Source organism: Mytilus trossulus, chromosome 7 (assembly GCF_036588685.1).
Source record: "Mytilus trossulus isolate FHL-02 chromosome 7, PNRI_Mtr1.1.1.hap1, whole genome shotgun sequence".
In the NCBI taxonomy this organism is placed as follows: Eukaryota; Metazoa; Mollusca; class Bivalvia; order Mytilida; family Mytilidae; genus Mytilus; species Mytilus trossulus.
The window spans coordinates 66,081,195-66,199,810 of NC_086379.1; the positions used below are offsets into that span (position 1 = coordinate 66,081,195).

At 32.3% G+C, this 118,616-nt stretch overlaps 4 protein-coding genes across 7 annotated transcripts; 2 read left to right on the plus strand and 2 right to left on the minus strand.

The window, feature by feature from the left end:
- Positions 1 to 7,322: 7,322 nt before the first annotated feature.
- Positions 7,323 to 66,155, minus strand: LOC134725610 (p53 and DNA damage-regulated protein 1-like). 4 transcript variants are annotated; one of them, XM_063589559.1, is made up of 4 exons: positions 66,065 to 66,155; positions 62,509 to 62,650; positions 59,451 to 59,551; positions 7,323 to 7,932 (listed from the first exon to the last, which is right to left on the minus strand). In XM_063589559.1, exons 2-4 carry the CDS (start codon positions 62,637 to 62,639, stop codon positions 7,775 to 7,777), a joined length of 390 nt encoding a protein of 129 aa, XP_063445629.1. In that variant the 5' UTR covers positions 62,640 to 62,650; positions 66,065 to 66,155; the 3' UTR covers positions 7,323 to 7,774. The 4 variants fall into 4 exon arrangements, with proteins under 4 accessions (XP_063445629.1, XP_063445631.1, XP_063445630.1 ...); XM_063589561.1 differs by having other exon boundaries at positions 66,086 to 66,150; XM_063589560.1 differs by having other exon boundaries at positions 66,023 to 66,150.
- Positions 22,366 to 25,549, plus strand: LOC134725609 (bombesin receptor subtype-3-like). Its single transcript, XM_063589558.1, has one exon. It carries the CDS (start codon positions 23,259 to 23,261, stop codon positions 24,303 to 24,305), a length of 1,047 nt encoding a protein of 348 aa, XP_063445628.1. The 5' UTR covers positions 22,366 to 23,258; the 3' UTR covers positions 24,306 to 25,549.
- A 3,099-nt stretch (positions 66,156 to 69,254) lies between the features above and the next one.
- LOC134725613 (85/88 kDa calcium-independent phospholipase A2-like) lies at positions 69,255 to 101,522 on the minus strand. The gene is made up of 17 exons (XM_063589565.1): positions 101,387 to 101,522; positions 98,273 to 98,433; positions 97,456 to 97,557; positions 96,679 to 96,894; positions 94,658 to 94,835; positions 93,665 to 93,855; positions 93,093 to 93,189; positions 92,524 to 92,706; positions 91,283 to 91,398; positions 87,639 to 87,787; positions 87,256 to 87,335; positions 86,063 to 86,216; positions 85,481 to 85,631; positions 84,932 to 85,065; positions 78,657 to 78,811; positions 74,398 to 74,565; positions 69,255 to 72,446 (listed from the first exon to the last, which is right to left on the minus strand). The coding sequence occupies exons 2-17, from the start codon at positions 98,374 to 98,376 to the stop codon at positions 72,201 to 72,203; spliced, it is 2,424 nt and encodes an 807-aa protein (XP_063445635.1). The 5' UTR covers positions 98,377 to 98,433; positions 101,387 to 101,522; the 3' UTR covers positions 69,255 to 72,200.
- A 152-nt stretch (positions 101,523 to 101,674) lies between these two features.
- Positions 101,675 to 110,943, plus strand: LOC134725612 (IQ domain-containing protein K-like). The gene is made up of 7 exons (XM_063589563.1): positions 101,675 to 101,869; positions 105,095 to 105,349; positions 105,942 to 106,039; positions 106,725 to 106,777; positions 107,577 to 107,654; positions 109,358 to 109,442; positions 110,671 to 110,943. The coding sequence occupies exons 1-7, from the start codon at positions 101,815 to 101,817 to the stop codon at positions 110,878 to 110,880; spliced, it is 834 nt and encodes a 277-aa protein (XP_063445633.1). The 5' UTR covers positions 101,675 to 101,814; the 3' UTR covers positions 110,881 to 110,943.
- Positions 110,944 to 118,616: the final 7,673 nt, after the last annotated feature.

Consider the following 118,616-nt stretch of genomic DNA (forward strand, 5'->3'; position numbering starts at 1 on the left):
TGTTATATTTCACATGGCCATAAAAGTGCGAGGTTTGCCATGCCACAAAACCAGGTTCAACCCACCAGTTTTTCCTTCAAAAATGCCCTGTACCAAGTCAGGAATATGGCCATTGTTATATATAGTTCGTTTCTGTGTGTGTTACATTTTAACGTTGTGTCGTTTGTTTTCTCTTATTTTTGAGTGTAAATTCACATTGCGATAAGATCTGTCACGGTACATGTCTATCCCAAATTCATGTATTTGGTTTTCATGTTATATTTGTTATTCTCGTGGGATTTTGTCTGATGCTCTGTCCGTTTCTATGTGTGTTACATTTCAGTGTTATGTCGTTGTTCTCCTCTTATATTTAATGCATTTCTCTCGGTTTTAGTTTGTTACCCGGATTTAGTTTTTTGTCCATGGATTTATGAGTTTTGAACAGTGGTATACTACTGTTGCCTTTATTTAAAATATAAACGAACATTAAATTAAGCAGACAAGACATTGTAACATTTTCTTCTCTGCAATATTCTTAGTGTTATAGTATACAGAATTAGATAAGTCTTAGAACACAATTCGTTCGGTTTATGTCAACGTGTTTGTGTTAATATTTTTTGATTGAGTTTATTAATTTGATTGATATTATAAATCCACTACCTATCCTTAGGAAACCTAATGTTCAGTAGTTGTCGTTTGTTGATGTAGATCAAAAATGTTTCTCTTTTTGTGTGTGTATATATTAGACCGTTGTTTGCCATTTTCTGTTTGAAATGTTTTACACTAGTCGTTTTTGGTGCCCTTTGATGTTCGGTGTGAGCCAATTTCTGTGTAACTTTGGTCTATTGTGGAAAGTTGTCTCATTGGCAATCATACCACATCCCCTTTTTTATATCAATGTTGAAGACCGTACGTTGGTTTACTTATTATCTGTGAGTTTGAATTTCCCTCTGGTAACTTTTGCTCCTCTTTCATTACAAAATGTGACTTGGAAGGAGAGTAGTCGTATTGGTACTCATACCACATCCTCTAGTATCTATATACCTACACCAATAGGGTTACAAACTGAATAATGATTACATATGCGCCAGTTTTTGGTGGTTTTCTCCTTGGAGTTCGGTATTTTTGTTATACAATTTATACAGATAACAGCAAACAAAAAAGGAACAACTGAGTTGTGTTGGTTTAGTAATATCCATGGATCATTCTTATTTATAGTAAGGTTCCTAAAGTTAGTGAGCTGATCGAGATTAAAAAGGGAAGGGTTTAAATCTTAAAATACAACAGTTTTATCCCTTTCGCAATGAATGTGTGTTTACCAAGGCGGGGATCTCGTCAGTTGTTAACCTATGTCATATCTGAATGTTTTTGTAATCTGAAGAATTAATGAGATGACATATCTTTAATGATTTTTATTTCATTTATTCGAAACTTGTTTATGATTTGGGGCGACTAAGAGCTTGACATATTACATAACTGTATAAATCCCTCAAGGTATTTTCCTTATCCGTGTCTTCGAGGGTTGTATCCTCGGCACTATTCTTTCGATCAGTCAATTATCCAAAATATCAGTGCCTAACAGCGTACATACAGTGTGCGATAAATGGTCAGTAGAAATAATAGTTTGTTGAAATTGGCGTTAGTATTAGTCATATATTGACTCTGCATACTATTCGAATTAAATGCGAGAGTTTGTTCTATTGACATGTATACTGTATTTGACTGATTACTAGATATAGGAAGATGTGGTGTGAGTGCCAATGAGACAACTCTCCATCCAAACAACAATTCAAAAATTAAACCATTATAGGTTAAAGTACGGCCTTCAACATGGAGCCTTGGCTCACACCGAACAACAAGCTATAAAGGGCCCCAAAATAACTAGTGTAAAACCATTCAAACGGGAAAACCAAGTCGATCTAAATATGTGTAATTTTAAAAAATGAACTTAATCATCATATAATCTTAATCATCACAATCTTAAATTGTAACAATCACCAAAAAAAGTCCTTTAATTTTGTGATTACTAATATAAATGACTTTTTCACGCGACCAATTTCCCTTCCTTCTTAATCGTTTGCTGAGATAAAACATTTTCAACTGTTAGTTCGGTTAAATATTCAGAGATTTGATCAGTAGATTTGAAAACAAATACTAGTTATATGATATGACGATATCAAAAATATGCCATACAATTTTACATGCTAGAGGTGGTTTAAGTGCTCCAAAACAAGATCATAGCACAAATTAGGATAAGGTAACCCATTTTATAAGATTTTTACAAAATTATTCCAGGGAAGTTCGATGAAAACTTTATAAGCTTTTAAAATTTCTCGTCAACAAACATCACTTTTATTTGATAAATATGTCCGAAAGATTGCTGTGCTCAAGTTATCAATATGGTATTGTTCACTAGAAGTATGACTATTTTTTACGAACTGGTGATAAATTTGAAATAAAACTTGCGTTGTCAAAATCCACGAGAGTTCAATATTCGGTGAAGATCAATTTCCCCACTTCGGTACTGACATGACTTATATCAAACCTTTCTAAAATTATCCGTTCATAAATTTTGATGTCATAAAAAAACTAAGGTTACAAATCTCTCAGACAAAATTGACCTTACACGGATTTGTCTATTTAAAGGCCCTTTTTGATAACGAAGCTCTTTGCCTGTTTCGATTATTTTACCTCCTTGACTTTCAAATATTTTAGCTTCCCATTATTGCTCGGTATTTTTGTCATACAATCTTTACAGATAACAGCAACCAAAAAAGGGACAATGCAGTTGTTGTCTTTTGGTAATATCCTAGATTCTCATATTTTGTTGTGTAACTTGTTACTAGTATTAGAGTTGAGATCTTAAAATACAACTATTTTAACACTGTCGCAATGCATGTACAACTTTAAGGCGGGGGTCTCATCAGTTGTTAACCTATGTCATATCTTATTGTTTTTGTTTTGTAAAGAATTAATAAGATGACATATCTTTAAAGATTTTTTTCATTTATTCGAAACTTGTTTACGACTTGAGGCGATTTAAAAGCACATACAGCAACCCAATAATGGTGCCTATAATTGCTTACATCCTCTTCATTTGAACTATGGTGGATAGTTGTCTCCTTGACAATCATATCACGTTTCCGTATTTTTATACTATCAAGGTACGCATAAACTTTACGCCCTCTTTGGGAATTCTCGTATTTGCAGCTCTCCCTTTTGTCATAAAATTAAGCAACAAATCCATGAAAACTTTTTCACACTTTCACATCCTCAACCTTCATTAACATGGTACTATATTGCCGGTAATTTGCAGCACAGAATTTTTTAAAAACGGAAGCGTTGTGTGGTTTGCAGTTTGTCACAGAGCTGACTTTTTTGTACAAACTATAGTAAGATTTAAGGTAAAATTTGCATTGTCAAACTGGTCTAGATTCTAAATTTATTTAAGAAAAAGTTCAGCTGAATTGATGTAACCGTTACAAACTGGACGTAGAACATTTTATGTGAGTGACAAATGAAATATTCTTCGATGTCGTATCCATTGTTAAGTAGATGGCCAGTCTGCTAAAAAAAAGTCACATGAAATACTAACAATGTAAGTTTTTATCTTTTTGGATTTGTTTTGTATTTTGATATATACGTTTTAGTATGTTATATATCAAATATTAGAATTTAAGTCAATTTGGTGATCATGAATTTGACAGCTGATGTCCTTGTAAATACTCGGAGCAAATGTCATTTCTGATTTTAACTACGCAGATGAGATGCATAAATCATAAGTGTAGGTGGTAAATTCTCTAGAAGCATTTAACTACTTAGTACTCATTAATTTCGGATTTGTTGATTCATCAGCGACATTACAAGTCTCTGTAGTAAATGTTCTGATAGCTAACAAATAAGATGTGGGCATGGTTTACGAGGTCCCTGAACCTTAATTATTGCATGCTCCCTCAACGCAGATGTTCGTCGTTGAAACAGCATTCTAATTATGATTAGGAGCATAAACTATGGCTATTGTTTCTTTGTTTTTGTAAAAAAAATAATACTATTGAACCAATTTTATTTGATTAAGCAGGTAATTATTGATAATGCAGATTTGTTTTGTTTCAATTAAGACTTTAGGCAAGTTCTCTCAATCCATTCAATAGAGACCAAATGGCATTTACAAACAACACACCTGGCACCAGACTTAGTGTACATTCTAAATTGTAGCTTACTTCATGGGTGTTTTCATAATGGCTCTGTTATATGTCAAAGGTCTGCTATGATTGTTTAGAATGCTTGTGGCAATGCTGATGGGCATTATAGCTTCCGAGTAAATATAACGATTCCAAATGCAATATATAAGAAAAGAAACTTTTAAAGTGATGTGATGGACAAACATGTAAATGTAAATATTGTTAACTTACTTAAAGCAATTTTTTGGCATATATGGCATAAAAAATACACGATTTCATTCTGGATTTTTAAATTCAAAATTAGATAAATTGATACACATCGTATGTATTATGACAACAGACGCCCCCAAGTGGGATTACAAGTCGCAATCGTGGTGGGACAGACATCATCAAGGCTATGGCAAAAAAAAAGAAACACAATAATCTGCAAAATATTATAAAACCTTGGACAGAAACTTTCATGTGAGAAAGTTTCATGACATAATTCAAGTTAGGATAATGAAAATCTAGAATATATTATTAAATAGGAAATATTTAATTTACAAGTTCTACATTTGGAGCATGTATTGACTATATTCGACAATTACATTACCATAACTTGATACCGTGCTTTACTAATCATGTCATTCTGTCCTTGTAAATGGCCGAATACCAAACCAGATTTTTACTTTTCATGACCATCGCCACCGTTGATATTAATGGAGAAAGAATATCTTTCAATTCAAGAACAATCTACGTTTAACATTTTATAGTGCTTTGCACTTTGTGCTATATTTTGTATTGCTTTGTACTTTGTGCTTCAATTTTTATTGCTTTGCACTGTGTACTACATTTTGTCTATCTATGCACTTTGTACTACATTTTGTATTGCTTTGCACTTAGTGCTACATTTCGTATTGTTTCGCACTTTGTGCTATAGTTCGTATTGCTTTGGACTTTGTGCTACGTTTGGTATTGCTTAACATATTGTATAACATCTTGTTTTGCTTTGCACTTTGTGCTACATTTTGTATTGCTTTGCACTTTGTCCTTCATCTTGTATTGCTTTGCACTTTGTGCTACATTTTGTATTGCTTTGCATTTTGTGCTTCATTTTGTTTTGCTTTGCATTTTGTGCTACATTTTGTATTGCTTTGCATTTTGTGCTTCATTTTGTATTGCTTTGCACTTTGTGCTACATTTTGTATTGCTTTGCATTTTGTGCTTCATTTTGTATTGTTTTGCACTTTGTGCTACATTTTGTATTGCTTTGCATTTTGTGCTTCATTTTTTATTATTTTGCACTTTATGCTACATTTTGTATTGCTTTGCACTTTGTGCTACATTTTGTATTGCTTTGCATTTTGTGCTTCATTTTGTATTGCTTTGCACTTTGTGCTACATTTTGTATTGCTTTGCATTTTGTGCTTCATTTTGTATTGTTTTGAACTTTATGCTACATTTTGTATTGCTTTGCACTTTGTGCTACATTTTGTATTGCTTTCAATTTGTGCTACATTTTGTATTGCTTTCAATTTGTGCTTCATTTTTTCTATCTATGCACTTTGTGCAACATTTTGTATTGCTTTGCACTTTGTGCTACATTTTGTATTGCTTTAAACTTAGTGCTACATTTTAAATTGCTTTGCACTTTGTGCTACATTTTGTATTGCTTAACACGTTGTACTACATCTTGTTTTGCTTTGCACTTTGTGCTACATATTGTATTACTTGGCACTTTGTGCTTCATTTTGTATTGCTTTGAACTTTGTGCTACATTTTTTTATTGCTAAACACGTTGAACCACATCTTGGTTTGCTTTGCAATTTGTGCTAAATTTTGTATTGCTTAACACGTTGTACTACATCTTGTTTTGCTTTGCACTTTGTGCTACATATTGTATTACTTGGCACTTTGTTCTTCATTTTGTATTGCTTTGAACTTTGTGCTACATTTTTTATTGCTAAACACGTTGAACCACATCTTGGTTTGCTTTGCAATTTGTGCTACATATTGTATTACTTGGCACTTTGTGCTTCATTTTGTATTGCTTTGAACTTTGTGCTACATTTTTTATTGCTTAACACGTTGTACTACATCTTGTTTTGCTTTGCACTTTGTTCTACATATTGTATTACTTGGCACTTTGTGGTACATTTTGTATTGCTTTGCATTGTGTACTACATTTTGTATTGCTTTGCACGTTGTGCTAAATTTCGTATTGTTTTGCACTTTGTACTACATTTTGTCTAGCTTTGCACTGAGTGCTACATTTTGAATTGCTTTGCACTTTGTAAAACATCTTGTTTTGCTGAGCACATTGTGCTACTATTTGTTTTGCTTTGCACTTTGTGCTACAATTTGTTTTGCTTTGCACTTTGTGCTACAGTTTGTTTGCTTTACACTTTGCACTACATTTAGTATGTTTTGCACTTTGAGCTACATTTTGTATTGCTTTGCACTTTGTACTTCATTTTGTCTAGCTATGCACTTTGTAATACATTTCGTATTGTTTTGCAGTTTGTGCTAAATTTCCTATTGCTTTGCACTTTGTGCATCATTTGGTATTGCTTAACATGTTGTACTACATCTTGTTTTGCTTTGCACTTTTTGCTTCATTTTGTATTGCTTTGTAATTTGTGCTACATTTTGTACATTATTTTGTTTTGCTTTGCACTTTGTGTTACATTTTGAATTGCTTTGCATTTTGTGCTTCATTTTGTATTGCTTGGCACTTTGTGCTACAGTTTGTTTTGTCTTGCACTATGTTCTTGGTTATGTTTTTTTTATAAACTTATCAATAGCTAGTGATTTCTTGTTTCTAGACTGTTCATTTTTTTGTGGTCATATAAGATGTTGCTTTATGAAATTGTATAGTCCTCATAATTCAAATTTCAGATCATGTCAATTCAGACAAATTGTTTACTGGTTAGAATGTATCCTTTCTTTCAAATTTACAAAAAGGTATCTGTATTTCACTGTTACTTCGACCTGTGTAAGTGATTTGTTTTATATTTGACTCTTGTCCAGAATTTTATTTTTTTGATTTGGTTTCTGTTATGTTATAGGGTTTATAAAGTTTTGTTCTCTATTGACCTTTGATTGATAAAATGTTGACTTACCAATAGAAAGTCACTTTTTGTTTGCTTTTCATTAACACTAAGCAGAACATTAACACATAAAATAGCTTTTCATTATCTTTATTTTCCTAACAAACCAATAAATAATGAAATAAAATAACAAACATTCATCAATTTTTGTCACAGTTCAATGGGCTACCATTATCAATTAATTACCGGTAATCCCATATCACAATGAAGATGGCCTAGTCAGTTCAGTAGTTTAATCAATTTCAATGAATGTTGGAATTCTATCAGATAAATGTTATATATGGAATTGTATTTAGCAAAACAAGTCTCATTATAACCCATCAATTGACAGTAAAAAATTGGGAAAAAAATATATAACTGTAAGACAGACAGATTTGTTTCCAAGTGAGTAATTATGATTTGATGGAGCACCAATCATTGAACCATACATGTTTTTGTTCACTCTGTCCACCTCTTTCTGATATTTCCATTAACTTGTAACTTCAAATTTCCTAAGAATTAGTACACATGCTCTATTCTAATTCATCAAATAAGTTCTTCTACTGCCTTCATTTCCTCCTTTGACAATGGATTGAGGTTAAATCCTTTTATATCCTCCTTTTTCTCCATATCACGTAATTTACTGACTTTAGGCTTCAATTCCCGTCTTAAATCATTTATTTGATTGTCAAGTTCTTCAAAATCTGAAAAGAGAAATAAAGATTTTATATATATTTGTTTGGTAGCTTTTAGTTTGAAATATTAGATGTCTGAATGAACAGCTGAAACAGAAATGTTACATAATTTGATGTCAATATTCCTTATAGAATAGAATTAGGTAAATGGCCAGCTTTTATCTTTTGTAAAAGTGGACTGATTCTTCCACTGAAATTTTGTGTTACAGTTTGTTAAACATAGCTCTTGGCCACAATAATTGGAAATTCGTGATGGGAATTGACTGCCATCATGTGATGGAAATACAAGATATTTTGCATAAATTTACTCCTATACATTTATAACCATCAATCTTGCATCAAATTTAGGATAAATATGTGCATCATCTCACTGATAACTACCATATTAAATCAAGTTATAGAACATACTAAAGAAAGTATGAGACTAATATATTATATATAGTTTCAGCTGTGTTTAAGTTTTTTGTTTGTTTTCCAACTCTCTGGATTGTTTTTTAAATATTCAATGTCTATGATAATGAACAGAATATGGTGATTACTGTTTTCTGCTTTTGACATTGAATTATGACAGTTCTATAGTCTAGAAAATAACTATAAAATAACTATGACAGCTTTTTTCATGGGATGAATACTCAGGTCTATATTCCCTCATTTAATAAACACAACAATTAAAAACAATCACAACAGCTGACATGAAAGCATTTCATATAATTGTTGAGGAAAACTGGTAACATAGGTCAATTATAAGGCTTCAAATACATTGAAGGAACCTTAATTCTTGCAAATTGTTCCCAAACAAGAGTTCTTATATGTTCAAGTTCATAGGAAGTGCTCATTATCTTTTACTTTTTCAAGCGGAATTTCTGCTGCTGATAAATCTTAAGATTGATGATTGTTGGTTGTTTAAGTCCAGTGGCATATATGGCAAGCCAAAAGTCAATAATGGGTCTTTAAGATATTTCACCAAAGATTGGTAAAGATCTCGTTTAATATCTCATGAAAAAATGTTCCTACTAGTGGAAACAAAATCTAAATTTAAGTCTATTAATGTACACTGACCCCAAATTCAATAGGGGAAAGTTTTTTCTAAAGGAAATTCTCAAGCTAAGTTTTGTGAATGTTTGACAAATGATTAAAATTAATCTGGAAACCAAAATATTGCCTCAATATCAGTCAGCCAAATGCATATCATAATAAGACAGCATAGTTTCACCTTAAAATTTAGTACTGTATCTTAAGACACCCATCAAAGGTTCTGTCAGCTATCTTCAGGTGTTGAGACTTTTAATAATGAAATCATTTGCTGCTCTATTTCACTATTCTATCCTATTACATGATATAACTGAATGAAAGTTATTCTTATAAAACTTCACAATCTAAAAACCGAATATCATACGGAACTAATCCTGATGATAAAAAATAGCAATACTTCATGGAACTAAATTCAATATAAAACTACTTAAAACAAAAGGTATTACTCCTAGTACTGTTGATTAATGACATACATGCTATAACTTCCCTGTTTCTGAGCAGCGATCATGACATTTAACAACGAGAGATTTCCCTTTTGGTCATAATAGCATTAGATTTCCATTATGTGTGAGAAGTTTACTCAGGAGTGATCCTAACAACCAGAAAGGATTTTCAATGACTATAAATTTTGTGCATGCTGTTTATAGATAGAACCAAATGGGTTTTACGAATTATTCTCAACTTTCTAATCATGAATTAATTAAACATCGTATAATTCTGGGTAGTTAATTACTTAAAACCAAATATGCTGAAAATTAATCAAGTTCATTAAAACAACATGCAGCTCTGCATCATCAATATTTTAAACATTGTTTTTACAGTAAACAACTAAAAGAGGGAAGGAAAATTCTTTTTAATACATTAACTAGCTGTATGTATGAAAGAGAGACCAATTGATTGATTGTTTAATGCTCTGTTGACAGTATTTTTTAAATTGTTTCTTTTTTTATTTTGATTTCGATTTTTAAACAACAGGCACAAATACAGGATGTGAGGGGTATGTTTGTATGAGCTTAAGATTTTGATTTCAATTTTGGTGTTTAACCCCACTTTTAAGCACAGCATTTAGACTATTTCGTGGCGACTAGTTTTAATTGGTGGAGGAAGCAGAGTACCGACCTTTGAAAGGAAAACTGACAATCCCAGTCAATGAAGATTGGAGTGCACTTGAACAAGCAATATTCAAAATAACAACGTCAGTGTTGACTGGCTAGTGATTACAATAGTACCTACTGAGACCACTCTGCCACCAAGGCCCCTATATGAGCTTTAGAGTTGTAGGAATAAGAGGACCCTATTTTGACACAAAACTGGCTGAAATTTTACATTTTCTACCCTTTTTATTCTTTTTTAAGGGAGCAGGTACCCCTGTAAGAAATGGTGTATAAAGAACAAGAATATATGGACATAAAGGACACCACTATCCCACAGGGTCATAAACTTAGTTTGGCATATATATTTTAGATAGGGTACATAATACTAAGCATATGAACTATGTTTCAAATTGATATGACCAATACCTTAGGGTAAGCTCACTTGAACCAAAACTTTTACCTGAAAATGTATACTGATTTCACAGTATTAAAAAACATGTTTTATAAGTGAACCCAAAAATATGGCCCAATTCCTAATTTGGCATACATCAAAAAAAGTTTGCATCATCATTAAGAACATGTGACCACAACTTCTTGGTAAATCACAGGTACCCTTTAAGCCTTAAATTTAACCTGATACTGAACTGAGGGGCAGGGAACAGACAGATAGACATACAGGCCTGAAACAATATGCCCCTAACTATCATCATTTTGGGCATAAAAAATCAAAGTCTGCGTTTTTGTCAGAAACTGCTATATCCCAAATTCCTGAAACTATTCATTTAGACTATAGTAGATGTTGTTAATGCTCTCTGACATAATTTCTTATATACAGTCATGAGAGTGCAACAAACTGAATCTACACCTTGACTGCACTTCAACACCTTATGGTCTGAGAACACAATTAATTCGTAGTGCATTTCTTTTAGAACATAAATGAAAATAAAAAAAATCCCACCTGCGCTTTCTCAAAGAAACTTTTACAGTGTGTTGTACTACTTTTGGGACAAATTATATCAAATTTATAGAAAACTTCATCGCCTCTAACTCAAAATATGGACAATTTTATGTTTAGGGCGTCTTGAAATCTTTTGACAGCTTCCGAAGTGCTCATTTTCAACCTTTTTCAGCTGGACCAAATCACTACTTTCCTTTAAAATTCTGGACCCAATTTTTTTTACAGTGTAATTTCATCCCCCTACTTGCAATTTGAGGCATTGAACATGGAGAAATAAATTTGGAAGGGGTATTAAAATTAATGGCAAGTAACCCACTGTCAACACTAGGGACTATATTTGTGAACAACGAAAATCAAGGGATGACAATGGTGGTCTCGGACCTAATAGGGTAGAAAGAGTTGACAAATCTTAAAAAAACTTGGTATGAACAAAGCTTAATGTATTATAACACTGCCTACAAAGTTTCATGACAATAGGATGTATATTATAGACATTAAATTAAGTTCTATACTCATCTTTGCGTGTAAAATTTTGACGTTAAAATTGAAAAATTTCAACTATCAACATTTGGGGCTTTAAAAATTAAAATATTGCAAAAAAATACTTTTTAAATGCCTTAATATATAACTTATCATGTACTTAAAGCAATAGAGTACTCATTTGATTTATCAGACTTGGCATAATTATTCAAAAGTCAAATTTATATGAGCCTGCGCCTAAAAATGTAGGTTTTTCATTGAAGGGGGGCCTTACATGAAGATGTAATATTTTCCATCAATTTTAAATTTGTGAAGCTTTTTGGTTATAAATAATCCTTACATATGTATTTTAAGTACTTTAAATGGAAAGAAAAGTTACAAATAACATATCATATTAGTTTAAAAGGGTTTTAGGCTAAGTAAGACTGGAAAAAAATTAGGGTCAATTTAGGCGGTGCCACATATTTACATTAAAACATGCATATTGAGGCTATAAGAAATAAAAATGTGTGTCTTTTTTAACATTTCTATGCTCATGTGACATGATACAACAAATCTGAGCACAAAAAGACTCTTGCAATTAACTTTTCTTACAAGCAGTATGGGCTGAAACAAAGATTTTTGCCTTTTTAGTGAAAAACTTGCATGCAATTTATTCTCAACAGGCTTATATTTAAACCACTTGCTATCCTACAGAAGAAAAGAAATATATTATGTGAAATGGAACAGGCACAATAGACATTGTAAAGTGCATTTGATACAAATTTAGTCAGGTCTCTAATATGGACATCAAATTTTATATACCAAGCTCCCCACTATTGACTTCATCCAAACAAGGCATTAGACAAGGGTCATTTATACAACACATTTTGCACATTTTATCTGAGATAAACTTCTTTTCTGTAGATTCAGAGTTCATAAATAAGTAAAAGAAGCAGATAAAGGCATAGAAACACAAATATTGACACATAAAAACCTGTCAGATAGAAAGTCAGGATGCCATTTATGCATCAATATTAAAAAAGTTATAAAATGCCTATTTGACCATAAAATGCCAAAATTGGTTGTTTTTGCAGAAATTCTATAAAATAAAAGTTTAAATCCTTTAGTTTCATGCCATTTGACAAGTTGACACCATCAAATCATTTAGGGAAGTTGCCAGAGTACAAATTCTATATTTACAGATTTCACCTCTTAGGTCCGAGAACACAATTAATTCGTAGTGCATTTCTTTTAGAACATAAATGAAAATAAAAAAAATCCCACCTGCGCTTTCTCAAAGAAACTTTTACAGTGTGTTGTACTACTTTTGGGACAAATTATATCAAATTTATAGAAAACTTCATCGCCTCTAACTCAAAATATGGACAATTTTATGTTTAGGGCGTCTTGAAATCTTTTGACAGCTTCCGAAGTGCTCATTTTCAACCTTTTTCAGCTGGACCAAATCACTACTTTCCTTTAAAATTCTGGACCCAAATTTTTTTACAGTGTAATTTCATCCCCCTACTTGCAATTTGAGGCATTGAACATGGAGAAATAAATTTGGAAGGGGTATTAAAATTAATGGCAAGTAACCCACTGTCAACACTAGGGACTATATTTGTGAACAACGAAAATCAAGGGATGACAATGGTGGTCTCGGACCTAATAGGGTAGAAAGAGTTGACAAATCTTAAAAAAACTTGGTATGAACAAAGCTTAATGTATTATAACACTGCTTACAAAGTTTCATGACAATAGGATGTATATTATAGACATTAAATTAAGTTCTATACTCATCTTTGCGTGTAAAATTTTGACGTTAAAATTGAAAAATTTCAACTATCAACATTTGGGGCTTTAAAAATTAAAATATTGCAAAAAAATACTTTTTAAATGCCTTAATATATAACTTATCATGTACTTAAAGCAATAGAGTACTCATTTGATTTATCAGACTTGGCACAATTATTCAAAAGTCAAATTTATATGAGCCTGCGCCTAAAAATGTAGGTTTTTCATTGAAGGGGGGCCTTACATGAAGATGTAATATTTTCCATCAATTTTAAATTTGTGAAGCTTTTTGGTTATAAATAATCCTTACATATGTATTTAAAGTACTTTAAATGGAAAGAAAAGTTACAAATAACATATCATATTAGTTTAAAAGGGTCTTAGGCCAAGTAAGACTGGAAAAAAATTAGGGTCAATTTAGGCCGTGCCACATATTTACATTAAAACATGCATATTGAGGCTATAAGAAATAAAAATGTGTGTCTTTTTTAACATTTCTATGCTCATGTGACATGATACAACAAATCTGAGCACAAAAAGACTCTTGCAATTAACTTTTCTTACAAGCAGTATGGGCTGAAACAAAGATTTTTGCCTTTTTAGTGAAAAACTTGCATGCAATTTATTCATAACAGGCTTATATTTAAACCACTTGCTATCCTACAGAAGAAAAGAAATATATTATGTGAAATGGAACAGGCACAATAGACATTGTAAAGTGCATTTGATACAAATTTAGTCAGGTCTCTAATATGGACATCAAATTTTATATACCAAGCTCCCCACTATTGACTTCATCCAAACAAGGCATTAGACAAGGGTCATTTATACAACACATTTTGCACATTTTATCTGAGATAAACTTCTTTTCTGTAGATTCAGAGTTCATAAATAAGTAAAAGAAGCAGATAAAGGCATAGAAACACAAATATTGACACATAAAAACCTGTCAGATAGAAAGTCAGGATGCCATTTATGCATCAATATTAAAAAAGTTATAAAATGCCTATTTGACCATAAAATGCCAAAATTGGTTGTTTTTGCAGAAATTCTATAAAATAAAAGTTTAAATCCTTTAGTTTCATGCTATTTGACAAGTTGACACCATCAAATCATTTAGGGAAGTTGCCAGAGTACAAATTCTATATTTACAGATTTCACCTAATAGGGTAGAAAGAGTTGACAAATCTTAAAAAAACTTGGTATGAACAAAGCTTAATGTATTATAACACTGCTTACAAAGTTTCATGACAATAGGATGTATATTATAGACATTAAATTAAGTTCTATACTCATCTTTGCGTGTAAAATTTTGACGTTAAAATTGAAAAATTTCAACTATCAACATTTGGGGCTTTAAAAATTAAAATATTGCAAAAAAATACTTTTTAAATGCCTTAATATATAACTTATCATGTACTTAAAGCAATAGAGTACTCATTTGATTTATCAGACTTGGCATAATTATTCAAAAGTCAAATTTATATGAGCCTGCGCCTAAAAATGTAGGTTTTTCATTGAAGGGGGCCTTACATGAAGATGTAATATTTTCCATCAATTTTAAATTTGTGAAGCTTTTTGGTTATAAATAATCCTTACATATGTATTTAAAGTACTTTAAATGGAAAGAAAAGTTACAAATAACATATCATATTAGTTTAAAAGGGTCTTAGGCCAAGTAAGACTGGAAAAAAATTAGGGTCAATTTAGGCCGTGCCACATATTTACATTAAAACATGCATATTGAGGCTATAAGAAATAAAAATGTGTGTCTTTTTTAACATTTCTATGCTCATGTGACATGATACAACAAATCTGAGCACAAAAAGACTCTTGCAATTAACTTTTCTTACAAGCAGTATGGGCTGAAACAAAGATTTTTGCCTTTTTAGTGAAAAACTTGCATGCAATTTATTCTCAACAGGCTTATATTTAAACCACTTGCTATCCTACAGAAGAAAAGAAATATATTATGTGAAATGGAACAGGCACAATAGATATTGTAAAGTGCATTTGATACAAATTTAGTCAGGTCTCTAATATGGACATCAAATTTTATATACCAAGCTCCCCACTATTGACTTCATCCAAACAAGGCATTAGACAAGGGTCAATTATACAACACATTTTGCACATTTTATCTGAGATAAATTCTTTTCTGTAGATTCAGAGTTCATAAATAAGTAAAAGAAGCAGATAAAGGCATAGAAACACAAATATTGACACATAAAAACCTGTCAGATAGAAAGTCAGGATGCCATTTATGCATCAATATTAAAAAAGTTATAAAATGCCTATTTTGACCATAAAATGCCAAAATTGGTTGTTTTTGCAGAAATTCTATAAAATAAAAGTTTAAATCCTTTGGTTTCATGCTATTTGACAAGTTGACACCATCAAATCATTTAGGGAAGTTGCCAGAGTACAAATTCTATATTTACAGATTTCACCTCTTAGGTCCGAGAACACAATTAATTCGTAGTGCATTTCTTTTAGAACATAAATGAAAATAAAAAAAATCCCAACTGCGCTTTCTCAAAGAAACTTTTACAGTGTGTTGTACTACTTTTGGGACAAATTATATTAAATTTATAGAAAACTTCATCGCCTCTAACTCAAAATATGGACAATTTTATGTTTAGGGCGTCTTGAAATCTTTTGACAGCTTCCGAAGTGCTCATTTTCAACCTTTTTCAGCTGGACCAAATCACTACTTTCCTTTAAAATTCTGGACCCAAATTTTTTTACAGTGTAATTTCATCCCCCTACTTGCAATTTGAGGCATTGAACATGGAGAAATAAATTTGGAAGGGGTATAAAAATTAATGGCAAGTAACCCACTGTCAACACTAGGGACTATATTTGTGAACAACGAAAATCAAGGGACGACAATGGTGGTCTTGGACCTTATGAAAATTCTTAGAAATCTTGAAATTATTTTTTTGTCATTAACCTTTTGTGGAAGGTACTGAATATGAGCCAATGAACAGATAATGATATTTATCAACATGATAAAGGATATAACACCTCTAATTACAAAACAGATTATATCAGGGACACCCACAATTCCACTTCACAATCAAGTTTTGTTATTTTCTATATAACCCCATTCCACGTACAATCTAATTAAAAGTACAATTCAATCAATCTTAATTAATATGTCCATTATTGGTAAATCTATTAAAATCCAATCAAGAACATGGTCAACTTACGACTCTGTTACTTTCAGCATTTTCATTTCCTTTTCTATAACGGATTTTGTGGATAAAATAAATTACTGAAAACTAATGTCTCAAAGACATGGGATTTGATTATTCAATGTTCTTTTAACCTTTATCAGGCTCTTCAGGTAGTTCTATGCTTTTAAGTAATTCTACACTTATGGTAAAATTCTCCTAGCTTGAAAGTTGCTCATCTAAATAGTTGAAAATGTTTCCAATCAATTATTCCAGCAGGCAGGTTTAGAAAATATATCAATGATAAACAATAGGTGCTGTATGAAAGCTATGTTCTTTAAAAACACATTAAGGGGTAATACATCTTCCAAAACTGATGCATTAAAATGTTGCATTATTGCAGAAGAAATAATTACCAGTTAATTGAACTCTAACTGTTATTCCTACTTAAAGTGACAGTGATTAATCAAGCTGATTACTTGCATCACTAACAGAATAGTTTAAAACTAAACATTTGATAGCATGTCATAGAAAATTTCTAAATTTTGAAGTTACAAATTCCAAATTTTGCACAAAAGGTATTTTGACACAGAATTATTAAAGTGATGAATTGACATCAGATACCAACTAAATTATAGGTTTACAGTGAAAAACTTTCCTTTAATGGATAATTCTGTGAAAAAAATATTCCATAAAAAATTACATATATATTTCTTTTTTCTTTTAATCATAAGTTTCACTGCTAGGGATAAACTGTATTCTACCTAGGAGTTATTTCCCTTAGCAAAAGAATCTATAATCTGAAATTATCCTATTCAGGTGTTTGTTTTCCTGACAGACAATTTAAAAATGGTTATGGACATGCCTTAAATAAAGGCAACAGTAGTATACCGATGTTCAAAACTCATAAATCGATAGAAAAAACAAATCCGGGTAACAAACCAAAACCTATAAAATAGATAGAACCTATCTTAATATTTGACAAATAAGCACTCTTTATGCATTGACAATCAAATGATAAACTGAACACAAACTACTTATTAAGTAATTATTTATGTCTCAGTTGATCTTGAACATCAGTAAAGATAAAAAGTACAATTACAGTAAAAAACTGAATTTATCATGTGTTTCTAAAAAAATTATATGGGAATTTTTTTAATGATCTTATTTTTTCACAACCGATTTCCAACAAGATATCTTAGTTACTGCAATTACAAAACATTCTATATTTTCTATTTTAGACATTTTAATTTCTTATTTTTTAATTTATATTTCATGATAAAGATTTTATGATTAATATTTTTTAGCACTATCATCACAATAAAATTGATAAAAACAAGAGCATCAATCACCATAAGCTAATTTATTTTCTAAAAATTATGAAATGATTTTCTAATATAAAGATTTACATTATTAAATCAATGCAGTGCCTGGTAAAACAATAATAAAATAGTATATCATAAAACGATACATCTGCCTACCAAAATTATTTTATATTGTCTATGACATATTGCAATAAATTTGAACATAACTGAAGACCTGTTCGAAGGACTTCAATTGAAAAATTTCTCGTCAAATTGACATTTATCATGATCATATTTCAATCACAATTCCCACAGAAATTCAAATATACATCCACAATGACTGGTAAAAAAAAATCAATTTTCACAATGAAATCAGTCAAAAAAAAGTCAAATGTTAGTTGATATAAAAGTACAAAAATATTAGAGATTATATAACTCATGGCAGTTTTCATAATATTGTTGTCAACAGACCTCAGGTACCAATTTTAACCTTATTTGATCACATAAGATGATAGGTAAATAATATCTAAAAGCCCATTGATTCATAATAACATCTGTTACTATTTGATATGTTGTTTTTTTATGTCATAATAACATAATAAAATTAACATGATTTTATATATGTTCATTATAGTCAAATTCGCTACAAAAATAAAAATAAAGATCCAATATATATCTTATCATTTTGCTTATGTACCAATACTGTCAATAAAGCAATGTTACATAAAGGTGAGTATGTCAAAAAATGTTCAGTGATATTTGTTACGAGTTTGATAATCTGTCTTGTATTATAGGGTTTCTAGCCTTACCTATGTGTTTATGCACAATAAGTATACATGAAAGAATATGTGAGGGCAATGACAATCAGAATTTAAAATAAAATCTGATTTCCCTTGAGGGTCTTATTTTTTAACCAAGACTCAAGAGTGGAAACTTGTAGATGCTCTAAAGTTTTAATAACAGGGAAAATGGTATAAAATAATTACTTGAGGGAAAATTACTATTAACAGTCAACTATAATTATGGCAACATGACTTATTTGAAGATCTTTCCTATTTGATCCTTTTTTTTTCGTTTTTCAAAGTTTTTGCTTGCAGCTTATCTCCTTTTGTTTCTGGAGAAAAAATGTGTAAAAAAAGTGTTAACTTCAGGGAACATGTTTAACCCCGCCACATTATTTATGTATGTGCCTGTCCCAAGTCAGGAGCCTGTAATTCAGTGGTTGTCATTTGTTTATTGTGTTACATATTTGTTTTTCGTTCAATTTTTTACATAAATAAGGCCGTTAGTTTTCTTGTTTCAATTGTTTTACATTGTCTTATCGGGGCCTTTTATAGCTGACTATGCGGTATGGGCTTTGCTCATTGTTAAAGGCCATACAGTGACCTATATTTGTTAATGTTTGTGTAATTTTGGTCTTTTGTGGATAGTTGTCTCATTGGCAATCATACCACATCTTCTTTTTTATAATTCCTAAAAGGTGTTATTAACTGGCAATTTCTTCAACCACTTGACTTCTTTGTAGATTTTTATGTAGATAATGTGGTTATTTACCATTTATAGTACTATCAAGCTTCTTACCGTTCTTAAAAAAACTAAACTCAAACATTGATAAAATTACGATTCAAGGGAAATAACTTCTATACTGAGTCACCTGACAATTCCAACCATATTAACTTATTTATAGACCTTGTCCTGAAGATCATTGCTACTAGCACTATTTCTGTAATAACGTTCTGCAACAGTAAAATCAAAAAAAGGGTAAAAAAAATATGTTTCTAGTAGGGCAATAACTAATACAAGGCTCCTGCCTATTTCTGTCAACTTGACTCATTATTATCAAATCTTGTCCTGCTAATCATTTTGCTGTATATATTTGATACATTTATAATTTTAAATCATGCGAAATCACGATTAGTCCTCTTAGCAACATTTGGTACATCACATCCTTCTCAAAATGTTTTGCCTTTGTCAGAATTATTTTATATAAAAGTTTTAAAGGTTGTTCAATAATTTAAAAAAACCTTGATACTTAAAACTTGATCAAGTTACCATTTAAAAATCGAAAAATGTACTGAGCTATTGTAGACTTTTGTTCTTTTTAAATCAAAGATATCATTTTACCTTAGCTTTTTAGTTGTAGATAATAATATAATTGATACTTAGAAATGAATTTTTCATGAACTGATTGACGCGAGCACGATTGTCATTTGCATTAAAACTTAGATACATACAGTATCAATTACCTAGGTTGCTATCTGCAGAAATTTAAATTGTTTCACACTAAATAATTTCTGTGCAATTTTTATGAGGCTTTACCGCTCTGAATGAAGCACCTTTGTCTGACCTGTAATATAATGTACCAGTCTCTACATGTTAAGACATTGAGAATCATTGCCAGCGCATAAACACTTAAACAGTTCTTTATTGAAGCCAGACAATGGGGATTCAGGGGTTGAAAAAAATTCTATTATAAGTCTAAAACTTTGACTGTTGTATTCAAGTCAGATCGTCCTGACCAACCAATAACTCCCTATGACACATCATGGCTATTGGCCTGGTCTTAAGACATTGAATTGGTGTCACTAAAGGACCTTATTGTGTATTTTTAAGATATCTAAAAAATACAGTCTAAGGCACTTATTTTTAATACATCTTAAAAATTGGTGATTCTCTAAAAGAGGGACGAAAGATACCAAAGGGACAGTCAAACTCATAAATCTAAAACAAAATTGACAACGCCATGGCTAAAAATGAAAAAGACAAACAGACAAACAATAGTACACATGACACAACATAGAAAACCAAAGAATAAACAAAAACTAGGGGTGATCTCAGGTGGACTAGAAGGGTAAGCAGATCCTGCTCCACATGTGGCAAAAGCACTTCTCAAAAGCTTAAGATATTGATATCAATTCAACCTCAATCTCTGTAGCAGTAAAAAACTATTAACTAATTATATATGCATAATTATTTTTCCAGTCTGAAATCTAATATATGAATCAGACCAACCTCAGTTTTTTTTTCATATCTAGAATATTTTATTAATATTTTGTAACTTTCTACTTGTCTCTTTGGATATTTTCGTGCAATGTCAACAAAATTGAATTCAAAAGTCCAGCAAAATGATGAGGATTTTCAAACCAAAGTAAAATTGTCAGAGATGTGTTAATCTGGTTTCAATTCTATATAATATCTTATATAATGCAGCATGCTTCTAAAAAACAGTTTACTATTATTTTCCCAACAATCCTTTAGGTTTAGAATTTCAACAAAATGCATAAAACATGTGTTTTATGTGACGACAAATCCTTCAGACAAATGAATCAATCTAGACATTACTTGCAGCTTTTATATTATTTGTAAACAAAGTCAGGTGCAAAGGTTATCTTGAAATTCTTTATGCTGCCTTCAAGAAAATATTTAACAAACCAAATATCCTGGTCCAGTATGAACTAAAATATAAAAAAAAAAATTGCACAAGTAACCCAAAACAGGAAACAATAAATGATTGTGTAAAAAGTGAGAGAAAAAATACTTTGATTGCAACAAATAAATTCCACAAGGCAACAGGTTAATAAATTATATATAGAAAATATCCTCCTGTATCCACCCATTATTCTAATATTCTAACATGACGTCCTTCAAACACTTTACCCGTGGTAAAATATGAATATATTTCATGGGCTGTTCCCATTGTACCCCCACGTCATATGTTTTTTAATGAATGAGCGACTCGACGTCATAGAACAATGACGTCAGAATATAAGCAATTTACGGGGAAATACACGCTTGTGAAACGGAAAATCATCACAAGGAAACGTTAACAAATGATGCTAAAATGAGTTATATTAGCTGTTTTTGTATACATATGAGACATATAAGTACAATAATAATTAGATTAATCTAAAATTATCTAAATATGTTATTATAAATAGTTTAAGCATCATCATTTATTCAGTTTGCTCCGTTATTTTACGTCAATTTAATAGTGCGTTTATATATTGGAACGGCAAATAATGCCATCACCTAGAGCGCTTCGATCCAAAATAATTGCCGTATTTGTCCTATTAGAATCGAAATAATTCATGGGGGCTTGAATATATCTAGATTTTACCACGGGTTGTCCCTTTATGCCGATATTTTACCCCTCGCTATCGCTCAGGGTAAAATATTTGTCATAAAGGGCCAACCCGTGGTAAAATCCCGATATATTCAAGCCCCCATGAATTATTTCTTAACTATAATTCATTTTTATAAAATGCTCTTCTATTCACTTTAAACCTTGTACTTTGTCTATGATTTTGTTTTGGATACTAACAATACTGCATTGGTCTCTAATACATGTAATTGTGTAATCATAAAATATTTATAATTGTAATCAAATGCTAATTTCTCTAAAAATATTCAAAAAATAATCAAATAGCATCTGGGAATACTTAAGCTACTAGTATTTCCATAGTCATTAAATTATGAGGTCTGCATGAAAATAATCAGCCTTAAAATCATATTTGCAGACTGATGTTTTTAGTTTAAATAAAGGTTGATACTTCACAACAAAAGATTCTCTATTTTTTAAACTTGTTAACAAACATTCTGCCCACCTTGTTATGACAGAGTGATCCTGTGTACCTATTATAAGAGTCCTGTTTACCGTTAGGATAGCCGTGTAGGAGATAATTTATCATACCACTAGGTATTATTGATAAAAATACTATACATCTGATACTACGATCAGTGAATCTATATACTCCTAATGCTATAAAAGTGGAATAAGTTATTTGTAATATTATGGTTGGATCTATATAGTCCTAATACTATAAAAGTGGAGTTATATGTAATTAGATACTGTGACTATTACCTGCGACATTACGATCAGCAGATCTATATACATGTAGTACTAACACTATAAGAGTGGAATAAGTTATATGTAATTAGATACTGTGACCAAGAAAATGTAATATTCAATTCCTTGCTGTGACGACTACCTGCAAATTATATGTTCTAAAATGTTTCATTCATTCATTATATAATAGTGAAGAACAATTATACCACATAGAACTTATTGAAGTATGAAGTGTTTAACTAAAATAAGACAAGAGAGTGTTAAAGGTTATATCGTTATTTGACTTATATGGATAAATAACTCGTAAATACTATTCAATCGTAAATACTATTCAATCGGAATAATAATTAACTTATTATAAATTTTACCATAAAAGTGGAATCACATAGTGTATCATAAAGTGATAGAAAATATAATTGTGAAATTGAGAATTGTGTTTTCTTTACAGTAGATTAACCATGTGTTATCTGATAAAAGAGTCAACCTAAAAGTACTTTATCTCACCAGAGTGATTTTATCCTGATAACCTGGCGCACCAAAATGTACAAGGTCAGGTTCACTTACATGTAAATACTGAACAAGAGGGAATCGTTTTTTACAGACTTAACTTACGTCAGGAATAATAACAAGGACATCCATGTTGTGTTTATAGGTGCAGTACAATTCATTATGATGCAAGTTAACAATTCAAATGAGACTCTTTTAAGAACTTTACAAGAACTGAATGATGCCGAAGCTAAACAAAGATTACCGACAGTGATATACCTATCTATACTGGTAACCGTTGGTATACTGGGTAACAGTATCATTTTATTAGTTTATGGATGCAGATACAAACCTACAAACTTTCGATGTTATATATTGTGTTTAGCTGTATTAGATTTAACAGCATGTTGTATTTCTATCCCGTCTGAAATAGTCGACAATGCTTTCCCATACATGTACTATAGTGAAGGATTTTGTAAATTTTCTCGTTTTACTGGAGATGTTGCTAAGTTAGGATCTGCGTTTGTTCTGACAGTGATGGCCGCTGGACGATATAGGAGAATTTGTTTTCCGTTCAGTGAAGAAATGTCTCTTAAAATGGCAAAAATGTGTTGTTTCTTTGCAATCTCATTCTCAATACTGCTATCATGGCCTACTGCTATTATCCAAGGACAAAAGGTTAAACGTTTTCCAGGAAATATAACAGGTTATGACTGTTCTACAGATGATGATGTTAGAAACACCAAATACCCATTCATTCAAGCTACATTATTATTTTTCATTTTTGTGCTGATTTTTGGAATTCTAATATACCTGTATGCTAAAATAATTTGGGAATTACGGGACCATTTTAGAATGAATCGGCTTCTCAAAATTGAGAATGGTAATAACGGTAAGAAAAGAACTAAACATACAGTGACAAAGATTTTCTTATCGATAACTGTTGCATACGTTATAAGTTACATTCCTCATTTAACGTTAAATGCTATTACTACATTTATCCGTGGAGACATTTTCCCACCTAGTCCAATCGTACTTGGAACATTACCACTTCTGTTCAGATCTTATTTTGTTAATAATGTTGTTAACATATTTGTATATTATGTAGGAGATGCTAGATTTAGAAGACATTGTAAAAAGTTACTGCAAATTGTAATAAGTATAATTTGTCGTAAGAAACTGCATAAGGAATTGAACATTGATTCAACAGAAATCATGTCACTCGGATAATCAGTTTTTAATGTCATTATTTATATATTAAACTTTTAATTCTATCAAAGCTTGTCAACAGTGTAAATATTCAAGCCATGGGCTGAAAATACCAGGTGCTAAAGGACTTATAAGACTGTGATTTAGAAAAGTGCATTCTGAAGGATTGACAACTTTGTTTTTTTATAAGTTTTTATCATAGTTTATGCAAGTAATATTTTACCTGGATGACAGCTGTATAAATGTGGTACAACTCTTTTCTTATCTCTAAAAACCACTACATCTATTTAACTTTACACATTCTTGTCACTGACGATCCTTAGTTTCATAAAACTTAAAAGTTTTCTTATGCTTAGGAATATAATTATTCTTTAAAATTAAACACCGATAAATGATTACAGAATATAGTAAGTGTTCACAGAGCACTCTTTAAGGTTTACATAACAAAATCAACATTTCTGCTCCATTTTTTTCATAATATTCAGATTCTCTTTTAAACTTTTTATCAAATAGAAATGTATTCCAAAATGGTTTATGAAAGTTTTTTAAGATTGAGTGGTTTTCAAAGAGATAAATCATTTTGTATGCTTAATCAGAAGAATGATAAAGTGACAATTACAATTGACTCTGACTCTTACATTTCAAATACAGCAACGTGGCAATTAATACCTTTAATATACATGTATTACAAAATAGTTAAAAAAAATCACTCATTTAAAATTTCATACAAATTAACTTCTGTGGAATAATTGTTTTTCTGTGAAATTAATTTCTGTGGAATTCATGGGTCAGGGCTACGAATTTAAATTTTCAAAAATTACAAATTTTCTAAAGGCTTGTAACCTTTCTTGATAAAACCATTTTAAATCAAATTTCCAAGAAAACACTGCTTTACCTCAAATTGGTAACCCTGAACAAAAATTGAATCCATAGTAGTTAATCTGTTCAAAACTCCTCCTCATTTGCTAATAGATTAATCAAACACTACATGGCTATTGTGGTCAGTTTTCAATTTGAATGACCATACAGCTGCCTTATATATTTCAAAGGAGACAAGAAATTCTGTTTTTACAACATTGAATATTCTTAGAAAGAAAGTAGTCATAAGTAATGACCACCTGCTTATTTTTATGAATCTAAGTATTTTTTATATTTTCTGTGAGTTAAGTAATGGATTTTGTTGATATTATTCTGTAATGAATATTTGTGATATTTTTGTTTGATCTCATTTTTGTTGTTTTTGACCAATAAATGTTTTGTATTGCTGTTGAGTTGTCCATGTATTCACTAGTACTAGCACCCTAAAACAGATTATATTACATGGAAATGAACTCAGGATGTTGATACATGTTATTCTTCAAAGATAATACTACAATTTCATTATTGAGTTTCCTCTTTAATTAGTATAGATAAAAGAAACAATGAAACTAACACTTGAATTTGCAGTTGAAAATACCCAATAAAAAAGGTGTATACTTTATTTGTAATTTCCAGCTTCAAAGAGATAAAGTACAATGCACTATTTCCTCTGTTAATGAATTACAAATATTATATCATGCAGTTTAACTATTCTTTACTGTAATCATTTAGTCATTTTTCATAATAACTTAGCAGTCATTGTCTGTCATCAAAAGATGGAACTTTATTTAACAAACTGCTAATGTAAATGAGATTTGGCAAACATATTCCTAAGGATGCACATGTAAGGATGGTTAAACCAAAAATCATTACTCTAGTCCTGATCTAAAAGCAATCATGAGTCTACTTTCATTTTTTTCGAGAACAGCTTAATTCATTTCAAATACTCAACTGAAATCAAAGAAATATTATTTTGAATGTTATTTGATGGTGCACAAAAAAATCAAATCATTGACTCACCATGTCAGTCATGTGATCTGGTCTTGCCTATTGATTGTTTTAATGAGCTGAGATTCTACTTTTAACAGTTTCAAATTAATTTGCAAAAGTGAAGAAAAAAATCATCACATTTATTCTTTTTAAGGGCAATAACTCCTATATAAAAGTCATCACATAGTTTTGATATAAATGGACGGTTTGTAGATCTCAAAATTTGAATAATTTGGCCTTGTCAAGTTCTGTGTTCTGGTATTTAAAAGGTTTTCAAAATAATCTCTGAAAACTTGCTTTTTACCACTATGTCATATTTTAGCCATTTTGACCTTGTGTGTTGATTGTCAGGGTCATTGAACACATTTTTATGAATCAGATACTGCAGAGATGATTGCAGCCAAGTTTTGTTTAATTTGATACTTCAGATACAACAACGAATCCCAAGAGATGAGGAAAGCTCACTTGGCCTTATGGTAAGCAGATCTTGCTCCACATGTGGCACATATAATATGATAAAACCAGTACTATATGAAAAGACTTTTTCTGTAGTTTATTTAAAAGTAAGGATATTCCTTAACTGAAATAGAACTTGCTGCAGGATGATAATTACTAGCTTAGCCTCAGTCGGCCTCTACTACACATATTTGAAAACATAATTTACAATATATATATAAGGTACAACTATCTTTTTAACATAACAAAAATCAGTACTAAATAAGTATCTATACTGTTCGAAAGTATGCTCTACGTAAGCCAAAAGAAAGCTCTGACATAATCATATTAACAAATATTGACTATTGCATCTAAATGCAGGTCTACATCTAGTAACACATGGACTAGGTTGCTATTTATATGGATAAACTGCACAAATTGTTTTTCTCAATATTTGTATAAGAAGACAAATTGGCTATTGATTTGGAGTATAAATACCAAATTATTTAAAATCTTTACCACAATCAATCACTCATCTCTTTATTAGGTCATAACACATAAAGTGTCGTGCATTATTTAGTCATTTTACAAGCAAAACAAGGTTTTAATTAAACAATGTTAATAAAGGAAATCTAGTTCAAGTTTACACCAAAAGGACAATTTTCCTAAACGTAAACAAAAGTTCAAATTATATAATAATAAAATTTTCAGAACTCAAATACTGCATGATTGATTGATTGTTGATTGCTTAATGTCGAAATACTGCTTTAATATAAAATGAAAAATCTGTTATAGATGAGAATAAAAGTGAATATTTCAACGAGACAGCAACCAAACAAAACAAATGGAAACATGTAGAGGTCACCATATACTATATGAAACACACTATTGTGCATATTGAAATGTCTCGCCTGTCTTCATTTTTGGATTTATGTTGAAAGTTGTCTCTAACATGAAGGTTTTACTACAAGTAGAACATACAATTAACATTATCATTGTTTTATGCCAATAATGCGGTCATGGTCAGATGTACCATGCCAGACAGACATGTTCCCCTAAAAATCATTCCATACACCAAATATAGTTGACCTGTTGCTTAAAGTATCTGATTATCTGACAAAATAACGAAAATATATCATTGAACAATAAACCATGAAAATGAGGTCAAGGTCAGATACTACATGCTAGACAGACATGTATACCCTACAGTTGTCCCAAACAATAAATACAATGTACAGTTCATCTATTGCTTACAGTACTTGAAAAACTAAAGGACCAAAACTTAACATTGACCTATGAACCATAAAAATGAGGTCAATTACTGGTCAGATACTACATGTTAGACAGACATGTATACCCTACAATTGTCCCAAACAATAAGTACAGTTAACCTATTGCTTACAGTACTTGAAAACAGACTAAAGCACCAAAACTTAACATTCAGCAGTGAACCATAAAAATTAGGTCAACGTCATATGACACCTGCCAGACGGACTTTTACCCCTTACAATCATTCCAAACACCATCATATAGTTGACCAACTGCTAATAGTATCTGTGAAACAGACCTAATCATGAAGCTTTAACCTTGATCAATAAAAAAAGCTTCTTGACCAACACTTTTTACTACATGTATAATTTTCAAAGTACATTTTAGCAAAGTTACAAACAATTCTATTGTTTTCCAGTTTAGCCCTAATCTACTTTTTACTTTCAGTGCCCTTGGTTTTATCATACCAGCCAGTTTTCATTGTAAGAGGAAGCCAAAATACCTACAGGGAATCTCAAGCATCAACTGGCAAACTGGCATTCCTTCACAATCAAGATATGAATCAAATATTGACACATCAGACAGGGGTGGATCCAGCCATGTTTAAAAAGGGGGACAAAGAGGGGGGTTCCAACTATATGTCCCCATTCAAATGCATTGATCGTCCAAAAAGAATTTAGATCCGTCAATGTCAGAGATTAAGCACACAATGATAGATTTGATCATGTTGATAGGCAGTGATAATTATATATCAACAAGTTAGAGCACTTGGGTAATGAGGCCTCTATGTAATGCTAAAGAAAACCACCTACAAGTGCTAAAAGATACCAACAGAAGTTCAAGTAAAACCCTGGGGAATATTCATCAAAACTATCAAGTTTTAACTGAAAACTGGATTCCCAGCTGAAACTAAATAAATTATTAATAAAATTTCATAATGTTTGATTTCTTTATGGCTTTGAATTAGCTTTCAGTAACTGAGAGTTCTAATATTTCATTGTTTCTATTGTTTATATCTTGTCCCACATGTTTTTATAGTGTATTTATCCAGTTACCAGGGATGCACATAAAGAGATATGTATCTAAACTGTAGTGAATGACAAAAAATGTATTGTTTCAATTATCTAGAATTTCAATACACCTTTCATCTCAAACAAACATAATTAATATTTTACAATAATCATTGAACACCCAGTGGCAAATATTTCATGCATGGTCAGGACAAGAACAAATAAATAAATTTGACCTTAAAAATGAAGGTATATTGAACGAGAATAGAAATATTGCCTTACAAAAAGCCACATACAGACCTCTCAACAAGTTGTTATACAGGTTCTGTCTATAAATTATTTATTGAACTCGCAGATCTAGGGTTTCAATTGTATATTGAAAATGGAAAAACAAAAATTATGAACAATCCCAAGTGATAAAATAAAATAAAACAGTGATGCATTAAAAGGTATAGACAAATGGTAGCTGTGTACACTTTTCTATTTTCAAACTAAAATCCAACGAATGGTTAATTTTGATTGACATTTGCAGGACTCTACACACAACTTATAAATTACATATTTTCAATTGAGGTGTTTCTACATCATTATTAACTTATTCACTGTCAATTATATCAAATCAAGAGCATACAAAAATCAACAAAACCAGTCAGTGGTCTTGGGTTCACATATTGTTTTTCTTTTTTGAGAGAATCTTAGCTACTTGTTTTATTAATATACCATTTGTGAACTGATGTTCTAGAAAATCCATAAGATAAATAAAGATGAATATATAATAATGAAATGAGAGAAAATTAAAGATTAAGTTAATTTTTAGTGAAGCAGATGTTAGTTCAATCATATGTCATTACACAGGAGACAAGATACTAACCCATCATCCATTATAAATAACATTAGTTACATAATGTCTCATAGTTTTTACATCTTCAGGGAAATCAGAAAATTGTATGTGAGGACTGAATTGGTTAATTATGTAATTCAATATGTGTATGGATTCCAGAATCTTAATAATTACATCATACTTTCAAAAAAAAATATACAAATACACAATTTGATGACTATATTAAATAGTATGAATAGAAAATGTTTATGGTAGTAAGATCTGTCACTTTATTTGAATAAGTAATTATGTTCCCTTCTCATGGTACTGGGCAAAGATAAAACAATTTTGTCTTAAATTTCATAAAAACGTATCACATCAAAGTTCTGTTCCAACCTGAATGTAACAAAATGTTTGGTAGTTTGACAGTCATTTTTTCTAAAGAAAATGATAAAATCAACTACTGGAAACTTGCAAAACTAAAGGCTCTAAAGAGCCTTGTCGCTCACCTTGGTCTATGTGAATATTAAACGAAGGACACAGATGGATTCATGACGAAAATGGGTTTTGGTGATGGTGATGTGTTTGCAGTTCTCACTTTACTGAACATTCTTGCTGCTTACAATTATCTCTATCTATAATAAACTCAGCCCAGTATTAACAGTGTCAGTGGAAAAAGTAAAAAAATTACAAATTTTTAAGAAAATAGTTAAAGATTTACTATAAAGAGCAATAACTCCTTAGGGGGTCAATTGACCATTTTGGTCATGTTTGACTTATTTTTAGGTCTTACTTTGCTCTATATTATTGCTGTTTACAGTTTATCTCTATCTATAATAATATTCAAGAAAATAACCAAAAAGAGCAAAATTTCCTTAAAACTTTTCAGGGGCAGCAACCTAATAACAGGTTGTTCGAATCATCTGAAAATTTAAGGGCAGATAGATCTTGACCTGATAAACAATTTAAACACATCAGATTTGCTCTAAATGCTTTGGTGTTTGAGATATAACCCAAACACTGCATTTTAACCCATGTCAGATTTGCTCTAAATGCTTTGAGTTTTGAGATATAAGCTAAGAACTGCATTTTACCCCTATGTTCTATTTTTAGCCATGGCCGCCATCTTGGTTGTTTGGTCAGGTCTGGGAACACATTTTTTTAACTAGATCTGATCCCTGAATGAGGATTGTTGTCAATTTTGGTTTAATTGGTACAGTAGTTTATGAGGAGAAGATTTTTGTTAAAAATTACTAATATTTACGAAAAATGGTTACAAATTGAATATAAAGGACAATAACTCCTTCAGAGGTCAACTGACCAATTTGGTCATGATGACTTATTTGAAAATCTTACTTTGCTGAACATTATTGCTGTCTACAGTTTATCTCTATCTATAATAATATTCAAGATAATAACCCAAAACAGCAAAATTTCCTTAAAATTACTAATTCAGGGGCAGCAACCTAACAACGGATTGTTCAATTCATCTGGAAATTTTTTAAGTAGATCTTTTTATATTGAATGTTACACTATTGTTTCAGATAAGGGTGAGGGTTTGGTACCATTAAAATGTTAAAACCTTAAGACAGGAATCTGATGTTCAGTAGTTGTCGTTTGTTGATGTTGTTTATAACTGTGTCTTGTTTCTTGTTTTTTATATAGATTAGTCATTTGTTTTTCCGTTTGAATGGTTCTACACTAATAAATTTTTGGGGCCCGTTATGGCTTGCTGTTCGATGTGAGCCAATGCTCCATGTTGAAGACCATACATTGACCTATAAAGGTTAACCTTTATAAAATGTGACTTGGATGGAGAGTTGTCTCATTGGCACTCATAATACATCTTCTTATATCTATTTATGGAGACAATTATCTCTTCTCCAATATGAAAATTAACTCATATCTACCCTCATTCATACTTATGTAACAATTTAAAAAAGGAATTCATATTTTGGCATTGGAGGCAGCTATTAGTGTTACAATCAAATGATTATTTTCTGTAATAGTAGAGGCCATGTTTGATATATGAGCTGTGGTTTATAAGTATATTTGACAAACAGGGGAGAGGAAATATTTGTTTGCAATTTATTTATATCATGTGAGTGTTTGAGGTTATTTTTTGTAACAGTGATAGACATTTTGAGATGGCAGTATATTACCTTCCAACTGTCACTATTTGCGTGAGATTTCCTCCATGAAAGCTCCCAAATTTAAATTTGAAATAGCAATTTTGTCCACAATTTTAAACAAAACAGTGAATTTAACAAGGGCTATAGGCTTTAAAAAGTATGAAATACTGAGTATCATCTAATTATTCACGCAAGTTTTCCACCATTAATAACAACCATGTTGGAAGAGGCTGGAGTAATCAACCACCATAACTATTAAATAGGATTACATAATGCATTATTCAACTTTCAACTAAAGTTTGGTGAACAATTTTGTCCATTCATGATTTTATAGGAAATAATATTGATTTCAGTAGGGGATCCAGCCATTTCAAAAGGGGGGGGGGGGTCCCAACCCAGAGTAAAAGGGGAGTATATGCTCCCATTCAAATGCATTGATTGTCCCATAAAAAGGGGGGTTCCAACCCCCAGAACACCCCCCTCTGGATCTGCCAATGGATTTGTTTGAACATTTCTATTTAAAGTCACAAAAGCAGTCTCTTTTATATACAGTCATTTTGTGTCATTTTGGTCTTTTGTGGATAGTTGTCTCATTGGCAATCATACCACATCTTCTTTTTTATATGATTCTTAATAAAGGAGGATTACAAAAACAATATATTTCATACAGATAATGAGCTATGAATAACACCATCAAATTATTTGACAGTCGCTTGCGTAACTCTTAGACAAATTAACCCCATATAAAGTATCAAAACTTGTTGAAACCAAAACAAAACTCTACCATGGAATCAATATTTATTTTAAAATTGGTTCCATATAATTATGTTTTATTGGAACACATGCTTATGATTGAGTCTGATACCATAATGACTTCTTGATAAAGTGATAAACTAGCTTACACGGTTCTTTGGGGCTGACACTATATCACAGAACACAACAATTAAACAAACAGAAACTAAAGCCATTTCCAGTATACAAATCATTAGTTTCTAATTTCACCACCAGATCACTGTTTACCATATCCTTTATAGATGTAACTTTAGCAATGCTAAATACAATCATTTTCACATTTACGTACCACAAATCAAGCAATTCCAGAATCTATTAATGCAAATGTTATATTAATAGGTTCGTTCCCAGTTGTTATCTTTTGTCAATGTCTTTGGTTTCAGACAATATTATATTACATCATTTACATGAGTTTGTTTGGCATTAAATCTATGTTTGAATGTTGAGGGAAGCAAAGAATATCTAAATTAGGATTATTTCTATATCACAGCTTAGATAAATCTGAGACAAATATATGTAATAAGTTTCAGTCACTATGCTTGTATAGTGTTCATTTGTATACAGAGGGATGCTTCAATGTCAAGAACTTACAATGACCTTGGCAGTCCTATATTATAATAGTTACTATAATCTCAGATTCAAGAATGTCAAGAACTTACAATGACCTTGGCAGTCCTATATTATAATAGTTAGTATAATCTCAGATTCAAGGATGCAGGGATCCTCAGTTTGCCCATAAAACATTTAAATAAAGTCAGAAATCAGCATATAGTAATAGATTTATTTCTGTTAATCAAATTGATATGAATCAAACATATTGTAGAAAAAGGGTTTTGTGTTTGTTCAAAAGCTCTTATTTTGTTTACTTTAAACATATTTTATTTTAAAAAATCATGTACATGACATACACATATAAATACAGTGATAAAATATTACAACGGGATTCAGAAACAAGGTTTCCCTTATATTAATCCGTCTCCCTGTAGAAAAAAGATAAAGGGAAATAACTGCAAATAAAAAAGTTGTTTTTTGCGTCAGATCTTTCCTATATATATATGTACCAGCAGCGGAGTGTGTTTTCAGGATTTTGTCCAGACTGTCTCACCCAATTACGATCCTAATCATGCACGTAGGATACTATAAGCCAAAACACTTTGAATCTACCAAAAATTGTTTCACTTGTTTAAACACGAGTAGATTTTCCTCTTGATTGAGGTTATTGATTATTTTGTTTATCTTATTACTTTATTATTTTAATTTAAATAAGGATAGAATATAAAAGTTTTTTGTTAATATAAAAAAGAAGATGTGGTATGATTGCCAATGAGACAACTATCCACAAAAGCATTTTTTTGGCTTTTCTTTAAGCATGTTATAGTTGCAATTAATGTTAAACAATATTAGAGTAATGTCTGGAAATATCAACTTTTAGTGATGTGTACTTCTGTTCACAGGCCCATTAAATTTTGTGAATCAGTAGTTTTTAAACCTAAATTACATGTACAATACATAAAAAGATGACATATTTCTGACATTGATCAAATATTGTATATTTTTAAAAGTGATTGCTTTGTCTGATCATTTTGAAAGACATTATTAATTTTGTTTCATCCAAATGAACTAGATTGCAATTCAAAAACATGAAAGTAATTTCTATCTTGATAAAGGTTTCAATTAAAAATATATGCAAAATGAAATAAAAATTTTGCTGACTCCTAGTATTACATTTATATAATAATGGATCAAAGACCTAATATTTGATATGCTTTACAGATTATTCTGTTTTAAAGCTTAGTACCAAAAGGTGATATTTGCTATTGTACAAATAAGGAAAACTATAGTCGTCAAGATCTAGATGATTCCACCTAAATTATAATGGCACATCCTCAAATTGTATACAAACACTTTAATTATTCCCAAACCTGTCCTATAATGATCTTAAGTGGCTAGCTGTATCAATGAAAATCATGTCACATCTCCTTATTTTTGTGTTATCGAAAGTTTAAGGACAAGAGTACCCAGAATGCTACTGATAGCTTGCTAAGAGAGAGAATCATCGACATTTCTCCAAAACAGCCCTCTCCACAACTTTAATTATAAAAAAAAGTAAATCTAAATAAGGTAAACCTACACAATACTTATAGATTATCGTTGATCATCTCAACGACATTGGTTTTCTCACTTTAGTTCGTAGGGCGAAAGTGAGAAAAGCAGTTGAGTAGTGATGACCAATGTTTATCACTATTTTACTTATGAGGTTGTTATCAATTTAATGTGAATTTCATTATCGATGCCCTCTTAGTTTCTAGTGATCATTTTTCATATCACTGGACTCTGCTGAGAAAGGAAATTATCTGTCCACAAGATCAAAGGAAAATTTTGTAAAAGTCATTAAAAGAAGCTCTTAAAAATCCATTTAATGTGTGCCACAAAACATTAATATAATCATTAACCTTTTTAGGCATCTTGATATATTGTTAGCATAAACAAAATGATTTTACACAAAAAAAAAATAGAGGCTGTGTTGTTCACCTTGGTCTATGTGCATATTCAACTAAGGACTCTCCAACATTGAAGATGAGAATAGAATTCATCACTAAAATCACTGTGTTGTTGTGAGATTGTCTCTATTTGAGACAGTTTACAAAATAACAGACAAAACTTGCATTTTACCCCTATGAACTATTTTTAACCATATTGGCCATCTTGTTGGCAGGCAGAGTCACTGGACACATTTTTTAAACTAAATACACCAATGACGATGTGGCTAAGTTTGGTTAAATATCTGCCAGTAGCTTCAGAGAAGACTTTTGAGGACGATGATGGACAATGACGACAGAAAACAGACTATGAACGCCAAGTTATGAGAAAAGCTCACTTGGCGTTTAAGGCCAGGAAAGCTAATAAACACCTAGTGTATTACAATGTGTATAAGGAATTCTGTTTTAAAAAAAGTTTAGTGTTACAATTATTATTACATTGTATAACTATAATATAAACATGGATTAGTTTTCTAAAAGTGGGACAAAAGAAACCAAAGGGACAGTCAAACTCATAAATCTGAGACAAACTGAAAACGCCATGGCTAAAAATGAAAAAGACAAACAGACAAACAATAGTACACATGACACAACATAGAAAACTTAAGAATAAACAATACAAACCCCACCAAAAACAAGGGGTGATCTCAGGTGCTAAGGAAGGGTAAGCAGATCCTGCTCCACATGTGGCACCAGTGTTGCTTATGTGATAAAAGAGGGACGAAAGATACCAAAGGGACAGTGAAACTCGTAATCTAAAACAAACTGAAAACGCCATGGCTAAAAATGAAAAAGACAAACAAAAAACAATAGTACACATGACACAACATAGAAAACTAAAGAATAAACAACACGAACCCCACCAAAAACAAGTGTGATCTCAAGTGCTCCAGAAGGGTAAGCAGATCCTGCTCCACATGCAGCACCCGTCGTGTTGCTTATGTGATTACAAATCCGGTAAATAGTCTAATTCGGTAGGTCAAATTCATGAAAGGGAAGGGGATTGTAGTTACGACGAAAAGAACATTTCCGATATCATTTGTGAAACTGTTATTCCATAACGGTCAACCAACCAACTCGTGATGGCGTCCGTAAAATTTACGAAGGGATGATTTTAACTTCAACAAATCCAGAAAATAGTCTAATTCAGTAGGTCAAATTCATGAAAGGGAAGGGGAATGTAGTTACGACGTAAGGAACATATCTGATATCATTTGTGAAACGGTTATTCCATAACGGTCAACCAACTTGTGATGGTGTCCGTAAAATTTATGAAGGGATGATTTCAACTTCACCATTTGAACTCTTGATTTAATAGAATCCTAACAGTTTTTGTGAGCAGCAACCCTCTATCAAGAAAATCATGATAGGAAGTGCAAGCACGGGAATATTGTATCGATTGGGAGACATATACCCCATATGCAGATGCTGCTGGAATGTTGCTACTTAGAAATGGAAAGTTCACAATTGGAAAGCTGAAATCATCTCTTTTGTTGTAAAGTTTTGTTTTCAACCAACCCCCATTGTCAATTTCTAGATGTAAGTCAAGATATGAAGCCGAATTAACTGTATTTGTAGTATTCTTTATTTCTAGTTCAATGGGATAGATGTGTTCCACATAGTCACCAAATTTTGAATTATTTAGTGAAAGAACATCATCTTTATAGCGGAAAGTAGAGTTAAAGGATATTGCTAACTTCTTATCTTTCTTCCTAAGAAGTTCCTGCATGAAGTCAGCCTCATAATAAAAAGTTTGCAAGTCGAGGTGCACAGTTTGTTCCCATTGGAATGCCGACAGTCTGTTGAAAAACATGTCCTACGAACGTAACAAATATGTTGTCAATCAAGAAATCAAGCATCTTGATAAGATCAAATTCAGAGAATTTTTTGTTTGAAACAGAGTGATCCTTTACAAAGTAGGATTTATTCCTCCATAAGACAAGATACTTGTATCTACGTTGGCCATTCTTTTTTTATGAAGCAAAGCAATACCAACTCTTTCAATTTGTCTTTTAGTTTGGAATGTGGAATACTTGTGTAAAGAGTAGAAAAGTAAATGTTTTAATACTGCTACAAGATGAAAGAGAGTTAGATTTTATGTACTCTAAAAGATCTTTGGAATTTTTAAGTATCCACATCTGATTTACGCCAACTCTAGAATAGGTAGTTTCACAATAAGTTTGAAGCTCGTCTTTGATAGCTGATAAAATAGATGTTAATAATTTAGAAAGAGGTTTCGTGGAGTACTTGGAAGACCCAGCAATATACCGTTGTTTGTAAGGACACTTATGTAGTTTAGGTATCCAATACAGTGATGGAAGATCCAGTTGTTCATCTTTGGTTGAAATTCCAAAGGAACAAAGAACAGACCTATGATTATCCAGGATTTCCTCTTTGGTAAGTGTCGTGAGGGTATATGTTGAGTTTCCAAGTGAATTGTCAATACTTATTCGTTTATCAAGCAGTTAATGTAATGACTTTTACACACAAAATAATGACATTTGGGGCTTTGTCTGCGGGGACAACAACATATTTGTCATGGAGATCAGATAGGTGTTTTAAAACATTTGGATCCATAAAGATTGACGTAGCATGGGCATTGATGGACCCATTCAGTTTCTTAATTCTGATTTGTATCAACGATCTCACTGCCTTAATCCATCCAGAAAGAGTGTCTACGTCTTCCTTCTCGCGCTTAGCCCATTGCCTGGCATAATCCTCGACTGAATCCATCAAAATTTTAAAGTTGTATTTTCAATTGATGGATTTAGGATCACGACATTTTGGACCTTTCGACATGACCTTATTATGTAATTTTAATTTGGATTATTTTTCTACAGCAATTACTGATGTCAGCTGGCATTAAAGTGAACTAATTTACATTCAGTCAATTCATTTTATGTTCAGATGAATCTTTATGACTTATACAAATCTAATTATGTCCTTTTAATATCAATGTTTGCTTCAGTTCTTCCAAAATTTCTCTCATCTAACAAAGAAATTTTAGTGTTCTATAATAGTTAAATAATCAGAGAACATTAGAACAAATTATTTATAAAATGACAATATGAAGGAAATTGATAGAACTACAGAACATAAAGATTTTGCTGATTATAACTACGTAAATTATGTAACTTAAATATAACCAGATCAATAACTTTTATATAATATATGGCTATTATTTGAACTTGGAATTATTTTTAATTATGGAATTTGCTTGATTTCTTGTTATTGAATTTTTTAATAAATTCCATGTTTATTCTGTACTGAAATATTCTGTGCTGCGCACAACACTTGCTATTAAAAAGGAAATAGTATATTTCCATTTGAATGTACTGAGCTGAGCACAACACTATCTAACCAAAATACATTGTATGGAAAGTGTTATTAACCACTCAAAAGATTATAATACCAATTAAACATGGAATTTATCAAAAAAATTTAAACACAAGAAATTATGCAAATTCCATAATTAAAAATAATTCCAAGTTCAAATAATAGCCTGCATATATGTTTTATATAAAATATCCAAATTAAAATAACACAATAACCTCCTATTACAAAATAAAGCAAAAATGTTTTGACTATAGACCTACTAACTTCAAAATTTTCTATAGGATAGAAGTTTCTATATCAAAGTCAAACCTTTTCAAAACAGCAATCCTTATGTTATAGTAGGTGTTTTTGTTTTAACATCATTTCTATATCAATATCACATAATAAATTTACTGAATTTAAGTGGTATGCATTGTTTTAGTTTCACTGCACACCAATAACCTTTTACTGTACTGGAGCAATGAGTTTGAAATGGCTTTACAAGTTGATCATTCTGTACAAATTTTTCAAACTAAAATTGGGTTAAATGTTTTTAGCAATTGGTATAAATTTAAAAGGACTAAGCCTTCTTATTAAACACCCTAGGTTTCTGAATTTATCTTTGATTCATGATTTTCAATTATGAGTAAAAATTGTATAAAGTTCAGTAACATATGACTCTAATCAGATAGTGTATTAACTCTGATGATAATTTGCGTTACATTTAAGACTCATAAACAGAAATAGACATGGTGATTCCCAAATTCCTTATTTGCTGAAACTGTATAATTGAATCCCAAAATAGAAAATGAAAGACACTTTGGCTCCACTTGATCTGACTATTTCATTATTAATAATATTATTGACATCAAACAATCAGCACACATTACTATAGTATCATCACACCAATATCTATATAGTGTTTTCATCAGTTTATCATTTAATTTGTTTGTTAATATTTTATCCTTCTAAAAATGACGGCAATCTACTGATGAAAACAACACCTAATCTGCCTCGGGACAATGATTATAGCGAGGAAACAAACAATACAGCATTAATGAACACAATCGACACTCTCTTGATATTTATAAAACACAATCTCATATCTGAACTTTATTAGTATTGTTTTGATATCAATATGATTTCATTGAGAGATGTAGTTTTCTTCATGGATTTTCAGATGAAAGATGGTTCATTTCAAATTGCATTAATTGTATTTGTTTACTAAAAAAATCAGTAAGCCTAATCTTTATTATAGACCGTATATATCTAATTGAATCATAAATCTTGTGAATAGAAATAAGAAGATATGTGGTATGAGTACCAATGAGACAACTCTCCATACAAGTCACAAAGTGTAAAAAGTAAACCATAAGAAGACAATATGAGGATTAAAATTACTACCCCCAATTAAAAAGCTAAAAATGCAGAAGTCAAGGTTATATGTGCCTGTTTAGAGAACATGTACACCCTACAATATTTCTATAGACCAAATAAAGTAATTACTCATAGATCATGTAATTATGACAGAGTGCACATGATGCTCACCGACTTTATATTGATTATTAATTAATAACATATTGACAATGACAAACCTGGCTTACAATGCTTCCAAAAACCTAATATAGTTGACCTTTTACTCATAGGGACTGTGGAACTTTAATTATAATTATTATAAAACAAGGAGTTGTGGAATGTTTGCCAATGAGATAACTCAGCAAGCAGATTCCAAGTGATGTGCATGTAAGGTAACTATACAGCTTGGAACAATGAGAAAAACCAATACCTTATAGTAAGTCATAAAAGGCCCATAAAAGAACAGAGTTCTAATGTCCCCAGTGTTGCACATATTTATCTGTGCAAGGGCAAGAACTAAAAAAAACAGATGTTCTGCAGGGCGCAGCTTTATACAACCACAGAGGTTGAACCCTGAACAGTTGGGGCAAGTATGGACACAACATTCAAGCTGGATTCAGCTCTAAATTTGCATTGTGATTAAATAGTTGACACAGCATAGGTTTCTGACACAGAATGACTGTGGTCTAATGAACTTAATTTTTTTGTTTTGCCTTTGAGCAATTCACTATGCTGTTGAATATTAATCCTCTTAAAAAAATGTTTGAAGAAATTTTCTTTTTATTAATGAAATTTCAAATGAGAAAAATTGACCCCCCCCTCCCTCTATTTTTTTTTTTCACAGCCCCCTATCCTTTATTCCAAAACTGATCTCAATTCAAATTTCAAATGGAGTTTGCAACAATAATTAAACATTTAAATACATCATAAAATATTAAAATGTAAAAAAGTGCTTGTTATCTCTGAATGGTAAAGATTTTTTTAAATTATCAGTTGGTAGTAAAAGTGAATATACATTGTATATTGTATAAAACAATGATTTAAGTTGATTCAACTACCTATTCTGGACAAAGAAAGATAACTCCAATTGAAATTCTTGCTATTGCACTATATTGTGCAATTAGATATTTCTTGCTATTGTGCAATACTGTGCAATTGAAAATACTTGCTATTGCACAATACTGTGCAATTGAAGATTTCTTGCTATTGTGCAATACTGTGCAATTGAAGATTTCTTGCTATTGCACAATACTGTACAATTGAAAATTTCTTGTTATTGCTGAGTACTGTGCAATTGAAAATGTCTTGCTATTGCACAATACTTAATATAATAATTTTAGATCCTAATTTGGACCAACTTGAAAACTGGGCCCATAATCAAAAATCTAAGTACATGTTTGGATTCAGCATATCAAAGAACCCCAAGAATTCAATTTTTGTTAAAATCAAACTAAGTTTAATTTTGGACCCTTTGGACTTTAATGTAGACCAATTTGAAAACTGTGAGGACCAAAAATTAAGAATCTACATACACAGTTAGATTGGGCATATCAAAGAACCCCATTTATTCAAATTTTGATGAAATCAAACAAAGTTTGATTTTGGACCCCAATTTGGACCAACTTGAAAACTGGGCCAATAATCAAAAATCTAAGTACATTTTTAGATTCAGCATATCAAAGTACCCCAAGGATTCAATTTTTGTCAAAATCAAACTAAGTTTAATTTTGGACCCTTTGGACCTTAATGTAGACCAATTTGAAAACGGGACCAAAATTTAAAAATCTACATAGATATAGGAAGATGTGGTGTGAGTGCCAATGAGACAACTCTCCATCCAAGTAACAATTTAAAAAGTAAACCATTATAGGTTAAAGTACGGCCTTCAACACGGAGCCTTGGCTCACACAGAACAACAAGCTATAAAGGGCCCCAAAATTACTAGTGTAAAACCATTCAAACAGGAAAACCAACGTAATCTATATAAACAAAACGGGAAACACGTATATATTACATAAACAAACGACAGTTAGATTCAGCATATCAAAGAACCCCAAAACTCCCAAAATCAATCCAAACCTTCCTTTTGTGGTCATAAACCTTGTGTTAAAATTTCATAGATTTCTATTCACTTTTACTAAAGTTAGAGTGCGAAAACTAAAAGTATTTTTGGATGACGACGACGACGCAGAGGACGACACCAAAGTGATGGCAATATATGACAAAAATTTTTTCAAATTTTGCAGTCGTATAATTTGTGGTCGTATAAAAATGACCATAATATTTTGAATAATTTAATTATCTTGAAGAAATGAACCATTGAGAGCAAATGCAATGCAATTTCCAATACATAGATATAGGAAGATGTGGTATGAGTGCCAATTAGACAACTCTCCATCCAAGTTACAATTTATAAAAAGTAAACCATTATAGGTCAAGGTACGGCCTTCAACATTGAGCCTTGGCTCACACCAAACAGCATACTATAAAGGGCCTGAAAAAAATCTAGTGTAAAACCATTCAAACGGAGAAAACCAACGGTCTAATCTATATAGAAAAAAATTATATTTGTAAGGGGCATAGCTGTTTAAAGATATTCAAAGGCAATACTTTTTAAATTGGCCTAGATAGTGCACATATTAACTTTTCATATAAATTTTACAAAAATCTGGCAAAAATTGTATGTTTGAGAGATGCAATTTTCCACATACATCATATTTCCAAGTGACATAACTCTTTAAAAAGTGTTTATCCGCATTGATTTTCAAACTTGGGTAAGATTATTCTGATATTCACCTATGACCTTAGTTTTATGAAAATTTACCAAGAATTGTACACCTAAGTGCACTAACCAAGACCTGACAAACATATGCACACATGGACAGAAGGTCAAAAATGGTGTCCGTACAAAAGCACTGACTACAATACCTAATACAACTGGAAATCTCAGGCGGTAAAAAAGCCAGACAAGTTCATTAAGATGGAGACAGATTGCATTTTTGTAAATTAAATTATTGTAACCCATAAGGGTATATTGATAGCTATGGAAATATCCCTGTGTGATCTGATATCAACTTTAATGCTGATTACAATATAACTACGATATACAATGACCACATATTTATGGAAACTGCGTAATTCTAATTCCTTTTTTGGTAGTTATTGTGTTAACATACAATTCCTAGTAGATTTTGTCTAATTTCCCAAAATAAACATCACTAGACAATTTTAAGTTAATCATGATATTTATATCATGTCTGTTGATGTGTTAGATTTAGAGCACCTGCTAAAGTAATAAAAGATATATTCTTATTTCAATACATGTGTAAGTGTCATAATATCAATTGTTTAAAAATCAGAGGAGAAAAAAATACAATCTGCAAACGTAGTGGAAGTTGAAACATAGTTAATATTAGAAATCAGGCTGTTAGCTTTTTTGTTTGAATAGTGTTACTTTTGTCATTTTGGGGCTTTTATAGCTGACTATGCGGTATAGCTTTTGCTCATTGTTTAAGGCCTTATGGTGACCTTCAGTTGCTTACTTTTGTGTCATTTGGTCTCTGGTGGACAGTTGTCTCCTTGGCAATCATACCACATCTTTCCATTTTTTATGCCCCACCTACGATAGTAGAGGGGCATTATGTTTTCTGGTCTGTGCCTCCGTTTGTTCGTCCGTCTGTGTGTCTGTCTTTGCGTCCGTCTGTGCGTCCGTTCGCTTCAGGTTAAAGTTTTTGGTCAAGGTAGTTTTTGAAGAAGTTGAAGTCTAATCAACTTGAAACTTAGTACACATGTTTCAAATGATATGATCTTTCTAATTTTAATGCCAAATTATAGTTTTGACCCCAATTTCATGGTCCACTGAACATAGAAAATGATAGTGCGAAGTTCAGGTTAAAGTTTTTGGTCAAGGTAGTTTTTGATGAAGTTAAAGTTACATCAACTTGAAACTTAGTACACATGTTTCCTATGATATGATCTTTCTAAATATAATTCCAAATTAAAGTTCTGACCCCAATTTCACGGTCCAATGAACATAGAAAATGATAGTGTGAGTGGGGCATCTGTGTACTATATGGACACATTCTTGTTATATTTAATGTTGATATACTGTATCATAAGATGTTTCTGCCATAGCAGTCCTACCACACAATAAGAAGATAAGTAGAAGACAATGTTTGTTCTTTAGAAATATGATATCTATACCATGCCAGTCAGACAAATAATTGTTGCAGTGAATCTATATAATGGAAGAGAAAAGATATTGTGTATCAATTTATGACACACTTCATGGACACATCCAATACAAACAGTGCTTTTAGTGATGAATGATACAAATTGTTAACCTGTTAAACATATAGCTATTGAGAAAAAGACTTTGATCTGAAACACCTGACCATTTGATCATCAAAATGAGGTCAAGGGCATATAAAACATTTCAAGCAGATATATGAACTCCTTACATTGACCCCTATAGAATAATGCCATTTATTGGTCATGATTATACAGACCTAATCCTCCAACAGAAAAGTCATGAAGGCTAAGTTTTACTTTGAATGAACTTTTAATGACCTTGAAGTATCATTATAGTCCAAGATTTGAGATAATCCTAAAGTTGAACTAATTATTTAGAGTATCTGAGAAACAGACCTAACCAGAAAAAAGCAGATTGACCAATGAACCATGAAATTTGACCAAAACAAGAGGACCAGGAACATCTTACAATCATTCCATTCCCCCAATATTGTTGATCTCCTAATAATAGTATTAGAAAAAGCCCTTGCCACAATATCTTGCATTCTGTGAAATTTGTCACAATTAATATTGTTGATTCTTCCGATCACAAATATTATTCTCAAAACACCTTTCAATCTATTTTCCCAGACAAATATATGAAAAGTAAATTTTGAATAGTCAAAAAATTGCGTTACAGTCTATACAATGAAAATCAATCATTTTTTTGACAGATAGTATAATTATGAACAAAGATTTGAGGGCTGGGGATACCCTGAAGACTTTGTCAATACTGAAATCAATTATATTACATCTGCAAAAACATAAAAACAATTAAACCTACCAAATATAGAAGCTCGTTAAAGCAATTCAATACATATATGTCACTATTCTCAAATCAATCAAATTGATGCATAAATTCACACAAAATTTAAAAAGGTCTTTTGATTGAAGTATTTAACTATTTATGATAACTTGAAGCCTTTCAGACAGATATTGCATAAAAATCAAATGAACATATCTGAAACTTGTCAAACTGTCAAAAATTAAAAAGGATGAAGAATTTGTAATATCTCATCAGTAAAATATTGTGACAAGTAAATTTTAAAAAAAACATCATCTTAAAACATATTCCCATAGATTTCCACAAAGCAATGTTTTCTAGTGGCTGACTAAAATTGGAGTGATTCTATGCAATGCTCTTGTATTTATTGCTGTGTGGTTGATTATTCTACAAACTATGTCCACGAACTGATAAAACAAGCAAATCAGATAACCTGTTATACATCTAAAATTAAATTATTAGTCAAAGAAACAACAATCTAACAACACTAAAAATAACACAAAAATATCAAGAGGATCACATATACTCAGAACTCTTTAATAACATGCATTGTTTAAAACAAATGTTAAAATCAAAGCATTGTCAATGCTGTGAGGCAGCCATTATCTGAGGGGAAAAAATTGTTTTTATGGTTTCTCTATCTTCCTTATTTTACTAATCCCAAAGACTTCAGAACAAAAAAACAAACTACTAAAAACTACTAAAAATATGTGACCTATAGTATGAAAACATAACTGAGATTTAAAACATAGTTGTATTCTGATGAGCTATTAATACCTTAATTATCTAATACTTTATAATTTTAAGTATTTTAACGGTTTTTAGCACTATAAACTTCTTTTAACTGATTTTAAACTGTAAAACAGACCTATCAACTCTGATAGTGTCCTCAGGTATTTTTTACGGTAAAATGTTGGTTGTATGTTAAAAAGATGTCTTTTCAACCAAATAAGGTAATTTAGGTATCTATGTAAAAAGTCTGTATCAGATCTGAACTGAGTCACTTTATGACCAGAAAGTGTGCCTGTATAAGTAACTAACTCAGTCAAAATCCCAAACTTTAAAAATCGGACTTGATTTGAAATTTGGAGTTATCACACAAAACAAAAGATTCATGACCTTAATCAGGCCCATTAACATACGGTACAGTTCATCTACTAACTAATATTGAACACTTAACACCCCCCCTCCTTTCAACATGCTCAGCGGAATAACATATTAACAAGGTATGTAGTACTAGGATGTATAAATACGTTAATGGAAAACACATAACGCAATAATATAAATAGGAAGACATGATATGATATGTAGGTTTTATGTTTGTACTTGCATTGTTTAGGTGTAATACCACCAAATCATGGTATGTCACATCCGGTTGTATATGAAAGTAGGTCGAAAAAAATATTCCCTTGAATTTGACCGTTGTAGGTAATTAATCCTACATTTTATTGCAGTAAAACTATTTCTGTGTCATAAACATATGTCCTGGGTATTTCAAAACACCATTTTTTTTTTATTTGTGATTTCTATAGAAAAATGGACAGGATTAAACTTTACTCATGCCAAGTATTTCTTTATTTGAAACAAAGATAAATTCTGCAAAATTTTTTGAAAAGTGCAAATTTAACAAAGACTAATAGGGGAAAATCAATGGTGGTATTACACCTTTATACCAACTCTAAATAAAGCTTTATGGCTTATGTCTTTATGTCAGACAACTATCCACCATTCAACTTTTAGCCTCAGAAGATACGTTATTTAGCATCAGCAGCCTACTAATTTGGCATTAAAGTTCTGATTAAGCAACATCATTACTCCATATCTGAAGCAGAATATTGGAAAGAATCGACAATATTTTTTATTATAACCTAGTTTTCCGCTACATTTAATTGTTTTGCTTTTAATGAGAAATTTAATCTCTTCAAACTGTTTGAACAGAGCAATAAATTATAGTCTAGAAATAACTAGAACTAAAGTAAAAAGTTTAATCTGTTTTCACCAAACGATTCAATCAACACCTGAATGGTATTAAACTATACAAACAAAATAATTCAATATTCTATTAATTGTCAAATTTGTAATTTTCACTTCACATAACCTCTGTTTGCTTTTTCATTCTGCTTCACATGAATGTCAAAAAAATTGTTAACGAGTTTGTTAGAAATGAAGAGTATGTGCAGATAAGGTTAAATCTTACAAAAGCAAAATTCATAGGAATCCAATGAAAAACAAAGTTTTCAAAAATTTCACAATAAATAATAAACTGATTCTCTCAATTTTAGCAAACAGTAGATAAGCCGAAGATATATTGTCATCATACATTTCAAAGGTCAAAAGAACCCCATTATTATCCCCAATAACTAATTATTTGTCAGAGAGTTTACTTATGCATGTTAGTCAGACCCTGGATAGCAGATTGTACTGAGTATGTCTCCCTTTGTGGCACTACTGATTGTGATAATAAATAACACGTAAATGTGTACACAATATAAAACTGAAATTGATATCTAATTCATTATTGACACTTTTCATAATAGCTCAGTTTTGTTTAATGTTGGCAAACAAAATTACATCAAATTGAATCAAAGTACATAGAATCGCTTTCTATACATACTGCCTTCAGATGACAAATGTGAATAAAGCCAGCAGAAAAAGTACATGGGACACAGATGTCCTTCAAATATTTATTATAAAACTCAACTGTATATTTCATATGAAACCAGTAATTTTCAAATAATTTTCCTATGGTGTTTGTTTTTTTATATGAAAAAGTTAATTGACTAAGCCCATGTTGTCCCAATGCTATTTTTCTTCTTTTCTAACACATATGTATATGCATCAGTAACAAAGATCAACTTAGCAAGATGTTTTGTAAACCTTAATGGGACAGCAAATCAATGACAATAAATTGCTTCACAGAAGGAGCTGGATACGACTGCAGAGGGACAACCCTGAACAGTTGGGGCAAAAATGGACACAATATTCACACTTGATACAGGTCTGAATTTGGATTGTAATTAAATATTTGACACATGATAGGTTTCTGACACAGAATAGCTGTAGTCAAAGAATTTGAATTGGTTATGTGATTTGAATTTATTTTCATTTTTTTGCTTTTGTGCAATACACTAAAATGCAAGTGCTAATAGACCACTTTCGAGTTCATCCGTCACCGGCAAAAACTCGTCAATTATACACGCATTTATGACGTCATTTACCAGATAGAGGGGCTCGCCTGTATCCCTGCACTATTTACGTTCATCAAGCGTCTTAGTGATCGTCTTTGTGCAGGATAAACTAGAAATAATGGTTGCTCTGTAGGTACTTACTGACATTTCCCTAATGACAGCAGTGTTGATTGTCAATTTTGAGAATTCAATTTGCCGAATAATTCGTACAATATAGAATAATAGTTTTCCAACCACTCGCTCAACATTGGAAGGAAGTGACGACGCCCCTAAACTCACAAATGACGATGATAATGGCGCGTATAATTGACGAGTTTTTTCCGGTGACGGATGAACTCGAAAGTGGTCTATTGACACCCCTCCGCCCTTTTTTTTTTGGAAAACAAAAAAATATTTGAAGAAATTTTCTTTTTGATTTCTGAAATCTTGAGAACAAATTGTCCCCACTCCATCCCCATTTTTTTTAACCTCCCACCCCAATCCAAAATATTTTACCGTCAAGATATGGTCATAATCTTAATTCAAATTAATTTTAAACAAGAATGTGTCCACAGTACACGGATGCCCCACTCGCACTATCATTTTCTATGTTTAGTGGACGGTAAAATTGGAATAAATTCTCTGATTTGGCATTAAAATTAGAATGATCTTATCAAAGGGAACATGTATACTAAGTTTCTAGTTGATTGAACTTCAACTTCATCAAAAACTACCTTGACCAAAAACTTTAACCTGAAGCGGGACAGACGGATGAATGAACTGACAGAGGGACGGACGGACAGATGGACAAACAAACAGACGGATGAACGGACGCACTGACCAGAAAACATAATGCCCCTCTACTATCGTAGGTGGGGCATAAAAATCAATCACACCCTTCCTTTTTGGTCATAAACCTTAGATTTCTTTTCACTTATACTTGAGTTATTGTCCTGAAACCAAATGTCTTCAGACGACGACAATGACAAAGTGATACTAATATACAATCACAAAATTGGTTGCGTACAGTCCAACATTTAGTTCTCTAAAAGAAGGTATTTGTATGTATTGTCCATAGGTTCCTATATTAAAGAAGTCCCACGCTGGTGGCCATCTTGGATGATGGATCACCTATACAAAATAACAACACTTGGTTAGCACCTCATAAGGAACATTCATGACATGTTTGGATTAATTCCATTCAATGGTTCTCTAGAAGGAAGTTCAAAATGTAACAAGATAACGACAAACATGGAAGATGACCTACGACAACAGCAATGGTTGACAGACAGCACAAATATGGGAATTCCTAATGTGTTACATTGAATTATGAAATAGAAAATGAAGTCACCAACTTATTTTGTGCACACTCTTTTTGCACTCAATATTGTTTTGCTTTGTTTTTTTATAAAGAAATACAGTCTAATTAATAAATGCCATGTCTGTGTGCATATATTGATTACCATAAGTATCTGCCTCGGACCAAACAATGACAGATCAAATATGGATGTCAAATTACATGTTTTCAATGCATACCAATACCATGGGAAATAATCCCAGAAACGCATTTGAGATAAAACTCATTTTTGTTGTATCAATACCATTAAAGTATACTAGTTAAACAAATATGTCTGATATAGTTCAACAATTGAATAATAAAATAAATCAATGTCATTAATATGAACATCTCTATTAAATTCAAGTATTGTCAAAATGATTTATCAGACAACAGGGAATAATTTACTAACTGGAAAACAAAAGTTTGATGCATGATATCAAGTTTTAATTGTGCTGATGTCACATTTTCTGCAAATTCAACAATAATATATCAATTTTGTTTTCACAAGGGCAATATCTGATGACATAAAACAATTTGATTAAACTAACTTAAAAAAATCAAGCTCAATTTATATAAAACACGAATTTGTTCATAGTACACTGATGCCACACTCGCACCATAATTTTCGATGATCAGTGGACTGTGAAATTGGGGTCAAAAATCTAATTTGGCATTACAAATTAAGATCATATAATAGAGAACATGTGTACTAAGTTGATAAGACTCAAACTTCTTCATAAACCACCTTGACCAAAAACATTAACCTGAAGTGGGACAGACGTATGAACAGACAAACAGACTAACAGACAAACAGACTATCATAGGTGGGGCATAAAACACCACACACAATAAAACATTCTACTATGAGACTAATTTGATTTTCAACTGAATGACAATTTTACTGACATTGCTGATAACAACTATTAACATGCCTTAGGACAGCTTATACTGACATCTCTCCTGAAAACTAATAACATCCCTAAGAACAACTTTTACTTACATGTCTAAGGACATTTCCAATTGACATGATTAAGGACAACTTCTACTGACATACCTAAGGACAACTTTTACTGAAATGCTTTATAAAAACTTTTACTGACATATCTTAGAACAAACTCTACTGACATGCATTAGAACAACCTCTACTAACATGTCTTATTACAACATCAACTGACATGTCTTAGGACAACTTTTACTGACATGCCTAAGGACAACTTCTACTCGAATGCATGAGGGCAACTACTTAGCTGACATGCCTATGACAACTTCTACTGACATGCATTATGCCAACTTCTACTGACATGCCTTAGGAAAACTTCAATTGACATGCATAAGGTCAACTACTACTGACATACCTTAGGACAATTCTACTGACATACCTTAGGACAACTTCTAATGACATGCCTTAGGACAACTTCTACTGACATGCCTTATGACAACTTCTACTGACATGCCTTAGGAAAACTTCTACTGACATGCCTTAGAACAACTTCTACTGACATGCCTTAGGAAAACTTCAATTGACATGCATTAGGTCAACTACTACTGACATACCTTGGGACAACTTCTAATGACATGCCTTAGGACAACTTCTAATGACATGCATTAGAACAACTTCTACTTACATGCCTAAAACAACTTCTACTGACATTATTAAGTGCAACTTCAACTGACATGCCTTATGACAACTTCTACTGACATGTCTTATGACAACTTCTATTGACATATATTAGGACATCTTATACTGACATGCTTTAGGACAACTTCTACTGACATGTCTTGTGACAACTTCTATTGACATATATTAGGACAACTTCTACTGACATGTTTAAGGGCAACTTCTACTGACAAACATTAGGACAACTTCTACTGACATATATTAGAACAACTTCTACTTACAAGCCTTATGACAACTTCAACTAACATGCCTAGGACAACTTCAACTGACATGTCTTATGACAACTACAACTGACAAACCTTAGGACATTTTCTACTGACATGCCTTATGACAACTTCTACTGACATACCTTAGGACATTTTCTACTGACATACCTAAGGACAACTTCAACTGACATGCCTTATGACAACTTCAACTGACATGCTGTAGGACAACTTCAACTGACATATCTAAGAACAACTTCTACTGACATGCATTAGAACAACTTCTACTTACATGCTTAGAACAACTTCAATTAACATGCCTTATGACAACTTCAACTGACATGCCTTATGACAACTTCTACTGACATACCTTAGGACAACTTCAACTGACATACCTTATGATATTTTCTACTGACATTCATTAGAACAACTTCTACTTACATGCCTTAGGAAAACTTCAACTGACAAGCCTTATGACAACTTCTTCTGACTTGCCTTATGACAACTTCTACTGACATACCTTAGGACATTTTCTTCTGACATACATTAGAACAACCTCTACTTACATGCTTAGGACAACTTCAACTAACATGCCTTATGACAACTTCAACTGACAAACCTTATGACAACTTCAACTGACAAGCCTTATGACAACTTCAACTGACATGCCTTAGGACAACTTCAACTGACATGCCTTATGGCAAATTCTACTGACATACCTTAGAACAACTTCTACTGACATGCATTAGAACAACTTTCTGTCACATGTCTTAAGACAACCTCTACTAACATGCATTACATCAATCTATACTAATATGTCTATGGAGAACTTCTTCTGGCACAGAGTAGGGGGTTCTGACATAATTAAGATAAGGACTTAATAATTTTCTTTCTCCTAATATGGACTTGGACAATTTTCTTCTGACATAGCTATGACATCTTTTTTTCTTTTACTATTAACAATGACAACTTCTAACATGGCTTAGGGAAACTTTCTCCTGACAGAGAAAAAAAAACAAGTTAAACTGCGAGCTACTGCTCACTGATGATACCCCCGCCGCAAGTGGATAATATAAAAAGTGTAAAAATATGCAAGTGTTCGGTAAACAGGAAGTTGTCAAGTGATCAATCTGAAAACGCATCACACGGTATAGCTGACTTATATAAATCCTGAAACCAAATTTCAGAAATCCTTGTATTGTAGTTCCTGAGAAAAATGTGACGAAAATCAACTTTGCTATCATGTTTAAAATCATACAAGTGTTCGGTAAACAGGAAGTTGTCAAGTGATCAATCTGAAAACGCATCACACGGTATAGTTGACTTATATAAATCCTTAAACAAAATTTCAGAAATCCTTGTATTGTAGTTCCTGAGAAAAATGTGACGAAAATTTTCAACTTGGCTATCATGTGTAAAATCATACAAGTGTTTAGTAAACAGCAAGTTGTCGAGTGATCAATCTGAAAACGCATCACACTGTATAGTTGACTTATATCAATCCTGAAACCAAATTTCAGAAATCCTTGTATTGTAGTTCCTGAGAATGTGATGAAAATTTTCAACTTGGCTATCATGTGTAAAATCATACAAGTGTTCGGTAAACAGGAAGTTGTCAAGTGATCAATCTGAAAACGCATCAAACGGTATAGCTGACTTATAAAAATCCTGAAACCAAATTTCAGAAATCCTTGTATTGTAGTTCCTGAGAAAAATGTGATGAAAATTTTCAACTTGGCTATCATGTGTAAAATCATACAAGTGTTCGGTAAACAGGAAGTTGTCAAGTGATCAATCTGAAAACGCATCACAGGGTATGGCTGACATATATAAATGTTGATACCAAATTACAGAAAGGGTGGATGTGTAGTTCCTGAGAAAAATGTGTCGAAAGTTTCATGGGACGGACTGACTGACGCATGGACGGACAGACTGACTGACGGATGGACTGACTGACGGATGGACTGACGGACGGACAGACAGAGGTAAAACAGTATACCCCCCTTTTTTTAAAGCGGGGGTATAACAAAGGCCAACTTTCTTTTAACATTATAACTCAATATATATTTTTTTTTTTTCTGAAGTGGACTAGAACATAAAACATAACAAACATGGATTAGGATAACTGTCTTAACTGACATGGACTAGGACAACTTCCTACTGAGAAAGTAATTATAAGGCTTCAAAAAGAATAAATCATTCTTAAATATTGACTTGCAGAAACCTCTACTGAAATTCCACAAGAAAATTATTTTCTAACTTTTTCCTTTCATGGGTTTGGATGAACCTTCAACAGAAATGATTCATGATGAACTAGAATGCACTTTCTAATATCAACTTGGGAGCATATTTAACTGATTTAGACTAAGTGGATATTTTACTTACATTATGTACATTAAATAATTATAATTAGTCTCATCCCACTATGTCAAGTTAAAAGTGGAAATGGAAGGTTTGTCTTTGTCTGAAAATGTATCTTTGGATTCACTATTTTACTCAATTTGGATTCACTATTTTACTCAAAATGCATCTTTGGATTCACTTTTTTACTGAAAATGTATTTTTGGACTCACTATTTTACTCAAAATGTATCTTTGGATTCACTATTTTACTCAAAATGTATCTTTGGATTCACTATTTTACTCAATATGTATCTTTGGATTAACTATTTAACTCAATATGTATCTTTGGATTCACTATTTTACTGAAAATGTATCTTTGGATTCACTATTTTACTGAAAATGTATCTTTGGATTCAATATTTTACTGAAAATGTATCTTTGGATTCACTATTTTACTAAATTTGTATCTTTGGATTCACTATTTTACTGAAAATGTATTTTTGGATTCACTATTTTACTGAAAATGTATCTTTGGATTCACTATTTTACTGAAAATGTATCTTTGGATTCACTATTTTACTGAAAATGTATCTTTGGATTCACTATTTTACTGAAAATGTATCTTTGGATTCACTATTTTACTGAAAATGTATCTTTGGATTCACTATTTTACTCAATATGTATCTTTGGATTCACTATTTTACTCAAAATGTTTCTTTAAAATACTATTCACTATTTTACTGAAAATGTACCTTTGGATTCACTATTTTACTCAAAATGTACTTTTGCGAATCCATTATTTTACTTTTTATTTATAGAAAACATGCATATTGCTCTAATAATTCTAATTTGAAATTAATGTGATGTGAAAAGTTAACATTCTATTCTTTAAAAGTTTATGAAAAAGAAATAACATGTAACGTCTTCAGTGTGAATACCACCCTTGACGTTGTTGTTAATTACATCACCAGAGAATTCCATAAATAGTATGGTGGTTATGAAATTAAAATCTCCATCAATACATCTACATTAAAGTATTTGTACAAATCTAATGAGCTTAAACATGTTGGAGTTTAATAACTTATTATTTCATTTGACACAGGAGACCACAAGGTAGCAATCTCTATGGTTTGGAAATAACATTTAAATTGACTTGTGTAATATTTTACTTCACACTATTCCTGGTTTTCTATTTAAGCTCAAATAATTTTTGTGTTGTACATATGGACATGTGAGTAACCAATTTATTCCTATGAAATTATTTTCAATATTGTTTCTTTTTCTTTTTTGTGTATACACTAAGCAACCTTCAGCATTTAGTTGCAATAAGATATAGAAGAAGGGATCATGACAATATATCATTTGTCATCCAATTAAGATCTAGAACTAGAATTTCATCCCCCTTTGAAACCTTTACTGAAAGCATTGACATTCATCTAGAAAAAGATCAAATAAAAAAATGTCCAGAAGAACTGCATGAATACAAAAACAAACATAACTTAATTAGGCAAATGAAAATCAGTAAAACTGACCAAGACATGCCCTTTATCCGATGAATTTTAAAAAGATTAAAAATAAAATAACCCTCCAATCATTTTTTAATTAAACACTTATGTATTAATCAGATTTTACAACCTTAAATTTGAGTTTGGAGAAATAACTAGGGATGAAATCTATATCACTGGTGTATGGAAAGAACTTTGGAGTTTGTATTTTTTTTTTTTTTTTTCATTTCTTTAATAAAATTGCAAATAAGATTAGCATCTTTGAAATATTAGTGTCAAGCTTCTACAGCAATTATGAAAGTAATAAAATGCATTTGCCAAATGTATAACTAAACAAAATAGTTTTAAAAAGAATAAAAACAAGAAGTTGGAAGATGATTTTCCAAAAAGGTACAATAATTTTTGTGGTTTTGTAAAGAAATTTAAACAAGCAATTTTATTTAAATATCAGCATAAATACTTTGCTTTATTATTCTTTGTTCACCAATTTTAAAGATATTCATAGATTTAGCAAAAGGAAAAGACTGAACACCATTCAGTATCATTTTATTTTTTAGAGACACTCCATTTTTTTATTACCAAGTTTAAGAAAATGTCATTAACTTCATTGAGACTTATTGAACATACAATATTCATTATTGCATTAGAATTTCAGTGCTACATATTAATTACAACTTGGTACAGTGAACTTTTAACATACAAGCTTTTAAGAAATTCATTTAGAAATGTGCTATCATTTTCCCAATGAGTTTCTTTATAATTCTTTATTTTAATTTACTTTTCATTATTGTCAGTACATGTTTTGACTTCTGACATTATACTACAGTAATATCATGACTCCCGTGTTCAGAATTAGTCTTGTTAGAACTATAAAGTTAACACATAAGCTATCATGTAACATGTCCCAATTGTATTTACCGTCTGCTTAAAGACATCAAGAAAATTATATCTCTATGGTTTATTATTTTCAGCAAACATTATCAATATTTAAAACTATATGCTTAATGAGATTATTGGGAGAACCAATAATATGTTTTATTCACAAGTACTTTAGAATATGATGTATAACTTTCTTGGTTAATGGGACACCAGATAGGCTTTACATGAGGAGATGAGTTTCAAACATGGAAGAATAGTTTTTTTACAGAAATACAGTAATATTTTATCTTATTTATTTTCTCTGCTGCCAAGTTAAACAATGGAAAAATTGACTTTGAATTTCATTCGATGCTTTCTTTAATCAGTTTTTAGCTGTGTCAATTAACTACTTTTAAACATATTCAATAAGACCAACCTTCTTTAAATAAAACCTTTCTAATACAGTTATTAGTTTTATTAAAATCCATCAAAGCTAAGTGAGTTAGTAAGTTAGTTTCTGGAATGCTCACGGAAAGAATTTCAGTATTCATATATACTTTTGCTTTTGTATTTGCAAAACAGTCTAATCATACGTTTTTTGATTGAGTTAAGTCTGCCAATTGATATTTTATTGTATGTTTTTCTATGTTATGATGTTATGCTATTGTTTCAGAAAAAGGGAGAAGGTTTGGGCCCATTAAAACGTTTAATCCCGCTGCAAATGTATGCACCTGTCCTAAGTCAGGAATCTGATGTACAGTACTTGTCGTTTGTTTATGTAATATATACGTGTTTCTCGTTTCTCGTTTTGTTTATATAGATTAGACCGTTGGTTTTCCCGTTTGAATGGTTTTACACTAGTAATTTTGGGGCCCTTTGTAGCTTGTTGTTCGGTGTGAGCCAAGGCTCCGTGTTGAAGGCCGTACTTTAACCTATAATGGTTTAATTTTTAAATAGTTATTTGGATGGAGAGTTGTCTCATTGTCACTCACACCACATCTTCCTATACCTATAAACCACAAAAACTTATCACGGACCAATGAAGTCAAATGAGATTTGATTTTATGTTTTGGTGTTTTAAAGCCACTCGTGGCAGCCAGTTTTTATTGGTGGAGGAAGCTGGAGTGCCTTGAGAAAACCACGACCTTAGATAGGAAAACTGACAAACCTAGTCAGTTAAGATTGGAGTCGAGTGCACCTGCATGAGCGGCATTCAACCTCACAACCTCATTATTGACCTGCTAGTGATTACAGTAGTACAACTACTTAGACGACTCAGGCATCAAGGCCCCCACGTTAAATGAGATTAAACCCTACCAAACAGACAGGTACACTTTACAATCATTACATACACACCAAATATATTTGACCGTATGCCAATAGGTACAGACTAGACCAAAAAACTTATCATTGATCACTCATCGATGAAACGCAGTCAAGTTTAGGTTCACCCAACTGTATGATGGACATGTTGAACTTGCAAGGATATCATATACTTAATATAGAAATTTTATCATTCATTAAAAGTGAGAAATTTGTCAAACTAAAGCAGACCATGAGGCATTTGTACAAGGTATAAAGCATCCAGGTATTCTACCTTCTAAATTACATTTTTATAAAAAAAAAAAATACTCAGCAGGGCAACCAAGGACACATTAACATCCAAAAATCTTATATCCTGCAATTTGTCATAGGCTAGATAAAAAATTATCTTTAAGGCATACATTATTATAAAGACAGTAATTCCATGGTGAACTAATGGTTTGATTTATCTATTGATAAAGACATCAATTTGATCAAAACTGGACACCATACCATTTATAAAGTGTGACACTTCTTTTTCCTCCTAATTGTAAATTGGTAGACTCTCACTTTTGCACTATATAAATATCCCTATAAAAGATATGTATGCTTCAAGGGAGGTTGAATTTTCTAAACTTATTGACATATCTAAGTTCATTATCAAATGACATGGCATGTTGTTTAAACTCATTTGTCTTTTAACTATCTATACTTCTTATTAATTATATTACAAAGTGGTAAAATTGAAAATGGAAATGGGGAATATGTCAAAGAGACAACACCCCATCCATAGAAAAGACAACAGCAGAAGGTCGCCAACAGGTCTTCAATGTAGCACCAGGAGGCGTCCTTCAGCTGGCCCCTAAACAAATATATACTAGTTCAGTGATGATGAACGCCATACTAAACTCCAAATTGAATACAAGAAACTAAAATTCAAAATAATACAAGACTAACAAAGGCCAGAGGCTCCTGACTTGGGACAGGCGCAACAATGTGGCGAGGTTAAACATGTTGATGAGTACCCCATTATAATCAATATGAAAATAGTAATAGTAAATAACTTCTGTCATCTTGTAATACTCCTGTAAATAGATTTTAATTCTCTGAGTTACCAAAGATGGATTTCTTCCTCCTCTACCGACCCCCCCCAAAAAAAGTTTAAGATGTTAACAGATATTGTATTGACACAAATACAACAGTCCACCTTAACAGAGTTCAATCTAAGATGTCAATGATATGAGTTTTATGCCCATTGCAGTATAAAAACATCCTGACACCATGTCATGTTTAAACTGGGTGTATCAACCAAGCTAAATTATCATGATTGCATATGAAGCAAAATTATTTGCTTTGTAAAGACAACCAAACAATACTAATGTAATTCAATGTAATTCTTTTTTCATTGTAGGTTTTACTAACTTCAATTCTAACAAGGATAGATCTGTCCTGTTGTGAATTAATGTACAAAAAAATCCCTGAAGCCTGTTTGGTTTAGGAATTTACATTGCTTCAATTTTTTTATTTTTCAGCATGATTTCAGTGAAATTCTTGACGATTAAATCATGAAATCAATACACATCACTTGCTTTGTAATAATTGAGTAAAATGTATTTACCATTTTAAACCTAATATCAGTCATATGTGAATGAAAAAAATGTATTGAACTTTTAAAAAACTTCTGAATACTAATTAATTATGAATGATAAAAATATTTTTATAAAAATAATATCAATAAATTCACTGAGTATAATAAAGTATTAAAAATACTTCAAAATTTTTTTGCAAATAAAAGAGATCTAAAAGATTAACAAAACATTTTAAATAATATAATGACTGTTCGATTCAACTCATATTGTGATTTAAAAATTTGAAATATGGTTATTTCTGTCTCAAAGACAGTACATAGTGACCTCGCCTTGCGGTCATAAAACTTTCGAGCACAATTTTTGTACTCAGACTCAAGAATCAACCAATCAAAATACTGGATTTTGTGTTACGAGCACTCATTTTGTACTCAGAGTACTGAGTAAAGTTTTATGAATGAGAGCCCTTTTATTCTGACCTATAAATACTAAATTATATTCAATGTTTTAAGTGTATTTTTTTCAAAAACACCAAAATCTGAGAAAACGATGGAACTGCACATGCACATCAAGGAAGCAAACTAATTTTACAAACCGTGATCTAAAAGCTTTTTTGTATCTTTCTTTGGCAGCTTTATAAACTGGTTCCCAAAACAAACCCAATTCTTTTCTGTGGTTTTATCTTTCTGTAGAACCCTGCAAAAAATACAAATATAATGTATTCTCTGTGTAATGTAATATACAAATGTAAAAACAAGGATATGTGTAAAAAACATAAATGGAACAGCAAACCATAACTAGAGGCTCGCAAGAGCCTGTATCGCTCACCTGATTCTACTTGGGTTATTGAAATCGTATAAAAAAATATAAATTTTGGCTAAAAGTAACAACACAACCTCATAAGGAAAAGAACATTCTGGCTATGTTTGATTTCATTCGATTCAGTGGTTCTGTAGAAGAAGACTTTTGTATGCATTTCCCATAGTTAAACTAAGTCCCCCCACTGGCAGCCATTTTGGATGATGTATCCGCTACAAAGTAACAACACTTGGTCAGTACCTCATAAGGAACATTCTTGCCATGTTTGGTTTCATTCCTTTCAGTGGTTCACTAGAAGAAGACATTTGTATGTATTTCCCATAGGGTCCTATGTTAAATAAAGTCCCCCGCTGGCAGCCATCTTGGATGATGGATCGGCTACAAAGTAACAACACTTGGTCAGTACCTCATAAGGAACATTCATGCCATGTTTGGTTTCATTCCATTCAGTGGTTCACTAAAAGAAGACATTTGTATATATTTCCCATAGGGTCCTATGTTAAACAAAGTCCACTGCTGGCATCCATCTTGTATGATGGATAGGCTACAAAGTAACAGTACTTGGTCAGCACCTCATAAGGAACATTCATGCTATGTTTTATTTTATTCAATTCAGTGGTTCTCTTAAAGAAGTCATTTGTATGCATTTCCCGTAGGGTCCTATGTTAAACTAAGTCCCCCTGCATGCGGCCATCTTGGATGTTGGATCAGCTACAAAGTAACAACACTTGGTCAGCACCTCATAAGGAACATTCATGCCATGTTTGGTTTCATTCCATTCAGTGGTTCTCTAAGAGAAGTCATTTGTATGCATTTCCCATAGGGTCCTATGTTAAACTAAGTCCCCCTGCATGCAGCCATCTTGGATAATGGATCAGCTACAAAGTAACAACACTTGGTCAGCACCTCATAAAAAACATTCATGCCATGTTTGGTTTCATTCCATTCAGTGGTTCTCTAAAAGAAGTCATTTGTATGCATTTCCCGTAGGGTCCTATGTTAAACTAAGTCCCCCGCTAGCGATCATCTTGGATAATTGATCCGCTACAAAGTACTAACACTTGGTCAGTACCTCATTAGGAACATTCATGCTATGTTTTGTTTTATTCCATTCAGTGGTTCTCTAAAACAAGTCATTTGTATGCATTTCCCATAGGGTCCTATGTTAAACTAAGACCCCTGCTGGCAGCCATCTTGGATGATGGATCCGCTACAAAGTAACAACACTTGGTCAGCATCTCATAAGGAAAATTCATGCTATGTTTTGTTTTATTCCATTCAGTGGTTCTCTAAAAGAAGTCATTTGTATGCATTTCCCTTAGGGTCCTATGTTAAACTAAGTCCCCCGCTGGCGGCCATCTTGGATAATGGATCAGCTACAAAGTAACAACACTTGTTCAGTACCTCATAAGGAACATTCGTGCCATGTTTGGTTTCATGTCATTCAGTGGTTCTCTAAAAGAAGTCATTTGTATGCATTGCCCATAGGGTCCTATGTTAAACTTAGTCCCCCGCTGGCGGCCATCTTGGATAATGGATCGGCTACAAAGTAACAACACTTGGTCAGCACCTCTTAAGGAACATTCATGCCATGTTTGGTTTCATTCCATTCAGTGGTTTTCTAGAAGAAGTTCAAAATGTAAAAAGTTAACGACGACGATGATGACAACGGACGATGGATGACGGACGCCAAGTGGTGAGAAAAGCTCACTTGGCCCTTTGGGCCAGGTGAGCTTAAAACTTATACTAGTCAAAAGCTATCCAGATGGGTCAATATCCCTAATGGACCATGAGATGAGGACTCTCATTAAAAAAATACTTCGGCATACCATTGTAGAAGCTGTGATTTTAAAAATTAACAGAAATGAACTAGGGCTTGTGTTTTATAGAGCTGATGTCATGCAAAAAAAGTATACAAAAATAAACCTGAACAAATAATTACAAAGGATATATTTTTAAATTATTTTAATGGTCAGAATTTTGGGATTATTTCCTGAGGAGAGTGACATTTTCACTGTCTTTTTGGATTGGCCACCACACATGTTCAGGTGTCGCAGCTTCAAAATGAGCCATCATACATATCCACGTTTATGATACGGCCTAAGCAACAGAAGAAAACGTTAACGTTATTGCCTATGGAGATTATATTGCTCCAGATACAGGCCTTATGGTCATAAATGTTTTTAACACTATTAGGTTGACATAACAGTCTGCAACAATAGACATCTTGTGCCTATAAAGTATATGTCAGCTTGGAAGCAAAAACTAACAAAATCTGTTTATATTAACATCACATTCTCAAAATAACATGAAATTACATTTGTAGTCTAAAACAGCAAGAAATAGTATGAGTGCAAATGAGACAACTATCCATCAGAGACCAAATGACCTAGATATAATTAATTATTAGACTTATCAGTATATGAATCATGATTTAAATCTCAAAATAACTTTTCCTTAAAAAAAAATTCTCCAAATTTAGTTGGTGTAAATTGATACATCAAAGCAATCATCAAAGGTATTTATAATTGTAACCTTTATACAAAAAAATTCAAATTCAGTCAATTTTTACTCAAATTGTCAACAACCAAATTCATGGTATACTACCTTTACAAAACTTGAACCTGATACAGGATGGACCAGCAGATGGACGAACAGACAGATGGGTGCCCAGACCAGAAAGCTTATTTCCTCATACTATTTTAGGTTTGATATCAAAACTAAACAATGTATCCGTGTGTCAAAAATGTTGAAAAAAGTTAAAAAGCAAATTTTCATAACATGACACTAGTTATAATTCCTGAAAATGTCATAAAAGTTTTTGTATAAAATACCTAATAGCCTCCCTTGTTTTTTGTCGTCTCCTATCCAAATCAACCATTTGATGTTTGTCAGCTATAATTTCTTCTGCAACCTGTTCTACTTGTGTTAAATATGGCAAAACTTTGTCTGAGGCAATATCCATTGTAACTTAATCTGAAAGAATAAATCATATACATTGTATATGTAGGAATCAGTGGTGCAATGGGGACACAGAAGTGTTTCTCTTTTCTCGTTTTTTAGCATCATCAGTTCAAGTTCACCCCTCAGACAAAGATTGAATTGGGTTTTTCACACCAATATTCCTGAATGTATTGGGTTTCTCACTCCAATATTCCTGAATGTATTGGTTTTTTTTTCATCATGGTTTTAAAATTGAGACATTTATACTCTGGGTAAAATTGATTTATTGTTATGAGTACGATGCATCAATATTCTAGTTCTGTGAATGTGTTAAATTCGTGGTCAATTTAGTGATATAAACCAAAATGTTGTCCACGTAAGCAGCATTACAGTCACTATAAATATATGATCATGATGATGGACATGATTGAAGATTACTTAATGTACAGTGTAATTGCACACAGCTTTCTTTACACTGAATTAATAATATTTTTCTATTCCTCAGAATATGTGTCAGTTTTCAGTTAATTTAATGCACTATGTCTTTGGCAAAATAGGTGCTTGTTTTACCTCTTCTATTCTGTGTTGTAAACAGAAAAGTTTATGAACCTGTTGGGGTGGGGGGTGGGGGGTTAACTTCGATATTTTTTTGGTAGGGGTGTGCCATTTTTGCCTCAAAAAACATACCCATTTTAATATAACATTCACTGAAATTCAGTACCTATAGTTATTTTAATATTTGAGAAAGAATAACCTATACTTATATACAATATTTAAAATATGACCCATACTTATATAAGCACAAACTGAAGATCAAACCACATGGGAGATAAATTTTTCGGGGTTCATTTGGGAACTTACATGTATTTGAAAAGTGAACTTTCAAATGATTTGATTTAATCTAATATAATAATTGACCATAAATAAGGTAAAATTCTCAATAGCATATGTATATATGATATATAGATCATACCCTTAATCAATATACAGTTATCAAACGTAAATGCATTTTAATATATGATGTCATTAAAAAGGAGGGACATTTTTATATAAAATCTCGCAAAATTATGACCCATATTTTTGGCAAATCCCCGTATACCCAATAATATGTAGTTACCTTCCAACCATGCATTCAAGGGGAAACAAAAACACATGAAAAAAGTAAAATCACAAAAATACTGAACTCAGAGGAAAATCAATACGGAAAGTCCATAATCACATGGCAAAATCAAATAACAAAACGCATCAAAAACGAATGGACAAGAACTGTCATATTCCTGACTTGGTACAGGCATTTTCAAATGTAGAAAATGGTGGATTAAACCTGGTTCTATAGTGCTAACCCTCTCTCTTTAATAACAGTCTCATCAAATTCCATTATATTTACATGATGCGTTAAATAAACAGTCACAATTAATAAAATAGTCAAAATATGGGTACATCAGTCATCATCGCATAACAATTTTAAAAGGGACAATTTAACAGAACACAAAAACATCTATCTACGAAACACATGGATTGACTTGAGTGTCTGACGTCATAAAATTTGTATATGTCACATTAATTTGTTGTTCAATGTGCATACAAACAGTTTTAAAATATACATAGGCAATGTAAGCATACAGAGTTAAAAAATCAAAAGTATGTAAGAACAAATGACAGAAATAGGCCGAGATTTAAACTAGTCCAAAAGTTATAGGTAGAATTTATGAGAATCCAAAAATAGTTAATTCCACTACGCGATTGAATGATTTTGACGTTTGTGGTTCAACGTATATAGTAATTCATAATAGAAATATATCATAATGACATATATATAATAGACCAAAATAATACTGACGGGATCTTTCAAAGTACAGAGTCACGTAATAAGAACAAAAGAAATACAAAGAGTCGCATATACAAAACAAACCACCAAAAAATGAAAGCCAATACACACACATTGACGAGATGTATAAGTACCAAGCCACGTCAAACGGATATCACATAAAACCATTCAACAGTAAAAGTAATATTAATAATAGAACAAAGACAAATGAAAGAACAGTAAAACATATTGTTAAGATGATAAACAACATCAGTACGCAGAATCTATACATCAAGACCATCGTGTATTATTTGAGAAGTTGATACGGAATATTTATCAACAAGGTCTTGGTACCTTCCGATGAACTTTTTTAGAAATAGGACGAGACGTTCTTTGACATACCCCTGGTTCATCAACTTTCTACTCAGACACTGATGATGTTTTACAAAGTCTGAGTAGGAGCTGCAAGCTCTTGAATATCGAATAAGTTGGGAAATATATATCCCATATGCAGGTGAAGTTGGTATGTTGCTACTAAGGTGGGGGAAATTTATAATTTCAAAATTAAAATCGTCTCGTTTGTCATAGATTCTGGTACTGAGATGACGGTGTAAGTCAATTTCGAGATATAAGTCTAAAAATGAGGCGGAGGAAGGGCTTTTGAATGATATATATCTTGTTTTTGTAGAATAAAATTTAGCATATTCCAATATTGAAACTGTCGTTTCTATCCCCATTATTAACAATCCCGTAAATGAATGACTAGGCGAAACACATAACTTGGGTGTATTATGTCAATGCGTAAGTTTAATTACAGATTAAGAACAGTTATTTAACAGTTTTGTGTACAGAACAATGAATATGAACTGATAATTACGTTTGTTTTATATATGAACATGATTCGAAGATGTTATTTATATGTTACAATGATCAACGTTTGGGAAAAACTATGGAATGTGTGAATAACATTTACATATCAATAAAGAGATCAACGTGTGGGAAAAACTATGGAACGCTTGAATAACATTGACATATAAATACAAAGGACAATCGGAATCAATGATTTAGTTGAAAGTGAATTTACGGAACATTTATGGGGTTAATTTAATTTGAATTATTGTGTTTATTATGTGACTGAATATTTGTTTTTTGTTTGTTTGTAGGTTGAAACGATAGGAATAAATAGTTACAACCTGACAATTGATTTCATGCCCAAGTTATACAATGAAGACAAAACTATTACCAAATAAACAAAATGCTTTAGACAATTTTACACTTTAACCTTGTTGATAAGAATCCAACCATAAATGCCCTAAAAATATTTTTTGAAAAAATGTGTTTTTATATGAAATATATATAGCAAAAAAATGCAGGTGATGAATACTTTTGGCCAGGTACTGTAGATTGGTCAAATATTGAAACCATTATAGGTGTCAGTAAAGCATGTTCTTTTCATATGCAAGGTTCAAATAGAGACATGTAGTACAAGAACAAATGTATAACTAAAACTAGTAAAAGTAAAAAGAAGACCGAAAAACGTCAATTTACACTAATTCTACACATTGTCATTAGATAGTAATATGAACAATTCAAATTACAGCAAAACATTCGTCGTTTCCTCAAATTTAAGTGTGTATTACTTATGAAAAACGTCTACAAACTGCTTAGAATCATATTTTTACTCTGAACAAATTCTGTTGATGGAGGCTGCCATTTTCTATGGGAGATAACTCTATTATAAATTGTTAGAGTTATTCCCTCTTGATGTGACAATCACTATAGATTGAAATAAACAATTAATTTCCCCATAGGCGACAATGGTAGCCTTTTTCGAGATACAGACTTTAGAAAGTTGATTTTCTTAATGAAACCTTGCTAGAATCAAAGAAAAGTTATTAGGACAGTATTTTTTGGTCCAAAAAATATAGGTTCGCGTTGCTTTTCTTAGCGTATTTTGTATTTATCTCACATGCCTATCAATTATATATATGTGTCTTGTCCTAGCGTTGAAAAGTCATCTCAGTGCCTTTAGGGCTACGGAATAATTTTTATTTTGCCTTTTGTATAAAGCAGAGTGCACTAAGTCTCTAATAAAAAAAATAACGGGCGCACATATCGGCCAATCAGGATTCACCATACTCTTAATTCTGAATACCATGTTATGCTCATAAAATGGCTGCCTCCATAAAATCTAATGGTGTATTGTAACCAAAAATTTGTAAGGGTTCCGCGGAACCCAGTGTCTCGCCTATTTTTGCTGTAAATCTCAGGCTCAACAACAATGAGGAAAAAAATCAATAAAAATATTCCTCTTGTTACTATTTTATGATTGTAAGAAAATCTAAGTCCATTTAAAACTAAATTCAAAAAAAACGGAGTAATCTTTTTACAAACTTTACTTCTCGATACAATCTTATGATCATAAATAAGCTTCTGTCCAAGTTTGATACAAACCCAGGATAGTTTAATGAAAGTTATTAAAATTTTAAAAACTTAAACCACAGAGTGAATGTAATGGTTCCCTGCAGAAAAATCTAAGTCCATTTATAAGTAAAATATGGAAAAAATGGAATTTTATTTTTACAAAATTTACTTCTGGATATTATCTTATGATCATAAACAAGCTTCTGTCCAAGTTTGGTACAAAACAAGGATATTGGGAGAAAGTTATTAAAATTTTAAAAACTTTAACCACAGAGTGAATGTTTTGTTTCCCCGCAGAAAAAACTAAGTCCATTTATAGTAAAATACGGAAAAAATGGAATTTTATTTTTACAAAATTTACTTCTGGATACTATCTTATGATCATAAACAAGCTTCTGTCAAAGTTTGGTAGAAATCCAGTATAGTTCAAGAAAGTTATTAAAATTTCAAAAACTTTAACCACAGAGTGAATATTTGTTGACGCCGCCGACGACGCCGACGCCGACAGAAAGTAGGATCGCTTAGTCTCACTTTTTCGACTAAAGTCGAAAACTCGACAAAAATCATAAAGTGCAGTTGATTTTTTTTATGTGATTTTGCACAAATAAGACATGTTAAATGAAATTTTTAATGTATACCAGTTAACAGTTCTTTGAATATTCATGCAGTTCAACTGTTGATTTAAATAAACCTTCAATGTTTCCAAGTCAAGTGTTGTATATTTGTGAAGGCATTGGCAGATCCAGGGGGAGGGGTTCCGGGGTGTGGATCCCCCTTTTTTGGGGCCGATCAAGGCATTTGAATGGGGACATCTGTAGGAACCCCCACACCCCCCCCCCCCCCACCCCCCTTTGTCCTGGATTGGGACCCCCTCCCCCCACTTTTTTTTGATTGGCAAGATCCACCAGCCCCTGGAAGGTATAAATAGAGCCTAACTTTGTTGAATTATAAGTAGGATCTTCTTTTACATATGATAAGTTAGATTTGGAAAGATCTTCTTTAACTTGGTCAGTTACAGTTGCTCTTTGCTGGCTAACAAGTCTGTAATGATGATAATGGCAAATTAAATGCATAATCAGGACATAAACATATTAATGTAATATGAATTTTAATCCTGTTTTGTATTAGGTCAATACATTGGTTCACAAGCTAAGTCTGTATAAAGACATGACACCCTACTTGGCACATTATTGACTCCATGAGGACCAGTCTTTGCTCTTTAATTTAAAAAGCTATTTGCCTAGCAGACAAGCAGCAAATACCCCTTTTGAAGTCTATATTTTGATCTGTCATAGATTCCAACCAACAACTTCCACATTCCAGTACACACTACTATGAGACCACTGAGGGGTATAATAACAGTCTTTGATACCCCTTTTTCTGCTCAAGTGAAGTCCGAAAATGATTTGTGAAGGTATTTGCTCCTGATGGCTTTAGAATTTTACAGTGAAAGACTGATATATGGACCAATGTTCTTTTCTTGTAATAAGATTTCTGTTCAGTGGTGGTTGTTGGTTCATAAAATTAAGGGTGGAATTAGGGAATGTGTCAAAGAGACAACAACTTGACCATAGAGCAAACAACAGCTGAAGGCCACCAATGGGTCTTCAATGTAGCAAGAAACTCCCACACCCGGAGGTGTCCTTCAGCTGGTCCATAAACAAAAATGTATAATAGTTCAGTGATAATGGACGTCATACTAAACTCCAAATTAAACATAAGAAACTAAAATTTTAAATCAAACAAGACTAACAAAGGCCTGAGGCTCCTAACTTGGGACAAACACAAAATTGCGCCAGGGTTAAACATGTTTTTTGAGATCTCGACCCTCCCCCTATACTTATAGCCAATGTAGAAAAAACAAATGCACAACAATACGCACAGTAAAACTCAGTTTAAGAGAAGTCTGAGTCTGATGTAAGAATATAAAACATTTCTGTTATATTTTCTTGTTTTTGTTATAAATTAGGACGTTTTATTTTCTAAATTGAAAGGTTTCATTTTTTTTTAAGACAGGGCATTTTAAAGCTGACTATACAGTTGTAATGACTTTAACCGCGCGTAACGTAACGCTATACTTTGGTGTTCCGTATGTAACGTCACATCCTTAGTAACTTTGTTATGTGTTCTTGTATAGATTTTAATACACGTTCCACATGTTATATTTGTTGTCTTGTAAATGCCTAAGTTATTTCAACAGTATAGGTTTTCTAATTATTAAAGTTCATAGAGATGCCAATAAATGCTATCATTAGTTGTCTTATTGGCAATCATACTAAATCTCCTTACATTTATATAGAAATTAACTCATTGAATCTGTTTAGAATATTGTGAGTCTAAAGGACTCAAAGAATCAACTGAATGAGAACCATGATTTAGGATAGGCAAGATAAAATTAACTTCTGTAAAAAACTAATTTTATTCACTATTCAACAATTTAAATACATGTAACAAGTCATTAGAAACAAAAATAATACATAAGTAGTGTTGATTTATTTTGGCAAATACATGATAAATAAAGAAGCAAGTATACAAAATATGTTTGATTATAGTGTTAAAACTATATGCAACATTGGTATTTTTAATATGAAGTAAATTTTAATGGTAGAATATATTGCAAAAGTTTTTATAATAGCCTATTGAATGATTGCAACCATTTAATGACTTTTCATAAAACAAAATTTCATCTCTATGTCTGTTTGTCTTGGGTGATCTAACATTTAAATAACCAAAAACTTGGTAACTTTGCTATCTGGAAATCATAATTTAGTTATTTTAAGTCATAAAAATTGCCAAATTATGAATTGTAAGGATAAAATCAAGGATCAGACCAATCCACTGTGTCAGACTCATAAGTATATAAGTAAGACTTATACAAGCATAAATACAGTATTTGAACAAATGCATTCCCTTGCCAATATTTCCTTTCATCTTTCTAATTTGTAAATTTTCTAAAAATAAATATTTTCAACTCTTCTCTCAACAAAATTTAAACTTGTGAATGTCCATAGTTTTGTTTTCATTTTCCATAATTCATAAGTTCGACAAGAACTCTTTTTTTGGACAATATTGTGACATCAAAACAATAGTTTTCAATTTAATAGGAAATCTTGAGAATAAAAATTGAAAAAAATATTTGACAGTAGCCATACAAAAGTGCAAAATGTTTTGAGAATTATTGGTTAAAATTTTCCTTTAAATCAGAGAGGATTGAATCTCAAAATATGTTTTGAAAATTTATTGATTTATATCAAATACTTAAGAGAAAATCAAAGATGATTTAGTTTATATCTTTAGTTAATGGATGCATCAATCAATATCCATATAATAGGCATATTTCTTAATATTGCAAGTCAATCTTATAATTGTGCAAGAACAACCTATCCCAAAAAACTACAAATATATGGCACTGTATTAGAGGATTAATATTATGCATGTAAATAAGAATATGTTTCAATTTCTAGAATCTATGATTCTATTCTATGTATGTTTGTCCAACAGAATATCATTGTGAAGTGCATAATAGAAAACAACTGTTACTAATCTAACTACAAAATAAAACAATTCAGCATGGAATAAAAATATGCAAAAAATGCAAATAATAAGAGTGAAATAAACCACTTAAACTATTATTTAAATTAAAAAAATATAAATATTGTGTTGTCTGTTTTTAGTTTTTTTTCCTCAATTCTTTAGTGTGTATATTTTTTACCCTGTATTTGAATATCTGGTATCAAAAATTTAATACATTGTTTTGCCGTAAAAAGATTTGGTTTTTAGGCAAAACTGAGAAATTCAATACATTTTTTTACGCTTATTAGTTAGGGGGTCTCATTGGGGTGTTCTGATCCCGGATACCTCTAACTGTTTTGTCAGATTCCTGTATCCTGCTAACCCTATGTAGGTAAACAAATCTTATTTTTTGTAATTTCCGGTGTCCTGCTAGACTTCATTTCCTGTTTTCACGGTACAATAATCTGACTTTAATGTGTCACGCTTACAAAATTCAACAATCCCACCTCATGCTTAGACCCAAATGAGACCCACTAATTAGTCAACCAGTGTAAAAATATCAGTCAACAGATGTAAAAATTCAAACATACAAATGCCCATAAAATTTCAACAAAACAAAACAAAGCGCAAACTAATCTGTAAATAATTATTAAACTATAACATACCTAAAACCTGGAAATATTACAATAAAGTGAAGCACTAACAATGCTAATGAAACGTTCTATGTTTAATTGTTCAATGGCAATAATGTCCCCTAGAACAAAACATCAACTTGATCTGTAACTCATAAGGACGGAACGATCAATTAAAGCTATTGGTATAATAAGCATCAAATCACAAAACAGTTTACCACATTTGCTTGCAATTTATCTTAATGATAATAATCTTTGATAAAATCTATGTTTTAACTGAAGCTATTAATCCTTTTTGTAACTCATTCTTTTCTGCAGCAGTAACCTTACTTTACAGCAGCTACTTAATATTGGTTGTAAAGAATACAGTAATAATTATACAAATCTTTTAGTAGATTTCTAGATTTTTATATAGTGTTCTACTTCTTAACAACAACTTCAATGAGAACTATGAATGCTGTTAAACAAAAAAGTTTCTAAAAAAGTTTCTGTGAATGGCATCCTTCAGTTCCTCTGTTTTCTATATTGACTACATGGATGCCAGTGGCATCTGAACATCCTAAAACAGTTTTCATACAACATAAAATTTAAATTCCAGTAACTGAAATGATCCCTATGCTGTTTTCGAATCTTAAAAACAATAATTTTTTTCTAACTATAACTGTGAAAAATATCGCATTTGATTTTCTTTGCGCTTTATTAGTTTTTAACATTTATCCACATGGAATTTTGATTATTAAACTGTTCTTTGATTACAAATGTGGTAGATAAGAAATAAGAATACAATCATTGATTCCCATTACAGTGAAAAACTTTTAGGGCTTGCAAATTTAGTAAAGCATGATCAGCTAAATTTGATACACCTGATTGAGTTTGGCCACTGTGAGACCAGAAGTTGTCATGATCAAAATATATAAAGTGGAATAGAAAAGTTTACTTCCTTTTGAAAGCTTTGTTTATAAAGTTGGTATTATGAAGGTTTTCTTTTATAGGAGATGAATGCTATCATCTGTAGAAATCTGTTACTACTGACATTTTTTTCACAGTTTGATATATCTACAAACTTCAGGTATTGCAAAAGAAAGAACAGTATTAACTTCCTATATGTGGTACATTAGGTTGTTGTATATATAGGGGTTAATGAAAAAGAGGTAGAAACGGACAACAAGTTATATTTGTTTGTTTACTACTGTGCAAACATTACAAATTACTTTCCAGTTGTTTTTTTGGCATCATGAATGTTTTTTAATAATATTCCCAACTTTCGAATCTTTTCCCTGTTTGCTACAATATAACATTGTGTCTCCCACATCATAGTTATAATAGACTTGTTGTCATGGCAGTCTAAAGGAAAGTCTTCACTTATTCTGGGACTAAATCTGTAAAATGGAATGTTTAACGTACTACACCAGGCTCTAGATCTATTGACAGGTGGTCCCTCTGATAATGTTGCCTGAAATATAAGTTTTCAACAAATGAAGAAACTAGGAAAGGTTAGCATATATTAACATACTGTTACATTATAATTGACGCTCAGAAAATTAAGATTTTTTAAATAATATTCCCAGAAGACTTTTTCCCCTGCGTTTTGTAGAGGAAAGAAACAATGAAACATACCAACATTAATAGATGACATCACCATCAACAGCAGACATGATGTCATGGTGCATTAGATTTCTAATCAGGTTCAGTGGAAATACTTGTTCTGTAAATTGCAGATTTCTATCTTAAATTAAGAAATAATTGATGCCAGCTATACTTTATTGTAGTTTTAACATGGGTAGGCATTATATTGGTGATTATTTTTGCCAGAGCGATAGCGAGGGCTAAAATAACACGAATATAATGCCTACCCATGTTAAAACTACAATAAAGTATAGCTGGCATCAATTATTTCGATTCTGATTAGGACAATTACGGTAATATCTATGTTCGCTGTGTATAAAGTGTACGGTATTTGTGTAGGCTCTTTCATCAACCTTTCTGTCGATTTTTATCCAACTAGTTCATACCAGTTTAATTTGGCAAAGTTGTATAAATTTCTAAAATTCAAAATTGAAACAGATATTAATAAATTAATTTATTAACTAAAACAATATTTGTGTCACAATATAACAAAAAAGTTATATTTCAACAGTCTTTTCCTTTGAGGTCAATTTCTGACACGAACATTTTCAAGTCAGTCGTCAATGGCGGTGGACGCACAAGGAGAATCGGGTAGGTCTTTATTTACTAAATTAATCGTAAATATTCCGCCGGTTAATATTGTAGCATTGGTAAATATGTTCATATCTGATAGAGGATTTCTTGATAAAGTTGTGCTGACATTCGAGACTTGGCAGGAGGGGCCCTTTGACAGAAATCCATTTATACTTGAGGTGGCTACACCTTTTAAAGTTGATCAAAGGGCACGCCTTTGTGCATCTGACGATTTCAAATGCTGTATTTATACATGAGATTAAAATTAATACTGGGTGACAATCTTGTTGCATTTGTAAAATGGATTGGAAACCTTGGTGGTATATTGGTAATTACGCCTATTTGTTTTTATAGGAGAATGGGGTTCGATTCCCTGCTAGCGTCAATCCATTTTATCAGAAATATGAAACAATTTTGTCATTTCAGTACAACAGTTATAGTAACCTATTCTTTATTTTATATTTTATCGTCAGAACATATGTTTCAATGAAATTAATATACAATGACATGCCTTTTTAACAGGAGAGATGAAACGTGTTTTTAGGGGGAGGGGTTTTGAAGTTAGAACAGCCAACATGGACGTTACTGTATCTAGGTCAACTATTTTCAATTACGAATTGTAACACATTGTTGTCATTGTTAAAGTATTAGTAACAAAATGTGTATCATTTTAGTGTTTGAAAGTGTATTAATTTAAGGAAATACATTAAATGCATACCATTTTGACGAAATTCATTTTTCTGACGTAGTCAATATACGCATGTGCAAACTAATTTTATTGGATAATAAAGTATGGTTTTTTTACAAAGCTAAAGAAGCACGTCATATTAGAATGTTGCTTTCAATATTTTTGTGGTCATTTTTCATATCCCGCTACTCTTGTGATAAGTGTTTTTTTTGTAGAAAGAGAATGTATGACATCATGACTATCTAACATTGACATTTCCTAGGTACATAGCAAAGTAGAGAATTGTTTCTCTGCTTTATCTAATTTCAGGGTTGTTGCCCTTCAATTAGACTGTAGCTGAGAAATACCCTCTCGTTGAAAAAAACATTGATAATCTATTTTCTAATTACAATCAGCTGTTTACACAAAACACAATCACAACTATAAAGCTTTCATAGAATTATAGCAGAAACAGAATAAATCTTTCAAATAAAAACTTAACAATTTTTTTAAATCAACTATAAGTTTTTGACTATACCTGATCAATCATCATATTCACTAGACCAGTGAATCCAGTTACAACTCTTTTTACGTCAAAAATCCCTTCAGGTCTAAAGACATCTACACTTTCTACTGGTATTACTGGTATCCTGCCTGTACCTAAGGATACAACACAGCCTATTGGTTTAATCAGATGGCCTTCATTCTACAAGAAAAAAAATCTGTTTGTAAGATTTCTCTATGTTGGCAGTACAGAATTCAACATTTTTCAACTACAGTTGGTCAGTTTCACTAGATTATTAAGGATTGAAAAGAATATAATACTAAGTTGAAACAAATTGGATCTGATGATTTAACCTTAAATAAACCCTACTTTCACTCAAGCAATTTTGATTTCAAGACCTTATATATTTTTTAAATAGTACTGAGCACAACTGAAACATAGAGTTAATATGGCTTCTACTAACGAAAGCTCCATTTGGAGTTAATGTGTTTAGAGACCACGTATGTCAGTACACCTGTCCTAAATTGCCTGAAACACACTGATGGTTTATGTTGTATTAAAGAGTTTAAAAATTGTGCTCAAATGCAAAAACAATTCATAACACAGTGTTTTCTCATATATCATATTTGCAGGCTTACTACTTTGAATATAAAAGAAATCAGGTTAGCTGAAAACCATCAGTATCTTTAGATGTATTGTGATGTCAAAATATATTATTGATCAGAGTTTCAATTAAGTTTTGCCCTCTACTCCTCTATTATATTAATGTACTAGTAAAAACAACAGTTCACCATCATGAAAAATATTCCTCCTATAAAGCATTTTCATGACCTATCACTTAAGGAGGCTCGAGGGTATAAAAAATTCAGAAAAAATTAAACATTTGTTTTTCATTACAAATTTTATTTATTACCTTTTGTAGTTGTTACTTTATCATGTGGTACAAAAAAAAATAAAGCAATAAATTTGTGTTGGCCCCAGATGACTTTTAAAATGTAAACATCATTGAAAAAGTTCCAAATTAGCTCCCTTTGGTGGAAAAATGCCATTTTTTGGCTTTACAAGTGAAATATCTTTTTTAACTTATCGGTGACCTATATTTTTTGATACAGTTTTGATATATGCTGTACTTAAACTAAATTATTGTAAAATTTTAGCGATTTCTGTAATAAATTTCTTTTTTTATTTCAATATTACCTTTATTTCTCCTATTAGTTCAACAGAAAAATAACACTTTTATGCCTCTTTCGAAGGCAGATTGTGAGCGCAAATGAACGGTGACCCCATTTTTTTATTTTATTTTTCTAATAACTATAAGATAAAGTTCATTTATAGAAAAATATAGAGAAATCCTATATAAATGATTTAGACCCGCGAACCCCCTTAAACAGCTTAAGCTGAATGCCCCTTCTACCAAAAATTAAACTAGAGGCTCTAAAGAGCCTGTGTCGCTCACCTTGGTCTTTGAGAATATTAAACAAAGGAAGAGGATGGATTCATGAATAAATTGTGTTTTGGTGATGGTGATGTGTTTGTACATATTACTTTACTGAAATTTTGCTGCTTAAAATTATCTCTATCTATAATGAACTTAGCCCAGTCATTTCAGTGGAAATGATGATAAAAATTTACAAATTTTATGAAAACTGTTAAAAATTGACTATAAAGGACAATAACTCCTTAGGGGGTAAATTGACCAATTCAGTCATGCTGACTTATTTGTAAATCTTACTTTGCTGAACATTATTGCTGTTTACAGTTAATCTGTATCTATAATAATATTCAAGATATTAACCAAAATCAGCAAAATTTCCTTAAAATTACTAATTCAGGGGCAGCAACCCAACAACGGGTTATCCAATTTATCTGAAAATTTCAGGGCAGATAGATCTTGACCTGATAAACAATTTAAATGCTCGTCAGATTTGCTCTAAATGCTTTGGTTTTTGAGTTATAAGCCAAAAACTGCATTTTACCCCTATGTTCTATTTTTAGCCATGGCGGTCATCTTCGATGGTAGGCCCGGTCACCAGACACATTTTTTAAACTAAATACCCCAATGATGATTGTGGCCAAGTTTGATTTAATTTTGCCCAGTAGTTTCAGAGGAGAAGATTTTTGTAAAAGTTAACGACACAGGACAACGACAGACACAGGACGATGACGGACGCAGGACGACGGACCCAAAGTGATAGGAAAAGCTTACTTGGCCTTTTAGGCCAGGTGAGCTAAAAAGGGACTAGTCCTTATAAAATTCTATTAGCCCAAGAACTACTAACTCATATATTTAATTTCAAACCTTCTTGAATCAGGATATTTTTTAATATAGAACTTACACAAAGGAAGAGGATGGATTCATGAATAAATTGTGTTTTGGTGATGGTGATGTGTTTGTACATATTACTTTACTGAAATTCTTGCTGCTTAAAATTATCTCTATCTATAATGAACTTAGCCCAGTCATTTCAGTGGAAAATGATGATAAAAATTTACAAATTTTATGAAAACTGTTAAAAATTGACTATAAAGGACAATAACTCCTTAGGGGGTAAATTGACCAATTCAGTCATGCTGACTTATTTGTAAATCTTACTTTGCTGAACATTATTGCTGTTTACAGTTAATCTGTATCTATAATAATATTCAAGATATTAACCAAAATCAGCAAAATTTCCTTAAAATTACTAATTCAGGGGCAGCAACCCAACAACGGGTTATCCAATTTATCTGAAAATTTCAGGGCAGGTAGATCTGGACCTGAAAAACAATTTTACCCCCTGTCAGATTTGCTCTAAATGCTTTGACTTTTGAGTTATAAGCCAAAAACTGCATTTTACCCCTATGTTCTATTTTTAGCCATGGCGGCCATCTTGGTTGGATGGCCGGCTCACCGGGCACATTTGTTTAAACTACATACCCCAAAGATGATTGTGGCTAAGTTTGGTTTGATTTGGCCCAATAGTTTGAGAGGAGAAGATTTTTGTAAAAGATTACTTAGATTTACGAAAAATGGTTAAAAATTGACTATAAAGGGCAATAACTCCTAAAGGGGTCAACTGACAATTTTGGTCATGTTGACTTATTTGTAAATCATACTTTGCTTAACAATATTGCTGTTTACAGTTTATCTCTATCTATAATAATACTCAAGATACTAACCAAAAACAGCAAAATTTCCTTAAAATTACTAATTCAGGGGCAGCAACCCAACAACGGGTTATCCAATTTATCTGAAAATTTCAGGGCAGATAGATCTTGACCTGATAAACAATTTAAATCCTCATCAGATTTGCTCTAAATGCTTTGGTTTTTGAGTTATAAGCCAAAAACTGCATTTTACCCCTATGTTCTATTTTTAGCCATGGCGGTCATCTTGGATGGTTGGCCGGGTCACCAGACACATTTTTTAAACTAAATACCCCAATGATGATTGTGGCCAAGTTTGATTTAATTTTGCCCATTAGTTTCAGAGGAGAAGATTTTTGTAAAAGTTAACGACACAGGACAACGACGGACACAGGACGATGACGGACGCAGGACGACGGACCCAAAGTGATAGGAAAAGCTTACTTGGCCTTTTAGGCCAGGTGAGCTAAAAAGGGACTAGTCCTTATAAAATTCTATTAGCCCAAGAACTACTAACTCATATATTTAATTTCAAACCTTCTTGAATCAGGATATTTTTTAATATAGAACTTACTCTTAGTTTGAGCCCTTAGTTATACTCATGGATCTCTGTGAGTGTGTCAAGTGTCGGGTTATTTGATAACTTACTCTTAGTTTGAGACCAAAGTTATACTCATGGATCTCTGTTAGTGTGTCCAGTGTTTGATTATTAGAAAACTTACTATTAGTTTGAGCCCTTAGTTATACTCATGGATCTCTGTAAGTGTGTCAAGTGTTGAGTCATTTGATTACTTACTCTTAGTTTGAGACCAAAGTTATACTCATGGATCTCTGTAAGTGTATCAAGTGTTGGGTTATTTGATAACTTACTCTTAGTTTGAGCCCAAAGTTATACTCATGGATCTCTGTAAGTGTGTCAAGTGTTGGGTTATTAGATAACTTACTCTTAGTTTGAGCCCAAAGTTATACTCATGGATCTCTGTAAGTGTGTCAAGTGTTGGGTTATTAGATAACTTACTCTTAGTTTGAGCCCAAAGTTATACTCATGGATCTCTGTGAGTGTGTCAAGTGTTGGATTATTTGATATCTTACCCTTAGTTTGAGCCCAAAGTTATACTCATGGATCTCTGTGAGTGTGTCAAGTGTTGGGTTCTTAGATAACTTACTCTTAGTTTGAGCCCAAAGTTATACTCATGGATCTCTGTGAGTGTGTCAAGTGTTGGATTATTTGATATCATTCCACCATCTACAAATGCTCTGGCACTCTTGAAGTATGTTGGAGCTGCACCACTTGATCTGGCTGCCTCCCACACTAACTGCTCTGAAAATATAATTATTCTATCAACATCTGATGTCAACTTTAAAAGATCAAGTTTATAGGTATTTGCCATTACCTGTATTGTTTGGAATAAACTGTGTTATTTGTTTTGATTTATACACAGATCAGCTGTTTCTGCTTTCCTTACAATGACCTGACAACATTCTGTTCTAATATCTGTTCTGATAATTATGACATCAACCAATGAAATTGCACATGCAGTGTATTGGTCTGTGTATTTTCATTACTAGGGGTTTTATTTTTTTTGTACAGTCAAATCAATCAATGGATGATTTCTATTTTCAAGGAGAAATTCTCATTGAAGCTACACCCTAGATTGTGTATTTATCCAATGGGAATGTTCAATTTTCAAAAACAAAAATGTCAGGTAAACATCAACTGATTCCAGGGGAAAATTTAATTTCCTATGCTTAAACAAAACTAAAGGAGATTTAATTATCACAATCGTTTCCATATTTATAATACCTCTGTTTTAGTTTTGCTATGGGAAACCTTTAACAAATATCTTGATTAATATTCAAAATAAGAAGCTAACATTTACTTGTGCTATCGAACATCACTGTCAAATTATGTTCCCAAAAATGTACTTGTTCAGGCGATTAGGGGGTAGTGGTCTTACCTCATCTGTGTAAGATTAGTTCTTACCATGAGGGGGAGGTGGTCTCAGTACTCCTTTAGGGTGTGTGTCATCTTCATATGTTTGAAGCGTAGGATGGTATGATCTGTGTATGTTAGTATTGGTACTTACCATGAGGGGGAGGTGGTCTCAGTACTCCTTTAGGGTGTGTGTCATATTCATATGTTTGAAGCGTAGGATGGTATGATCTATGTATGTTAGTATTGGTACTTACCATGAGGGGGAGGTGGTCTCAGTACTCCTTTAGGGTGTGTGTCATATTCATATGTTTGAAGCGTAGGATGGTATGATCTATGTATGTTAGTATTGGTACTTACCATGAGGGGGAGGTGGTCTCAGTACTCCTTTAGGATGTGTGTCATATTCATATGTCTGAAGCGTAGGATGGTATGATCTGTGTATGTTAGTATTGGTACTTACCATGAGGGGGTGGTGGTCTCAGTACTCCTTTAGGGTGTGTGTCATCTTCATATGTCTGAAGCGTAGGATGGTATGATCTATGTATGTTAGTATTGGTACTTACCATGAGGGGGAGGTGGTCTCAGTACTCCTTTAGGGTGTGTGTCATCTTCATATGTCTGAAGCGTAGGATGGTATGATCTATGTATGTTAGTATTGGTACTTACCATGAGGGGGTGGTGGTCTCAGTACTCCTTTAGGGTGTGTGTCATCTTCATATGTCTGAAGCGTAGGATGGTATGATCTGTGTATGTTAGTATTGGTACTTACCATGAGGGGGTGGTGGTCTCAGTACTCCTTTAGGGTGTGTGTCATATTCATATGTCTGAAGCGTAGGATGGTATGATCTGTGTATGTTAGTATTGGTACTTACCATGAGGGGGAGGTGGTCTCAGTACTCCTTTAGGATGTGTGTCATCTTCATATGTCTGAAGAGTAGGATGGTATGATCTGTGTATGTTAGTATTGGTACTTACCATGAGGGGGTGGTGGTCTCAGTACTCCTTTAGGGTGTGTGTCATATTCATATGTCTGAAGCGTAGGATGGTATGATCTATGTATGTTAGTATTGGTACTTACCATGAGGGGGAGGTGGTCTCAGTACTCCTTAAGGGTGTGTGTCATATTCATATGTCTGAAGAGTAGGATGGTATGATCTGTGTATGTTAGTATTGGTACTTACCATGAGGGGGTGGTGGTCTCAGTACTCCTTTAGGGTGTGTGTCATATTCATATGTCTGAAGCGTAGGATGGTATGATCTATGTATGTTAGTATTGGTACTTACCATGAGGGGGAGGTGGTCTCAGTACTCCTTTAGGGTGTGTGTCATATTCATATGTCTGAAGCGTAGGATGGTATGATCTATGTATGTTAGTATTGGTACTTACCATGAGGGGGAGGTGGTGTCAGTACTCCTTTAGGATGTGTGTCATCTTCATATGTCTGAAGAGTAGGATGGTATGATCTGTGTATGTTAGTATTGGTACTTACCATGAGGGGGTGGTGGTCTCAGTACTCCTTTAGGATGTGTGTCATCTTCATATGTCTGAAGAGTAGGATGGTATGATCTGTGTATGTTAGTATTGGTACTTACCATGAGGGGGTGGTGGTCTCAGTACTCCTTTAGGATGTGTGTCATCTTCATATGTCTGAAGAGTAGGATGGTATGATCTGTGTATGTTAGTATTGGTACTTACCATGAGGGGGAGGTGGTCTCAGTACTCCTTTAGGGTGTGTGTCATATTCATATGTTTGAAGCGTAGGATGGTATGATCTGTGTATGTTAGTATTGGTACTTACCATGAGGGGGAGGTGGTCTCAGTACTCCTTTAGGATGTGTGTCATCTTCATATGTCTGAAGAGTAGGATGGTATGATCTGTGTATGTTAGTATTGGTACTTACCATGAGGGGGTGGTGGTCTCAGTACTCCTTTAGGGTGTGTGTCATATTCATATGTTTGAAGCGTAGGATGGTATGATCTATGTATGTTAGTATTGGTACTTACCATGAGGGGGAGGTGGTCTCAGTACTCCTTTAGGGTGTGTGTCATATTCATATGTTTGAAGCGTAGGATGGTATGATCTGTGTATGTTAGTATTGGTACTTACCATGAGGGGGTGGTGGTCTCAGTACTCTTTTAGGGTGTGTGTCATATTCATATGTCTGAAGCGTAGGATGGTATGATCTATGTATGTTAGTATTGGTACTTACCATGAGGGGGAGGTGGTCTCAGTACTCCTTTAGGATGTGTGTCATCTTCATATGTCTGAAGCGTAGGATGGTATGATCTATGTTTGTTAGTATTGGTACTTACCATGAGGGGGTGGTGGTCTCAGTACTCCTTTAGGGTGTGTGTCATCTTCATATGTCTGAAGAGTAGGATGGTATGATCTGTGTATGTTAGTATTGGTACTTACCATGAGGGGGAGGTGGTCTCAGTACTCCTTTAGGATGTGTGTCATCTTCATATGTCTGAAGCGTAGGATGGTATGATCTGTGTATGTTAGTATTGGTACTTACCATGAGGGGGATGTGGTCTCAGTACTCCTTTAGGATGTGTGTCATCTTCATATGTCTGAAGAGTAGGATGGTATGATCTGTGTATGTTAGTATTAGTACTTACCATGAGGGGGAGGTGGTCTCAGTACTCCTTTAGGATGTGTGTCATCTTCATATGTCTGAAGAGTAGGATGGTATGATCTGTGTATGTTAGTATTGGTACTTACCATGAGGGGGTGGTGGTCTCAGTACTCCTTTAGGGTGTGTGTCATATTCATATGTCTGAAGCGTAGGATGGTATGATCTATGTATGTTAGTATTGGTACTTACCATGAGGGGAGGTGGTCTCAGTACTCCTTTAGGATGTGTGTCATCTTCATATGTCTGAAGCGTAGGATGGTATGATCTATGTTTGTTAGTATTGGTACTTACCATGAGGGGGTGGTGGTCTCAGTACTCCTTTAGGATGTGTGTCATCTTCATATGTCTGAAGTGTAGGATGGTATGATCTGTGTATGTTAGTATTGGTACTTACCATGAGGGGGAGGTGGTCTCAGTACTCCTTTAGGGTGTGTGTCATATTCATATGTCTGAAGCGTAGGATGGTATGATCTGTGTATGTTAGTATTGGTACTTACCATGAGGGGGAGGTGGTCTCAGTACTCCTTTAGGATGTGTGTCATCTTCATATGTCTGAAGAGTAGGATGGTATGATCTGTGTATGTTAGTATTGGTACTTACCATGAGGGGGTGGTGGTCTCAGTACTCCTTTAGGATGTGTGTCATCTTCATATGTCTGAAGAGTAGGATGGTATGATCTGTGTATGTTAGTATTGGTACTTACCATGAGGGGGAGGTGGTCTCAGTACTCCTTTAGGGTGTGTGTCATATTCATATGTTTGAAGCGTAGGATGGTATGATCTGTGTATGTTAGTATTGGTACTTACCATGAGGGGGAGGTGGTCTCAGTACTCCTTTAGGGTGTGTGTCATATTCATATGTTTGAAGCGTAGGATGGTATGATCTATGTATGTTAGTATTGGTACTTACCATGAGGGGGAGGTGGTCTCAGTACTCCTTTAGGGTGTGTGTCATATTCATATGTTTGAAGCGTAGGATGGTATGATCTGTGTATGTTAGTATTGGTACTTACCATGAGGGGGTGGTGGTCTCAGTACTCTTTTAGGGTGTGTGTCATATTCATATGTCTGAAGCGTAGGATGGTATGATCTATGTATGTTAGTATTGGTACTTACCATGAGGGGGAGGTGGTCTCAGTACTCCTTTAGGATGTGTGTCATCTTCATATGTCTGAAGCGTAGGATGGTATGATCTATGTTTGTTAGTATTGGTACTTACCATGAGGGGGTGGTGGTCTCAGTACTCCTTTAGGGTGTGTGTCATCTTCATATGTCTGAAGTGTAGGATGGTATGATCTGTGTATGTTAGTATTGGTACTTACCATGAGGGGGAGGTGGTCTCAGTACTCCTTTAGGATGTGTGTCATCTTCATATGTCTGAAGCGTAGGATGGTATGATCTGTGTATGTTAGTATTGGTACTTACCATGAGGGGGATGTGGTCTCAGTACTCCTTTAGGATGTGTGTCATCTTCATATGTCTGAAGAGTAGGATGGTATGATCTGTGTATGTTAGTATTAGTACTTACCATGAGGGGGAGGTGGTCTCAGTACTCCTTTAGGATGTGTGTCATCTTCATATGTCTGAAGAGTAGGATGGTATGATCTGTGTATGTTAGTATTGGTACTTACCATGAGGGGGTGGTGGTCTCAGTACTCCTTTAGGGTGTGTGTCATATTCATATGTCTGAAGCGTAGGATGGTATGATCTATGTATGTTAGTATTGGTACTTACCATGAGGGGAGGTGGTCTCAGTACTCCTTTAGGATGTGTGTCATCTTCATATGTCTGAAGCGTAGGATGGTATGATCTATGTTTGTTAGTATTGGTACTTACCATGAGGGGGTGGTGGTCTCAGTACTCCTTTAGGATGTGTGTCATCTTCATATGTCTGAAGTGTAGGATGGTATGATCTGTGTATGTTAGTATTGGTACTTACCATGAGGGGGAGGTGGTCTCAGTACTCCTTTAGGGTGTGTGTCATATTCATATGTCTGAAGCGTAGGATGGTATGATCTGTGTATGTTAGTATTGGTACTTACCATGAGGGGGAGGTGGTCTCAGTACTCCTTTAGGATGTGTGTCATCTTCATATGTCTGAAGAGTAGGATGGTATGATCTGTGTATGTTAGTATTGGTACTTACCATGAGGGGGTGGTGGTCTCAGTACTCCTTTAGGATGTGTGTCATCTTCATATGTCTGAAGAGTAGGATGGTATGATCTGTGTATGTTAGTATTGGTACTTACCATGAGGGGGAGGTGGTCTCAGTACTCCTTTAGGGTGTGTGTCATATTCATATGTTTGAAGCGTAGGATGGTATGATCTGTGTATGTTAGTATTGGTACTTACCATGAGGGGGAGGTGGTCTCAGTACTCCTTTAGGATGTGTGTCATCTTCATATGTCTGAAGAGTAGGATGGTATGATCTGTGTATGTTAGTATTGGTACTTACCATGAGGGGGTGGTGGTCTCAGTACTCCTTTAGGGTGTGTGTCATATTCATATGTCTGAAGAGTAGGATGGTTTGATCTGTGTATGTTAGTATTGGTACTCACCATGAGGGGGAGGTGGTCTCAGTACTCCTTTAGGGTGTGTGTCATCTTCATATGTTTGAAGCGTAGGATGGTATGATCTATGTATGTTAGTATTTGTTCTTACCATGAGGGGGAGGTGGTCTCAGTACTCCTTTAGGGTGTGTGTCATATTCATATGTCTGAAGCGTAGGATGGTATGATCTATGTATGTTAGTATTGGTACTTACCATGAGGGGGTGGTGGTCTCAGTACTCCTTTAGGATGTGTGTCATCTTCATATGTCTGAAGTGTAGGATGGTATGATCTGTGTATGTTAGTATTGGTACTTACCATGAGGGGGAGGTGGTCTCAGTACTCCTTTAGGGTGTGTGTCATCTTCATATGTTTGAAGCGTAGGATGGTATGATCTGAAGAAATGAAACTGTGAAGGATGTCTGTCTGCTAAAACTCCAGTCACTAGCACCCTGTAAGAATATAATGAGTGGAAAATGTTTTTGATTACAAAACTTTCATTGTATACAAGAAAGCAAACTTTAGCCTTTCTTTTCTTCCTGTTCTAGCATATCAAACCTGCTTTTTACCTTATTTAAATTTAAACATGTATTTCCTGTAACTGACCATGATTTGAATAAAGTGATAATTTTCATGTGAGTACTCAGACCTGTCCAATGCCAGAAATATATGGGAAAGGCTGCTTAAAAGGTTTTATCCATATATTTATTCTGATAAAAAAAACACATGCATCTTCTGTTCAAACAAAAAGAAAGATGCTGATCCATTTGAAAAGAAAATGCATTATGCTTGGGAAAAAGAAAAAACATAGTTATAGAACTCCTACAGAATTCATGAGATAACATGGCTTAGCCTAAATAAATTTACTTTGGTCCTGCAATATCTGTCATGACTTTGGTTTCTCCCAGTTCTTGCTTCAACATTTCCTCAAAGGCTTCAGCAGGATACGGTCTGGAACCTTTAAATACTTCATCCTTTAGTCTGACATATAATCCTTTCATGTAAGGCAGTGGTTTACCTGAATATAAATTAAGCATATGTATTTCTAAGAGTTTGAAAAATAAAAAATAAAATACTTTTAAGTGCTGCTTTTACTTTGTATAAAGAGGTCTTTTGAATTTCCACAATTTTATAAGTAGCATGTGCTTGATGTCACAGCTTAACATCATTATTCTAAACTGACACAATAGGTCCAGAAACATGACCATGACTTATGTGAATATGGAAATATGGCAAACACAAGTCCTCAATAATAAATAAATAAGAGTAAAACAAAAAATCCTTTTAAACAGTTGAAGAATAAACATCAAGCTGTCATTTCACCTATTACTACTGATTTCATAAAAGAAATAAGAAAAGCAATCTTAGTTGCCACTAATTCTGTCTTTAGAGGGAAAATATTTTAGAAATACATATGATATTGGTTGAAATATAAATTACTACACAAACCAGTTGCTATTCCTAAAGCCAGTAAAGCACCAGTACTTGTTCCTGATATCCAATCAAAACACTCCTTTATAGGAATCCCAGCAGCATCCTCAATAGCTATTAATAGCTGTATTAATATTATACCCCTTATTCCTCCTCCATCTAGACACAATACCTACAAATGGAAGCAATTTATTTAAAATGGAGAAGTAGGTGTATTGTGTACTTTTTCATGACATAATCAAAATCCTTACATGAAACAATACAAAACAAAGAAACAGTGCTTCTATTGCTGCTCTTAGGTGTAATAAACCTACCATGTCATGCATGTGTTCATCAAACTACTTGTAATGTTTAAAACCTACCATGTGTTTCTCTAAACTGCTTATGGTGTCTTAAACCTACCCTGTGTTTATCTAAACTGCTTATGGTTTCTTAAACCTACCCTGTGTTTATCAAACTACTTGTAATGTTTAAAACCTACCATGGGTTTCTCTAAACTGCTTATGGTGTCTTAAACCTACCCTGTGTATTTCTTAACTTCTTGTGATGTCTTAAACCTATCATGTGTTTATCTAAACTGCTTATGGTGTTTTAAACCTACCAAGTGTTTATCTAAACTACTCTAGGTGTTTTAAACCTACCATGTGTTTATCTAAACTTCTTGCGGTGTCTTTCACTAATCCTGTGTGTATCTAAACTACTAATGGTGTCTTAAAACCTACCCTGTGTTCATCTTAACTACTTGTGGTGTCTCATCTTGTTGTGACTTACCCTGTGTTTACTCAACTTTTTGTGGTGACTTAAACCTACCCTGTGTTATCTAAACTACTTGCGGTGACTTTACCCTACACTATGTTTATCTTAACTACATGTGACTTAAACCTACAATATGTTTATCTGAACTACTTGTGGTATCTTTAACCTACCCTGTGTTTATTTAAACTACATGTACTTGTTGTGTCTTAAAACCACCCTGTGTTTATCTTTATCACTTGTGGCGACTTAAACCTATCCTATGTTTATCTAAAATACTTGCGGTGTCTTAAACCTACCCTGTGTTTAACTAAACTACTTGTGGTGACTTAATCCTACTTTGTCTTATCTTAACTACTTGTAGTGTCTTAAAACATCCCTGTCTTAATCTTAACTACTTGTGGTGTTCTAAATCTACCCTATGTTTATCTAAACTACTTGTAGTGTCTTAAACCTACCCTGTGTTTATCTAAACTACTTGTGGTGTCATCATCTTGGTCAGGATCTCTAAATGACGACATCATTTCATCTACAATAGCTACGAAAAAAATTATGAAAACATTTACAGGTGACAATATAAATTTCTTTCTACTACAATTCATTTCCTTTGTTTAAAAATGTTACTACATGTATTAGATATCTATGAAACTTAATTTGTATTGCAATATTTCTAATAAATGTCCTAAGAGGTGAAAAATCATAAATATTTCCTAAATATTTGTTAAAAATGTACCTTATTAAATAGACAATTTTAGAGAAAATATTATGTTAGATATACACAACATTCAGGTAGAGAATAGCATTATGCCCTTGGTTTTGCTCAGATGAGTCGTGTATTTACCTTCCCTATCTATAGTCAACACAGTTTTCATTGCATCATCAACAGTGCCATCATAGTTGCCTTCCATTACACAACCTTTACAACAGCCTTTAGTTGTGTGTCCACATCGTTTGGCACCACATATGTGTAACATGTATAGTATTATGTCTCTGAAATAAAGTATATAGTTATCACTGGCACCACATATATATATGTGTAACATATATAGTATTATGTCTCTGAAATAAAGTATATAGTTATCACTGGCACCACATATATATATGTGTAACATATATAGTATTATGTCTCTGAAATAAAGTATATAGTTATCACTGGCACCACATATTTATATGTGTAACATGTATAGTATTCTGTTTCTGAAATAAAGTATATAGTTATCACTGGCACCACATATATATATGTGTAACATATATAGTATTATGTATCTGAAATAAAGTATATAGTTATCACTGGCACCACATATTTATATGTGTAACATGTATAGTATTCTGTTTCTGAAATAAAGTATATAGTTATCACTGGCACCACATATTTATATATGTGTATCATGTATAGTATTATGTCTCTGAAATAAAGTATACAGTTATCATCTCAAGAAAGTTTATCAAAAACATTTAAATATATTGTGTATTAGCAAGTATTTATTGTGTACTAAAGGATGCTGTTACGAAGTATTATCGGTCGTCCCTCTGTCTATATCACTCTGTTCAGCTCTTAATATTATTCCGTATCATGTCTTTGTGACGTCCAATGCGTTGACCCGACCTTAATAACTTTGACCCGGACTTATCAGCGACGTCATAATGTTTGAACCGACGTTAATAACTTTGACCCGAACTTATCAAGTCATCTTTTGAGTGCTGGCGAAACAAAGAAAACACTTCCGAAACACGCAAATATAGCCCGATAAAACGATTATCCGATTATCTGCATATTGATATTGTAAAATATCAGCTGCTTGGCATTATATGAAGGCTTTTTGATCTCGTTTGCTACGCTCACTCGACAAAAAGCTTCATATCATGTCTCGCAGCTGATATTTTATGATATCAACATGCAGATAACCTGATAATCGGTACTTATCCATTACTATATATACCCATGGGAATCCTTTTAATCGTTCAATTCATTTTCACAACAAGAAAATATTTTGTTATGTTTAAATATAATTTAGGGACGGGAATTTTAACAACTTGCAACACATTTGAACATTCACATATTGCGGGGGGTTGGTGGGAGTAGATGACCCCTGGGAACTATGAAATATGACAAACCAGAAAAAAACATAGTTATAGTTCAGAGGTTCAGTGAAAAAACTATGTGAATTAAGTTTTTTATCCTTCATTGAACTTTTGATGTCGTCCCTTAGATCCCCTGAATATCATTTAATTCATATATATATATGCCAAAAAAGAAAATATATGGTTAAAGGTTGGGTCTTTACTTAATGACCCTTCTAAATGCTAGATAAATCATTTTTACTGTAAAAGAAAGTCTTCAAGAAAACAGATTTTCTAAGGGTGTCACATAAATTATATTTCCAAATGAACCCTGCCAGATACCCTTGTTCACATTGCAATCAATACATATGCCAATGATAGATGATGTTTTGCTTATAGTAAATTTTGTATATGAAAAATTGACATATTAACTAAGAAAACTTAACATTGACCAATGAACTGTGAGGTCAAATCAACGTTCACAAGTACAATTAACAAATTTTACATTAGCCCAATATATTTGACTTACTGCTAGTATCTGAGAAAATGACCTAATGTTGCATAGCGATTGCATATTGACATTGTAAACAATCAGGCCTAGTACATGTTGCATAGTGATTGCAAAATGACATTGTGTATATATATTCTTTTTTGAAACATTGCGTTTTAAGATGATGTGATGAAAATAGTTCACGTGTTTTATTTTACTAGGGTTCAACTTATCATTACTTTTATCAAGCTGTAACATTGTTGTACAATATCGTTATGTTTGAAAATTGAATGTATGTCACTTTTAGTTTTGTTTTGTTTATGCATTCCTATGGAAATTCCGATCCGTAGTTGTTAATATAAGGGCTGTCATTCAAACGTTTTAACATTTAGGGTTAGATATGCTACAAACACTCATAGGAATAAGATATTTGGTATCATCCAAAATAAATGGTATGGTCCAAAACTTAGTATATAAGCTGATGCCCTGTCAGAAAAAGGGCTGATTGTATTGTCAAGAAGTCTAAAAGAAGCCAAAAGGTAATTATTTACACTTTATAAAAGATTGAATTGATTCTGAATAAGAATCTATTTGCGTACCTGAATAAGATTGCAGGAGGATATTTAGTGGAACATACACACCTGGTAATAGGTGCATAGGCGACTGTGCGGTTAAAGTGTACAGGTAAACAAGTGCACAAAAAGTTAATAAACCAGAGAGTGCACTTCAAAGGCAGAACAAGAAGAAAGTGCACAGAAATAGCAGCAAATAGGTAGAATACAGCAAAGTTTTGGATAGTGGACAGGTTAGCACTGAGTGTGCTAATTGATTTACCGGTATATAGGAAAACTGGCTTTGGTTCAAAATTGAATTAAACACTTGAAATCCTGATTTATTCAGGTACAGATCCATTAATTGCCCATTACACCTTACCGTATTCTACTCCTGAAATAAAAAGTTTTATACAAATTGTTTATGACAATGCCACTGGATTAGCTTCACATTCTCGAACTACTTTGAAGACAAGACAATAAAACAACTCATTAATTTAAAATCTCAATCAACATTGTCCAAAAATATGGTAGGATTTACAGTATGTTTTCATTATGAAGAGTTTCTTTGGTTAAGTACTAAGTATATGTTTTGATATTGTTTTATCTTATTCCATACAGATCATATCAAACAACTGGAAGGTGAACCTGATCTTGAATACAGTCAGCTTGAACTGAATTTTAATGTGCGTATTGTTATGCGTTTACTTTTCTACATTGGTTAGAGGTATAGAGGGAGGGTTGAGATCTCACAAACATGTTTAACCCCACCACATTTTTGCGCCTGTCCCAAGTCAGGAGCCTCTGGCCTTTGTTAGTCTTGTATTATTTTAATTTTAGTTTCTTGTGTACAATTTGGAAATTAGTATGGCGTTCATTATCACTGAACAAGTATATATTTGTTTAGGGGCCAGCTGAAGGACGCCTCCGGGTGCGGGAATTTCTCGCTACATTGAAGACCTGTTGGTGACCTTCTGCTGTTGTTTTTTTATTTGGTCGAGTTGTTGTCTCTTTGACAAATTCCCCATTTCCATTCTCAATTTTATAGCTTAATCTTTTAACTTATTCTTTGTCCATAGCCCATGTGTACTAAATAATACTTTACAAGTATCAATTCCATCCATATTTGTAATTTCCAAGAATCAATAAGATTTTTTAAATCACTTGTTTTCAGTATAAAAAAAAAGATACTTTAATTAAAAAGGAGAAATACACATTAATCATTCATATGCATTTTTGAATCATTGACCAACCATTTGTCTGCTTGATGTCAATAAGATAAACATTTTAAAAACCTGGACTATTCCCACTCATACCAAATCTTCATATATCTATATAAGGGAATGCACAAGATTATTTTTTGCTGTATTACTGATAGCTTACTTATTCTTTTCTTTTGAAGTAGAAGCTAAATGTCTTGGTGTATGGCCTTCCTTGTTTTTCATGTTGACATCAGCTCCAAACACTATAAACAGCCGAACAAATTCTACATCATCATTCTGCAAGAACAAAAATATATAATAAATTATCTATCGATAATATTGATTAAAGAATCACTACATCTAAATGGTTGAATGCAAATATGACCATTAAATTCAGTCATAGTATTTAAGCAGTTAACACCAAATAGTTCACATCTAAATGAACTTTTATAGATACTGATGTATGTGCTAATTCAAGACACCATCCGGGGATCCCCATTCAAATTAATCCCATAAAAATATTTTTTAAGAAAACATCTTCTTACAGATTAAAAAGAGTAGGCCTTTTTTAAGCATTGTTTTGTGTATCAGTCATATATGAGTAAACCCAAATAAATAAAATCAGATGTAGTATGCTTACAAATGAGGGAAAAAAAACATACTGACCAATGAACAAAAATGTGAACCGTTGCAGATCACTGTTTAGCAAAACCCATACCATATAATAATAAATAGAAGGTGTTAAAGATTCAAGTATTAAAAATATGAAGTAAATCAAAACTTGACAAAAGATAAAACTAACAGCCTGATATATAATACAACAATGCATAAAAAGAAAATTTGACAGACAGCACATAGGACAACCAATGGATTACAGGATAAGCATGGCTTGAACAGACATTAAAGAATGTTTAACATATTTATGAGGGTTCAACCCTTGCTCTGAACATTCACCAATATCTGGAAATAAGAACAAACACTAAAAATTAATTGGAAAGGGCCTGACTTGTCAAATGACAAAATAAATAATAACAAAAAGCCACAACATGCTAATCTATGAGTACTCACGAGTAATGAATGCTAGTTAAAAAATGAATTACAATAAAGTTTAAACTATGTTCTCACCTTGTTTCATTTCCTCAACTTCTATATGTATGAGCATCACACAATCAACCTGTTTTCATGTAAATATGAATTACTATATCCAGCTTGTGAATCAGGTCCACTCACTATTCACTTTATAATACCTGACCATTTGTATACATATTCATAAACCAAGGATTTGAATCAGTTCAAAACTCCAGATAATTTTATGATTCATTACCTGAATAGTTACATATAGTATTGTAATCCCATACACATCTCCAGCTCTCATACCAGCTCTTTTCGTCACTATTTCTATGATGTACAAAAATTTGTTACCTGAATAGCTATGTGTAATGGTGTATTCCCATACACATCTCCGGCTCTTGTGTCAGCTCCATGGACCAATAGTTCCATTATACAATCTCTCCTATCTTTTTTCAACATTACATGTAAAGGAGTATGTCCTGTGTCACTAATTACGTTCACATCACATCCTAGTTTAAGCAACTTTTCTGCAACCTACAAATTATATATTTCCTCAAGATTCAGATTCAGGCATGTTTTTAGATTATCTATGGTTTTGAAAAGTATGAGACCACTTCCCAACGTTTGAGCAGACTTACTTCCTGTAAATTACAATTTACCACTCATATCCACTCATTAGGAGTGACAAGACACTTGATGCATATTATGTTATACAAAGTTTTTGATTGTATATATAAAATACATTGAATGCCATCAAAAGACATCTAGTTAGCCACAAGTTTTGGAATATGTTTTCAATTTTGGACCATTTCAGGGCCTAACTCTGGAACATTGAACTGTAAAAAGGGTTCAAATCTATGTTCAATTATAATGTACCAATTGAATGAATTAAAGTAAACATATATATATATATAACTTACCTCTCTTTTTCTCACCCAATGAGCAGGTGTCCCTCCATATTTATGATCTTTAGCAAATAATTGGTCCACATGCTTCTCACATATAAGCTCTAAATTTCTATACACAGAAAAAATGTACAATATTCTTTTAAGTTTAACTTTTCATATACAACAAAATGTGCATGGTTTTCACAATTTGATTAAAATACAGTTTCTATGTCCAAGATTACTCGGTTCTTTTTTCCGAATACTTTTGACATACATAAAAAGAAGATGTATTATGATTACAAATGAGACAACTCTCCACAAGAGACCAAGTGATACAGAAAATAAAACAACTATAGGTCTTCTTCAGCAAATGGGTACAAAGGTGTGTAATAATTGGTTGCGTTTAAAGTCTCATCTTACACAATGTGTAAACTATTTGAAAGTAAAAATATTGAGATTATGCTATCACAAATTTGCAGGAAAAGTAATATATATGTACATTGTACAAAAAGTACTGTTATATTTCAAGCAAGATTAAAACAAACTATAAAAATATTGACATCAATTTCTTTAAAAGAGAAAAGACCATATTCAAATTTTACTACCTAATGTTATTTGTTTTCATAGCTACATGTATAGGCAACATGTCACATGCTGATATATCTGGTCTAACCCCTGCTTTAAGAAGTTCTTCCACAGCATCAGGCAAGCCCTTTTCACATGCCAAGTATAGTGCTGTTTGTCCTTTGTTATTGTAGAAGTCTTTAACACCATCTTTATCAAACTGGGAAAGGATCTATAACAAAAATCAAATAACAATATAGTATAAAATGATTTAAAAATATTTATAGATTATTGTTGGTCATCTCAACGAAATTCATTTCTCACTCGAGCTAGTACTGTGAAAGTGAGAAAAGTAAACTAGTTTAGATAACCAATGATAATCTGTTTATAGCTGTTTTACCTATGACGACGTTGTTAATTTCATTGACAGCAGCACATGTGCCCTTAGTTTCTAACGATACTTTTTCATATCACTCTACTGTGCTGAGAGAGAAAAGGAAAATTTGGTAAAATAGCGATAATGATAATTACCAATTATATTTCTCATGTAAAATCTTTTTGGATGACAATTGTGTCCTGTATTATTTCTATGCATGTGTGATTCAATAGTCCAGATATTGTGGAATATACTGTTAACTCAGTAATTATTGCGATGTTTTTATTATCAGAAAAATGTGACAGTGCAAAAATTTTAACTCCCATTTTGATTTTTTTTATATGAATTAAACAGGTATTTTTCAATATTGCAAAAATCAAAATTGCTTTTTAGTCTATAATGACAAAATCGCAGTAATAAATGCATGCAATAATTTCTGAATTTACAGTAATGTGCTATCAAATTTTAATCTCTTAATTGGCTTTACAACAAATTAAAAGGCAAAAATAGTAATAATTTATTGAAGCACATATTTCCAACAAATCGAGCACTGAAACTTGTGGTTCACTTATACCAACAAATAATTTCAAAAGCAGTAACCCACAAATAAAGAATCCACAGTTATATTAGTGTTTTAACTCCTCCCATTTAAACTTACAGGTATACACTTAGGTTCAAATCTAACGGCATAGTGATATGCACTGTCACCACTGTTATCCTGTCTGTGTAGAGATGCCCCTGATTGTAATAACTGTTCTATACACTGGAACTGTTTACCCATTACTGCTGTCATCAAAGGTGTGGCCTCAGAAGTTGATGTCTTATCATTTATTTTTCTGAAATTTTAAGTAACAAATTTAATTTTCCACAAATTAATATAATTTTTGCAATAATTGTATATTGATTTAAGCATGAAGTGTGTTTACAACCTTGTTTGACATAAAAAAAAAAAACTAGAGGCTCTAAAGAGCCTGTGTCACTCACCTTGGTCTATGTAAATATTAAACAAAGGAAGCAGATGGATTCATGACAGAATTGTGTTTTGGTGATGGTGATATGTTTGTACATCTTACTTTACTGAACATTCTTGCTGCTTACAATTATCACTATCTATAATGAACTTGGTCCAGTAGTTTCTGTGGAAAATGTTACCAGTAGTAAAAATTTACAAATTTTATGAAAATTGTTTAAAATTGACTACAAAGGACAATAACTCCTTAGGGGGTCCATTGACCATTTTGGTCATGTTGACTTATATGTAAATCTTACTCTGCTGAACATTATTGCTGTTTACAGTTTATCTCTATCTATAATAATATTCAAGATAATAACCAAAAACAGCAAAATTTCCTTAAAATTACCAATTCAGGAACAGCAACCCAACAGGTTCTCTGATTCATCTGAAAATTTCAAGGCAAATAGATCTTGACCTGATAAACATTTTTACCCCGTCAGATTTGCTCTAAATGCTTTGGTTTTTGAGTTATAAGCCAAAAGCTGCATTTCACCCCTTTGTTCTATTTTAGCCATGGCGGCCATATTGGTTAGTTTGGCGGGTCACGCCACACTTTTTTTAAACAAGATACCCCAATGATGATTGTGGCCAAGTTTGGTTTAATTTGGCCCAGTAGTTTCAGAGGAGAAGATTTTTGTAAAAGTTAACAACGACGGACGACGACGACGAACGACGGATGACGGACGCCAAGAGATGAGAAAAGCTCACTTGGCCCTTTGGGCCAGGTGAGCTAAAAATGAGTGTTGCAAAATCTTGCGATTTTTGCACAAAATCAGTGAATCCATTTATGTGCAAATTCTTAACTGTAAGTGTTTTTCAGATATTATGAATATAATATTAAATTTGACTGTTTACATAGCTTAATTAATTCTCAATATATGATCAAAATACTATAAATGCTGTGAGCCAAACAATTCAAAGGGTATTGTCAATGCTAATACATCAGTATTCAAAATAATATTTGGATATACAATGTATTAACCACATTTATTTATACCTTATAATATTATTAATTCGTATATTTTTACAAATATGATTCGTTTAGAGATAGTCACATGTTAAACTATATTTTCGAAGGTAGAGAGAAAAAGGCGGATAGCAAAAAGCATATTGACCGGAAAAAAGCATATCGCACGGTTATTTATAGAATATCTAAAAACCGATATACTTTGTGACGTCATGTAATGAATTTCAAGATATTGTTTAACGTTTTATAACACATGATATATGTCATCGATTATTTGACAAAAAATCTTTAAATACATAAGATGTAAAAAAAAAAAAGTAAATGAAATAACAATTAATATGTTGTTACTGTCAAGGAGACAATGTAATATCTGTAAAATTCTAATAATCCTAAATGACGATTTTGATACAAATGTGGTAGGAAATTAATAATATAACAAATATAGCCTTTGTATGAGGTCAATACAGGATATATCGACCGAAAGAAGTATATCGACCTCGGACTTCGTCCTCAGTCAATATACTTCTTTCAGGTCAATATATCCTTGTATCGACCTCATACAGAGACTGTATTTGTATAATATCAGGCTGCCTAATAAATTCATAATCTGAAATATATGTATTTACCACATTTATTTATACCTTATTATATCCGGCTGCCTAATGAATTTATATGTATTTACCACATTTATTTATACCTAATTATATCCGGCTGCCTAATGAATTCGTAGAATCCTAGGTATGCTGCTATATGTATAGGTGTCCATGATGAATGTTCTTTAATCACATCAGTTATTTTCTGTAGATTGTCACCTACAAACACGGAGCTGCTCTGAGCAATCAAAACATTCAGCTTAGAGGCAAATAAACCAAACTGGGCAAAAGCTTCACCGTCATTGGTTAACCTAAATATGCTGCCAAAATAAAATGTTATCATAAGCTGAGCTGTAATCCTTATTAAATTTTGATTAACTCAAACTCTTACATTATTAATATTAAGCAAAGGTATGAACCTTGGGTAAATCTTAGGTTACCAGGTAAATTTCAATTTTAATTACTATCTTTTTTTAGATACTTTTTACATTTGTCCAAAATGATCTTTAAGGACATCCATGTAAATGATATTTTGAACAAAATAAATAATATCAAACTGAAATTAACTTTTTCACTTTCGTGGATAAAATCAATATTTATATTTGTAGTTCTGGGATATATGTTTCAAATTACAAGTTTACAATTATTTGTCATTTTCTTTAGTCAATGCAATTTAATTTAGTGAGTCAAAAGGCTGAAGAACTGTTGTAAAATAACACTAAAGGATTAGAATAAGCTTAAAGTGCTCATATAATTAAGTAAAATAGACCAAAAGCCCATCTTGATGAAACACACAGATTCCAGTACAAAGGATGAATAAGTGTCTAATGACTGGGACTGACTTATAACATGTATAATGGGCAGGTAAAAACTATAAATACCTCCATACTGATTTAGGAGTTGTAGTACTGACAACAATACAATCATAGGAGCTATATTTCTTATACAATATCAGGTGGCCTTCTTCAGCACGCTTAGAATAACTGAAACATATTATACAAATTTGGTCCAAGAAATACAAAATAACACATCACTTTAATAATTAAACCTGCTACTTCAACCAACCTGGCTGTTGTTAGTCTTGTATGATTTTTAATTTTAGTTCATCTATATATTTCAGAGTTAAGTATGATGTCCATTATCTCTGAACTAGTACAAATTTTTGTTTAGGGGCCAGCTGAGGCATGCATTCAAGGGGCGGGATTTTCTCATATTCATGATTATTGAAAACCCATTGTTAGTCTTCAGCTGTTTTGTGCTCTTTGGTTGGGTTGTTGTCTCTTTGACACATTCCTCATTTTCATTCTCAATTTTAATTTTACTGTATTTTTCAAATTATAAGTACGTTTTAACACAAGAAGACCTATACTATAACTATAGCAAATACCAAACAAAACATGTATATTTATCTTACAATTTAACACCTTCATGACCTTGTAAGTTGTATGGCTACTGGCTTCACCATACAATAGAGAAAAGTATGTCACAATACAATAAATTAACTTGTTTGATCTTGATGTTTACAAACAACCCCAAAAACCTTAAAAATATATGTACTTACGGTAGTCAAGTACAATCTCAATATTGAAATTAAAGAAATACCACAAATGTCACATGTGCGAAAAAGTCAACAAATCTGTCATTATGCTGTATGTAAAATTCTACTCTATCTGTAATATGAATCAACTAATTGCTTACTCTTTGTAGTTCTCAAGCTTAACACTGTTAACAGTGTACGGATTGATGCTGGCTCCTGCTACTTCAACCAGACCTTTGAATCCATCAACTAGGTTTTTAAACATTTTTATCACACACAGTTTTTATTTTGGTCTTGTGCAGTTTTTAGTTCATGATTCTTTCTGAAAGAAAACAAAAATGCATAATTATAGTACACTTGATTCTGATTATTATATTATGTTTGATTGTTTGTTCAATAAATCATTTTGTTAAATCAATTAATTAAAAAGTTCCAGACACCAACTATAATGCATTGTTCTGGCACGTTTTAACCAAACTTCCCAAAGATACTTTCTATGGGATTATCTCCCTTTATCAACACAACACATGTGTGATACCTTGAGAACTTTGGATCATTTTTGGCCTATTATTGTCAATCACACTTTAAGTAATGCCACTTTTGTTTCATAAACGCCACAATGGAAAAGTGATTTTTGTATGACATCAGAAGTTCATTTATGATTTATGAAGTTCAAGCAGGACAGATTCTCCGATCAGGTGGGAATAGAGATAAAGTGTATACCAACTAGGTCTATTCTGGTGTCTTGCCTGCTTTCCTCCCATGGATTCTCCTCTCACATACACCTTATCGCTATTTATCCGCCATTACTGGATATCACACAGGTTCCCGTAAAATTTTGACGTCATAAAACTATACATCTGATGCCACAATGGAAAAGTGATTGTTGTGTGCGACAAAAGGTTAAGCGGCTGGGTCATCGGCCAAGTATGGTAATAGCGATAAGGTGTATTGTGACATTGCTGGTAATGATTGATCTAGTTTTGAAGCCTTGATACGAGAATTATGGAGCGACAGAGCAGAGTGATATAGGTGTGGAGAAGGACCACTAAGATGTGTTCTGACTTGCTGTTGCTTTTTTTTTAAATATACGCCAACTAATCAGAAATCAGAGGTGTGCTTTTCGTTACATTTGTTGTTTTTATAGTGATATTTAAATGAAAACACAATATTGACTGCTATACCCTTATTTTTGACATTTTTACTCTTTGAGTATGTTTGTTTTGTTCATATCCTCGTGTATTGTATTTTCGACCTACTAACATATTTTTCCGAAATTCCCTGTTATATGTTTGCAGGGGCGGATGCAGGAATTTTCGAAAGGGGGGGGTGCTAACCCAGGGCAAAGGGGGGGGTGCAAAACATATGTCCCGATACAAATGCATTGATCGGCAAAAATAAAGGGGGGTGCGCACCCCCAGAACACCCCCTCTGGATCGGCCACTGGTTTGAACATAGACATACCTAATATTTTGAGAGTCACTAGTATACTTGTGCATAAAATAATTGTATCGGAAATATATTTCGATCTTCAATTTATTTTTTCATTTGAGTTCATTAGATCGATGCCACCTTTGTTGACAAAAACAAACGTCTTGTGTTTTGACCTATTTAAAAACCAGGTCAAAAGTCGGAAGCGATTTGTCGTACATATATCCGGAATTGGTTTTAAATTTGATACCAAAGTTTATATCAAAGTGTTAGAGGCGATCAAACTTATGACTTAAAGAATTAAATGGTTAAATATACAACTATAAGATATAAAATATTCTTTTGATGTCTTATTTGGACAAGTTGTACACATTTCAGAATGAGGCACTTTGGAAGACTTATATGGTCTTGTATACATTCATGTTTTTGTTAAATACTTTGGTTGATCCATTGTGAAGTGAGGTTGGTGAGTATTGTCTGTAATTTCCACTGACACTGTTTTTTTCTGTAAATAAAATTTAACTGATATTTTATTTTTTAGGTAAAAAGCTGTAAGGAGCATGAGTATTTCCGTATTCAAATTAACTTTAAGTATTACAACTAACCACCTGACAGTCATGTGACTTAATGACCTAATGAAGTTAACTTTGCATGCAAAAAGACCTCTGCCATAAGTTTAGAAAATTCATATATTTTAGACCGATTCTTTTGGAAGGTAAAACTAGTATTAGTGAAAAGGGTACAAAAATGTGATATCAAATAAAAAAACGTAAATACTTAACTTAAGGGGGCTCGCGGGTCTAAATGATTTTTTTTATTTAATATAGGATTTCTCTTTATTTTTCTATAAATGAACTTTATCTTATACTTAATAGAAAACTGAAATAAAAAAATGGGGTCACCGTTCATTTACGCTCACAATCTGCCTTCGAAAGAAGCATACATTTTTGTTGATGTCCTTTTTTTCTGTTGAACTAATAGGAGAAAAAACGCTAATATCGAAATAAAAAAAGAACTAAATTACAGAAATCGCTCAAATTTTACAATTTTTTAGTTTATGTACAGCTTATTTGAAAACAACAATAAAAAATATAGGTCACCGATAAGTTAAAAAAGATATTTCAATTTTAATGCCAAAAAATGGCATTTTTGCACCAAAGGGAGATAATTTTGAGCTTTTTACATGATATCTACATTTTAAAAGTCACCTGGGGTCAACACCAATTGATTTTTTGGAACGATTTTTGTACCAAATGATAAAGTTACAACTATTAAAGGTTACAAATAAAATTTGTATCGAAAAAATAATGTTTATTTTTTTCTGAAAATCTTATACCCGCGAGCCTCCTTAATAACTTTATTTGAAAAATGTTTATCCCACGTGGTATCATTTGCTATTGTTACTAAGTATAGCAGCCCAATACATGTATGACGTCATGCGGGCATGCGCAGCATACGGGAAGTGAAAGTAGAATTAGGTCAAAAAAATCAAACGGTAGAAAACACAATACGAGACGATACATCATTGACAATGTAATGGAATTTGACGCAACTGTAATACAAGTGAGAGGTTTAGCTAGCTACAAAACCAGGTTCAATCCACCATTTTCTACATTAGAAAATGCCTGTACCAAGTCAGGAATATGACAGTTGTTATCCATTCGTTTGACGTGTTTGGATATTTGATTTTGCCTTTTGATTTTGGATTTTCCTTTTTGAATTTTCCTCAGAGTTCAGTATTTTTGTGTTTTTACTTTTTTTTTTGAAAGCAGGATGTTCAACGAGACAAGACATAAGCTTATAATGGCAAAAGGTTTCTAGAAATAGCATTAAAAATAACTTACTATATTCATAAGCTACATGTATCCACTGCGGAAATACACTGGAACGTGCTTAATTTTAACCTTTTATTTTCTGCAAGTAGCATAAAAGGTTATAAAAAGAGGTTAAAACTAGCTTATTATAAACGTTTGAACCACACAGAGTTGAATTTAAAATTAGTTTCTAGCTTTTACCCATTAAGGTGGATAATTCAAGAGAAACCTGAATTCATGTCTAGCAACGAAATCACTGCGCGTCTGCATTGAAAATAAAAATTTGCCCATTTAAAAACTAAAGAAAAACTTATTCCATTCACAAATATTATATTTTAAACATTTTGAGGAACCCTTTGGAACTAAGACAAAGATTTTCTTAATTCTATCATTCATTCTTATGAACTATTTAGTGTCGTTATATCATATATTTTTAGTAGAAAATTAATGTAAACAACATGGCGGTCATCGTGAAAGTCCCAGAAAAAAATTTGTGGTCTGAAATATGCAAAGGTGATACACAAATTAAGTCAAAAGTAAAGAACTAACACAAACAAATGTATTTTTGTAATTTGTCACTAACTGGAAAATTTTGACAGGTTCTTAAACGACTTGATTTACTTCAGTATGGAGTAGATCGAAATGTCAGTTCTCTAAAATTATTTTGCCTGTTCAGCTGTTCACAAGGTATGAAATCGCCACCTGGTCAAAATCTGGACAGTTGAAATAAATTGATAACATGATAAAACCAGCTCGCATTTTGTGATGTCTGTCTTTTAATTTGACATCATACCGGAGGCCAACATGATGGGGCCGTGGGATGTCAGAGCTCGTTCCATATCAAAAAGTGGATATTGCCCACCCAAAATAGATGCGCTGCTTTGTCACTTCTGGAGCCAAAGGAGGGCCTTGGAATTATAATATAGGAATTGGGCATCAATCTTTCCATTTATCTCTTCATACATGTATGTAAGTTTCACCTTCCTGCCAACCTTTATTTTCTCATATTTAGACAGTTTTTACAGTGACCATCGATTTCTGCAATTTGCCTTTCATTTTCAAAGATTATTATGTGACAATGAGAAAACAGTGCAGATGACCATAATGTAACACCTTGTTCATTGACGATTCAAGTTACCTTAATGTCCGAGAGCCTCTGATTGTTATCGTGGTCGGAACTAAATGCTTATTACGGATTTCCTGTAAAGGAGATGAAAAAACGTGGTTGCTTCTAAATGTTAAACCACAAACTCTCTCTCATAATTTTTTTGTTTGTCAATTTGAAAGTGAAAGTCAAAATATAGAAAAATAAAGGTTGGCAGGTAGGTGAATCTTACATAAATGAAGAGATAAATGAAAAATGAAGAGATTGATGCCCGATTTATGTAATTCCAAAGCCTTTAGTCGGCTCCAGATGCGACAAAGCAGTGCATCTATTTTGGGTGGGCAAATATCCACTTTTTGATATGGGACGAGCTCTGACATCCCACGGCCCCATCTTGTCTGACAAAACAGCCGTTGGACGTCAGTTTAATCTCGGACTACATGATGACATGTGTAACTCATTGGTAAAAAAAAACACCTCCATAGTCCATATTGGCTTTATTGCTGTATTACAGTGTTCTCCCCAGGATTTTTGGATAGCACCAGGGTAACATGTGACAAAATGAATTTTACAATATTTTGTGTCACATTGCGTCGCTTATTTTTTTCCTGTTAGTTTTTGTCATTACCTTTTTGCCTTTGTTTTGTTAACTGTGGTACTGTGTTATATAGACTTTGGGTCAGAACATTATTGGTAGAAAAAGTAAATCAATAAAACAGTTTGTATACTTTAATATCTTTGAAAAAGAAAAGAAAGCACAATCAGTCTTTAAACTAAAGTCACTTCTTATATTTTGATCAACCCATTTTGTCCCAATTCTTGTAGTTACACTACACATTCCCCATGTTAGATTTGACCATAACAATGAACTTTGAACAAGATTAATTTTTGATACAGAACCTTCAGTAAATTATAAACTATTTTCCATTCTTTATAACATCAAAAAATTTATTAATTTTCTCATGCATATTATTTATTACTTTAGTTTATTTTTTAGTTATAATACTTTGTTTCAAATGTAAAAGTAATTGTCAAATTTACATTTCTTAATCATGTAGGCTGTTTGTAAGCTTGTTAACCATAAATTTTTGAAAAACCTACCAACTCAATATAAAATGTCTGTATATCAATAAAGGTATATGATTCTCTAAAATAATTTGCAAAACATTTTTGTTGGTATGTTCTAAGAAAGTTTTTATCCTTAATGTAACATTCTTATATGATTTTGCATTCAATTTATACTTTATTTTAATTTTCAATGAGAAATTATATGTGAGGAGCATTTATTTGTAATAAGCAAAATCAGGGGAAGTAACTCCACAATTAATTTCTAACAGGCAAATTATTTTGACTAAAGACTGGCGTAATAGAGTTCATTAACAAATGTCTGCTTGTCCCCTATTACAAGTCTGATATTAAAATTATGATCCCTAAATTAATTAAAACACAAGAGAATCATGTACATCGATTAAATCCAATCATCAACAAGGTTAACCTCAACAGGTAAATCGATCACGTGGTGTTAACAATCTACTTTTCAATACTGGATTAAACTGGTTAAAACTGGTCAATTTTCATGTAAAATTTTAACTCTCACTGAAAGTTGAAGTCATCTTTTTACCGAAAACTTTAGCACCATGGAGAAAAATTATACATCACGGAAAGACTGATACCACCGCGGTAGAAAATTATACATCGCGGGCCCGTGGTCCTTTAAGGGCCTGGGGAGAACACTGTGTATTAGATATCATAGTTATGAATTCGCAGGAATAAAAATTTTTGAACATGAAAATTCAATTGACCACTTTCAAGTTAGTCCATCACAGGAAAAAAAACTTGTCAATTATGCGCGTCTTTGTGACGTAATTTAACAGATTGAGCAGATCGCCTGTATCCCTGCACTATAAATGTTCATCAAGCGTCTTGGTAACTTCTTAGTGGTCTTCATTGCACAGGATAAACTAGAAGTAATATTTGTTCTGTAGGTACTTAATCACAATTTTCTAATGACAGCAGTGCTGAAAGACAATTATGAGAATTCAATTTGCCAAATAATTCTTGCAATATAGCTTTATACATGTAGTTTTCCAACCACTAGCTCAACATTGGAACGGAAGGGACAACGCCCCTAATCGCAAGAATGATGTTCACTAAAAACAAAATTTTTGACAGAAATGCCTCAAACTCAAACGTTGCCTATTTATTTTTAACAAACAAGAACCATTTTTATCATACCTGGACATATAAAGAACACTATAAGATTTACCCTTCAAATTATATCCAAAACGCAGAAGTAATTTGATGTCGTCAAATCTATAGAGAGATGGACTGTGTGGTCAAATACATAGGTTCATTTTTGTTGCATTTCTATTTTTTTCTTTTAATTGGACATAGAATACATTAGCACAAGGAATTGTTAGGTATATTTATTTTAGGATTTCCTCTCAACTAAAAGAGTCACATGTGCATCAAAAATGGTGTACCTCATTCTATCCTAAAAAAAATAACCTATGTGATTAACTTACTAATGTACATGCAATAACTAAATATTTTTGATATTGTAAATTTATATCAATTTTTAATTGGCTGTATTGTTATAACTTAACATAATCTTAACTTATGGAAATATTTAGAATTTGATTCAAGAAGGCCACCATTTCGAGATGATGATGAACAGTCCGTTAGAACAGAATATGTTGATTTTGATCCATCCAAACACAATCCTGTATTCTATGGGAAAATGCATGAAAAAGTTTTGGCTGATGCTGACCCTGTTCTGGACATAGATCCTGCTACTTCTCATCCAGCTTGTGCAGGATTTGCATTTACAGAGAAACCTCCAGCTTCACCTCCCCCTCCTCCTCCAGATGCACCAAATAAGGATAAATGTAAGTACTCATCCATATGGCATGTCTGTGTAAGTTTTCTTTATTTATACATTTGTGCTTTATTAAAAACAAACGAAAATGTCTTATATATTGTTCAGCGGATTGACACAAATAACCAAGAGATCTCTGGAGGTCAACACAAGTTCGAAAAGTTTGAACCAAAGATAAAGATTATGAAGTACAATGTATATGAATATGTCTCTGTCAATTTAGGAGAGAGGATTAGATTTTCTGGTGTAAATATGCTGAGTTGTTTATGTTTATTGTTTGTCCTAAATTGCAGGTTGATGAAAATATCTTTATATATAAAGAAGTAGGTCTTTTTTTAAATTGAAGGAATTTTCATGCTAGGTACATGTAACTGCTACAATCTTAACTTTCTTTCTTTAATGCAAATAGATTATGAAAATAGTAAACTACCACACAAATCACATTTCATATATCACTTAATATTATAGCAAATCGAATCAAACATTACATGAAAAACCTGCTGAAGTTGGAATGCAGTAATGCTGTCTTTAGAATTTAATTAGAAAATTTTGATTTTTTAATATTACTTCTTCTGGAGCTGACATTCTTTTGATGATTACAGGCAGTCCTCGTGAATATTTGGAACATTATATATTTCCATGGTTATTGCCTGCCATCGAAGATATGCTAAGACAAGCCAAAAAAGAAAAATGTCTTGAGGTTTGTATTTTATAGCATTTTAAACATAAAGAAGGGACTTTTGCAAAACGAATGGTAATTAGTGATTTTATTATACATATTTTTTTATGAATCAGTCATTAAAAAAAATAAAAGAGTGTGTGTAAAATATCTATCAGTCTACACACTACTATTCATTCATTTCTGGATACAGTATTAAAACAAAAATCTGTCAACCAGGACCAGAGGAGTTTAGATTTAAAAAGATCAGATTTGTATAATGGTAGTTATAATGATTGTCTTGCTTGTATATTAATATTACATTTGCTGACATTTACAGCAATTGGCCACTCCAAATACATCTACCACGGGTTTATACTTCCTATCAAGATTACTTAATTTTATAGAACCTGTAAACAAGTTATTGAACTTAAATTAACATCATTTTTATTCTGCAGTTGATAGGTTCTGTTATCAGGATTCAGTTTTTAATTTGCTGCTGTGGTTTTTTTTTGTAATATACTTTAAAATTAGATTTTATAGCTATGAACTAGAATACAATATGAATATTCCACTGTTTGATGTATGACCTTTACCATATAGAAATTTAACATATTATGATTCTGTAGTAATCAGATACACACTAAAAGACTACTTTGTGTGTCATTTTTGTTAGTAGAAAAAATAAAACTGTTGTTTACTATAATATTTCAATGCTTTTTTTCAGAGAAAAAGAACAAAATTCAATGCATTAGATTATCTCACAGAAACATTGTATAAGTAGGTATTCTTTAGTAGATACATAGATATGTTCACACACGCACACACACAACTCCATAATGTTACATTGCATTTAATAAACTTGTTGTGAAATTTCTCCCTTGATTGGAGAAATTTGTGCAAATCATTTTTTTGTCAAATTTTATTTAGTTTAACATTAATGCAGTTGTAAGATACCAAGTGACCTTTATGCAGTCATAAACATTACTGGTTAGCAATGATGCAAGTTAACTTTTAAAAATGTACTCTGTAACTGCTTAAATGATTTAATTTGGGTTTAAACCAATCGTTGGAATAGTGAAAAATCACATGTTAACTGAGTTTTCTGAATACCAAGTTATTAAAATGAAGAAGTGCCTACTGTTAACAGTTTCTGTGGAAATTAATATAAACCATTCAACCAATGCTTTCAAGATTTGAATATGTGGATTAAAATGAAAAAAATTGAAGTCAGGTAGATTTTGATGATTTTTTATTTACATATATATATGTTTCAAGAGTTATTGCCCTTGATATATTGGAAACGAGCATTTTATGATGTTTCTTTTAAAAAACTAACCCTTGTACCAATGGTTACCAAATTATATTGTATAACTGAGGACAAAGTAGTGGTTAAGTTTGATAGTGATATTTGATTTTTTTTGTCAGGAGATATGGTCCTTAAAGATTGGAAAATTAGACAAAGAATGTGGCAGTTCAAAAACGCCAGAAAGCACCTTTTAAAATACCCAAAATTAAGTTGGGTGTAAATTTTTATATCTCTTTTCGTGTAATTTAGTTTGTTTATTTTATTTTGTAGAAGAAATCCTTTACACAAAGACAGAGAAAATGTAACATTAGAAGAAATACCATTTGTCAAAGAATGGCTAAAGGATCAGTAAGTTCTTAGTTTTTTGTGGAGCCTGCAACTTTTGTTGCAGAAAGCTCGACATAGGGATAGTGATCCGGCGGCGGTGGTGTTAGCTCACTTCTTAAAAGCTTTATATTTTAGAAGGTGAAAGACCTGGGTGCTTCATACTTTGTATATAGATGCCTCATGTTACGAAGTTTCCGTCAGTCACATGTCCAATGTCCTTGACCTCATTTTCATGGTTCAGTGACCACTTGAAAAAAAAGTTCATATTTTTTGTATAGTTGAATTCTCTCTTATTATAAGTAATAGGATACTTATATTTGGTATGTGCGTACCTTGCAAGGTCCTCATGCCCGTCAGACAGTTTTCACTTGACCTCAACCTCATTTCATGGATCAGTGAACAAGGTTAAGTTTTGGTGGTCAGGTCCATATTTTAGATACTATAAGCAGTAGGGCTAGTATATTCTGTGTATGAAAGGACTGTAAGGTGTACATGTCCAACTGGCAGGTGTCATCTGACCTTGACCTCATTTTCATGGTTCTGTGGTTATAGTTAAGTTTTTGTGTTTTGGTCTGTTTTTCTTATACTTTATGCAATAGGTCTACTGTATTTGTTGTATGGAATGATTGTAAGGTGTACATGTCTAGCGGGCAGGTGTTATCTGACCTTGACCTCATTTTCATGGTTCAGTGGTCAAAGTTAAGTCTTTGAGTTTTGGTCTCTTTATATCTAATACTATAAGCCATAGGTCAACTATATTTGGTCTTTAGAAATATTTTATGATCTATATGTCAGTGGCGCCGGTTTGATTTGACCTTGACCTCATTTTCACGGTTCATTGAACAGTGTTTAGTTTTTGTGTTTTGGTCTATTTTTCTCAAACTATAAGTAATAGGTCAACTATAATTGTTGTATGGAAGCATTGTTAGCTGTATATGTCTGCTTGGTATGGTTCATCTGACCTTGACCTCATTCTCATGGTTCATTGGTCTTTATTTAGTTATCTTGGTAAATGTTAAGTTTATGAGACAGTTGTAATAAAGGTTTTTACTTAGGATTATCAACATAATATCAATGATTAGTAAAGAAGGCGAAACATCTCAGTGTGTGCACTTTTGTATACATTTTGTACAATTGCCATGCTTAGTAGTGAGAATTAGAGAATAATTGTAATCAAAAACTACAAAATGTACTTAAAATAACAAATAGAATTTCAATGAACATTGATACTTAAGAGTATAATATACCATTTCAAATCACATCCCAATGTCAATGATATTATCTGGTGGCCATATTTTAATTTTTGGCTTCCATTTTCTTAATATCTACATTCAACCCTTTTTGAAAATATATTATTTGTTTCTGTGCCTTAAACAAAAGCTTGTACAAAAATTTGTCTTAGTTATTAGATAGAAAGGATTACTTTTTCTAATAAGCCTTGTTTATATAGTAATTTAGTAAAAATGGTACATGTATCAGGACAGTGACCCACTAAATATGAATATCTTTTGATAAAAAAATGTGAATTTAAAGCAAAGTTAATTTTTTGGAAAAGAACCAAGTAATCATATCTTTTCGTTATTTATGGTAGGTGATTCATTGATAAGGTGTGGGTAATTATTTTATAGATTTTTTTTGGTTTAAATTTTTTTATGTGCTGGTCCTCAATAAGAAACATTCAGTCACACTGTCAGATATGAAATGTAAAATGTTTGTATTTTCAGTCCTAGACCACCATTACCATTGTCCCTGATCTGGACAGAGGACGAGGCAACACAAATAATACAGAATTACTGGAGAGGTTTCCTGGTATGTTGTTTTGTATATTAAAATAGAATACAAGTTACATGTGATAGTAAGAAAGAAAGCGTCAGCCATCTTGTTTGTTTTGTTGGTTACTCAGATTTACATGTGTATATTCTATTATTTTTTATTTCAAATTGTTTGTATATAGAATCTCCCTGACTATCTGTCTGTCTGTCCATATGTCTTGTAATAATAATACTATCATTTTTGATTGAATATGATGAAGCTTTACACAGCTGTGGAATGTGTATACATACTATTATAAGACTGGCACACTATGTTGAAGGGGAGATAATCAACATTTGCAGGCTTTTGTATAATGCTTTTGTGAGTCCTAACACAGTTCTGAAGTCTTAAAAAAACCCAGACATATTAAGATATTTAGTTCCTTTTAATTGAGGTTATATTAGATATTCAAAACAGTAAAAAAAAAAGATTTAAAAAAAACATTATAGCATGCTAAAAACTAGTTAACATTTGGAATGTAGTTCGTTAAAAACTTCCAGTTGTTGTTGAATGTAGCTGTTAAATAATTATTTACTACCGGTAATGCAGTTTACATTTCATCCTTTTTTATTAAGATTGGAATGAAATGATTTTTTTTTTAAATCGGTCAATATTTTAGTACTTTGTTAATCATAGTTATATGATATGAAGAATAAATCCAGATTATATTTTATTCGGTTTTGATTAGATAATTGCAGTTTTCTGCAATTATGTATTGAGAGTGGTGTAATTCATGGAAAATCAAAATATTCAACTTTTTTCCCCTTACCTCATGGTTCAAAGTGTAGTAGTTTTTCCTTTGTCAATACACAATGGCGTAAAATGTGTTTAAGATCTATACTTTCATTGGAAAAATACATTGAACAATATTTGAGTAAGAATATTTTCTCATCTGTCCTACATTTACCAAGAACAGCTGTTATTGTGATTTTATACTTATAACTTGTTCAGTTTGTTTTATTAATGTTTTCGTTAATAAGTTTGAAAGAAAAGATATCATTAAATAGTCCTTTATAATGGATTAAGTTATAACTATTGTGGGGGTCTAGAATTTGTATTTTAGACACAACCATTGTAAGTTGTACTTACACAAAATTGTTTGCTTAATCTAAAGATTACAGAACTATATTGATGCATACAGTGGAGCATCATCTTGTAATATTTATATTTGGAAGCTAGTAAAGGTCATGTCTACAGGTTAATATTTTTATTTTTTTAATTACAGGTACGAAAAGATCCTGAAGTTCAGGAATTACGACAGTGGCAGAGAGAATGGCGGGAGGAAACTGGTGGTATACAGGATAAAGTTAGCCAATTCTGGGATAAGAAAATGCCAGGATGGGATACACCAACACCTAATGCATCTGAAGACCAATTAAATAAAGAAGAAGACAATGCTCCTATAACTGTTAAATCTCCCTCACAACAGACATAAATTATTGTTAGATGTTATAAATGACTGTGATCACTGTATATAATATATTTATTATAAAATTTATCTTGCTCTCTTTTTCTAATCCCTTCAACCAGTAGTTGAAAATACTTAATGTTGTAGTTTGTCATATACATGTATTTTTATTCGTCCTTTGCTTCATTTTCTTTGTTCAAAGGTTGTATCGTAGATTGTTTGTATCAGACACAAATTAAGGCCAAGAAATAAGAACGTCTGCTTGCAATGATACTTGCATGGAACGCTGAATAGATAATGTCACAAAAAAGGTGACGTCGTGTACATACAGAGCAGAAGGGGGAACATCTCATGTGCAATCCAGAACAGCCTGCTTACCCTGGTTAACAATTGAAGAGTCTTTGCTTAACACCTGAATCTATATGTTATACAGATCATGTATATATTCAACAAGACTTATACTAGGTCTGAACATTTATACTGAAGTATAACTGATCCTTCTCTTTTATTTGAGTCAAAACAATGTGATGAAAATTTACCATGTACATGTTGTACAATGGGTGATGTAAAACTGCTGAATATCTTCAAACAGTGGCTGCATAGCAAATGCCAAACTAATTTTATCTCTGCAACTGAGCATACCCAAGCTGCAGACAAAAATAGAATTACTCCTTATTTTCCTGTCAGTATAAACCAAGAAAAGTTAGACAAAATCTCTCCTTGTACATGAGAGCTGTAAAATTTTAAACTATCTACTAACAGGAAGGGCTGGATGGTGGATGTTAAAACTGATTTCTGGCTATAAATCAACCTAATGTAGCTGCAGACCAAAAATATACAATCATTTCCTTCAAGATCAAGTTTGACACACAAAAAAATGTACATAATTTCAAAATAATGGCGAACAGGAAGGAAATGCACAGGTGACAGTTTATGTCAAAATTGCTCACTTGTTAAAATTGAACATAACCAAGGTGCAGATCAAATATTTAACTATTCCCCTCAACAATAAACCAATACAAAATTCCTTGTACAAAGAGTGCTAAGAGCAAAAGGATATGCAAATAAAAAGTAGCTGCACTGTGGATCTAATATTGCTTACATGTTACATTCTAACATTGTCAAGCTGTGGACCAAAGATTGAATCATTTCCATTCATACAAGCCAATAAAATTTTGAAAAAAGTCTTCTACCAAAGGTCTAACTGAAGGATGGCAGATGGAGACAGGTGGTTTATATTCCTGTTTTTGTCCTTTGCAATACAGGGGAAAAAATGGCCACTCTCAAACATTATGGTCTAGAAAATGATTCATCTTTTTTAATGATCTAGTATTGCTTTCAAACTACGCTAATTTTAATTTCTGTATCTTCTGTAGATTTTGCCACTGGTCAAATTTAAGTGTTCTGGTCTTAATTTCTAATACTAAATGCTATAGGTCAACTATATTTGGTGTAAAGAAATATTTTATGATATGCATGTCAGTCTCACAGGTTTTATTTGACCATGACCTCATTTTCACGGTTAATTGCTCAGTGTTAAGTTTTTGTCTTTTTTCTTAAACTATAAGCTATAGTCAACTGAATGTGTTGTATGGAGGGATTGTCTGGAAGTTATCAGCTGACCTTTACCTCATTTTGATGGTTCATTATACCGTGAATGTTAAGTTTTCATGGTTAAGTTTGTTTCTTAAATACTATACTGAGCAAAAAAAGTTTAGCAACAAAGATGTAAAATTTCATTTTATTACAAAATCATAACAACATATAATTTTGATAATAACAAAATTGAATTATGACATGTCAGAAGCAAGATGAATGTTTATCATTTTCTTTGTATGGAGTGCAGGAGGGTTAAAATGCGGAAATGAGTATATTGTTAATCAAAATCAATTTCTCAGCCATGCCCTTAGTGCACCAATGAAGGATTGGCAGAAACACCAACAGCTGCCCTTAGTCATTGCACTACTTCTGTGGCCAGAAAAAAACTTGTCACGTGTTGACGTAAAGTGAATGTAGTGCTCCTCCCTTGAAGATATTTTTTTTGGGCTACGAGATATTGACCTATCCGGTGCAGTTGCAATTTGTCAATTTCTGTTTGTTAGTCTCTAAAATGGTGCCTTATGCACATGCAATGGAGTCAGGATGTCAGCAACACTCATTCTGGCATCAACCATTCCAAGAGCTTTCAGACGGTCAATTTTGCGGAGGACAGTTTTTTTTCAATTTGTAATTTTTTCAAAGGTGTATTTGTTTTTCTTATCAATGGGGTGTTACTGAATGTAAGTGAAAAAGATTTTTTTTATTAATATGTACAAAATGGTCTATCTCTATTATTCATTAGAGAGCTACCATGGGGGCTAGGATGAAAAATGTTGTCCTGCATTTTTTTTTAGTTGTAATCTCTGTCCTGCCTTTTTATTTTTCACTCTATCCGGTCCTGCTTTTTATTTTAGTTATCCTGACTTTTTTTACATAAATTGTCATCCTGACTTTTTTTTTTGCAAGTGTCTCATCCTGACTTTTTTTTTTGCAAGTGTCTCATCCTGCCTTTTTTTTACTCAAAACTCCTGTCCTGCCTATTTTTTTCAAATTTTATCCTAGCATTTAAGTGCAATAACTCTAATAAGGGGTTGACTGACGATTAAAAACCTGCAGACTTTTTTGTACAAGTATCTTCTTGCTATTTTTTTTTTTTGGTCAATTCGTGATTTCTCTCTATTCATATTCATTATAAATTTCAAAATAAAAGACAAAATGGAACAAGATAAAACTGACAAAATTTGTCATTAAGAGCAATAATTTCTATAAAAAGTTGTCTGAAAGTTTAAACATGTAAGCACAATATTCAGATTTTTTTTGCTTTTGTCAGATTTTCAAAGCGTCTTAAAAAATAGACAAATATTTTGTTTTTTTAGTTTAAACTCTTCTTTTTTTTAGCAATGTCAGCCGTCTTGGTTGGCAGGTTGGATTATTTGCTACGGGTTTTCTAACTAGACACATCCCAACGGTGATTTTTGCCATGTAAGTTAAATGTGGCCTGGTAATTTCAGAGAAGAAATTGGCTGGTTCATTGACCAGTGTTAAGTCTACTATGTTTTATCAATTTATTAGACACTATGTGTACATGCATGTCTATCTGTCAGGATCACTTGATTTCGTGTTCATAGTTTAACGATTTATGTTGTGGTTGTATTTGTTTCTCTGGTATCCATAGGACCACTGTTATTAGCGTATGGAATTATTGTAAGGTTTAATAGAAAAACTAAGCATATGGAGTAGTCTATTCATGACACAAAATACATATATGCACTGCAACAAAAACACACACAAAGCAAAGGAACAGAGCTTTTATTGGGGTTCTTCATCTCAAAATCACAGTGAGGCTTTCAACAAGGAGCTACATATAAATCCTGGCATGGCATATAGTACAGCTGACTGTCACCTATATTTATTGGCTCGTTGAAAATGTTTTAAGTTCCAGAGGGACATTAAAACTCAAACGTCAAAACATAGACTGACAACTCCATGACTAAACTAAGAAAAAGACGAACAGACACAAAACACAACATAGAACTATAGACTGCCTGACATTGACCTAACACCACTGGGATCCCCCTCTTGTAATATTTGACATTTCCCACGCAAGTCTACAATCACATACATTGTATATACCGTATTACTTAGAGATCAACCATATAATATCAATTTGAAAGGGAAGGGGTAATCATCTCTTGTATAAGTCCGAAAATTTTGTGCACGAACATATTTTTAGATTTCCGAGGCTATCGATCAAATGATTTTTTTAAGGTGTGAGGGAATATCTGGTTTTAGAATAAAATAAAAATGTCATCTGCTTTACCACAATATTTTTTTCCCATCAAACTGGAGACCAGAATATGTTTTAAGGATAACAGTATTGTTCCTGTCCATCAGATTGTCTCTTTCCTGATTTTTTTCTGACAACTGGCGAGCCAGACCGATATATATATGTGTCAACAGTTTACTTATTTGTTGCAAGGAACAAGGTTGTTAACCCAAATTTTCTTTTTATATTATAAAAGCATATTGTATAAAGACCTATCTTTTTATATTTATTTCAAATTCCCTGAACTGATGTATATATATATATATATGTCTTTCTATTCATTTTGTATTTCATGAATAATATATTCCAAATTGGTCAATTCAATTCTTCACAACTATTTTGCAAATTGAAAAAAAAACATGGTGACCCATATGTCATATTTTGTTTAAAGCATGGTAATATTTTTTTAATTTTTACAATGTTAAAAAAAAACTGTCTGAGTACTGAGTGATACCTCACCTTAAATGATACAATACGATTTCTTTGTTTCTTAATAAATGAGGAAAATCCTGGCAAAGATATTTTACGAATTCAATTGCCCGTCTAGAAAACATATGTAGTTTGAAGAAGGATAGAAACCTTGTTCAAATGCCTCTTACTCTTTATTATTAACAATATCAATGATAATGTGAATGAGGCCAAAGTGAGATGTATCCTATCAACAAAACATTTTCAACTTTAATACATTAATTCTACATGCCAATATTTTTAGCGAGAAATTGACACTTTTTAATCAGATAATGAAAAATTGATCAATGCACCATATGATAGAAGCAAATTTCAGATCAACCATGTACACCATTCAACCGTTTTATGATTTCAAAATAGTTGACATATTGCTTAAAGACTATAAGTACCAGAAAACCAGACCTTACCACGAAATGCTTACATAAACGTTGACCAATAAAGTATGCAAATGAACACAATGCTATACTTCAATTATAGATGACCAATTGATTACAGTACGTTAGAAACCTACTTGTTCCAGCTTCCTCAGCCAGCTTCAACACCAACGGATTACAATAGTGCGAATAGTTTATGATGATGCCGCTGGACACTCGTTGTAGATGAGACAAACATTGAGGAGCAGTATACAAAAGTTTGTAAGCTTCTTCTCAGGAAGAAAAATATTCTGAGACATTCTATACATCAATTCTAGTTGACCTGTTCTATTTTTGAATCGACTTAACTAAGTCACGAAAACTAAACGTTAATTAATGAACTTTGTAAACGAAGTTAAGTGTACGCACTTAAATATAAGGGTATCAAATGTTTCATCTGCAGTTTTATTATATTCATATGTTCAATTTTATTCGATAAAACTGAGAGCTCATGTTCGTACTTTTATATGTGAACTGAATCTTAAAACTTAACTGATCTTAACTGTGGTATTCGTATTCGTCATGCAGACAGACAATGGTCTTTGCGACAGTGCAACATTTTTTAGAGTACACTTTTAATCTGTTATCTACAGTCAGTAGATCGCTTTGTCGATTATTTACTGTCTGCTGTCATGGAGACACACTGACCCCTCCGATGATTGCTAAAATTGACAGTCAGTGCAGCCATAATAATAATGTTGTCTAGCATGCATTGCTTATTGGAAACAATAGCATCGATTAAAGACAGAGCGCGCACTCCCCATCTGGACGTGCGCTTTGTTTATCATGTTTATGACGAAGTCAATAGTTTGTGTACTTAAAATATTGGTAATATATATGTTTTGAATTTGTTTAATGCATTAATCGTTATTCAAATGAAAAATAGGTAAAACACATCGATGATGCACGATGCATGATGAATGTATCCGAAGCATTTTTTTTCAACAGAAATTTGGCAATCCATGGGACCACAATTGTGCTCTTTAAACGACATGCTGCTAAATTTATATGGTTGAGGTATAATATATTATGAATATGCAGTTACAAGGCCTAGATAACCGTTAAACTTTAAAGGGGCATTATACCGGGTTGTGTGACTGTCGGTAGTCTTCGGAAGGCACCAACAATGTTTAACCATGTCTAAAATTCAACTCTTTTCAAATGGTGTCATCGTCGACAAACTCTGAAGAATATATCTATAGAATATATTGTCAATTTGTTTCCGTCCAAACCTGAATATCAAAGTAAAAAAAATGACAGACTATCAAAACTATGTAACCTGCATATCATAGTCTAGAAAAACAATAATAAGGAATACACCAGACACAAGCTCTGTTTCCGTTCTGTAACTGCGAAAAAGTCCCGTTTTTTTTATTTATTATAGGGAGAAAAAAAATCCAGCCTAATTCAAAAATACTGCAAACAAAGAAAAGAAACATTGTTTCCCCTTGCCTGAACCCATCAATACAAACTTGTTATTGTAAAAAATATTTTTTTTTTTACTTTTATTACATTTTTTCATCCCATTAAACATTTACCATTATTATAAAATGATGTGCTTGCAGTTAATCTCTTAAAATTTTGTCACATGCCTTTTCCGAATCGAATGATTATGTTGGGTTTCTTTAATAAGCTAATAAGAGACTGAAATCAATCACTTTCTCAAACAATTTTAAGTAATATGGCAAATAAAGGTATGATATGCACTTATGATTCGTCACAAGCAGAATGTAAGGCAGCCAGGTTTGTCTTCAATGATTATAAAGACAGATCACCTGGAGCAGTTTCAAATTTAATAAAATCATTGGAATGGGAAAATTTAGAATTAAGAAGGAAAAAGGCTAGATTAACTATGCTGTATAAACTTGATAAATTGGGGGTTAGTTGAAGTTCCTAAGGACAACTTAACAATATCTGATAGACGCACTAGGGGGGAACATAAATTTAGGCAAATATCAACAAATAAAGATTTCTATTAATTTTCATTTTATCCTCGCACTATTTCGGACTGGAACTCACTACCTGAAGCAATAGGTATGTATGACACCCTGGAATCCTTCAAAAGTGGCATATCCACTCTAACATTTGAAGGATCCACAGCAACTTATTAAACTTTAAAGCCACTGTACATAATGTATCGATATGTTATTGATAACGATTTTTCTTTGTCATATTATATTTTTTTTTAATTTTTAAAGTCCATATGTACATAGCACACAAGTTCCGGGAAGTTTTACACTCCTACCTAGGAGTCTACCAGGGGCGGATCCAGGATTTCCAGTTAGGGGGGCGCAATTTTTTATAAATCGCCTGGCGGAGCGAGGCAAAAAAAAAAATTTTGGAGTTTTTTTTATGTAAAATTATTGAAGTATTCTTCTAAAGGGGTGTAGATATCTCGAACTATAATGTGGTAAAATTAGTGAAAAATTTAAGTTTCAAGCTGAAACCGCCTTAGTTCACACATGACAACAATCTACAGATAGACATACGCAAAGTGAGACGAGACAGATCACAATTGCTCACCTGAACAAAATATTTTTCAAACGAAAATTTCTACTTTTACCAGCAATTTTTAATTGTCCTTTCATACTATCTGTTTTTTAATTTATTTACTATCCGAGGTCGTGCCAGACTTTACTGTGTTCGCCACAAACAACTAACATCAGAATGAGATGCATTTACGCAGTTATATTTATTTTCTTGGGATCTCAAGCATACAGTAATACGGTACATAATTCGGCTAAATATTTAGGTTGCAAGTGAGAAATAAATATAGACACAGGGATACAAATGCCGACTGTTTTCTTGACCGTGTCATGATGAAATTGTGAAAGTGAGTTAGGGATGTTTTGGAACTTCGATTATCAAAAAACAACTTCGCGTTTGACACCTTCCTTTAAAATTATTTATAGAACTTTAATAAAGCGTACACGGTCAGTTGATTAGTATCACGTTGATTCTGTTAAACTACATGTAACCAGAGACATATAATACAATGTATTATATGTCTCTGATGT

Coding starts and splice junctions, on each gene's coding strand:
- LOC134725609 (XM_063589558.1), top strand. CDS start 23,259: ATGATGCAAGTTAACAATTCAAATGAGACTCTTTTAAGAACTTTACAA.
- LOC134725610 (XM_063589559.1), bottom strand. CDS start 62,639: ATGGATATTGCCTCAGACAAAGTTTTGCCATATTTAACACAAGTAGAA. Junction 59,552..62,508: donor AAAACAAGGGAGGCTATTAG/GTATTTTATACA, acceptor TATTTTTTGCAG/GGTTCTACAGAAAGATAAAA. Junction 7,933..59,450: donor AAAAAAGCTTTTAGATCACG/GTTTGTAAAATT, acceptor TTCTCTTTTCAG/ATTTTGAAGAACTTGACAAT.
- LOC134725613 (XM_063589565.1), bottom strand. CDS start 98,376: ATGTTTAAAAACCTAGTTGATGGATTCAAAGGTCTGGTTGAAGTAGCA. Junction 93,856..94,657: donor TTGAACCTAAGTGTATACCT/GTAAGTTTAAAT, acceptor TTTTTGTTATAG/ATCCTTTCCCAGTTTGATAA. Junction 93,190..93,664: donor ATGAAAACAAATAACATTAG/GTAGTAAAATTT, acceptor TTCTGTGTATAG/AAATTTAGAGCTTATATGTG.
- LOC134725612 (XM_063589563.1), top strand. CDS start 101,815: ATGGCGGTCATCGTGAAAGTCCCAGAAAAAAATTTGTGGTCTGAAATA. Junction 101,870..105,094: donor GTGGTCTGAAATATGCAAAG/GTGATACACAAA, acceptor GGAAATATTTAG/AATTTGATTCAAGAAGGCCA. Junction 109,443..110,670: donor ATTACTGGAGAGGTTTCCTG/GTATGTTGTTTT, acceptor TTTTAATTACAG/GTACGAAAAGATCCTGAAGT.